We start from the raw sequence: 109443 nt of genomic DNA, 5'->3' as shown, positions 1-109443 counted from the left end.
CAAGGTTTCGATGGTGAACATTCAATCAAACCTTTGCAGCTGATAGTGCAATGCAGACATATTTTTAGACCTACATTGAGGCTCGATTAGCTATCCCACGATGATGAATTACAGTGCTTTTCCCAGAAGCGAGTTAAAGTTTGTTAAAGTTTAAATAAAACAAATATACAGTATATATTGACTGCATTTTTAGGTACACATGGGAATAGAGAATGCAGTAAACTTTAAGATTCTACCAACTTTCACTGGCTGCTGACCATGCTTGAACTTCAAAAGATTATACCTTGTGTAGTAGTAGCATGTATGTTGTTACTGTTTATATCATTAACTAAAATACAGAGCCCACACCGTGTAAGTGATGTTTGTGTGTTATCTTTATGGTGTCTATCTCAACATGAAACATTGTGATCAGGCTCACTAATCCTGATAGTTCATTGAATTGCTTTGACTCGCTTTTAAGAAAAGCACTGTAGTTACCTTTGTAGCATCATTTTGTAGTGAGCACCAGCAGGGACAAAAGGCTCAATTGTCGGGTATAAACAAATACTACACGAGAAATATGTACGTGGTGAACTTTCACTATGGGTTGTGAAGAGAGAGGAAGTGAGTTTGCAACTGGGGAATATCACCGTAAATGTGAGTTCAAAAACAAATGAACAAAAATACAAGACATCGTACAGAAAATTGAAACTCAGAGTTACAGCTACGAAGAATATTTTACAATATAATCCGGACCCTTACTTGTGCAGCTAGAGCCGAAGTTTGGATGTTTCCGAAACTGTCGTCTCGTTCCTGGCAGCTCAGTAAATTCATTTTCGCCTTCTGCAGTGTAAATTTCATTTTGGTATTGTCGGAGAATTCCGGCATTTTTGAAACACACGACAGTGCTGTCACCACCATAGCCGTCGAATCTGATTGGCAAAGGAATAAAAAATCATTATGAAAATACTTCTTGTTCATTTCTGGAATATTCAGATGATGTTGGTAAAAGTTTATGTCTTACCGGAGCCATGTAAATAGCCGCCATCTTCGCCCAGTCCTTTCTCCAGTTCTTCAATGTATCGTTCTTTGACTGTAGCTTTGGTATTACAGAGTGCCAAAACACCCAAGCTGTACTGGAAGTAGTTGTTGAAATTTTCAGACTTGAAATCTTTCATTCTCCGTTCCAATAGGCGGACCAGATTGTTGCCATAGAAATCAGTGACGTCATGGCATGTTGCATGGAGGGCTAGAATATGATAGGCTAGTTCACCAGCCGATAACTCGTCTGAAGTTGTCACGTCTTCGGTACCAACAACATGTTTGGTATCACTACTGTAAGGGAGAAAAAGGGAAACGTGTAAAATGTGTTGAGCGTCTTTTTTTTTTTGGGGGGGGGGGATACCAAGAACAGCGAATACATCAGCTTGGTAGATCAAATGATTACATAAGTTATAACGACCAGGCAGTTCAAAGTTTATGAATCAACCGTAATAAGGCAAATTATACATCCAATATAAAATAGCTGGCTATTGCCTCTTGGTAAAGGCTATTTATTTGTATTTGATAGTTTTTCAAAGCAAGGAACGTCCTGTGTAAAAAATAAATCCATAGTTAAATTTTATGACTGGCCACACTCATATTGCGTATACCGTGTTCTACCCATTTCTCATAACTATGGTTTGATCATATAAAATTTCTTTCCAGATATGCAAAGAAACAGAAACATATGCAAATCAAATATCCAAGAACACTGCAAGGCTTTTAATCATACCCCCCCCCCCCCCACCACCACCACCAAGACTTGCCAAATTTACACACATACTGCGGTTACTGTGTATCGTTTTGTTCTGAACTGTGTTTCCAGTAAGATACTAATAACATTATTGCCATGTATCTTCATCACCCCATCCAACCCCACCGACACGAATGAACTTAATACACATATACCCTTGTTTTCAATTGTGGCCTAGAGGCCATTTCCCATGATGACAATATATATAGTGTGAATGCCAATGTTCACAGTCTCTGAGTCTCTATTAACCCAGAAAGATCTGAAAGATTCGACGAAGGACAGCACTAGACTGTGATAAACAACAACGCATCTTACATTTTCCTTCGAGTCAGTGCAGCCAATGTTTCGATTTCTAACTGTTTGACATTGAGTTGACTTTCCAGGTCATCTCTGTTGAACCAATCAGGATTCGTCAACTGCAAGGATAAAACAATACTTGGAGTGTGCTCCCATCCCCATTGGCTGGTTTGCTGTGATTTCAGCCAACCAACTGCTTTCCAATATGAGTTATTGACAGCTGATAAGAATTCATGATCACTGTCCGACCCTGAAAGAAAAAAGACAAAACGGGTCGAGGGACTTTCGGTGGTAAGGATAACTTGTGATTTCCCTGTTTGCAATTAGTTCAAGTTTAAGTTATAGACACTCTCCACTTTCTTTGCTTACAGACAGTAACATGTCAAAACAATACAATGGCTATTGTTTCAAGATGTATTTAGATCCTAACTCTGTTTGTTTCCCAGAATTCCACACTCCAGTGCACAGCAGGCATATTCTTTGCTAACGCAGGCTTTGTGAAAATGAATTTTTTTTTCTGGATCCCTTAAGTTAAGCATAAAAATGTGCATCTAAGATAAAATCAACCAGGCCTTTGGACCATTATATCGAAATACATTTTCTTGAAGTGCTTCGAAGGTTTTGCATGGTTCGGAAGAGCACAGCTACAATAAATGAATTAATGAAAGATGTCCATGTGAAGGTAATCGTTCTCGCTTTGGCTAGAAGATGTGGTAGAGAATTGCATTAATCAACTTGAATGTCAGTCATATGTCGCATGACTTTTTTGTGCAATCGCCACCAACGGGTAAAATTGGTCAGGATAATGAATGACAATTAACTTCACAGTGGAGGCGAAAAGGAAACCAACTTTTGTACGTTATATATGGACTGACTGTAAATGTAAAACTTGCATTTTTGGAAAGTCTGAGTACATTAATTTATGATTTTTATCTAAAGAACTACCCAGTATATTACATATGAGTGTTACCTTATATATACTGTGACTATAGCGTGATCAATGTGACTCTGCGTTAGACATTGTACGCATGCCTCTGTTTTATCCTACGTCTCCTACGTGTACGTAGTACACGATATGTGTGGCCTATTTATCTTCAGGCTGACCTAAATTACTATTACTGGTCAGTAAAGTACGCCGTGACGGGGCGCCCTCCCACAACGGTCAACCCCTCTCAGACCGGTGAGGGCAGAGCGACATGGCGTGAGTTACATACAGTCTGACCTAAATATGAAATCGGGTGATGACCGAAAACAATAAATTTCAGACTATGACAGCAGCGTGTTAAGTGATGTACGTTGTCATATCTGACTTTAAATAAGTCGCGTGTGTTGTTTTGCTCCACTATGACCTTGAGAGGTCAAATGGTTACATTTTACGTCAACATAACAAGCTATTATATAAAACGAAGTAAATGTGGTACCGTCGATGAAAATGAGTTTTGACAAAAAGTTTCCACTGTCGCTATGGTGACAGAGTTGGTTAATAGCTGATACTTTATCATTTCTATGGCCATTTTATAACCTAAACTATAGTTACGTCATCTTTTCAACGAAGCATTACGATTCAAACTTATCAAAGTTATAAACTTTTTATTAAAAAACTCATTTTCAAGGTAATATTGAATTATTAATTTATCTATGTTTAGCTGTTGGCATTGCACACAAAGTATGGGTACGTACGTGTAGTGAAACTCTCGCAAGAGGAACGCAAATCACAATGCTGTGTATCGTGCCAAGTAGTAAAATTAGCATACAATGTGTACCGCGGTTAAGCCTAAGGTAGGTCTTTGACCCAGAAGTTGAAATAGGTTTTTAAGACACCCCTTACAAAACGTAATAATGGTGTTCACCTACCACACACATCCGTAGTTATGCAAAGAACATACGGTAAAGTGAAGATCAAGAGGCAGAAGACGCTATTTGTCCAGTTCACCATGACTATATCACGTTGGCCAGCTCATAGATTGAACGAATGTTGATAGTGGTCCGGGTCGACCTTGCGTATAGCGAAGTGTTTATGATGACGTAGGAAGATGTACATATGCATGATATGTATATGTGTTTGTAGTGACCCCTGACCCTTCCTAAAAGAATTATATAGTTGGCAATACATTGTATTAATTTCAAATTGGCGGGTAAAGGCAGACGACAGAGTGAATGTTTTATAAAGTACAAGGATTTCGGGGGGGGGGGGGGCTGGAGGATTTTTTCGAGAGCAACTAGACAGGAAAAATATATGCTTTAAATTTGACTTCATGTCGCGTCGCATCGCGTAACTTTTTATATTTTTGAAATTGAATTTCCTCACAACAGGAGATGTACATGATAGATAGATAGATAGATAGATAGATAGATAGATAGATAGATAGATAGATAGATAGATAGATAGATAGATAGATAGATAGATAGATAGATAGATAGATAGATAGATAGATAGAAGTCATTGATATACCTCACTATCCTGATTACAACATATAACTGCTGACATCAAACCGTGGACGACCTGAACCTGCTACTAACAGGGTAAGTGAATGAATGAATTGGATTAATAACACTTGGTTCAGCATGTTGGAACAGCAGAGTTACACACCATGGTTTGATAATAACAGTTTTATGGGCTCTTTATGTGTACATGAAATGCCTGGGGAGCTGAAAATCTGTTTGTGAACGTGAAGTATTATGTAAAGTGGCCATAAATCAATACCATTCTTAACAAAGCATGAAATGTAATACAAGTCTCTGTACTTCCTACATGCTGTGCCAAGTGTTATTACTCCAATTCAGTTGTTTGCTTTCACTGTTTGTAACAGGTTCCGTTCGTCCACGGTCTGATGTCTGCAGTTGTGTAATAATCCTCATCCCTGTCTGGAGTCAGCCAGTCTTTCCATTGCAGGTACTTACACATCATTAGTAACTGTCAAGACGTAATCATTTCCACTCCTACCATGGGAGATATGTTTATTAACTCAACTCCCTATGGAGGAAAGATGTCAAGCGTAGAACATAATAATATGCACTCCATGAAAATTAGTACGTAAATCAGTCACCAAGAAGCGTTTTGAGCTTGCCTCATTAGATTCTGTATTGTATCTCGTAAATTTTATCCATGTATTCTCAGTAAAAACCATACACATTAATTGCACCTCCATGGCCATTATCGTGCTGATATTTCTTTCGCTACACTACGACAGTGCCACAAAAGAGGCCGTGATTTACGACGATGCTTCCTGACACGATTAAGTACTGTACATAATATAAATATTTTAGAATTTCTACTGTATGTTGCACTCTACGTGTACAGTCCTATACCTATCATTTCTGAATCTAAAATACAGTGATAGATTTATGACCATTACTTACTTCAAAACTAATGGCTTGAAATAAGAACACATTTTTATTTTAAAAAAAAAAAAAAAAAACCTTCCATTTTGTTACTGTTATACATTTATACATTTATTGATCTATAACTTAAAGTGGTTGTACACTGTGTACTCATAATAAATAACAAACGTGTCTCGACGACATGGCTTGCATGATTAATGTGTGGAGTTGCAGAGAGAACAATGTCGCTGACATCATTCAAGGGACACAGTACATTGTTGGAAGATATTGTAGTTATTACTCGCATTTGTCACAATATTGTGCTGTGCATGTTATGTTGCATAGGAAAAAAAGAAATCCTGTGTACGTTTAACTTTGCCTATATAATTCACCGTATTGGCTTTCTAATCCAGGGATCACATTCAATGAGATATCGATACAATTGGATATGATAGCTAAATTGAAAAAGCCAACGACAAATAGGCTACTGGTCTATAAACGTAGTTTAGTTCAAAGCCACCGACCTTACATTTGTTTTACTTTCAAGAACTACAAAATTCAGGAGAACCCAAGTAACCTTCTTGTGCCCTTCATGTGCGTTTGTTGTTCTTTTTCTCGAGTGATACTTATACTCGTTTCACCTGCTCCGTGTCACTTTTAAGTGATATCATTTTGTGAGCATCAATCGCATTCTGTTGACTTTTATAAAGTCTCACCACCACACCGACAGATAAAATGACCATCCCCTAATATTAGTGTTCGTATCAACTACTTTAACAACAAACCCCTTAATGACGACCTTCTTATCAACGACTTTACAAATTCGTGGATTCGTTGTAACAAAAACTCACGAAGCTGTAATAAAATAGAGCTTTCTCCTTATCTGTTTAGTACTGTGTTTGATGTGATATTATGCATAATGTACTTAAAGCACAGCAAGATGACGTCACGTGACTCCAATTAATGTCACGTGCTTCCAGTCATATATTAAAGACATCATATCTGTAAATAATATATTGCAGTTGTCAAATATCCTGACTTGGAGTATGTAAGGTTATCTAATGATATGTCATGATATATGTGATGATAGAAGCTTTATCACGATTGGTTATCTCATAAATCATGGACCCCCGAGTCTCTGAAGATGATAGAAGCGTCTTCGTGATTGGTTACCTCATAGAACCTGGACTGCAACATATGGTGATGATAGAAGCTTCTTCGTGATTGGTTACCTCACAGAACATGTGCTGCAGGATCTATGATGATGATGATGATGATGATGATGATGATGATGATGATGATGATGATGATGATGATGATGATGATAGAAGCTTCTTCGTGATTGGTTACCTCATAGAACCTGGACTGCAGGATATATGGTGATGATATAGAAGCTGGTTACCTCACAGAACCTGTGTTGCAGGATCTATAGTTAATTGTACACGGCTTAGAGACTTCTGAGGTGATAATACATATTTTGATCGATATCGCTTGACGAGGAAGAACACAACAAATCCAACGATTGGTGCAATTATAATTACAATTCCAATAGGAATGAGTTCACTCTTCTTGTGACCACCAACCATTGCCAGAAATAATCCTTAGAAAGACAAAAAGACAATATGTGCACGTCATGCGTTGTCAAAGAACCATTGATACACGAAATACGCGCGCTGAACAAGTTATTTGTCATGGTAACTGCATTTGAATATGTTATAAATAGTAGGTCCGTGTTACATGATATCATATATGAGCATTTCTATAATCCAGTTCATATAGAGTGATGTCACGTGCTTTAACATTTGGCAAATTTCATGTTGCAAATCTACAGAGAAGTGTATGTTTACCAAAAACATAAATTGTGATTTTTTTGTTTTTTGAATTGAGAACATTAACATTTACCTGTTGGCAACAGAATGATGAAATAGACACATAACATGATGCCTCCCACTAGGCCAGGAGCACAACACAATCCCCAACAGAAACGAGCATCTGTCAACGAAATAGAATCATGATCTGTTAGCAAATCGCCATCAACGACTCACGTTATACCACATGATCTATGTTTCTACCAATTCTAAGTCTGGTATTATCTAAAAAGACACGATCAATGGTGGAGATAGATTTTAAGAAAAGTCAGTGCACGGTCGATATACGAGTTATCATCATATTTGTAGAATACATCGTCATAAACTACGTGCACAGCGTCTTTTGAATGGCACTGTCCAAGATGCACCGTGAAGCACATGGGCGTGTAATATTTCATAGATTGTTGTTTTCCAGGTCTACAGACTAAATATAACAACATTTTGATTAATATATATTCCTACATGTAAGGGGAAGAGCCTAATATTTCTCCTTAGTATAGAGATTGATACATTTGTAGCAGCAAGATTCGTACGATATTTTCCTAAGAAAACGACATTCTAAGCAATAAGAAAACAATCTATGAAATATTACACGCCCCTGTGGATTGGATGGAGACGTTCGCCTTTTGTACTGACTATAGAATCTGTTAAAGTACTCCAGCTACTCTAGCATTCGATAATGGACAACCTAATTTATCAAGCCATACAACATACACTAGTCTTTTAAAACAGTCTATACTCTGTACTCTGCAATGACTCTAGTCCATTCTTCCATTTCCTAACCATCAAAGGAGCGTGCTTAGCAACATCATGATCATTCGGTAGTGATGGTGTGCAACTTAAGAGCTCATTCTAATATTATACTGGCTTTTAAGCGAACTTGGGCTGCGGCATTTACTTGCTGAGTTTTGTTCCAGGGGCGTTAATTGCCTAGCTTTGTAATAAATATCTATCCAATTTTATGGGCCTACGAAATCGCTATTTATTTCATATCCGTAAAAAGATTTATGGATACACGAAGGGTGTAAACGTGTCATCAATGCCGTCTTCCCGTATGTGTAAATCAAATTTCAAGTACAATACATCTATTTGAACTTAAAATTTCACACAGAATTAACCATCGATAGATATGCTACTAACATTTCATTAGCAAGTAATACTAGATTTTGATATCGACGGAGACATGCTTTTTCACTTAACAACATACCAATATTTTCTGACTGACAACATTTGTCGGCAAGACAACAGGTTTTAATCACATGTGTATACGGTACACCTACTAATTCAAGTACAAATATTTCTCTCCATTGTCCCTAAAGCCAATATGAAGTATTACGTATTGCTATGTTTACATAATATTCTAAGCGGGAACTTGTGGTGGTCTTTGTAATGTCACGTAAATTCCGTTAGTGCTGTCAGTGTTGAATGTCAAATTCCCAGTATTTATCATTCTCAGCACACTCTAGTATAACATTAAAGCTTAATTTGTATGCGTATGTCTCACCTTCGATTTCTTGCAGCGCTGATCGATAATTCTTACACTGTTCGTCAGTTGTTACCCCAATCCTACGTGTATTAGCTCCTACCATTATGGGATCACTTTTTTTTTACTTGTTAGCGTTGCTGTATCAACACAAATCGTTCAGACACGACATCTCGCCTGCATACGACTCATCCTTCGTATTGCCGAGACACGCCTTCTCTCCCCAGCATCAGTCGTATATACGGCAAAATTATAAGTGTGAATAAAATATTTGATAAAACTGTGACCTTCGATTCACGCTTGTAAGGTTGACGTGATGATAAAAACAACGTATTTAGCACACAATTATACCACTTTAGAGTTACTGAAAGTACTATTACGCCACTGGCATCGTGTGTCTTCTTGTTAACTCACCAGTTGATCATACCGTCAACATCATAATGGCGTTCCAAGTCATATAATAGCATAGCATAGCAGTGCATTCAAAGTAGCTATGCAAAGGTGTTCACCAGGCTTATAATTTATTCATGACGTTGGAAACGTCAATTAACCATTTGAACCACGCAACCTGAAAGTAGACTTTCGTGTTAGTTGAATTGTTGTATTGATATAGCATCAATCAATGTCATTCACCATTCTCATTGCTAAGGGGGGCTGAGGTCTTAAACTGGAAGGAAGTGGTGGGTTTTGAAGATGAAAATCGCGAATTTCTAATGAATAAATAAATAAATATTTAAAAAATAAAATAAATGAAATAAATAAATAAATAAATATATAAAAAAATTAATATAAAATAAATAAATAAATATAAAAAACAAAATAATAAAGAAAGAAGATGTCCAAATAAGCAGTACTAACTTGATCCCTTTATCATGTTTATAAGTAATACCGGGTAAAGTCCACAATTTCTCTCTAAAATCACACTGTGACTATCTCTGCCACCCGCCCTTCCCATCCAATTTCAACATAACTCACGCTGTGTAATGTATCCATAAATTGTGTTGTCATAAATCATTGACAAACAATATCAGAACTTCAATATGTATCAAATTACATTATATATTTATGAATATGAATTATTTTTTCTTTTACGTCTCCAAGTTAATCTGAGAAAAATGGCGACTGTGTAATATTTTATTGTTCAAGATGTCGTCACGAGCCATGCAATTGTAACCCAAGTTTGAGACCCTTTCGTGTAGGGTCGGGTCTATGGTTTGACAGCACGTGTGACCCATTCACAAAGCGGGGCTCAGTCTCATAACGAAATATTAGGGTTTGAATGATGTAGTTTGTGATGACATTATTAGACAGAAGCTCAGGAAAAAGCTGTTCAAGATATTTCAAAATAGATTGCATCATTACACAGAGTATCTTTGATCGGAGATTTAATAGGCAGATGCAAACCAAAAGCAGGGTGTATTACTCTCTAAAAATTATGGGTACGATAAAGTTTATACTCAGTTTTTATGAAAAAAAATGTTACAAAATATAAAGTATATAATCAAATGATACCACGGTGTCGTAAATACGTAAACGCTAAAAACACATTACTTCAGGGTTGCCGGTGGCCGAGTCGTTAAACCACTTGCCTCTTACCACTGCGGGTGGGGTTCGAACCCATTCAGGGTTTGATTAAATTTACCACGCTGTATTAGAGTAAGAAGAGTGTCGTGCTGTTTGACTATACCGAACAAAGCAGGTACTCGACCGGTTTCCTCCTGTTATTCGACAATGGATGGTATATAAATAAATAAATGAATAGTGATAAAATTGTAAGGTATTGTACCCATTACAATGCTACTCTCTGAATCCCAGCCTCCTTCCATAGTTATAGAGATAAGACAGGGATTATGAGGATGAAAAAATTATAAAAAGGGAAAAAAAATGATAATTCAGCAATCAGTTAAAAACCGATATGTTCGCTGATATATACACTCTTGTTGCAGAACATAAACATTGGAAATAACAATTACATGTGTAATGTAATGGGTCACTGACTGTGAAATGTACACTGTAATATTATATAGATGTACATATATACCTATTGTGTGTTACATAAATTAATTGAATTTCTAAATAATTGAGAAAGGGTGGCTAGACAGACAGACAAACAGACAGGGGCAACAAGACAGTGTGTGTGTGTGTCTGTGTGTGTACATGTACTTGATTTTAGAAAGTCGCCGTGATAAATTTGTTAATACGATGTAATTATTTGTATAATATTAACTGGTGTCACTTGCTTAATTCCATCCGCTCTATGCTTTGCAAACCTTCATACATAAAATTTATAATCTGTCAATAACATATATACTTTGGAAGCTCGAAATGGTAATTGGGAAAAAAAAGAAATTTATTTGTGAACATCTCCACCCATTTTAGCCATTTATGACATCAGTGCAAGCTACACACTTCAATCTCCCCTCTTCGATGTACGTGTGTGTGCTTGCATACCGGTATTGCGTATACAAACTGGAAAATCCTTCTGCGATAAGAACATGTTGAAAAATATAAAAGTGAACAGCCATCTCGTCCATTTTACTTTCATGTGTATCGTCTCCCATAAGGACTGCTGTTGAGATAACTATGTCCGCCTGATTAGTATGCATAATGTCAAACTTTGGCATGCACATTATTTCGATAATTGCATGGGCAGATTAATTTTTTAACAAAATCCATTAAATATAAATGATATAATTTGTATAATAATTCACCTACTGTCGTTATTGACGATTTCATCAGAATTTAATCTCATTTGGTGAATGTATTTCCTAACACCTACTACATCACACAGTTGCATAATTAATTATATTTACCAATTAGGTAATGTTCATCAATGAACCACATCTTAGAATGTTATCAAACTTAAATATGCCAATGCCATCAAGACATACTTCATATATCAATCAATCAATCAATCAATCAATCAATCAATCAATCAAAAAATTTATAGAACGCCTGTATCCAATATGATAGGTGTGGCTTGCATACACAATGACAAATTTGCATAACTATTATGTACAGAGCAACAATGACGGCTTAGAATTTTTTCTAACCTGGTGGATATTTTGATGGTATTGTGGTACTAAGGGTATTCAGCATACAAAGTCTTTCTGTAATGCAGATAACTAATTAGTTTTTGAGTGAAACCTATTTATACCTTTAGCCTAATTTGCATATTAATGAATAAGATTAGGGCCATCACCTATCCAATCCATTCTACAATATGAATATATACAATACATGTATAAACAAAGGATCAACAAAGGTTTACATTTTTATTTCCAAAGCATGTTCTACATTACATGTAATTTCAAAGACTTACAGCTACAATAAAACAGACACATGACACACACAATATTAATAATGATGTGAATTTGCAATGCACCTTTTCTCCCAAGAGCTCAGGCACTCAATTATTACCCCCAATATGGATCTATAATGGCACAGCCACACTTTTAAAATTCAACTCCCTGGGGAGTATATAATCCATTGCTGCCTCTATAAGCACATAGGATTAAAGCCTTCACATTGCAACCTCTATCCTACCAGGTACATAGTAGTACAACTTTAATTTATTTCTTAAAAGCATACTGTTTTAATGTGGAATACATGATCTGTTGACATGGAAACAAGCCAGGTGTATTCATTATCCAATTCCTTGGAACTGGACAATGTCTGATTGGTTTTCATGTCACAAAGATGTGCTTTGCAGATAGTTGGACTAGGGTTGCACTGACTGGCGGTTATCGGGGTACAATATATGTATAGATTAAAGATATATTCATGGATGAGTTTGGGTAGGGCAAAACAGAGCCAAACATCTCTATTAAGATTTTTCTTTTTGAACACTACCCAACCTTTATCATTGGTTTGATTATTGACAGCAATAAAACTGTCTCTTAGGCCCATACAATAGTTTGATATGCAACAGTGTTGCAAGCATGCATTGTTAGCATATCAGTGTGTTCAAGGTGTGGCCAGAGCAAAAGTAATCGTTTAACTGCTCTCGGTAAAACGTTTTCTTCAGGAAAAGAAAAATGTAGCAAATGAGTTTGGGATTTCTATTGGACAGTAAAATGTAGTTACTTCAGAACCTTATGTTAGAAACGAATGCAACGCCAACGGTTTGATCCGTCTACTATGGACCTTGATCATGCCAGTGATACATCAAAGTCAATGGCTGACTTCTAAAAATTCATTTCTGAATCTTCTTCTGACTTTAAGACAGTTATTTCTTGTGTAATACAATTCTGAGAGTGACACTGAGGACATCCTAAGGGGTCCATCATAATACGTACACATCTTTACACTTCATACGTCATTCAAACCTTTCCAGCTTCCTTGAACTTCAGGAATAATGGATCTTTCTCTCTGACAGTGAAAGAAATGGATTTGTTTTGATAGTAATCACTCTTCATTTCAATATTGTCTATTACATCCTGTAATAGATGGGCCTTGGCGAGATGTCGACCAGGTGCATCAAAGTTGAGATGACAGAAATGTACATGTAGGTGATAGTATGACGGCTGGTAGTGAAAGTACACCTGTAGCTTTTCTGCTTGTAAACCAAATTTCTTGCATATGACTTCCTACAATAACAAAAGTCACATCAAATTATTAGCAAAATTCACTTTTTGACTTTTCGTTCACTTGAAACTGGTGCAGTGGTCTATTAGTAAGAAGCAGAGTTTGTACATTTTAAAATTTGTACTAAACAGACACACACTACACACATATGGAAGTAATTTGCATCAAAATGTCTCCCTATGGTTTCTTTTTTACCTTTTATCTCTGAAAAAGCTATGGTTCTTCACAATGTGTACCAGCATGGCATTCAAAATGTGTATGTGTTGCTTTTGCATTCAACATTTGTAATCATGCAGTATGGCATTTGACATAAGCGAATGTTAAGCCATTCAACACTCATGACAGCTGGAATATAGCATTCAACACTTTTTTTTCAGTATGGCATACAATATTGGTAATTGTTGCAGCATTCATATTTTCAGTATCGCATTTAACTTGGAGATTGTTGCTGTATGGCATTTAATATCAGTTATGTTTGGCATATATCATTCGAAAAATACATGACATTCCACAACACTAAATTGAAGGTTTTGAGTAAGGCATTCACATTATTGCAAATCAGATCAGACTCGAGCTGTTATTTCTTTCACAACACTGCGAAATAACAGTTGGTGCGTCTAAGGTCTTGGATGGTGCCATAAAAGAGGGTGTGGTTTACGACGAAGGGCATTCAAAATTTTTGGGTTTCAATATGGCATTCAATGTTTGGCATTTAGCATTTAACATTTGCAAAAGTTTTATCGTGGAATTCAAAATTCAAATTCAACTTACTGTGCCTTTCTTTTGGATATTCTTCAACAAAGGAAGGTGTTGATCAGTCAGATCCCGAATTGACAGGATTCCTTTCCTGTGACAAATTGCTATAATATAAAGATTTCCAACTTGTGAAACATCCCATTTCATATCAGGCAATAAAATAAATCCATTTTCCCCATCACTGTCTTCAAACACTATTCTGTCAGCTTCTGACTTCTTTGAAAGGATGTTGTAAACCCACTGTAATATAACAATATTTCCACAGATACATGTAGTTAGATCTGAAGTCATAAAGAATATAATGTGAGACTGGCTTTAAAGGACACTAATTGCTTTACCTTGTGAATGTGACTGTATGAAAGTCTCAGAAAGACATTATGGTGACAGCACATCAGCTATCGGGAAACTAACACAGAATGGCGTGTCTCTGATAGAAAAGTTTTCCTCAAGTGGACCCCACATTCAAACTCACTCAGTAATCTTGGATTACAGGAGTGTGTAGGTTTTGTGTGTGTTTGTTTGTGTGTTTTTGTGTGTGTTTTTTTGTGTGTTTTTCCTGGGGGGGGGGGTGAATGGGGGGGGGGGGGTAGTTCTACATTTGACCACAATCCAAGTGTTAAGTAGGTAATATCTATCTGATATCTTCAGTAATTTTACCAGGGTTCCCCACCAATATTATGACATAATAATGTATTGGTAACTACCTTATGCCAAAATTTACCCCTTTCTGTTGACAGGTGGGATTCCCACGCCTTAGTAAAAACACTGACAGGGTGATTATATCCACATATTAAAACATAGCACTGCTATCACCCAATTCTGTGTAATGTACGACATGCAATAACACTGATTTTAGTTTGTGTGTTTCTTTCTTGTCTGTGATATCTTAAGGCCACTCCAGACTGCAAACAGGAAATCGGGAATACAGCGCCCTCATTCAAATTGGGGGTATCATAACCTCATAGTGCCATTTCTTAAAGAGCTTCATCCCTTGATATTCTGTGGAAGTGTAAATCAGAGTTGTTTTCGTATTCAGATATCGAGGAAAGCAACAGTGCTCTATGATTAACCAAAGTAACCTATACCATGTGCATACCCCCAAGATACACACAGACAGGAAGTAGAGCGCACCATGGCAGATTTTAGAAAGGCCTATTTGGTTGATCGCTTGCTTTCCATAGTATTAGTAATAATTGTTTTACCTCTATACTAAATGGTTGTGACTTTATGAAAGGTAGTGTAACTTCTTGATAATCCTTGGCACTCTCTGTGATAAGATAGGATTGTTGTTCTGTATACTTCATCAGATGACGTTTTGTGGCTGGATGGATAATGGTTGTCTTTATACCTGTGTGTATATAGAATATTTATTTATTTATTACACCTTTACATAAAAAGTTATTAAATAAGATAAAATATACAGACACAGAACAAATACACATGACAATACAATCAAACAAAGCAACAAGAAACAAGCATGGTACTTCCCTGTCAAATTACATGCATACTTAATATGCCAATAACTCTTAGTGACTCAGAAACATTATGATCAATCATCACCAGTCACATCATGTGATTCCTGTTCCTTTCTGGTGAACTAACAACATTGAACATGTATTATTATGGATGAAACACAGTCCCTCTACCATGACAGAGACTCTGGTATAAAGAAATATCCTATTATCAGAAACCATGCGCATTAATGATACATGATATTGATTGATTGATTGATTGACTGATTTCATAGTGATAGACAGCATGCTTGCTACAGTTTGATGTAGATTATAATAACAAACATGTGAATCAGTTGTTTTGACATGCTGAAGTCACACGTGAGCCGTTTATACACATGTAAACACATAACACAGTATCGATCATACAAACCCTTGCAAAATCGTGTGTGCTCTCCATAATACATCCATGATTGAGCGAAACCCGTGCACTGTCTACCCGGGACTAGCTGTCTCAGTCTGCAAGCAGGACTACTTCCTCCTGGTTAGAAACCACAGTTGGCATCCAGACTACAACAATCCCGGTGTGTACTCTCATCGAAAACCTTACAGCCTTTATCAGTTAAATGTACAGGTACTTACCGTTACTATCAGGGGGAGGCAGACCGGTGTAAACACCATATATATCATTGTGCATCACAGTAGTCAAATTAGTTTTGGCCAGCATGTTCTCGATAGTGTGTTTATCAAATGGGGTCTTCTCCAGAAGCACGACTGCTGGATCGTCTGATCCATCGAAACGTCCTTCCACAAACAAGGTTTTCGATTGAACGTTTTCATTCAGGATGTTGCATACTGTGAAATTCTGGAAATCAGCATCGACGTCGTCATGTTTACGTTTCTTATTTGGAGATGATGAACTCGTACTTTCAGCCATTCTTGACTGTCACATGAGCTCTCTAAATGCATAGTAATGTAACTCCTGTCGTTGGTGGCGCTCTACTATATAATTCCAACTTCACGAAGTTGACAATTGCCAGTCAGTGAAAACAAGGAAGTTTAAGAGAATGAGGTGAAATCATGGAAGAGATGGGTTATACCAGTCCACAGACAAGTCTGTTGTTATACTTGCATGGTGAAACCTACATAGAATACTCTAGATTAACTAGGAACATTAAAACATGCACACTTATTTTTTGGACATGAAAAATCACTCGTTAACATGGATTGACATGTCAGATCATGAATCTAGATGCCCCTGCCCCAGTAATGTATGTGCATGAGGCACACAGCTTTGTTTGAATTTCATAGAATTTGCCATTCATTTTGATAGCGATGCCGTATATGTGCTATATGGGTGCATATATTCTATATTGGGGTTTTTAAAGTCATATTTACCAATGGATATTTTTTTCACAAATGGTAGCTCAGAATTTTAAATCACTTGACCTACTGATATACACATATGGCCTACAGATTGATATGTGACTTGCATATAGCTCGCGCTCACTCATTTATATAAAACTTAAAGTTAGGCAAACACAACCACACATGGCATAGCACACACAGAACACATCAGTACACATCGCTGAGTAGATTTGAAGTTCTAACACTGACAACAACTCACCTTGCTATCTCACATGACTTTATTTTAACTACATATATATCAATATAATAGTGTAATGTAAAATTTTATTTACTTCTTTTCAACAGTGCTAAAAACAATTTACAATTTCATCCCAGGCATGGATATATAACGTACTATAGTTCACTATATTTCCTCAACTCCCTTGGGGAGAATACAACACATTGAGGCCTCTCTGCCAGTGCATAGATATAAATCCTTCACAAAGCATCATCTGCCTTCCAGGTCCCCATCTGTACAGCTGAGTCGACTGAGCATAATTATGGTTCATATCTTGATATATTGCAACACTGACATCTAACTAAATGTTAAAGTGACCTCCATGAAGTAAATGACCACATAAATTTAAAAACATTTGACATGCAAGCAATAAGACATGGTGGCAATGTTTTTCACGAAAGTAGTAAGATTGTACAGGGAAATTAGCAAATCAATACTGATAACAATGCTGAATTATCTAAACAGATTTATATCCTACAATTACACACTGTATGATTCTCAAGACATGTTCTACAATTCTTGCTGACAAGTTGTGACAAAGTGACAGGTACATATGATCTGTGAAAGATTTCTGTACATGTACACAGCTAAAATAATGCCACAAAACATACAGTACATTGCAATATACATTGTCAAAAGTAGAATGTTCACAGTCCAAACAGACAGTATATTAAAGCTATAGAGTTGTTGAAGTTCAGCTCAAACAAAATCTTGACAGACTTATTTCATCTTTGCAATGTTATAAGTTGATCTTGTAATGTTTCCATCTCTCCGACACTGAAAGCAAATAAACCAAACATGTGTTAATCAACACTGGTACTGATAGCTGACATTGCTAAATCTACATTAATTTTGTCAATGACGTCAGATAAATCTTAGACCCCTCCACATGATCTAGATTTGCTGCAAGATTTCAATGATTTGTTCATGCACAATCAGAGTATCATGTGTGTCCCCCATCAGTAGTCAGTATGACTAACTCCACTCCTGGTTTAACTGGGTTTTTTTTAATAGTGGCTAGAAGGTGCTGTGTCAGAATATCACCCTTCTTTAAAACTGATTTCAATGATTCAAGTAAATTCACTTACCTTCTTTCAATAGCTTCAGCCCTGCAAACAAATCATAAGACATCACTTTTATTGTGTAATACAAGGTGTACAATTCACAATAGATGAGAAAAAAATTAAAGATGTATGTAATGTACAAGACTGTGATACTGATAGTGGCAAGACTGTATGTATAGCTGGATTCACTGAATATATCTATAGTTAGGGAAGGATTCACGATATATATATACAGTATGTAGTTGGGCAAGGATTCATGATGATGCTAGCGAGGATTTGATTGGTGTGAATTGTGCAGGAATCTTGGTGAGTACCTTGCTGTGAATTTCTGTATATTAATATGTGAGGGGACAGGCCCAGACTAGCTGTAAGCTATTTCCTGACTCCCTATCTACCCACTTAGTCTACTGTGGGGTAAATAAACTGATTACTATTACTACTATTTACAGAAATCTTAGTGAGTTGATTGTTACCCATCACTGTTGTTATCTTTGCAAAACACACTGTCGCTTGGCAATTGCTAGACATGTCCATGGCTGCTATGCACACCTTACACTATTTTTAACTTCACAAAAGATGATGGTATTTAGCTGTTGCCATGGCCATTGTCTTTATTGTTTGGTATTTTTCTGAAATATCAGTTGACTTTCCCTATTAAAGATAGTCCTTCTTATTGTAACATTTCTCAATCTATACCTTATAAGATCTCTCTTTCACCCTTAGAATGCCATGTACAAACTATCATGGTAATGACGGTCCTGGGGCCATGCAAATCTTTTTTACTATCCTAATACAAGAAAATGTTTCTCTTTGCCTGTTTTCTCCTATATTCTTACCCCTGTTTAAAATGTTAGATATAATATGTAATGTACATGTGTGAATCAGCATAAATGAATGAACCAAGGCATCAAACAAATGAAAGTAGAATGTAAATAAAGAAATGCAAGTAATACATACATGCAGAGGCATGCACACACACAAACACCCATCCATCCATCCATCCATTCATGCATACACACACACACACACACACACACACACACACACACACACACACACACACACACACACACACACACACACACACATGTACGCATACATGAATGTGTACAGCTAAGTCTCCTGTTATGTTCATTACACACTAATTTGCACAATAAGAATACTCACTGAAACTGGAGATGTGAAACTAATATACCCATTTTCTTGATGCTCTGAAAAAAACAGAAAAAAACAAAGTAATCCTCTTTCTCTCTAGAGAATATTTGTTTGTACAGAACAAAGTACAAGTTGGTCCTCTTTCTCTCTAGATAGTATTTGCTAGTACACAACGAAGTACAAGTTGGTCCTCTTTCTCTCTAGATAGTATTTGCTAGTACACAACAAAGTACAAGTTGGTCCTCTTTCTCTCTATAGAATTTTTGTTTGTACACAACTATAGACCCTACACGAGTTTCTTGTAGGACCTATGATACAAGTTGGGTGAAACAGGATTAATAACAGCCTATGAACAGCCTCTAAAAATCATCTTTTATAAGATTTTAAATGTTCAGTTTACATGTTTACAGTGAAAGTATCGTCTCTTGTTGACACTGCATTCATTGTGAGAGAGCAAGAACAGTAAGAATTATATAATAATACAATGTACAAATTTCTTGACTGCAATCATGCTGGTAAATTAGCTGGAAGCCAACACAACACTACATATTCTAATATACAAAATACAGTCATGTAGCAGTCAACATATGTATATTCCTGTGGTATAATATAGCAGTCTCTATATCATGAGACTGTCTATGACTTGGCTAATGTTTGTTGATGGGTATACCAGCTGACTTAGCTAATGTTTGTTGATGGGTATACCAGCTGACTTAGCTAAAGTTTGTTGATGGGTATACCAGCTGACTTAGCTAATGTTTGTTGATGGGTATACCAGCTGACTTAGCTAATGTTTGTTGATGGGTATGCGAGCTGACTTAGCTAATGTTTGTTGATGGGTATACCAGCTGACTTAGCTAATGTTTGTTTATAGGTATGCGAGCTGACTTAGCTAATGTTTGTTGATGGGTATGCGAGCTGACTTAGCTAATGTTTGTTGATGGGTATACCAGCTGACTTAGCTAATGTTTGTTGATGGGTATACCAGCTGACTTAGCTAATGTTTGTTGATGGGTATGCGAGCTGACATAGCTAATGTTTGTTGATGGGTATGCGAGCTGACTTAGCTAAAGTTTGTTGATGGGTATGTGAGCTGACTTAGCTAATGTTTGTTGATGGGTATACCAGCTGACTTAGCTAATGTTTGTTGATGGGTATGCGAGCTGACTTAGCTAATGTTTGTTGATGGGTATACCAGCTGCAGCTGACTTAGTTAATTTTTGTTGATGGCTATATCAACTGATCACTGGTGTACTTACGTTATCAGAAGTTTCTATAGTATTTTCAGTCGCTACAAAATTCTTTGCTGCATGAGCCAGGAGCTATGAGGAAAGAAAGAAAACAATTTGATTATACAATGGTAAATGAACATATAAATGTGTAAATGGTTCAGTGTACATTAGAGTTTCTCAATCATCCATAATTTTTTCTAAAGATATCTTGCTAGTAAGCAAACACAGACACACAAACAGGGATATGGTAATAAAACAATCCTAATGTAATGTATATCTATGAAAATCAAACAATTTTTAATGTAATAATATTAAAATTCAAAATAATATTGAATGGTAATAATGTCTTAGAATATCGATTAGCACTGAATGGCATGTGAGTATTTACAACACGTTTGTGTGTAATAATTAAACCCTTTGATAAAAAGAAAATTGTATTACTGTAGATGCTATCCGTGTCTAGAGACTAGACTGATCTGCAAGTGCTGAGTGACATTGACAGTGACGACAGCAGGTGGATCTGGCAGTGTATTAGACTCTACTGTGTTACTCAAGAAGATAATTCAAATATATCATTCATTTATATCACAAATTACCTCGGTTGACTTTGATCCCCGAATAATTTGTCTGACTAGCGACCCAGAATCAATAATGTTCTCCTGAATCTTCGGAAGCAACCGTGGGTCAAGGATTCGTGCACCAGCCGCCATGTTGTTGTTTATCACTCATTTACGGTAGGTTTTACTCATGGAGGTTTTACCGAATGTCGTAAACGGTGGTTTGTTTCGTAAGACTTAACTACAGGACTTTTAACTGCTGTCCATAATGGATATATATCGAGTGTAATAATATCATTTTTCCATGAATGTAAAATTGTACAAATTAATAGTGAATAAAATATGTCGAAGAATACCCTTTTACGACAGGGTAAAGTTCAATACCATTCTTGAGCGGACGCGGTCTGCTTGCGTGATTACTGTATTTCGTCAATTTTGATACTATTTTATCAAAAAGGTAAGTATCTAAAGTCGGTCATGTTATCGATAATTATTTTACGATATTATTTACTATACATATTTTTTTTTAAAAATCATACAGATTGATTCGAGTACCTGTGCATGCATGTATATTCATTATAAAATATAATAAAGGAATGATTTGTGCTGATATGATGGGGATCAAGAGTGTGCATATTTCAACCTATAATAACATCAAATATCTCAATTTTTGTTGCAGTTTCTAAGATAATTTACTCTAAAACAAAAAGAAGAAAGTGTGTGGTTGTAATATTTCAACGGGAGATAGAAATGATGGAAGAGGATCTGGAGAAATATATAACTACTGTGACACTGTTCCAGTGTATATTATGTGATTTCCAACATCCAAATAAATCAAACTTGACTGAACACATGAAAGGTCATCTAGTCCACAAGTGTTCATATTGTTGTCGTTCATTTCTACTAGAGCATAATCTCAACCAACATGTAAATACACATCACAAATATGATGGTGGATATGAAGACAAGAATGCTATTAATGAAATAGTGGTTAAGTCTGTTGACTGTCAAGACACGCCTGAATCATCACCATACTTCCTGGACTCAACACAAAATGGCGATTCTGACATTGACAATGGCAACTATGATGATGTACCTAATACTCCTGACAAAGTGAAAGTCTCAAACCACAAATGTAGCTTCAAACACGTTGAAACATCCATCGAAACAGATGAACATTCTGTCAGGAAAGTTGACAGTTTACCAAAAACCAGGAAAAGAACAAGAAAGACCAAGTCTAATCACGCTAAGAAAGAAAAGGGAAACTTTGCCAAATATAAGCAAAACAATGAAGTCAGTTCTGAAGATGTTTCACCAAAAGGGAAAAAGCAACTAAAATGTTTCACCAAAAAATCACCACCCATGCCTGATAACCCACTCACACATGTAGCTTCAAATAAGAAGTTAAAATCACCTGTGACCACCAATGAGCCACTTTGTCCACCTAAAGTTACCAAACGTCAAGAAAACAAACCAATATCTGGTCATCAACACCAACTGAATACAACAGAAACGTCAGCGATATGTACTAACTCAACAAAAGTCCACACTCCTGCAGTTGCATTAAACACTGAAGATAAGAACCCACAAATTATTCCAAGTACATTACCATCACAAAGCCAGGTTGTGTATCTGATGCCAGCAGCTCTCCAACCAAGTACTCCAAAACAAAATAACAAAACTGTATCACAAATGTTGGAATCAGAAAGAGAACAAAAAAAGTCACCTAGCAGTAATAATGTACTTAACTGGTTTGCACAGACAGCATTACAGCAGCCATCATCGGCATCAACGGAAAAGAAAGACGATACCACAAGACCTTTCCCAGTTGCAATATCTACAACTCCAATAAATAGTTCTACTGCTAGACATACAACTGATTTGTCAGCCCAAGAAAAATGCAAAGATGTAGTTATTTCTAAAGCAAAGGATATGAAACAACTAAATAGGTTACCAACTGCTGATATGTTAACAGTCGGTATGTTGAACACTTTGAGACAAACATCTTCCACTAAGACCCCTGTATCAGCATCATGTAGCAGTGACAAAGCCAGTTCATCCCTGACTGACCAATGCATAACTCCGGTAACTGCACCTAATGACAAAAATAACCCAAATGTAAAAGTAGCAGCAGTCAAAGAGACAGTGAAAATACAAGTCAAAAGTTGTGATTCTGTGGAAGAACAGGTAGATAAGGAAATATATGATGGAAGAGAACTTGACATTGTTAGAATGGCCAGACAAAAAGCTGACCAACTTACAAAAGAACTAAGAGAACTTACCGCTCGTGATTGTGAATTTTGCGACAGAAAATTTAAAAGTGGTAGATCACTTGGAGCACACAAAAGGCAAATGCATGCTGATATTTTGAGTCAAATGAAATCAACTGGAGGCCCATTCTTGTGTAACAAATGTAATTATCGTACAGCGTATAAAGAATTACTTCAAGTTCATCTCAAAAAACACTTAGCACAATTACAATGTAAAGTATGCTCCAAATCTTTCCTCGTCAGTGAAGCATTACGAAGACATGAAAAAGAGCATGAAGAACCACAAGGCAATCTGAAGACCATGCTGTGTGATACTTGTGCCTATCAAACAACCAATGAGATGTCATTTAAAGAACATATTGCCTCACACTTGAAAGTGAAACCCTTGAAGTGTGAATTGTGCGCTTACAGAACAGCTTCTAAGAAATATATGACAAGACACATGTACAGGGAACACAATAAAGTGAGTGTTACCTGTTTACGTTTAACATGCCCCAAGTGTGTCTACACATGTAAATCACCGCAACAACTTAGAATCCATATTAACAACCATGAAGGTATCAGCAAATACAAATGTCCAGCATGCAAACTCGCTACCAACTACGTCAGAAATTTCAAAATTCATTTGAAAACAAAACACCAGCTTGAATTTGTTGGTAGAAGTGACCAGTATTCTATAGTTGCCATGCAGTCAGATGTTGTCATATCATAAAGACATGGACAAAATTGTTACAGAATTATTATTATTTTGTACATGTTAAGTTTTTTGTTTGTTCTACAGCCCTATTTTTCCTTTATATTTGACACTGAACTAAGTGAACGTACAATGTACGTTCACTTAGTTCAGTGTCAAATACGTACATATACGTATTGTACATGCCATTAATATTTTACCAATCTAACCTATCATTTGGTTTTATCGACAGTGTTTGATAGCTGTACATCTTCACATTGACCAATTCTATTTTGTTTGATGATGATGACGATTTATTTATGATTAAAGAAATGTTCCTATACTCCCTTGTGTTTTCTTCTTGTCTTGTACTGTATTGTTTGGAAAGTGAAAGCTGTTCAGATATTAATCTCCATTACCCACAGTCTCACCACTGGGAGCCCTCCTTCGAGACCACCCAGATGAGGTTTGGGGTGGTCTCACAAGCAGAGACCCCAGCAGCGAGAGTCTGGGTAACCGAGACTATTCATGTATGCCCTCCCACTGCAACATTTCACAAAATGCCCTCCCACTGGATCCACATGCCCTATGCCCACCACTATTAAAAACAGTATATCTATGCCTGTTTCTCATTTTCTCTTCCCCCCACCCCACACCCCCATTGGAATACTCCCCACTACCCTATCCCATCATTCTGCATTTAGTTGATGCATTGCCGATACCTTTCCCTTCTCCCCTTGTCCACACAGTCTACTGAAATAGAAGTTTTGTCCACAGAAATACCTGCTGTGTTTCATTTCCCACTGACCAAAGCAACACATTTTCCCACTGAAAAATCATGTGCGAACAGCTTTTTGCGAGAGCAGTTGCTTGGCAGCATCTCCCCCTCCAAAATCTATACTACGGCTGCACCTCTGTAATGCTTCAGAAGTATCGACGTCGAAAGCCTATATAAAAACGTAGGATAAACACTTTGGAACGTAAGAGGGCAGTAGCACCGTCATATCGTAAATAAACAAGATGGCTACTGACAACGATGGGACGTCGTCGGAAGACAGTGTTTACTGTGTTGTTAGAAATATTCCTGTGAATTTCCATTCGGCCGACCTAAGAAACTACTTTTCACAGTTCATTGAATCGAAAGGATTCCTTTGTTTTCATTTCAGGCACCGCCCTGAAGCTAGATCGGAGGGAACCAAATCAGTGACATTTTGTTGTGTTACCAAATTACTGCCAACTTGTTTGGATAGGTTTATTAAAATGTACCATGGAAAGCTTTGGGTTGGGAAAGATGGCTCGAGGATACCAGTAAAGTGTCTTATATCTAGGATCAAACTTCGTAATGATGGTATGTATTGATAACTTTTTACACAATTTTAGCTGTGTAATTCCACAGGTACTTGAATCAATCTGTAGTATGGGAAAAATTCGTATAGTTACAAACTTACAAGGCTAAGTACCATTTATTCCTGCTTGCAGACGGTGCAGGGGTCTAGATTACTGACATGTCCCTCAACACTAAAGGGACGACTTACTCAGTATGCCAACAGGAATAAAGTACCACCAGAAATCTTTTGCTTGGGGTGTGGATGAGAGTGTCTGTCAGTCTGTCTGTCTGTCAGTCTGTATGTATGTATGTGTGTGTGTGTGTGTGTGTGTGTGTTTGTTTGTGAGCATGTGTACATCTAGACTATTTAGCCCACAATCACAATACCTATGTTACATAACTTGGTTCGTATTTTTTTATCGCAGATTGCAATCTTACAGAATATAAAACAAGAGGAGAACAGAAACACATACCACCTGAGAGAGAAACATTTACAAAAAGTGACTTATGCAACTTGCCAGAACTTAATCCCCCAGCAGCTGCTATGCCAAATGGAAATGTTGGAACACCAACTAAAGTCTTTCTGGATTTGATTGCTGCGTGTCGAATGCCTTCATCAGTGATAAAGAAACTTGGTTTGGTCTTTCCCAGGACTAGGTCCAATAGGAGATATGGGAATGTACCATTTGACTATGGAGGGAAGATAGCTATGTACAATGATGATGAAACTATTGTTACAGCAACAGGAGAGGACATTTTACCAGGAAAATCTATAACAAATTTACAAACAAATTTACAAACAGATGTCAAAAAACAATCTCCACAAAAACCAGAAGAGGACGCACTACATGATGATCCCTGTCACCATAGCGACAACTTAGCTGAAGACTCAGATGAGGTACATATTGCAGTTGGTGCACTCAGTCATTGCTATGTCTACCAGAAGTACAACATAGCTGTTGGTTTAGATAAGATACATATTGTAGTGGGAGGGGGGGGGGGGGCATTTAGTTGTTACCATGGCACCATAGCAACATATCAATGTCTATGATATAAAAATGATTCACACAAACACTATATGTAGGTACTAGTAATGATCATCATGACTAAAAAATGACAACTAATGTTAATTTAATATAATATCATAACTAGGCAAAGCCCATAAGCTCATGCAGGGTAGATTCATTTGTGACTGGCCACCTCACGATGATATCGTAGATAGTGCCCTCATCTCAGTGCCCTCCACGTGGAGAATGCACATAGTATATAGAAAGCGCATGCGTAGCCATTGTACCGCAATACATCCTTGGGAAAAACCATGAAAAAAAACATTGCATAGTAAATAGGATGCGTACTAGTCATTGAGATGCTAAACGGCTGCTTTGCGGCTGCTGTGTGAGCTAATAAGGAATTCAGTGTCTTTTCTCTGTTATTACCTCCCATAAAGGATAGTTATGTTATGCCCTTTAGTATGAAAAGTCCAGCCATTGGTGTGGCTGCTTTAAAGTGTAAGGAACACCTGGATCTTTTTAGGCGAGTTATGGTTCTGTCTCTGTACTCTAAACCCTGCTATCTTTATCTCAAAAGATGACCAGGTTTGAATGAGAATATAATGAATATTATGAAGTCATCACCACAAAAGGGCTATGGTATTAGTAGAAACACAACTTGACACTTTTCCTATACTTATAGTATTAATTATAACTGGTCATATCTAATTATTACAGTCAGAATACATACATCTGTATTTCCAGTTGCATGGTGATTGATCTGTTGTTTATTTTGGTCTCCAGGACAATGATACATGTGAAGATTGGGAGAGACATGAAGCCTTACATGATGATGTCACTCAACAAGAGAGAAATACAGAAAGGTTGTATGAAGAGGAAATTGAATTGAAATGGGAGAAAGGAGGATCTGGACTAGTCTTTTATACCGATGCTAATTACTGGGATGAACAGGAAGGAGGTATGGTTAGTGTGTGAGTGTGTGTGTGTGTGTGTGTGTGTGTGTGTGTGTGTGTGTCTGTGTCTGTCTGTGTGTGTGTGTGTGTCTGTCTGTCTGTCTGTCTCTGTCTGTGTCTATGTGCCTGTGTTGTGCATGCATGCATGCATGCATGTGTGTTTGTCTGTCTCTGTGCACCTGTGTGTGTGTGCATATGTACGTGTATGTGTGGATGTGAGTGTGTGAATGTGTGTCTGTATGTGTCTGTCTGAATGTATGTCTGTCTGTGTGTGTCTCTCTCTGTGTCTGTATCTGTGCTCTGTGTCTGTGTTATGTGGTGTGTCATCCATCACAATATGGTTGAGTGATCTTAGTGTGAGATAATAAAACTGACAGAGCTAGTTTTTCCAGCACAAAAGAATGACCCTATCTACACCTTATGGGTTCACTGATAAGATATCTAAGACATACAGTAGTAAGACTGTGGTATTTACACATTGGAGTTTAAAAGATCAGTCAATAGACCTATTTAGCCAGTATAATATAGACTACACTCTACTTTCCAAAATTGACAGCCTATATGGATCAATGGAGTAGTATCTAGCTATATGTACAAAAGAAAATACAAGATATATTTACTATGTGGTCAGTGTGTGAACTTAAGGGAAAATGACTACTGGTCATAAGGACCGACATGTAGCAAATACTGCTGGTCCTTAAGGAAAACTGCTGGTCCATATTCAATGCAGTTCACGTTCACGACCTGTCTCTACACCCCCCCCCCCCCCATTAAATGAGTTTGAACTTTAATATGATAAACATATCTTTAAATATAGTAAAGTAAAAGAGAGTACAACAAATTGTTTACTATCCACTATTATTTCATCAATCTGTTCTTACAATTGAAAATTTCTACTCACAGAGTCAAAAAATAACGTGGAAGTAAATTTTGGATTCACAACCAAGTAATTTTTGAGATTTCCATTTGTAACTATGAACCCAGAGACTATGAATACTCATAATCTGTTCCTATAGACTATAGTGGTCTGATACTGAATGTATTCATTTCCACCATTATAGAAATTCAGATCCATAGATTGTAGATATTAATTATTATGGGTCAATGAATCAATAAATCTACATTATCTGCAATCTCTAAGAGTCCTCTCTTTCCTCACTATACGATTCACTAAATTATGAACCACGTACATAATCCAAAGTCAAAATCGTCGTGTGTGTCAACAGCTAATGTAGCTTTCCCACCGTTAGCGAACATAGACCCACAAATCCATCATAGCAGAAAGTTTCGTCGCATATATAACTATCCCTCTTGAAAACTGTACATTCGCTTTATTTCTATTTCCATCCACACAGTGACATGGACCGGTTTCGTCTTCTTTCAGTGTTCACAAAAATGTACTGAAGCCACCCCCCCCCCCCCCATGAAGCCCTACACGTATACCCTACCGTGGTGGATTGAGTATCGTCTCTGACTGTTTGTGTAAGAAATGATGTGGTGATGTGGTGACTGTACTGTCCTGTTTCATCCACTCGGTACCGGTGTTTGGCTTGATGCAGTAATTTTCCAGCAACAACAATGGCAACAAAAATTGCAATATTTCTAAGTTTATACGTTGATTACTACATGACAGGACGTACATTATCATATGCATCAAATTGAAAACAATCAGATTACGCATTTTTTTAAATTTTATTTACTTTTTAAACTTTTTTTTTTTAAATATCGCACTGAAGATATTTTACGAAGCATACCTGCCTTCTTTATTAGTTAAACCGCCATTTTCAGAGTAGTTTATATGTCTTCCGTCAGTTTGTTTTGATCATGGCCACACACATGGGAACTCCGGTATGCTACGTCATTTGACATGATATCAACATTGACAACAACACGTAGCGAGCTAGCGAGCTCTGCCACTTGACTTGAACGAGATGTCGAGAGTAAAATAGGTAACACAAGATCAGATTCATGTAGGTGAAATTGGATATATCTTTGAATACATGTTATTATTTACTCCAAATTTCAATTGGTCATAAGGACCGATAAGTTGTTGTAATTCTGAAAAACTGTTGGTCCGAACGGAAATCTGATGGTCTCGGGCCGAAGGACCGGCGTTAATTTCGCACGCTGTATGTGGTAATGCGGTATATGTCATATATGAAAGACAAATCAAACTAACATGTGAACAATACCTTCTCAAATTGTCATGTGACCCAGTCATATATGCCATTTATTTTAGAAACAGTTACTTGTACACACGGCCTCAGCAATGGAAAGATCATCTACAAATGTGTAATATGAGACATTTTGAACATAACAGATTTATTAATGTTGCTTTGTTTTCTCTGCAGACTTTGATGAGAGAACAGCAGATGATTGGGATGTTGATATGAGTGTATATTATGATCCAGGTATGTACAATCCAGGCAAAACAGCCAAAATATTTGGGGTTTTTTGGTGAAAACTAAATCCCTTGGAATTGTACTAAAACAACAGTACTATCAACAGTATTAGTCTCTTGGTTCCTTGGTTCTTGATCATGTGTTCAACCACAGTCCTGTCATCATGGGGACTGACTTACACATGAACACAGTACCTTACATATGACGCTCTACCATCAAATTAGAACACTCTTTCATTTTTTTCAATAGATATGGAGGGCCAATGATCAAGATAAACCTCCCTTCCATATTAAAAAACAATATATATTACTTCAGAATTGTGCCAATTTTGATATGTTGGGTAACATTTTGAAAGACAATGAATGCTAAGCATCTCTCAAAGATGGTGTTTGTAAATCACCACTTGTTAGAGTTCATAAACTTTACTGCATAACTCTCCTTGCTGACCCTCAAGTATAATTTGTCTGAATAGATGGAGGTGATAAAGATGCCAGGGATTTTGTACAAATGAGACTAGAACAAAAAAGAAGAGCGGGGATCTATGATGGAATTGGCACACATGGCAAGATAGGAAAATTTGAAACATACACAAAGGTATGTTTTTTGTTTATTTCCTGATAAACAGATTGACACTTCACTCCTTGTAGCTATTAGAGAATATCTCTGAATTAAAACATTCACTTTGTACTACTAGGGTATATTTGTAGATTGCTACCATGTTTTAATCCTATGCTCTTATAAAGGCTGCAATGGATTGTATGCTCCCGAGGGAGTTGAGGAAGTAAAAAGGGCCATTGTGCCACTGTAGATGCAAGGCAGGGGTAATAATTGTAAAGCGCTTTGAGTACAAAGTGGGAAAGCGCTATACAAAAACCAACATTATTATCATTATTTGCTGTTTGTCATGTGACCAGTAAGGACATATTTTTTAGCCCAATGAGGCAGTCCAGCTTTGTCATGTGACCATTTTACATGTGGTATTTTTAGACCATACGAATGTAATATCATGTTGGTAGTGGTACAAAGTAGAATTTATTTGTATCAATTCCTTATCCAGGGCATTGGACGCAAGGTGATGGAAAAACAAGGATGGATTGATGGGGAAGGCTTAGGATCCAGTGTGAAGGGAATACCGCAAGCTTTGGAAAATGACGGCCAGAATCCTAAAGAAAGGAAAGGATTTGGGTAAGAATGAAAAGATTGTGTATTGTAACAAAAAATTAAGACATCGTACTCAGAGAGAGAGACAATGTTATGAAACCTTGTTGGAGCCAAATTTTGAAAGACTATCATTGTTTACTTACCCATGATGCTTCACTCCAGTGTATTTAGTATGTTGTCAGTGCCAGATTTGCCAAGCTGTGTATCGGTAACTCTTCGTTTTAAGAGGTTCTGTGCTGCAGGGTTGGTGAAAAGTACTTTTCTAGCCTTCATAAAGTAAGAGTAATGCTGCTACAACAAAACAAGCCTCACTTTTGTTCCCCTGTAATTTATAGTTTGATTACGTTATGCATCCTAAATATTCATTTCTCTGTTTGTAAATTTCATACACTAGATACTATGGTGAAAAACTAAACAAGAATGTTCCTAAAGTTGGTGGAAGGAGAACAGCTGAAGATTGTATTATTTCAACAGTTTATGATGACCCTAAACAAACTGATCCAGCAGAACTGTTACTACGGTCACAACATCCATGGACGTTGAAATACAGACATGAAATCAAATTTAGAAAAGCTACAGACAATGGTGGTGGCAGTTGATCATCTCATCTCCTATCGCTTTGATCACAAGAGGGCAGGCTTCAATGTAAAATGCTAGTCCCTTTGTAGACAGACAATACCATTCATTGACAAGATGCCATTTTTATCATGCTGAGTATCATTAGTAATTTAAAGATGTCACAAGATCTGAACAGTGAAAGATTGTGTGTAGTTCATTTTGATTGGCTGGAAGACAATTGCTAGCCTCTGTTAATGATAACCAGACATTCTGATTGGCTGGAAGATGATAGCTAGCCTCTGATAATGATAACGAGACATTCTGATTGGCTGGAAGACAATAGCTAGCCTCTGATGATAACTCTATTTGGGTCAGTTCAACTTTGTCTTCTTTGAGAAAGCATGTATCTACTTGACACCTTCTCATTTGGTTGTCCATGTATATAACTTTGTCATTTATATTGACATTCACCTTGATCAAACTTCAAAACTAGATACACAAAAAATAACACCCCTACCAATATACACATGGATGCAAGCTCACTTGCAGGTTAATGTATCAACATCGACATTTGAACTATTAAAATACAACACACACTTGAAATTTGGTGAATGTAAAACTAAAGTTTTCATACAGGCCTGTGGATTTGTTTCAACAGTGTGCAGTATTTCAATAGTTCAAATACCACTTTCATCATGAGCAAAAGTGAAAATTAGATACCTATAAAGTAACATCCGTACAAAATATCAAAATATATCATGCCAATCTCCCCTGTTTTTTTAAAACAGTTTTGCACATATTATTGCATGTCTATCTATAACTCAACAGTGACAACTCCATTTGTGATAAAATACTCAGTTCATGATATCTCATTGATTAAATGTATTACCATCCCCAATAAATTATGACTCGTAAACACATCATGTATCTTGTACATTTTATTTTGAACAAATACATTCAATACTCACATATCCAAGCAATACAAAACATAGCACCATACAAGGCAAGTTATGTAGATAATATACAAAATACATCACGAACCCTCCCATAAATACATATGAAATTTATCCATTTTATACAAATAGTGACACAGAACATTCTACAAAGATTATTATTCAGTAAATAATCTCTAACATCTGAGTGAATCTAGCTCTCTTTGTGAGATCTGTCAGGAAGCTTATTAGTTAAATTTCTTCATGTTTAACTTTTTATCGTTTCTGCCATCTAAACTACAATATATGCAGACTGCGTATTTGCTTATTATGATCAGTCCCCCCCCCCTTTCTAGCCGAAGGCTATCTCAGTTGGCATGCTGAGATTTTATTTCATACATTGTCATAATTCAGTTTGTGTGCCGAATTGTACTTGAATCTTAGCTTGCGTCCTAAGATGTTTTGCTGAATGGAATCGTTCGATTGTGGTGTCCCGGTTTGCGTGCCTGGACGCCGTAGTAGACTTTAATCCCCACGACAGACACTCGATTAGCATGTCAAGTAAATATTACCCTTTTTACCCTCAGAGTGAACGTCGTGCCCCCTTCCTTTCTTCCTTTTATCATACAGCGTATTATTATTGTCAATTTGATTTCAGAGTTAATAAATATTTGCCTGTTGGCTTTACACTTTATTTCTTGTGTGCTCATAATATAATTTGGTGTTCCGAACGTTAATTTGGTTAATTACACCCCGTTTATTTACCACAATCCCACAAAAAGAAACTACGAAACTTCACACTATGTTCACTAGTCTCGTCTGTATGTAAATGAATTTCCAGGATGTCTTGCTTTTACATTGTAATCTCTAAATGACCTTACATGCTTTAGAAAGTACACCATTTATAACCAAGACAAACATAGGATGGAAAACTGAAAAACACATATATTTACTTGCTGGTTGTCTCCTGACTGTACAATTGTATTCTGTACAAATAAATTATGAAAATATATCAAATGTATATGAATTATATTACAAAACACATGTATAATTAAAAAATAAAATTTTATAAAGAAAGTGGAAGGCTGAATGATGTTTTAACAAAGTGACATTTTGTGATATGATTAGAAGAGTAAACTTGGCAAACAATCTTTAAAGTGGCCATATGGATGAGAATTTGGTATTTATTTTGGATTTTTAGTTGATAAAACAGCTTCACCTTGTTTTTCTACTTGAAAAACATAATGCAAAATAACATATACCAAGTCCATGTTCATAACTCAATACATTGCAAAAAGATGCACAAAGTGTAAAAAGTTTGTTATTGTACATACAATAACAAACATTTTACACATTGTTTAATGTTTTGCCGTTTATTGAGTTATGAACATGGACTTGGTATATGTTATTTCACGTTATTTTTTCAAGTAGAAAAACATGGTGAAGCTGTTTTATCAAATAAAAATCTAAATTAAATGCCAAATTCTCATCCATATGGCCACTTTAATACATAATTCAGATACTAATTTGAACTACTTCCCATCTTGAATCAAGTACTTGCCTGGTACTTGGGAACATCTCAATTATTTGGAGTCTTGAGCAGATACATGGAAAAAAAGATTTCAGTCCTGCATGCGGTCCTGCACTGCTGCAGCACTGTGGTTGCCAAAATAGGGCAGCACTGCACTGTCACTTGACTGAAATTCAATACACACCTACTATATTCAGAAAATCAGCTGTTCAGATAAATAAACCAGAAGATGTTACAACAAATGCATAATTTGCAGTTTTAAAATATTCTTCAATTATTTCAGATATTGGATATAGACCAAATCAAAACAGCAATATACCGGTACTTATATCCAGTCAATTACAGCATTTTGATCAAGTGTTCTTGTAAAATTAAACACTGCCATAAATACTAACAGAGAGTAACACACATATTTCACAAATGATCTTTCCTTCAGAAAATACTACTGCCATTGCACCTCATATGTAGAATCTGATTTGTTATGGACAAATGTTTTCGGGTAGCAAACAAGTGGATGCTCTACTGTCTGTCTTGAAAATATTACCTTGATATTCATAATAACTTGTAAACAAGTGACCTTATAATGGGGTCAATATGTAAATTTGTAGTCGACTATTGGCTTGTCAGTTGTTACTATTGGTAACAAGTTGTAATGACGCAAGGCAAGAACAGTGAACTGACTGTACAATAGATACCAAGCTTTTGTAATCAAGCTAGGGAGTTAGAGTTAGACTCCCTAGAATAAAGCTGATTTGAATAGATCTACATTGGATAATGTTCAATTTAAGTCTAGATGTAGAATCATCTCAGAGGATATTTCAGTGGTAAACTTTCATGACCCCATGTGTGACACCAGAGTAGCATATCAGGTGCCATCCTTGTCTGAATAAATTGACAATGAATTGGTAAACATGTCATCTAACTATTGTGTTCCGCATTGACACAACACCACTTCCAAGAAAATAAATCTAATTTTATGGGTTTGTAAGAAGAACAAGTATCAGTCCAACTACTGGTGTGCACCTGTTGTTGTATACAGAAACAGGACTTGAGGGAAATATTGTAGTGGGTATGAAAGAGAACAAGCTCCAGTTCCCGTAAAAATATATTCTCTATTAGAAATTACACTGACGTTTCGGTCTCACACAAGAGAAACTTTCTTCAGGAATAATTCACCATACCTGTTCCAATCGGTAGACATCATGCACTTGTTACAATGTTTTGCTTTCTACAGTCTATCCCTGAAGGAGATCTCTTGTGCGAGACTGAAACATTGGTGTCTAATTTCTAATAAAGAATATATCATTTTTCGGAAACTAAAACTTGCTCGTTTCCATACCCACTAAATTTATATTGGCTTACAGGGTACTGGAGAGATATAAAATCATCGTTTGGATTAAAGTGTATGTTTTTTATCATGTACCTCCAGGAACATCAGGATGTAAACCCTCTAGATCTGGGTCACATAGCGGTCATGAAAGTAATGAATTGTTAGCTACTTATAAATTGTCCAGAATTCAGCAAACACTAGCTAGCTAGGAGCTGTAATTAGTTCTAATCCTATCTGTGGTCTACTTTGTTGTGGAAATTTCCGTGATATTTTGCTGTAGACCAGAACTCATCTGGTTAAACTCTTCCGTGACACTGTTGATAACTTTGGCTGCTTCTCTCTTAGACATTGCCTTAATTTGCTGAGTACCCTCTAGGCCATTTCTCTTAGCATCTTGTTCAAGGAGGATTTCTACTTTACCAGCTATCTTACGACAACTTTCCTGTGTAGCATGTATTCGTTCCAAACGGGCTTTCTCATGTTCCTGAGGGGTAAAAAACAGAACAAAACATAAAGATGGAATGGTGATATCATTTCTTTCATGACATTCACAATTCTGGAATTACTTTTTACAATATAAGCTATGAGCAATGTGTGAATCTTATTTAGTAACTTTCTGTCTACATGTATACTGCCCTCAGTAAAACTAAAAAATTTCAATTGTACAAATGATGCACTGCCAGTGTCCTAGGAGACGGACCGGACAAGTTTTGCTATTTTCCATTCTCTCTTCACCATTTTTACCTAAGAATGTAAAATATTTCTCGTCTTTTCCATATGCTGTAACACAGTGTGCCCTCTAATGATAGCTAAATTTTGTTGTTGTGAGTCAAAATGAGAAAAACTGGCATTTCTTGTGAGTCATCACATAGGAAGAGATAGGGGAACACAAAATTTTGGTGCGTCACTAGAAATTGTGTGCGTCAGTGGCACGTCAAATTGGCTTAGAAGGCACACTGCATATGGGTAATAAATACATAATAAAGATAATAATAATAATTGGGTATAAACTGCATTTTCCACATGATGGATTGCCACTAGCTGCTCCTGGTGTGTTCACTGAAAACTTTATACTAACGATAATTAAAAAGCCACAGTCAGCAACTTTGGCTTTATTTTTCAGCATTGAACAAAATACAAATACACAATAAATTAAATTATTCAAGAGCAAACCATAATAAAGCAATGGTTACAGGTGTTGACTCTTCCACATCAGGTCAGGGTGTTGTGGTTGATTTTCTGTCCTTCCAATTCATTAGTCATAATTTGAATATATCATGCAACTGTTCCTTTGTTATGCAAATGTATCATGAATAATTCATATATGTAAATAAACACTACAAATGATTGATGTCGCCACATCGTCATGACTCCACAAACCCATAAAACTATTAATTATCTTTTATACTGTACATGTATCAACAAAAATATTCAAAGATAGATTACTACATTTTGTAGAAGTCAGGACGACTGTCCACAGTCTAATAATGCTGCTTATAAAATGTATATACTGTAAGTATGATGTCATTGTCATAGTGATCTCATGCATTATTCATGAGATGTTAATATACAGATCATATCATTAAACTATGAACACATAAAATTACAGATTGTGTGTCCTGAATCCTTGATTACATGTCTATACTAAGTGATAAATTCACACTTTTTATGTTAACAGATGTTATCATTTTCTGTATTTTAAAACATAAAATCTAAAAATATATTATGAATGCCATGAAACTGAAATTTTGTAATATGTGTAAAGAGATTACTTTCTGATATTGTGTCTATATCTGCATTACCTTTCTCCTTTCTAAGGCTTTCTTCTGTTTTTCTTCAAGCTCCTCAGAACTGGTGACAGTTTTGTTTTCTCTTTCGCTGAGACGCTGTGATAATCTTTTTGGTAGAGAAGACTTAGGTCGTTGCAGGTCATTATCAAATGAGACATCAAAAGCCACACCTCTGTTCTCACTTGTTGCCATGTCAACCATTCAATGTGTGGGATCCTTTATCTATAAACAACATAAAAAGTGTCACCTTAGTCTGTAAGGTATATCGCCATGACAAGACGGTGCACCCTCACACGGTCGGTATGGGCGGAACGGCATGACGAATCTTACAATCTAGTGGGAGTGTGTCACCTCTGATAAAAGCAATATGGCAGTAATATACAAGTACATTTAATGTCAAGGTTTAATTGGAATGAATAATTCATTAATCTTAAAACCTTCATCAGTTCAGTAAAATATAGCAATAATAAGTTTCTTGTACCATGACGAAGCCTGTCGACATAAACGGGTGAAACGTTACTCGTAAGTAATATGAACCTTTGGTCATGATACAGGAACATATTTAATTACAATAATTCATTAAGATACATGTAAACGAGGGTGGCAATTTTTATTTTTATGCTTCTCATCTTAACACCTTGAAGATGACGGGTCACTTCAAAAAAGAAGAAAATGTTATGTTGGTGATGTTTTCAATTTATAGGTATACTTTAAAGAGTCTGGATGACTAAGATTAGTAAGATATGAAAATTTAAGTCAGAAGGAAGCTGTGAACCGTTTGATTTCAGCTATTAACAGTAACATTTCCCTAAATACGTGTTTGAGGGGGTCGCAATCTCACCATTAGCGAAGTTGCGTCTTCTCTGACCTGGCCATAGAGGGCGTTTTTTTTTTTAATTGTCAGATTCAAGAATTATAGTGTAGGTTAGGTCATGAGAAACACAAAAATAAATGTGCATGGCCAGCCTAACAATTTTACAGTTACATGGCTCTAATTATCAGAGTAAAAATCAATAATAATATTCTAACAAAACAATCATACCCTGTATGGACCACATAAAGCCTATGGTAATCAATACCAGTGATAAATTACTACACAAAGACAGGTCTCTAGTGACAAGATTAATAAATACATCTGTGTTTTAAGGCTATTATTGACATAAGTACAGACATACATAATTTAGACATTACAAAGAAAATGAACATGACTAATTTTCTGGGTGTGTATATCACAATTCTAATTTTTTTCTTGAATTGATAATCCTTTCAAAAATTTTCTCCCAACACCCACTTCTCCCAAAAATGGGGAATCAAATTTTGATTAATATTTTTGTAATTGATTAATATTTGGGTCACATTAATATTTGGGTCATATTAATATTTGGGTCATATTAATATTTGGGTCATATGTGACTGAGCTGACATGCCAATTATAAGTGAAACATAATTAGTAAATCAATTAATTGATATAATGTACTGGTTTTATTTCAAACACTGTTGATTCAAGTATGGAACTTGGTGGCCGGTAGATAATAACTCCATGATACTGGCAATGAATGATTTTATCTCCTTTGCTTGTAACAGTTTTGTAGTCACACCTTTCCGTGTAGTTTGTCTTTATTAAGTCAGTCTTGTCATCGTTGCTCATGGACTGATTTATTGCCATTGCATGTAGTAGGCCAAGGTCGTTAGCTATGTGTAATAATGGAGAATACAAATGTACTTGGGAGTATCCGATACGCGATAGCACAAAATGAAATAAAATATAAAGCACATATTGATTTTAAAGTCCAGAGGATAAACGTTATCTATTCCTTCTTGAGTTTTGCAGACAGATTGGTTACGAGAATGTCTTCTGATTTATTACGTCCTTTCATTGCAGGTGTATATGCACTCGGTCACAGTAAAGACGTATTGTTTGTCACTGATTATTGTCTGTTGACGTTACATGTATTTCCTTGACATTTCTTACATTTTGTCGACAAAGACAAGTCTGTGATTATATTAAAGTGAACAATAACTTACCTGTGGAAGAATACTTATCACACGCGATTATTAACCCTTGCCTATAAGGTATAAGGCTATGCAGACGTCAGACACTATCTTTACAATTCAATCCTCGGATTGTGTCATCACGGACATACATCAACACGGACGTGTTTAGTGTTTTGAATTTTCACACCTTTCGATTGGATGAAAGGGTCAACTTTGACTTTTGACCTTTGACACGTACAAAATGTCTTCTCGGAGTAGTTCGAATCACAGTCAACAAGAGAATATTCAAAATGTGGTTGGTGTACAGAAGGAAACAGATCTATTCCGAGATACATTAGTCAGATACTTAGGTAAGATTTAGAACATGACTTAGTTTGAATAGATACGTCAACAACGAGCTCTAACAATCTCTACAAGTACAACCAACCACGCGCGTGCGATATTACGGGGGGGGGGGGGGCAGTTTAGGCATGTATACTACTGCTACTATTACTAGTGAGATCCATGGTTTACGCAACATTAATTGATTATGTAACTTGTGCACATTTCCTATGCTTCGTGGATGTTTCAATATTAATTATAAATTAACAGATTTTTTTTTCTGTGATATTATTATTGATTATACCTCAGTGCATACATTTGTACAGCTGAACATGCATATAGTTTTTTGCAAATTGGCCAAAAAACTCTTGTAGGCTGTATGCGCGCTCTCTCTCTCTATCTCTCTTTCTCTTCCAAAAAGTACAGTCCACCATCTGGTGTATTACACACTCTGCTGGTAGTGTGCATGATGTAATGAAACAAACTTTTTGCTTCATGCAATGATGCTGACTGTCCCTAGATACTTTTACTTATAACTGCAGTTTGAAAACTGCCTCTATTCTATATTATGTCTCACTTACTATATGTATATAAATGTAAAGTGCAGCTATTTTAGTATTTTACTCATATCTTATATTAGATTTGTAGATTAGCGCTGGGTGATATGTGTGTGCTCCACCTTAACTCCAACACATCTCTGAAATGTGTCAGAGTTATTGGAGCAATGTATATTCAGAGCTAATATTAGATATGCCTACCCATAGACCCTCCACCCACATAGACCCTCCACCCACATAGACCCTCCACGTGGAGGGGGTCTATGGCCTACCTTAGTGGCGATGTGTTCTGATATTCAACAACAAAGTTCAACGTCAAAGAAGAGAACACAAAACAATATTTGAATTATCATATTTTTCTTGTTTCCATTTCTTTCCACAGGCTATGCAAATGAAGTTGGTGAATCCTTTAGATCACTTGTACCAGTATCAGTAGTTAGATTCAGTTACCTTGTGGCTAGTGGTTATGTAGCAGCTGATTCAGTTGATAAAGGCTGGAAAGCCAACAAGGTTAGTAGCTAGTGGTTATGTAGCAGCTGATTCAGTTGATAAAGGCTGGAAAGCCAACAAGGTTAGTAGCTAGTGGTTATGTAGCAGCTGATTCAGTTGATAAAGGCTGGAAAGCCAACCAGGTTAGTAGCTAGTGGTTATGTAGCAGCTGATTCAGTTGATAAAGGCTGGAAAGCCAATAATGTTAGTCTGAAAGTGAATCAAAATTAACTTCTACTCTGATAGTTTAGTATGTACACATGGAAGGTGTCCAGCATTATGAAATTGATATTTTGAGATACTTTGGAAAGGCTAGTGCAAACACAAAAGAAAAAGAATCATATTTTATAGTTATTTCCGCACTAACATGCTGTTAAAAGCCATATTAAGGATTATGATATAATTGCACACCTTTTGTATTTGTTAAAGAACTAACTTCCAAAATGACTTATATGCCGTCCTGATTTCAATAGGTGATTTTACATCTCACACCAGATTTCATGAGACAGAGTTTGTTTTATGTTAAATGTTTTTTACAGATACAATGGAAAGATGATTCCATCAAAACCAAGAAGGTAATTCATGCTGTTGGTGATTGCTTAGTATGGCAAGGATTGGCATCAGTTATTATACCAGGTGTAACCATTAATAGAATATGTGCACTGTCATTGTATTTAATGGCCAAATCAACGAGTCTTCCACTCAATGTGCGGAAATGGACAACTACAGCAATAGGATTATCAGCTATACCATTTATCATTAAACCAATTGATAGGTAAGAAATACACAACTATACATAGATACATAGATCGTAGATACATATATAGATACATAGATACATACATAGATACATACATAGATACATACATACATACATACATACATACATACATACATACATACATACATACATACATACATACATACATACAGACACAGACAGACAGACAGACAGACATGCATGCATACACACACACACACACACACACACACACACACACACACTGTATATATTTTGTGTATCTACCATCAACTCATTCCAAATTACTTCTATTCTTCAGAGGTGTAGACTTAATGATGGACAGTACAGTGAGAAAGATCTACCATATCACAGATGAAGAGCAGAAATTGGTACACCATAAAAGATGACACATTCTATGCAAACAAGCATGTCAAACCAAGCAATAACTCAGTTTGAATTTTCAGGGATGTTTGAATAATTTGTTACTTAAAAGTCCTGCACTTTTTAGAGGCAGTTTAAAAACAGTTGGGTGAGTGTGTTAAGCCAGTCTGTTGTTATGAAGTAAGTGCCAGCATGATTTATGGCTGGATTGTTGTAAGGGTTCATACTTATGTGTGAAGACATTTATTTGAATTTGTACAGAAATCTATATTGTGAAGGAAATTTTGTATAGATACAATGCAAGAGATATGTTCTATAAAGTTATTTATCTGAAACAGCAATAATCACAATGTAACACCTTGTTAATACCCCTGTACTGTCCATTGTGTCTGTGTGTGTTTGTGTGTTTCTGTCTGTCTGTCTGTCTGTTTGTCTTTCTTTGGCAGTGCATTTCTTTCTGTCTATCTTTCTCTGTCTCTGTCTGTTTCTGTGTGCGTCTGTCTGCCTGCCTATCTGTTTGTCTGTGTCTGTCAGTCTATGTATGTATGTCTGTCTCTGTCTGTGTATCTATCTATCTGTATCTGTGTCTGTGTATCTGTCTGTGTCTGTCTGTCTATCTGCCTGCCTGTCTGTGTATCTCTGTTATCTGTCTGTCTGTCTGTCTGTCTGTCTGTATGTATTTGTGTTTGTGTGTATGTCTGTCTGTTAACTTTTGTTTGCTTTGTAGAGATACAATCTTTGATTTGATTTGATTTTACTTGACAAAATGTGGATAGATTTTAATATTTTGATCAGTACTAGATGTATCATTTTCACAGTGCCTGTATTCTTGCCAGCAGTACAGATGCATTTCTTCGTAAACATGGCAGCTAAAATGTGTTTTCTAATGAACCAGAAAAATACATTTAACATGCCAGAGTTGTGTAATCGTAAAGAGATTCTGTTTTGAAGAGGGAAGTAGGACTGTCATAACTGATAGTCATGTATGTTTAAGTGCTGTGCTGTGTTGCAGCAAAGTTATGTTACTGCATGTTGGGACATTTTACATGTAAGATGTGTTTAGAGAATTTAAGAGTGTGTAATATATTTGGATTTCAAACATTTTGTTATTGAACATTATAAGAACACTTGCCTTGAAACCATTCTGTCATGTTTTACAATTTTCCTGACACAAAATCAAGTTTCTATGGAAACCAGGCTACAATGACACATACTGTTACTGTACTTTATTTATTTATTTACAATCACTTGACTGAAATATACAATGTAATGTAAATCTCCAGTGTTGTTGATCAACAAATAAAGTTATTGTTGGCAATGTCAAAGTCTTAATAAATGTACATTCCAAAATATTTACAACATTGAAAACATTACCATGGTTACAATAGTCACACCAATTCTATTGGTCTAAATAATTTAATTCATCTATTTAACTGTGTGGTTGTGTATGAACATATTAAAATCACTCACTCTCTATGTTGATTTTTACTGCCCCGCTTACTTTGTTGGTACCTCGCAACCCCTCTGAATACAGTGGTGCCTTTCAACCCATCTTTCTACATTGGTGTCTCTCAGACCATGGATCTCCCCTAATACTAGTAATAGTACTCCCCATGCTCAGACCCTCTCACTATGGAAGTATCACCCATGTGATACTTCCATGCTCTCACTAAGTCAGTGTCCTGAAGCCTACTCACTATACTGGTACCGCCACAGACAAGGAAGAAACAGATTAGCAATGGACCCTCTCTCATTGTCTGAACAGTAGTCTAAAGTAACTCATTGTCATGTAAATCTGCCCGTTCGGACAATGGGAGAGGGTCCATTACTGATCTGTTTCTTACTTTATCTGTGGTACCTCTCAATTCCTTACACCTCAGACCACTATAGAGTGGTCTAAGATGGTCAGAGCTGTATTATTACCTCCTATTATTATTGTAGTATATCAACACCACTCAACAACACTCGCCTATGTTAGTAACTTCTCTTTGGTATAATCATAGCCCCTACTTTCGTGTAGCATCTATGGTACAATCTATTTAGTGCATGACAGAACTCGTGTGTGCCAGTTCAATAATAGTTGGTCAAAAGTGAAATACAGAGGGGTGGTTCTTTAAAAATCAGTGTGAAGATGAAAACTTAGACCACTAATATGCTATAGCAGGAAATAGACCAATACAAAACTGAGCAAGTCTTTAATTCAATGGCACATTGTACTTGGTAAATAATTGACATATATTAATGTCACTGATTAAAATCTATGTAAATAACTTCAAAATGACTGCAGTTTAAAATATGAAATATGTACAGAACACAGGAGTAACCAACAAACGTGCAAACACACGGATAATATACACATTAATTAATGAAATAAATCAAATCACATCGTCTGATATTCCAAATAATCTACAGTAAGATCATCTGATCATGGTCGACATGAACTTTGATAAACATTGTATCATCTCGAATGTAATCAAGCGTTTTGACTGATGCCAAGGGAACGAATCGCTGGGTTCCAAAACTGGCATTCCGTTCACCACTTGGTCTTCCTAAGAACGGTTTATTTTCCTTACAGATGTTAGGTTTGACTTGGTAGGACAGGTTACGACGAGCATTGGGGTCTTGACATTGATCAATCAAGGTGAAAACGATACGATGACTGAATGGCCATGGTAATAAGGCGTCATACTCTCCCCGGCAGATACAGACAAAGACAGACATGAAGTGATTCTTTGCTGAAAATAAATAATTGAAGTATCATTTTAGTATATCAATGAAATCAAGCAATATCATGTATTTTTTACACGTCTCTTCTCATTTGTCGGGTAACGTTTCAGATTATATGACATTTGGAGAGGGCTGCCAAAATATCACCGTTGGAAAATCTAACTCCACTTTCTCCCCATAGTATCTTTGGTCAAACAGGCCCTTCTACAGACAGAAAATTAATTATGATATTCCATCGTACTCGTGTATTATAATGTCTTATAGACTTATGCAATGTAATAAAGCCAGTTAAGATCACTCGAGTAAACAGTTGCATATGACAAAATTTGTAATTTGAGCATGTCCTCAGCTCACGCAAAGAAAAGTGGTAACCCTCCTCATTTAGGACTTCACCCAACCCACTTCATAATAGATAGAAACAAGAGAACTAACTGTTGTTCATCATATTTACCTTTCCCATCACCATTGAGACAAAGAGAAACGGCCAGTCTGTAACCATGGCGACTCGTTGAGAATGAAGGGCTAAATATTGTTGGCTTCTTTCCTGTTTTAGCTTCCTGCATTCTTTCAGCGTAACGGTCAATTTTCCATACCAGCTGAGAACCGTACAGTTTCTCCAAATCCTGAACTTTGTGTCGACACTCCACTAAGTCTAGCTGAAAGACAGAAATAATATACATACATAGATATGAATTACTCGAATGAGTACGAATAAAGAAAATGTTAAATAAGATATGAATTGAAAATATTGTTTTAGTCTGTACAGAGAAAAGGCCGAATGAACAAAAAATATTTCATTACAATGCTAATATATATATATATATATATGTATGTATGTATGTGTGTGTGTGTGTGTGTCTGTGTCTGTGTCTGTGTGTGTCTGTGTGTGTGTGTGTGTTATATAACACGCATACGCTTATCTCTAAAACAGTCACACACACACACACACACACACACACACATACACACACACAATACACATGCACAGTATACAGTGTAGATCCTCGTGAAGTAGATGTTATTAATCTACCCATTAATCATATAGACCACTTAATCAATTATATCGTAACGCATGTCAATTTCACAATTAACCTTTTAAGTTGACAGTAACGGTCTATGTAAATTTCATTTTAAACTTCATGATAAAATACCACTATACCTTTTGTTCTGCAAGTGTCTCTTTGTGCTCGTCCAAAATGTCCACATGTTTAACAATAGTTTCGCCAACAAGTGTCAAATGTTGGGTTGGCTCATCCTTCAAGTGTTTCGTCATCTTCTGCCGTTCACCCTGTAATTGTGAAAATGAAATTCTCAATTATTTTTTGTTTTTTTTAGGCACATTGAGAACATTATGCAGATTAATAGTCAGGGTTCTAAATTGTAATTAGTGTGTATTATATATTCTAGACATTAAAGGAGAAATCCAGAATAAAATATGTAAAATAATGTTAATTTTCACGAGTACTAGTATAATACACTGTTGATTTCCAGGTTGATGGTGACAATGATGAGAATGGCATTACTATTCTTATGAAATATACAGTTTACCAAAATGACAAGGTCCAGCAGTGTGAATGGGTTTACTAGTAACTATTAACATGACATTAAAAATCTTAGAGTGAGTAAGTGAGAACTATTTCTTACCTTATAGTCACAACCACACACGGCAAATGGACATGGTATCTTTGCTTTAGGACAGACGGTGTCACAATGATTCTTGACCTGAAAGAAAATGACAGGTGCTAAAACATTAACTATCGTATCAAACAAGTTTTGTTAAACAACACAAGTTTTGTTAATATCACTGAAAATTATGCAATTCATTACACGGTTTTTTTTTAGTTTTGTGTTTATATGATCACATCAGTCGTATTACGTTTTCCAGACAGTGGGTATCCACAGGGGATTTAGCAATAACTCCAACACATCTCACAAAAGACGAATGAAAACCCGTACATTATACCAAGTTTAGTTTAACAAAAACATATTCCAGAGAAATATCATTGACTTTAGCAAGTCCAGACATGGAAAGAACAAGGATATACAAGGTCAGCCGCAAGTGTGGCAATCACAGTGTAGTCCCGCTATCAGAGGAATTTATGTCTGCCTACCTCACCACGTGGTATCTCTGTTTCCTTGCATCCATTTGGGCATGGAACTGGGAATTGTTTGCAAGCATTCATGTGAGCAATTTCATCTTTGTAGAAGACGTTCTTCTCACAAAAATCACACTGGACAGTCCTCTTGTGACAGTCTTCTGTAATGTGACCCTCCAGGAAACGTTTTTCGAAGTGTGCGCCACATATATTGGGACAATCAACCATAATGTAGCCACATTCATCCATGTGGGTCTATATATTGAAATGGGGGAAGTATGAAAAATGAAATGAATGTATAAATTAAGGGAGATGACGTCATTATTATATATTTGAACTACAATAAGAGTGTGCATACGTTGAACTGTTTAACTTCACTAACGTTGCATCATCCATAAATTCGGTTTTGGAGCTTCATGTAACCTTTTTACCGACTGATATCTTCTTCAGGTCTAAACATCCAAAACCATGTTGATAGCTTAATTTTGTCAATTCTGAACCATTCCACAGTTCACAAATACAAAACAGTATACTATATTGTATAATTACCATATTCAAATTCTATATACACCTAAATATATTAATATACAGTAGTACTTATGCAATGATTCCTACCTTTACTTCTTGTAAGATTCCTGCCCAATCACATCCTTTAGTATAGTTGCAACACTTGACTGGTAGGTTACTGATCTCTTTACCGAACGGTGTATCCACATAGACCTAAGGATCAAATTTTCAAACAATTAACCACAGCAGATAGACTTGCTCAAGTCTCCGAGCTTTTATCATTCTTTTATTGAATATAATGTACTGTACTTTTAATACAGGTGTGTTCTTTTGTGTGAAATATTGACCTGTGTGAGTGATTGCGAAACAGTGGGATGAATGCGTATAGACCTATTGGGAGACGACTAGTAACTGGGACAAATTGAAAAGAAAGTTGAGGACAATCCCATTTACAAAACGAAAACATCGTCGCAAACCACAGTCTCTTTTACGGCACCGTCCAAAACGCACCGTCAATAGGGTACTTCGCAGTGTCGAGGAAGAAATAACAGCTCTGGGTTGCGAGAATGAACAAAAATGAATATTAACAAACTGAAAACATTTGAGACTTAAAAAAAAATCTCCCAAGAGACTGGCCTACGTAATCATTAAACATGCGTTTCAAGTAAGATACCCTTTTCCAATATTTTTACAGCAACAATGTCTAGGCATGCCTAAAAGTGTGTATTACGGCAGGGGACTAAAAGCCGTGAACCATGGCCACATTCATTGCAAGGAGTTAGCAATTAGGTTTTTAGACAAAAGCAAATACTGTGAACGTGGATAAATGATCGTAAATTCAACCAGCGGTACGACAGTGGTGATTGTAAATGCAAAACTTAATTAATTGCTTCTCTGGTATATTCGGCATGGTTGTTATTAATTTCAAATAAAGTCTGTTAGACTACTGCAATATATATTGACGCCATTTTATTGCAGCGCTTCCTCATTGTATATAATAGAACATGGTTTACAAATTAAAAATCCAGAATAATCATTGAGTGATATACTCACCCTATCTCGAGACACTGGTGTTTGGTCGATGGGGCACCTTGGAGATACCCTGTAAAGAAACAAGGTTTCAATTCGAAGTTGATCTGGCTGTGATATAAATATCGTGTCGTCATCATAATGATCAATTTACGGCATTGTATTGTCAAGAATAGTACTTCAAATGGGCTGTTCATCACTAATAGACAAATTTTTGTTGTTTTTGAAGGTCAAGGAAGATATATATATATATATTCAGTAGAATGGTCATGGTCAATACGACGATGGTAAATGGACGTCGTGGTCAGTATTGTTCGGAAAAGTTGATATTTAAGGCTTTAACCCTGCTAACTTAAGCATTTTCCACACTTTTAACGGATATATGCTACATTCATGTGTATGATGGGTATATGAGATACATTGCTCTACTTGTGCTTGTTTTGACCTTGTAGTACATTGGCTATACATACTACAAGAGCCTTTGTTATTTCAACGATTCCATTGGTGATCATGTTCACTCACGTCAACCATAGACAGAAAGGTACCATTTCAATTAAGCTAATGGGCCGATTTCCATTTGATGAAGTATCGCTTGGATGATCACAATTAGAATTTTCATTATATTCGCACAGAGTACCGATCGGCTGATTAGAAATATACAATAAACATAACAATATTTTCAACATGTTCCAGCAATTCATTCAAATTTTACGAACCTACACCGAATTATTCATGGTGCATCGAACGATAATCGCGTCATGTATCAAGAGTGTATTTGAGTTTAGAGACGGGTAAACAATATATTGCTATGTTCATATTATAAAATGTCCATAATTTGGGATTATTTCTACAAAAATTAACAATTTACATTATGGGATGATATCTGGAATGTTCGAGAGAAAAGTTCACAATTAATATATTAAATATAATAAATGTGGAGGAAAGGTCACATTTCGTAACGAACTTGTATTTACAGTTAGTGACGTCATTCAGACAATATGAGAGAATGTATATAGAAAGTTCCTTCTAGAATTCTGATCAAGACTTCGATAACAAAACACATGGTGTTGGGTGTCCTCGCTATATGCGTTTGAGTGAGTGTCTCTGCTGTTCTGTACTGTAAGTAACCCCATAAGCCCGCAAAGATCCCGTACCTCGATAGACAATGTGGATTGTGGAGAAAAAAGAATAAAGGTACACTGATAGACAACATCAGAACGTGACACTCTGTGTAAAAGCCGCTATGACAGGAATATAGTGAAAACGTGGTAAGATGTAGATGTCCTCAGTCCAAAGAATTGAAGTCGATAAAAATAACGTCTCGGTATTCCTTTTATCAGAGCTAAAGTATTGTAAGTTACTTCCACACCTACATTAGCTATTAATAGTGTGGGGACATATGGCTCTAAGAAAAAATTATTCTCGCAACATAAATTTGTCACTATCTCACCTTGGCCGAGGACATTGTATTTAGTCACATTTTGCTGAGTTTAATAACGTATGGAAAAGATATATGTACACGCACGTTCACGTATGTGGTCATAACAATATCTTTAAATTTTCTATTTTTGGATAGTGGTTTGAGGGAAGACACAGTGTCCTCTTTTAAGAAAAAAAAGGTAAGAAAACCAAAAAGTTGAAAAATGGCCATTTAAGATTAATAATATTCAGTATCTCCCGTTGCCTAGGAGATAGTCGGGTGTTGTGTCAACCTGTAGCACTCGATATTTATGACGATATAGGAGACAGTTAACATGATATATTCTGGATCATTCTAGCGGGTTGGTTTCGGAGTTCTTCTAAAGACTGTCTCTGATCAGACCGGTTTATATTATAGTCTTTTTTAGCGACCAAAGGATAGGTCTAATAATGGAAGATACTCAGGAGCGAAATTTGTCTTTATCTTTGTCAGGAGTAGAGTGTAAACTATACAACTCGTAGCGATAATTATCAGATCGTAAAGTAGTAGTGTTGATGCTATAGTAGTAGTCATGGGGTTACAGTAATATGTTAAACTTCTAGTTAACGTTGAATCCATCACGTATAATGAAGCTATATATTTTCACCCTTACAAAATGTTCACGACAGTCTGTATACCTTTAGTTGTATAGTATAGTACGCAGCTTTATTTAACAACAATTCTGCTAGGTATTAGGTCTTGCTTGGGCTGAGAATGGCTGGATGGCCACTGTTGGCAGAAATGATTGACAATTCATATGGTGATTATCAGTTCTTGGGGTTTGAATTCTACTATAGATTCAACTCCAGTGACTTACCTCAAAAGATCGGGTAAACATGAAGAGCACACACGGTGACCACAGTCTTCAAACTGTACCGGGTATCTCAGAACTTGACAACAGGCAGCACATTCGTACTTTTTGTCTACGCTACCTTCGAAGCAGATTTCAAAATCGCCCATTTTGTTCATACTCCCCGAAGAGCCACTTCCCGATGATCCCGTGGATATACGGGAGGTTGCAGACCCTCGGCGGGACGTATGTGCGCTACCCCCGCCAGATGATGACAACTCCGGCAAAGCATCGTCTTCTTCCTCCTCGATTATGTCAGGTTCAGGCATTTTTACCGCTCTAACGACAACTTTAAAGAACAACACGTATGTAGATGTATGTAAGAGTACCGTCCGATGATGTCTGCCGACGTGAGGCACTCTCCGTCAATGTATTGATTGCGAGGTGGAGCTAAGACTCATCACTTGAATTGGATATGTAAATATTCCCATTGTTGTCTTGGAGACTGGATCGCAATATTTCAGATAACAAAGGACCGCCAAGAGTTGGTTTTGTTTTCTCTTCTGAATTTTTAATAAGTTTTGCATAGAATCGATACTTCCAAAGTAATTTATCGACCACTACATTTAGTGAGTTAGCAAAAATGGTCTCCAAACAACTTGCGTATATTTTTTGCGTTGACAGACCTGTTAGTTTAAAAGCACCACAGGTGTGTATATCCCAAGCATACCTTTAGCATCTGATTAGTACCATTAATCGCCACGTAAAATGTCTTTAGACTGTTGCCAACATACATATTTGGTCATAACAGACACAGTCTGCATCTCGGACAAATTAAATTCTAAAACCTGGGCCCCATCCTAAACCATGACCCCCGTCCCATACCACATGCATATGACCAACTTCCAGACACGGCTTCCTACACCACGGACACATCATATATGCCTTGGCCTTATTTCACAGCACGAGCCCATCCTCGCCTCCGGGACCATACCACATAGCCTAGATCGAATCTAGTCCGCGTGTGGAGATTTCCTCTCGCTTTTCTCCTACCACCTATAAAATGTACCACGAGGCCCGTTATATACCACAGACCCATCCAATATTATATATTTGACGGTGGTGTATATAAAAAAAACCAAGTGATTGTACATGACGAAAATGACAAGATGAACGAGAGCAAGTTATGTTTCGTCAAAATATATACACCCACCTTCATTATTACTATTACGTTTACTTAGATCTCAAAATGTATATCTGTAAATTCACGCGTGAAAAATTGTTATTTCTTGAGACCACTTCATTTGCACGATGTGTGTTTATATATGTTTCATATATCATCCACCTTGCTTTCTATGCATGTTCTTAACTCGCATCCAACAAAAAATACTAATCACAATATTGTAACTATAAATACTATAAAACCCGCTGAAATAAGCTTTGATGAAACCATAAAAAGAAGCATCTGTCCCAAAATGTCATCGTCATAAAACACAGCCTCTTTTACGGCACCGTCCAAGACTCACATCCATTATTTCGCAGTGTCGCGGAAGAAATAACAGCTCTGGTTAGCTAGAATGCAAAATGTAGGCAAATTGATATCTAAATTACAATATTTCTTGACTTAAGATAAACAAATCTTGTGACGATGTAAAATTCGTTATCATGTGATATGTTTGTATCTATGGCAACATTCCCTGATATCAACATCTTTTAATTTACAATTCATTTTTTGTCAGGTCTTCATCTAATTTGTTTCCACTCCATTGCATTTATTGCCTTTGGAACCATATATTATGTATGTAGTTTGCAATGATAGTTTACTTTCTAGCCTTGCAATTCCTGCAACTGAAAATGGCTTTTCGAAACCTTGTTTTTCTTCTGGCATCGCTAAACAGGAACTCCGATGATGATTAGACAAATTCTGACACCCGTGTCCCTTGTTAACCCAATATAAGTTAAATTCAAAGTGTCAGCATGTACAACCAATAACACCAAAATAAAGCAGATTTTTGTAAGTACCATAACCATTTATAGTATCCATATCAAGTGTAAAAGCATAGTTTCAATTACCGACTGACCACATTAGAAAGACCATATGCTAGGCTTGTAAATAAACCAAATATGAAACAGTATACTTTCATACTTGATATGAATGGTATAAAAACGAGTTAAGCACATATAGAGAAAGTGCTTTACTTCAGTGTTACTCGTTGTATACTTCTTCGTCCTGCTTGCAGACGGTGTCCCTCAATTGTCAGAATCGAGTCCCGAATTACTCCGTCTGCAAGCAGAACTCAACAAGTCTTAAATTAGACAAGAAACCGACTATATAAAACATAGCTCTTTACTCTAAATATTCCTCACTTTGTCAGATTGTCCCGTGGTTTTCTTGTATATTGTACGCATCATGTTCTGAACAAAATTCTTTTGGTAATCCTGTCGTCGTCTATGTATACATTCCTAAAACCACTTCTCTGTGTTGGTCAGACTATTGATACCACAATCGAATTATATCATGGTAATTATGTTTACCTAAAATAATCACCATTACGAGTTATATTAGTCGACCAAGTAAATTAGTTTCTGGAAAAATCCATAAAACATCATCGTCGTAAACCCGCTGGTTGTCATTGCGGCAACGGTTTGCAGAAGGGGCATAGGGGCGTGTAGTATTTCGTAGATTGTTGTTTTCCTTGTCCACCGGCTAAAGATAACAACGTTTTTGACTATAATTTCCTACCTTTGAGGAAATAACACTATTTCTACGTTTACTAGATTGATACATTTGTAGCAGCAGGATTCGTATGATATTTTCCTTAAGAAAACGGCAAGCCAACCAATAATACGTGCCCCTGTGAGAAGGGGGGAAATTTCATACGCCAGTTAGTGCAATTTTAACGAACAACATATCATACATGAATATATTCACACTGTTGATACGTGTAGTTAGGCTAGTCTTTTGTGCGGTGTGTATTTTTTGGCAACTTCCTGCAAATACACATTCACAAGTATCCACACAGCTGTAGCATTTTGTTCAATATAATCTCAACACACCATCCCCGGGACCACATACCGATATATTCTATAAATGTGTAACAGATATGTCGACATTTATTTGGTGAAACGTTGATAAGTAACGGGAACGTGTACTAAACATGGGGAAGTTCAAGCAGAGTGTAAAGATGCGATGTAGCGATAAGCTAGTGTGACCGAATACCAGTATCGCTATGAATATAGAACGCTTCCCTCTTTCCACAACTGACGCGTTTTGAGGAAATGATACGCCGAGTTTGTTCTATCAACCTCTCCACCAGTTTCCTGTTTGATAAAAACTCAGGTACTAGTAACATATATCAGGTGAAAGCCAATACAATTTCAGTCTGAACGCTTGAAACCACTGGGTAACAACATCGAGAAGACATTGTCTATTTGTTCACTGTTGAAAACACAATGGTATTTATCCCTCTACAACGGAGAATTCACGTCATACGATGCGTAAGTTCTGTGATCTTCTATTAATATTCAATAAGATATCTAACTTGGCAGACATAAAAAACTAGTTTGACTTCGGGTAAGCTGAGGTGACCAATGTGTTGGGGGTAATTTACCCTACACTTTGTACATTATGTAGTATTCTAATGCATACTCAATTATCACTCTCTGTTGGTATGATTCGATCCTTGTTCACAATATATGAGCAAGTTGATGACTATGTTATATATGAAGCATTTTACTAAAAAGTCGCGGAAATCCCAATGTTATTATGCCATCAACTGTTACATGTACTGACAACGCCAGAAGACTAAATTCCTTCGAAGGCTTGTAACATTATCATAGAATAGTTCAGTCGATGATTTATATGCAACAAGTAAGCTTAATCGTGTGATCTTTCGTAAACCACCCGATATAGATTCGTCGCCTGCCTGTGTAAGTACATTAATGCGAATTTGCAAGATAGTCGGGTAGGGGGGATGCTTGAGTCATATAAGGAGGGGGTGTTGGGTCATAAAACATTAAGTCTTTGTAGAAAACGTCGTCGTCACCTTTATTTTAGGCGGGGTGTGTCTGAAAAACTTGACCCTGACTGGATGATAAGCGAGTAGGGTTAGATGTAGCTGGGTTTTTTTTACTGTATGACATTGTACTAGGCACTGTATTGATAAGTCCACAAAGATAACCAACAACAGCGTAGATTGTTCACGATAAAGTAAGATCACTGACTTGCAATAGGCAACAAATATGAGCCAATGACACGCAGCCATAGCATCGTCACCTGACCGTCATACTTTTGTCGTCTTCTGTTATTAACAGTGTCATATGTATAGACTGGGACCTTGACATGCAAACAACGATAGAAATCAGTGGGTTTAGTTACCGCTAAAATGATCACCGTTACTCACAGTAAACACAGAGTTGACAGTATTGAAAGAAAGAAAAAAAATCGTATTTGTACACGGGGTTACTTCGTTGACATATTGCAAAGGATACATCGTTATGGATACGCTTACTAGAAAATCATCAAAAGTAATAGCTGTGATAAACTAAATTTCTGATTTGCGTTGAAGTTGCCATATAATTACAGAGAGATTTGTAAGCAATAAGATAACTTGACGTGGAAAAAAAACCATGATGTGAAACAAAATAGTTTAAGTCTGCGTTTGTAACTAACCATAAGTTTACGTGACAAAATGTTACAAATTTATTTGAAAATTCACTTCCGGATCCTTTACACAAAATTTTTTCGCACATCCTTTATTTTCGTGCGATTCATGTCATTGATTTACAAACACGGACTTGGGGGTAGGGGTGGGGGGTACAACATAATTTGTATATTATATATAGAAATCTGCATAGTTTTTGAGGCTAGGAAAAGCCTTGGGTAAAGTTCGGAGGGCATGACATTTTTTGAGATCTCTAAGGGAGGGGGGGCGGTTACGAAAAATATATTGTCCAATATTTTCTCTTCAGCCCCCTCCCCTGGCCATAAATGCTACTCGTTCCCTTACTATAGCGGTGATGGTCTGGGTGGACAAATACGCAGACAGTCGTTTGAGGGCAGTATACAACAAAATGTTACCCAAATGCCTTCCGAGCCAAGCTACCACACTTGGTACAGGCAGCCAGTACCTGGCAAATTTAGTTGATGACGCAATTGATTAAAAACTTCGACTATACTGTGCACATGTACTTTGTCATATGAAGACAATGGTGGTTTACAAGGATAGGGAATGGGTATGAACATCTTTTAGCAAGTAGTGAGGGCAGGGGTCTCGAATTGTTTGTCTGCCTGTCTGCCTGTATGTATGTATGTATGTATGTATGTATGTATGTATGTATGTATGTATGTATGTATGTATGTATGTATGTATGTATGCATGTATGTATGTATGTATGTATGTATGTATGTATGTATGTATGTATGTATGTATGTATGTATGTGTGTGTGTGTATGTATGTATGTATGTATGTATGTATGGTATGTATGTATGTATGTATGTGTGTATGTATGTATATGTGTGTATGTATGTATGTATGTATGTATGTATGTATGTATGTATGTATGTATGTATGTATGTATGTATGTATCTATGTATGTATCTATGTATGCATCTATGTATGTATGTTTCTAGATCTGTCTATCCCTGTCTCTCTATGTCTCTGTATCTGTCTCTATCTCTCCCATCTCTCTCTAGATCTCATCTCTGTCTGTCTGCTTGCGTGCCTGTCTGTCTGTCTGTCTCTCTCTCTCTCTCTCTCTCTCTCTCTCTCTCTCTCTCTCTCTCTCTCTCTCTCTCTCTCTCTCTCTCTCTCTCTCTCTCTCTCTCTCTCTCTCTCTCTCTCTCTCTAACTCAAACTCAAACTCAAACTCAAACTTTCCCCACCTACCCGCCTAACTAGACCTTTGTTTGTCAAAAATATTCACGATATCAAACTATTTTTAGTGACACCTTGGTGACAAATATTAATTACACTAAATGTGTTCGGAAACGTACAAGCCAACTCCATACTGCGCATGAATCATGATATTACATATGTACGGTCTGTGGGTGTGTCCGCAGCGCAACATGATTTTGATAAGCATTCCGTAAAGGCCAAAACACTTGATATTCGAGATGCCATTTGGACAACTAGTCCTGTCTGTATATACATTTCTACTTAACACAAATTAAACAAACAGTTACAAAAGGTTCGTAAATATCCCATTCACGATATTCAAAATAGATTCAACGTAAGTATTCAATACCCGTATCTAATGTTGATATGTTGAAAAGTTTGCGGACTGACCATCTCAACAACGTAAAGTGTCTTATTCACTACATTATGCTATAAACTCCATGTGTCCTTTGATATGTTAATGTATGTGTGTACGTAGTTTTATTTGCATTGCAAGTGATACGAAACGCTTTTTTTTTTTTTTTTTTTTTTTTTTTTACAAATATTGCCATCGCATTCCAAATTCACTCACAACTTCATTATCATTCTTTGATCACATTGTCATACTTCGACCACGAAAAACAATAAACATACCATCTGTTAGATGTATATTGTTGTTCTGCCATATGGTGCTTTTGTCCCTGACATCAAGAGTGGGCGCAGGATGAGTGTGCGATATGAAACAGGCGGGTTCTCGGTCAATAGGCGGTCACATGACTCATCACGTGATCACCGAATTGCATATTAACACCTTCGACGGACGTGTGGTCTTTAGTGGTGTCCCCAATTTACCTCAGTGCACTGTACAGTACAGTACAACAAACCTTGAATGCTGTTAATACGTTAAGACGTCGCTCAGTAGTATACTATATGCACTATTGTCTCTGGGATTTTGAAGGTGTGAACGAATTCTGTGTGTCGGTGTAGACGTCGAATGCCAAGGTACAGTAACAGTATGTGTATATGCATGTATACATCGACGTTGTGTGTATGTCAATTGACATGTCTTACTGTTGTGTGCAATATTACACCTGAGACACTTGCCTTGGTTGTCACGGTGTGTTACAGGTACTGTGTACATATGTCGGTCTTTTCACTTCAAAATGGAGTGTACGCCATTAATAGGGTGGCGGCGACAACCGACTGTGTGTAACAATTGAATACCCACCTTTTACTATCAGTCGAAGAAGATCAAATTGACGGCGTGTGACAGCTCACTGAACAAACCGTGTGTATGCAAATGTCTGTTTATTTCCTTACCGTTAGCCGTGAACTATGGTCATGCCTTACTACGTGCGAGTACACGTATTCACACGGTTCTTGGTTCTATCTCTCTGAAGAGACATAACTTAAATTTAGGCTCTGTTTCCGTGTAGGATTTCTCGTTTCAGTTCCCGATTTAATCGAATTTCATAAAACACGCGGGTATTAAAGCATTTATGTTATATAATACCCCGTTTAAGAAATAAACGCTTTGTGTATTCAATAAAATAGTGTATTTACAATTAATGACAAGGTCCAAACAGTTAACTAAGATAACGTGATATTGATTTGAAATGACGCTAAACTGTAGCGATGTACGTTTTGTAATTAACATCATCTTTTTTGTGTACATTGCACTTTAATTACGTTCACCGTATGTATCAATGTCCTGGTTGTTAAATGTTAGAATAACAGCGGCTACTGTTTGACGTTGCGGTCCAAAGGTCATTGCGATTTTATACAATATGTGTGCGTTGAAAAATAGAGAATAAATCCGTAGCAGGTGTTATACGTGTATTAATTCAAATTAATATCGCATGATGTCATCGATACTGGTGCGATTGATATGTTTGCTTTAATATTTCTCGTTGTTTTTTTCTTTGCTAGGTTACAACATCGTGTGAGATTCTCAGCTTAAAAATGGTTGTATGCATAAAACCAGGTCAGAAACGGGACTTTACTGTTGAACAGACAAATGGCATTGTTGTTCCATACTTCTATAGTGAAACCGTATCATTAGCCAAGTTACCATCGGTGGAAGAACGTCTTTTTGGAGAGCACTGTCATTACGAGCAACAGCAACGGTTCAAAGAAAGTGTCCGTTGTGTGCCAAAACTGGTGCCGAAATCATACAGTACGAGCGTATCGTGTGACGACGGTTATCGACACCACAAGTCAGAAATATTCATGGCGCCGTCCATGAAAGGTAGACGCTTCAGTTCCACCGTGTACATATTCCCCAAAATGGTCGTAAAAACACAAGTTAGTACGCTTAATTACCAAATGGAAGGACTCAGAAAATGGTACAAGTCATCAATGGAATTAGAAGCCAAGGATTATGCCACGATGAAGATACTTTACCGAGACTAGAGGAATGGTACAAGTTCTTCATTATCGGTACAATGACCTTATAATGTTTTGTTATTTGATAGCAGATGTGCAACGTAGATTACAGAAATATGATAGTGTCAAACGTTTAGGAGGGCCATGTCAAAATACACTCCTTGAACTACCGTCAGCGACCCACCCTCTTGAACCACGCCGTAAATATGTGTATTGTAGTTTTCGACTTATATCTTGTAGTAAGGACATTTTTCATTTAGTAATCTTTTCATGTACATGTGTATGTTGGTATAGTTGATAGCAGGTGTTTTGTAATGTATCCCTAGTACTTGATAGAATGCACCATTGTGAGTGTGCCAACCTTGACACAGTTAACTAGCAAGGCGTCGTGTTTCATATACATATATATATACTTTATGTTGTTTGTGTTTCCTCCAGTCTACCTCAATCATGTCAATACACAACACCTTATACGTGTTATATATGTATATACCAGCATGTTTGTGACAAGCCCATGATGTGATGACGTCATAGGTTGACCCATCCTTGCACTACAAGTGTAATAATCATGATAAAGATCCTGTCACCATCTATCTGCGTCAAATGCAAATATTGTAATTCACTTTAGCCAAACGCCACCGATTTCGCGTTTATTACACGTATTTTCCTAACCAAATCACAGTCCGTCTATTCATCCACCGTCTCTTTATAGGGACCGTGATTTATCTATGTCAGACTGTGCTGAACATTATTTCATTTTCGTTTTGATATCCTAATATATTTTTGCACTACCTCGCCACGTCACGTACATCATCTCCGTAAAAGGTGTGTTCGATACAAACATGGAATCGTTGCTATACCGTGTTACATTGTAGAAATTCAAAAGATTGAAAGCCCATACATGAAATATGTCTTTTAGTAAATAATGGGTTGCCATTTGGACACCATCGAATGGATTGTCCCAGCCGTCTATCGTTCTTTTCTCGGTGACCCCCCCTACGAGGTCACCCGATGATTGAGTGGACAGTTCTTACAAATAACACAAAGGTTACGTTACAAAGCTAAAGCGCCTTTGTTGAAATTTCAGACCACTATTTCCTTTAGTGGACTAACCTGAAAAACAGCCCCAAGCCTAATTTCATTCCATTACATCTACCACAGTACAGTACAGTTCTTTGTGATAGAGACCATATCATTGTTTTTCAGCAAGTGTTTGTATACACAGCCTAATCACTATGAGTTCGATATTTTGTTTTGTGATACGTAGGTGCACTTTGATCCACAGTCATTTTAGCGTACAAATGCACCGTCCTCTAGTTGTAATCTTTAACCTGTTATTTTGACCGCCTTCCATGATTAGGTCAAACAAAACAACTTACCCATTGTGACAGAAACATTCATGAAATTCATTTGTGGATTTCTTTTAATATAAAATGTAACTGAATAACTTTCAATACTGTTTAAGGGTCAACAAACTTCAAAATTCACACATATATATTATCATACACTCGAGTAGCGGAGTTCCAGATTGGGTCAATAGTCTAGATTTAGGCTCTCATCACCCTAACTTTACAACTACAGGATATTGCAAAGTACATAAAGAATGACTATAAACATCTGTCGTTACTTGTGTAATTTTTTTTTTTGCAAAGTGGCTCCGCCTGTTTGATTCGGTCAGTGGCGCCCATGAAAATCAGTCGTCCCCATTACAACCATTAACCTTGCTCCCTACAACCATTAACTTCAATTGCCAACCTTGACGTTTTCGAGAGCTGTAAAGCCCCAGTCTCACAGTGAAAGCCTGTTAAGTATCGGCAGTGAGGTGTACATAGCTCATATACATAATGAAGTGTGAGGTTGCTACCACACTCATCACAGTGCATTTTCTAATGATTTATACTTTGAATATGTTGACCCTTCAAGTGTTGTAAATTCTCTTGTATAGTTTAAACAAAACACATGAATGAATTCTTAAAATGAATTTAACATATTTATCTAACAAACACATGTACGAAAGATCATGATAAATGTCTTTTTTTTTAAAGATAAAAAATATTTTTGAAGATCATTGAAATTATTACCGAGAAGTTCCGTAACATTCGTACATGCCTGTAGTTGGGTAGTCTGGATGTCAATCTGGTCTCTAACTAGGTGTAATTCGTAACGATACCGTATAGGAACTAGATCAGTAGTAGTAGTAGTAGTAGTAGTAGTAGTAGTAGTAGTAGTAGTAGTAGTAGTAGTAGTAGTAGTAGTAGTAGTAGTTGGGCAAATCAGTAACTTAGCCTGGTGCAGGTTGTGTGTATTTTGTGTACCGTGACAACACTTAGCATTACAAGTAGACAGATTTTTTAAACAATGTGTATCCCCATTACTGATAAATGACAATGGTTTCACGTTGGTTAGACCCAATTATACACTTTCCTCTTTGTTTTTGACAAAATCTATTTTGCTGTTACCATTTGTTATAATATCACCTAGTTTAAACCGATATTTGTATTTTCTTAAATTCTTGTTGACAATATTGTATTTTTCCAAATGTCAAATTAATAGATTCATGGTGCTGCTATTTTCAGACGTTATTTTTCCATATAATAATAGAGATATTTTTTGTCTTTGGAATTAATTCAGATAGAATTGTCAATACCTTATGGTTTAATTAAAATCAATTATGCTGGAACCCACATAGACAAATGTTACGATGTTAATAAATAAGTACAATTTTTACGATGCCATGTGGGCAACTTGTGAATTTTAACCTATTAAGTTTTACTGACCGACACTCACTGTGAATGACCTGGCAATCGTCTTGAAGAAGTGTGTATTTCCCATCAAATTGTTAATGGTCGTTAACATTTCTAGAAATCATTAACACTTATAAGGATTTAATCGTCTCCTAACATTCACACCCACGTCACTAAATATGAGACTATGCAAAGTGATCGTTCTACTTTCAGTCTACCACAGACTTTTCCTCCTTTCTTGTCTGCGATTCTACCCACGTCACAGATCACAGACAAGTATAATTGTCTGTGCACAGATCCAGCGAGGTAGACATACATACAAACAAACAAACAAACAAACAAAACACCCACGTGCATTTGTTTCGAATTTGTCATTCGCCTTCCGGACATGAAATGTTTGGCAAATAGAACACCATATGTTAGAATCTGGGAAGGCTGATGTCAAATCCGATCTGATTTCTGTTGACAGTTGTTGATATTTTGCGTGAGATTACAGAATATAATTCAAGAAACCCTCTCGATCAACTGTAATGTCGTTTGATATACGATAATAATTTAATAGTATTGTGGTTTTCATGTTGATTCGGTTTTATTCAAAGTCTGAAGATTTTTAACGGTTTAACCATGGATCTGTGGTTTAACTCATTTGCATACACTAAATGTTGTACGATTACATTTTGCAGTAATTTGAGCAAACAGTTCAATATCATTATTTTGGTACGCCGGGACACGGAATTTTGCGTGTATAGGTGTATATATAAAATATTTCATACGTAACGAGTACGAATTACGTTGCTATTTTTATTCCCTCTTAATTCTTTGGGTGGATAAATAAAATATAATTATTAACTACGCTGACATTTTTTTCATTGTGTCGAACGTATACGAATGGAGAATACATAGTGCACCCATATTCGTAGCAACAGTATTCGTTATAATATTCGTTCATATAAATCTTCTTTATCAAAGCAAGATTACGTGTCCCTGTGGTTTGGTACCGTACAACAATCTGGAATATACTAGGCATGTGTACAGACTGGTCAAATGTAAACATAAAACTGTGTGATTAGTGTAACCTTTAGAACAGATCTTATTGTTTATTTCTGTATTTTGTAAAGTTTGAACTATTTGGCAACATAAATATTTGAATTTAAAGATAGGCAACTATTTCCTCAATGTACTGTGTTTATCTCTCTCTCTTTAACAAATGCTGCGTTTAAACGGCGTGTTGTTTGAAATGAACAACGCCGAAAATGAAATGTATTATTTACTTCCAAGTTTATACTGTATAGTTTTTACCGCTTGCCCTTTTACTCGGGGTATGCTTAGTAATATATGTTAGCAGAAACCTTCCGTTCTTGTGTAAGTGGATATTTTTTCTATTGTATATGGATGGTTGTGGTTTATACGAAGAAGAAATAAACAGCCTATTTTCGCGATTTTTCTGTGTTTGTTATTATATATTGGAATGTTTGCAGAGAAATTACCACAAAAGGTCACTGGTATAAGCCCCCCGGGGTTAAGTTTGACACATTGTGAAGGGTTTGCTTTCACGGACCACTTTCCGAGTTTGGTATCCACACCAACAGATTTAAGGTAACATGAGATTGACAAAGTAACGTTAGATTACATCTGTGTGCGTGCAGGACTTAAGATATCACAGATCAGGAGGCGAATGTACGAGTGGAAATGTGCTTGCATCGTAGACTGACAGAATACAGCCTATAGGCAAACCGTGTGATCCAATACTTTGATAGGGATACATGTTTAAAAAATCTCAGACGATAAACTGAGGATAGATTATCTCATGTTATAGACTGGGGATATAAGATACCAGGAATAAACTAAATCCACTTTGATATCACTTCAATTAATCTCCATTCCCGTAAGCCAGACATCATTTATGCTGACGCAACGAAAAATGATTTTTTGCGATGCGTTTTGGATAGTGCCGTAAAGAGGCCTGCGGTTTTAGGACGGTGTTGATCTAAGGAAATGAATGCTTAATAGATACATTTCCTTTGCTGAAATTGTATACACCAAAAACATACTTGCAATATTTTCTACTTGATGGTCACTTAATATTTCCTGGCTAAGAATATGTTATCAATCAACCCACTTTTTCTATTAATAGGTTAATTTATTGAGTATATACCACAGAAATTCAAACACAGTCATGACAGATTCGTGACAACGCCCACAAACAATGAAAGTTCTCAGCAACCGATCCACCACCCTCTCACGGTAACAATATTTCATATAGATTTGTGATAACGTGATATCCTGAAGCGATTGTTGTCTCGCGACAAATGCTACGGATGGTGTCGTTTCAAAGTCCACCCCCAGGAGTCGGCTATACGAAATACAGTTACATACATGAACCATTATTGTGCAGTTTGAAATTTGTCAGCATTCCGGTTTGCGATCAACAAGACAAACTAAAAGATCTAGTTCTTGCTGTAGCTATCACAACTGTCAGTAAAATACACAAATGTCATGGTTACACGTTACGGTACCTCGTGTTATTTTTGGAAGATTTTGCAGTCCCTCATTTAATACCCCCCCCCCCATCCTCCTCCCATTGTGATATTTTAAAGGGACGTGTGAAATGATATATAGGAACCAAATGTATTATGTTAATTAATCTGTAAAAACTCCCAAAGTCATTCTTTTTATCTATTTTTGACTCGGGGCTCCTGGTCCTTATTTAAAAAAAGGAAAACATTGGTGATCTAACATACAATGTATTTTAGAATTCTCACAGTACAGTCTTAATAACATAAATTTTCAACATATTGTCCATTTATTTACGGTCAATCATGTAACCACCATTGAGACCAGCAACCATTAGACAGGTAGACAGTGACAGACCATCGACCCGCAGCAGACCATCGCGACCCGCAGCTCATACACGCAGCACATTAATTACTCTACACTTTCCATAAACTCAGGCCTACATCCAAACATTTTCACATTTTCCGACAACACATCATAACGACATAGGTGGTGTCTTTTAGATTCTTCCTCATATCCTATGTATGTTTAGATTGTCAAGATCAAATGCAAAACACGGTCATTATACTCTACACATGCTGACAGCCTTGAATGACCTATATTTAGCACTCAGGATACTCCGATACCAAGTGAGGCAAACGAAATGTTTTACGTTTCACGACATACCTAAGGTAACAAACACTCCGTCAACACAACTTTTGTCGATCATAAAAAAAGATAAAACCAAGAGCCATCAATAAAAATAACACCTGATATTTCCTTTAGGCCTACAGTTCCAAAAGTCTGTGACTTAGTAATGTATTGATTCAGGTTAAACTGAGAATGCATAAAACTTGCTGGTACGATCAGTTTTCCGACATCGTATATTAACACCAACATGACATAAATCTTAGCTATTGATGAAATACTTATAACATGATCCTTCTTACAGGGGTCACATTGCTCCATTCAGCCTCCATTTTACAGAGTAGCTTTGTTCCCCCTCTGAAAAGGTACAGTTGTGTCTTGAATACAAAGTTAAAAGCATTCTTGTGCGCATGAGCGAACACTCGGGGACTGGTGAAGTGGGTATATATTTTAGATGTGTTGTTCGCAGAAGAGAGAGTCACATCGTGGCATAACACACTAACATCGAAGACTTCAAAACAGCTATCGCTTCCTTTTATTTCTTTTCATCTTTCTATAGAAATTATTTTAATTTATAACAAATTAAACGAATGTGTAATGAGACTGTAGGCCTATAGCCTAGTAAATATAAATGCGTCATCTCACATTGTCAGACGTCTTGGTGAACAGTCTCGACATATTCGCCCCCTCCACCTTAACCTTCACCGTCGTCGACGGATGTTATGTCTGTAATTATAAACATTAGACATGTAGACGTATAAAGTTAATATCTAGTAAATCAACGCCTACGAATGGTTTCAAAATTGTCCTCAATTTACAATGCGTACAGTTTCAAACGACCAACCAACCATGTACCAACTGACCAGCCCACAGGGGCGTGTAATATTGCATAGATTGTTGTTTTCCAGGTCTACAGACTAAATATAACAACCTTTTGAATATATATTCCTACCTGTATAGGGAAAGAGAGTACGTAGTACTATAGATATCGATACATTTGTAGCAGCAAGATTCGTATGATATTTTCCTAAGAAAACGGAAATCTAAGCAATAATACATGCCCCTGTGGACCAGCCAGTGTCTGTTGCGTCAATCTGACAATCCTAATTTCTCTATGTTAAACAGTGCAATTCTTTTAAATAATTTTATCTTTTTCCTGGTAAATATAAACCCTTATATTCTCACTGGATTTGCTCAGCTGTATGGTCACGCCTGCTTCGACCCGGCTATCGGCTGAAGTACGGGCGCGCGCATGCGCCCTCATTGGTTAAATTTCACTAACCACTCAACGGCAACGCGAAAGGGACGAAGCTTCTTGGGGATTGACCTGTGGCGTAGATTACATTGGGGATTACAATTTCTTATCAGGTACAGCAACGAAACACTGTGCAAAAAACTGTTAATGGATGAATTTTCCATGGGAAGAGATTTTTTAAATTGGTCAGTGGGAGGGGAAAACAGCCAGTATTTCACCAACGTGCAAAACTTGTGTTCCAGTGTACTGGGCGAAGGGAAATGTATTTCATCGGAAATTAATTTGATATGATGTGGGCAGTATTTGGGCGTTATTTAGGCCTGATTTAGAATAGTACAATTCAAGAAAAATGGAATATGAAAGATGATTTATTCTGTTGTTATGGTATTAGCTTTTATCTTGTTGGAAGAAAAGATGAAACTGAAGGATGGGGACAAGGCAGTGGGGACCATGTGGGGAGTATCCCGATATGGAGAGAGGAGAAAACCGAGAAGGATTCCGATATAGTCCATGTGGGTTACCCGGTATGTGGATCAATCTGGGGGGAGGGGGGGTCTTGAAGTTAGTCTGGATGCCAACATGGTCTCTAACCCAGAAAGAGAGAGAGCTGGAAACTTCGATGAAGGACAGCACTAGACTATCTGAAGTTGGATGGGCACATAAAACAGCTTTCACTTTCCCCTTTAATTCGTACGTGTCAATATACGATTAACTGGGTTATTAATAACACGGTTCATTAACTTTTTCACTTTTTCGAATGAACGTTGAAGCTTAGTCATCGGCATGTCCAGTCGCTATAGCTTTTTTTAGCATATTTTATTGCACTGTGTTTCGTGTCCGCTGACTGATGAGCTGATCAAAAGCACATACACTGGGGGGATAATGTATATTAGTGTGTACAGTACACCATGACGGGGCGCCCTCACACATCGGTCAACCCCTCTCACTCAAGAGAGGAGGCCGGCGAGGGCGGAACGACACGACGTATCTTATCCTAGTCATATTTGCGTGTACGAAACCAAATCAACGCTAGGGGGCGGCAGATATGGTTTTACTGCCAGAAAAATTACACATCACACACAACAATTATTTCGAGGTCTTGGAGAAAATCTATATTAAACAGCCCGGATTGGGGATATATCTTGGATGAACCAGAGTTATTGTTGATATTTTTTAACTAAAGAAAGCAGTTTAGGCCTATTCATTTTGAATGTCTCACCACAATGTTTAGATGAAGTACCTATTCTTTTTTGGTTTTCGCTTTTAAAAAACTTTATCTGTTTTCCATGTTGTTCGACGAACAAGCTTTCCCGTGCAGCGCCCTCGCCGACAATCAAATCCAATATATTTTGTCATTTTTTTTTCCATTTTACATCTAGTGACGCGCAGGCTAGGCCTGAAAACGAGCGAGGAGGTAATCGGCGGATTTCGTTTCCGGTGAGACCCGTACCCGTACCCCGGGGTGAGACACGTTGAACAGAATTAATCTGCTTATTTTGTGCTTTTGAAATCAGGGGCTTCAAGTGAAAATTCAGACAAAACGGGGAATTTAATCAGCAACACTAACTCTGAGTCTTAGCTGTACACAGTGAACAGCTGTTGAACACTTCCATCGTGAGACACTGTGAAAGCTAATTTCTTGCGTCGTGAAACGTTCCTTTTTTCAAATATGTTTATAACGAATCCGTTATTTATTACTTGCTGTGTGATATTCGTGTCTCAGTTTTACACGACATCGGCATCACTACTTGGCAAGGATTTAGAAGCCGAACTCGTAGAAGCGGTAAAAAACGAAATAATTAATGAGCTGTACTCAGAAGAAGACATCGCCAAATATAAAGATTCAGTGGAGACAGATGATGACAGTAGTAAACACGAAACTCACGGAGTTCACAACGGTATTCCGATGGGTAAGCCAGGATTTCAAGAAGGTCAATGTGATAATGGACATGTAAGTATACAACAGAAATAATAAATTTAATATTCCTTGTAAAACAACGAGTCGGTGACAAGTAGATATTATCATCCACGTACGTACCTGCAAAAAGCTGTACACGTATGTACTCACACTCACAGGCATTTGTTTCCCGAGTTATGTCTCAGAATATTTCTATCAGAACACAATAAAATGTCGATAATATCGTTAATATTGACGTATTTAGCCAACTATATAATTATGAGAGGGGTAAAATTTACTCTGCGAAAGAAGACACTTTCGCCGTGAGTGAACCTGCGCGATCACAGAAACAAGGGCAAATTTTACCCCTCTCGTAATTATATAGTTGGCTAAATACGTCAATATTAACGATATTATCGACATTTTATTGTATTCTGATAGAAATATTCTGAGACATAACTCGGGAAACAAATGCCCGTGTATGTTTGTCATGTGTGTACGTACGTGGTGGTGGGGGGGGGGGGGAGAGTAATTGCACCCAAAATCAAAATTTCCCCAAATTATTTTGTAGATTTTCTAGACCAATTATGAGGGTCTGATCTTTTACCAGCTCATTCATTTCTCCCCATTGCCATTTCAACCTATTCTCTGCAACTGCTCATCAGTTTGTAGTTTGCTTCAGGGCTGGGTAGAGTGCATATATTCAAATTCATTCTTGGCAAGATGACAGCTGTCATTTCCTCTTCTGTCTTTCTTTAATATGTGAAATGTACATTTAATTCCTATGGATAAGTCTATTTAGATTTCCTTACAAAGAAGATATCTGTACAGAAATATGTATTTTTTGATTATATTTTGGTCAAACAATTCATAGTATTCATATGACTTCAAGGTAGCATATGGATAGATGAATGAGATGGGGATTATTTTGCATTTTTTAAAACAACTTTACTTTGTTCATTTCTGGGTTACATCACAATCAATAGTTCATGTAACTCTTATTTATACTTGTATATGGCTGATAATTTTCATATAACTGTATGGCTGATAATTGTTATACAAGAGTATGATGATAATTGTCATATAACAGTATGGCTGATAATTGTTCTACAACAGTATGGCTGATAATTGTCATATAACTGTATGGCTGATAATTGTCATACAAGAGTATGGCTGATAATTGTTTTATTATTTGTGGACCACAATGGAAATAAGTTGTTAAAACTTTTTTTTGTTATCCTCGGCAAATGTATTCAGTGCTGTATTTGTTTGTTTGTGAAAGCTGTAGTGTTATTTCCGTTTTTGTTTTGTGGTTTCCTGAATATTTTTTGCCAAATAAAATAAAATAAATAAAATTGTCATATAACAGTATGGCTGATAATTGTCATATAACAGTATGGCTGATAATTGTCATATAACAGTATGGCTGATAATTGTCATATAACTGTATGGCTGATAATTGTCAAACAGTAGTATGGCTGATAATTGTCAAACAGTAGTATGGCTGATAATTGTCATATAACAGTATGGCTGATAATTGTCGTATAACAGTATGGCTGATAATTGTCGTATAACAGTATGGCTGATAATTGTCGTATAACAGTATGGCTGATAATTGTCGTATAACAGTATGGCTGATAATTGTCGTATAACAGTATGGCTGATAATTGTCGTATAACAGTATGGCTGATAATTGTCGTATAACAGTATGGCTGATAATTGTCGTATAACAGTATGGCTGATAATTGTCGTATAACAGTATGGCTGATAATTGTCATATAACAGTATGGCTGATAATTGTCGTATAACAGTATGGCAGATAAATTGTATAAAAGTATGGTTTGTAAATACCATATGGCTGACATTTGTAATACAATTGTTGGCCAAATGAGAGTAAATCAAGTCAATAATATTGTCTATTACGTATGTATAGGTAGGACTAGGAGTTTACTATAGTATAGGTAAGATAAAATGTCTAAATTTGTAGATGAACTCATTGTGATGCTGACATGTATAAATTGACCATATGGGATCTAAACGTTAAATACCCCTAGGCAATGATCTTGTCTGTATTGTCAATGTTGAGTTAGTCATATGAATTACAATAATGTCTCAACACAATGATTTCATCTGATGCTCACATGAAGTTGCTTTATAAGGGGAAAAAATAATTCTGTAGTTCCGATAACATGCCTCAGAAAATAGGGTAGGTAGGTCATGATTTAAAAGTTATTTTATTTTATTTTTTAAATTATTTTTATTGTTGAAAACTATTGCTTCAACCGAAAAACAAACGAAATGTCGATCAGAATACCCCTTTTGTGTTACTTGTACAGACATCACTGGAGAAAGAAAACAAACATACATGAAGGTCAAGAAGACAAAGAATTTCTTATCTTTTTGTTTTAAATGTTTAAAAAACATTTAGGGTCAGTGGTTTAAACTAGGGCTAGTCGGGTTATTGAAAACACACAATTTATATTATTTTACCTAAAAAGGAAAATAATTTTGTCTGTATACTGATATTAATTTTTACCAAGGGGTATTTGTTTGAAACTACAAGTAAAGGGAAAAAGGGATTAACTTGATCATCTAAAGACAAAATTTAAATATATTTGTCTGAATGCATTGATTTCATCTGTGCATACCTAGCGTATATCATATATGTTAATTTGGGCATGTGAAGGAAAATATAACACCTCAATTCAATGATTTTCTCTTCTGTATGTCTATATACGTGTGTAGGTTGACCATATGGGATCGATGTCTTAATACGTCAACACAGTAATCTCAGTTGTATAGCTGTTTGTGTAAATTATAGGTTTGGCAATATGAAGGATTATTATTTTACTGCTGAAATTGAATGACTATCTACTGACTTGAATTGTTCACATCAATAGTATCATGGTTTAATACATAGAGTGACATACGTAGGACAGATTATTCAGGCCCCAACAATAAAACACAACGTTTCCAATATGGAACTTGTCAGTCCGTATAAATAGATGTGAAATCCGACATTTCGAATAAACATTCGAATCGTTTTCAAGGTATTATCGGTGAGATACATACATACATACATACATACATACATACATACATACATACATACATACATACATACATACATACATACATACATACATAGTTAGTTAGTTAGTTATTTTATTCACTGTACTTTTTAGAAGTAGATACACAAAACTCAAGGCAATGGTACCGATAACATATTAGTTTAACACACTAAAGTAAAAGTCGATAAGTACAGAGGGTCAACCAAAGGCAGATGGCACATAATTATATTACATTAACAGTTCAGACCTGGAGTCAAAAAACACTGAAAATTTAAACACTTCGGATTTACAACAGTGTATATGGACATTTTCATATATGGATGGGGGACAAGCTATAATAAGCAGTTTGAGATTATCTATGGTCGTAGATTTTAAGAATGTCTGATGAGATTTTGACCATGGTAACAATATCCGTTTTACAGAAAAAGTCTTTTAATGAAACAAAGCTGACACCTGGGTTGGCTTGTCTTATATGATCTGATTGTGGACAATTTAGTATTACATGAGCCTGATCACTTTGTACCTCGCCACAACTACAAATACGTGCTTCACGTGGTGTAATTGGTCGAGTCCATCGGCCGGTCTCAATGGCAAGATTATGCGAAGAGGTACGAAGTCGCGTAAAGTCAATTCGTTGATGTTCTGATAATGTAGATAAACGGTTCGTATATACATTATGAATCAGCAAGTCAGGATTAATCTCTGTTCTGTATGATACAAACTTTGAGCCAGCTTCTAACTGTACACGCGATTTAATGTCTATCATATGGTCTCTATCACTTTCTTTACAGACTTTAGATACAGGAAAGATTTAGTTTTCGCTGATTTACATAGCATCCACACGTGATAAAAAGGATCATCGGGAACGGTTGCACGCTCCTGTACAAGTTTACTGATGGATTTTTTCTGCGTTGACCGAATACGCTGTTTCAATGTAGGTAGTCCTATCTCAAGTAAGCATATATAATTCGGTGATGATTTATGCACACCTAGCATAGCTTTGATCGCGGTAATGTACATATTTTCTGCCAGGAGGTATCCATTATAAAGCCACGTCTCACAGCTGTATAACATCGCTGACAACAACGCGGCCTCAAGAACCTTTTTCTTTATCCACAATGGAAAATCAATGTTCTTTAACACAAAGGCGAGGTATTTCCACAGGTGACATTGCTTAGATTTGCATTGTTCATCAACAGCAGTAGCAACTTTTCCGTCTTGTGTGAAAGTGGCGCCCAAGTAAACATACGAGTCGCAATTTTGAATTTTCAGGTCACCGATTGTCATGGCAACCTTATCTGCATCCGATCCATTTATCACCATAAACATTGTCTTTCCTTGATTTATAACCATTCCTGAACGATTACAGAATTCAGCTAATATAGTCGCCTTCCTGATGCACATCTCTCTAGTAGTGGAAAGAAGTATAGTATCATTCATAAGGAGGAGAGAGTGAAGCAATTGTAGGTACCCATCATTTCCGCACTTGGCCTTCAAATCACGAATTATGTCATTTACATATAATGTAAATAGAAAGCAACTCGTAGGCGAGCCTTGCCGTACCCCAATACACACAACGATGGTTGCTAGACCTAAAATGAATCTTGTATCTGCATACAGAGTGGCAATAGCCGTGACCATAAGACTGCCACATCCCATGACACGTAAAAGTTGAATTAGTGATGCCCGGGGGACTTTATCATAGGCCTTAGAAAAATCCACGAATGTGATAAAGATTTTAGTCCGTTTAGATTTTGCATAGTCTATCAACAGTCTCAATGTCATTATATGCTCCATACACCCGCGACCACTCTGTGCCCCAGCTTGTTCACGATCCGGTGTAAACCACTTTTCTAATCGTCGATATAAAATCACATCATAAACTTTAGCCAGTGAATCCATTACACTTATACCACGATAATTTCCACATTGCATTCGTTCACCTTTTTTGAACAAAACAATGAGTCTCGATATGGTCCATTCAACAGGTAGGATCGCCTTATTAAATACAACATTAAATAGCACTGTTAGCATTACAACCCAACTAATTGGCAACCATTTCAGGATACCAGGTGGAATCCCAGAGGGGCCGCCACTTTTGTCCGTTTTTAGTGAGTGTATCATCAAGTGTATCATCAAGGCATCACCTATATACACATTAACTCCCCTTAAAAGGCCTATGATTAATTAAGATTAATACTTGGGAGAGAGAAACAGCTATCTAGCAGAGCAAATAAGAACAGGTTGGAATTTATGAATTTTTAAAATTGTTTTGTAAATTAAAAATCCAAAATAAATGCCCAATTCTCATCCATATGACTGTGGTGGTATAAAAAAAATTCCTAATACAATTATCCAGTGGAGGAAAGCAAATACATATTTGTCTCAATTGTGACTAAATGAGAGAAAAGAGTTTAATATATTTACCGAATTCATATTTGATATATTTTGTATTTCCGTTCTTTTCTACAAATGTAAATAAAATCTTGTTAAAACATGAATTCTATTGATTTGATATTGGAGTATAAATTGTATAGTTAAAACTCAGTATTAGCTATCAAGCTTTTACCTGAAGCTTTTTAACTAACTTTAAAAAAAATTTGAATGGCTCTATTAACTTAAAAAAAGCAAAATACAGGTCTAAACATGACTAAGACTACGCCCTGTAACTATAATGATTAATAATATAATACTCAGATATCACTGGATGAAAGTTTAATCTAAGGCCTAAAAAAATGTGCTTGGTTCCTGTTACCTGATGAACCTAGTTTTTCACTGCAGACCCTAAACATTTTTTTTTTAAATATTTGACAAAAAGTACAAAAATCATGAAAATTGTAAAGTCTCAAGAGAAATAGTGGATGCGAAAACACAAATGAAAAATAAACATTTCAAATTTTTTTTTAAAAATTAAAAAAAAAAATGTACCTACCCCACCTATTCTAAAATTGAGTTAAATTGAAATCACAATTTTTTTTAAAGGCCTAAGCCACAGACTGAAAGGCAATATTTATATAATTATGATTAAAAGTAACAGGCTGTAACTTGTAATATATAGACTGTAAAATTTAGTATATTTAACAGCTGTATATTTAATAGCTGTATTGTTAGGACTGATTATCATTTTGAATGGTAGATGTATTGATTGATTGACTCTATTAGAATGTTGAAGTACACATAATTTGAATGCTTTAATCCTATGTGCTTATAAAGGCTGCAATGGATTGTATGCTCCCCAGGGAGATGATGAAGTCTAAAGGGCTGTTGTGCTGATATAGATCTGAGCCAGGGGTAATAATTGTAAAGCACTTTGAGCACAGAGAGGGAAAGCGCTATATAAAAACCAACGTTATTATTATTATTATTATATTTTCCTGGGTTGAGCAACAAAAAATATTGGGGAATAATAATATGATTAATGTTTGGTGTTCTTAGCAGTATGATGTATGTTAATTAATTATCTATTGCTTGCAGATCAAATTAAACTTAGACTGGGATGGCTCAGAGGAAGACTATACTTGTATGGAGAGCAACTTCTGGCCAAGTCAAAGGGTAAGCTAATTATGGTCACAGATTTTACCGGGTAATACTTAGTATTTGGTCACTTAAGTTTACCAAAGTTATATTATCGATTAAGTAAATTGTTTGGATAAAAAGTTCGTCTGCGGTGTACTTTTCCATCCTCTTCCAAGGAGTTATGTTATGCTATCTGGTGTATGTACATTGCTATCTGGTGTATGTATACATCTCTTTGTCAGTGTATATGGTGGCAAGTTTTTAATATGTTCGATAATATCCTCAGGGGTTATGTAAGAAATCTTAGCAACGATCCAAATATCGCTAGCTGCATTAATGAAACAGTTGCTAAGAAACAAAGTCTGTAGTTGTAATACTAGAAGCCATGTCAAACTATGAAATCCAAGCTACGTCACGACTCGTGACAAAATCATGATGATATATTCAACATGGAGACCTAGAAGCAATCCTCCAAATTTTCAGAAAACCTGAAATAGAATTTCATGACCTGCACCATGACGGTATACTAACTATCATTTGGATTTTTAATTGACATTTATATGGCTTCCACTTCGCATGATATATTATACACATGCATTGCATGACGATAAGTCATTGAACCTTCTTGTTCTATTTTGACCCTCTAGCATGAGGTAAAATGTTATTACAGGTACTCAGAATAAGTCAACCTTCTTGTTCTAATTTGACCCTCTAGTGTGAGGTAAAATGCTATTACAGGTTCTGAGAATAAGTCAACCTTCTTGTTCTATTTTGACCCTCTAGTATGAGGTAAAATGTTACTACAGGTACTGAGAATAAGTCAACCTTCTTGTTCTAATTTGACCCTCTAGTGTGAGGTAAAATGCTATTACAGGTACTGAGAATAAGTCAACCTTCTTGTTCTATTTTGACCCTCTAGTGTGAGGTAAAATGCTATTACAGGTACTGAGAATAAGTCAACCTTCTTGTTCTAATTTGACCCTCTAGTGTGAGGTAAAATGCTATTACAGGTACTGAGAATAAGTCAACCTTCTTGTTCTAATTTGACCCTCTAGTGTGAGGTAAAATGCTATTACAGGTACTGAGAATATTAAGTAAACCTTGTTCTATTTTGACCCTCTAGCATGAGGTAAAATGCTATTACAGGTACTGAGAATAAGTCAACCTTCTTGTTCTATTTTGACCCTCAGCATGAGGTAAAATGCTATTACAGGTACTGAGAATAAGTCAACCTTCTTGTGTATTTTGACACTCTAGTATAAAAATAAAATGCTATCACAGGTACTGAGAATAAGTCAACCTTCTTGCTGTATTTGACACTCTAGTGTAAAATAAAATGTCATCGATTGAGAATTAGGAACTGTATCGTCCAAATGATGAACACAATTCAGCAATATATTGTATATCAAGTGTCATTTGATAGTTTTATGCAATCATTTGTCCATTATCACTCTGTTAGAATAAACCAGTATTTATCTGACTTTCCATTTCTTTAGTCCCAATGGGTTTACTACATCCTGTCAGACTTCATCATATGTCTGTCAGCTGTCCCCCATAATAGATCTGACATGCATCACTACATGAACCAAATTCAACTACAACCTGGCACTGAAGTCAGATATTATAATAAAGGCGTGTACAAATCATTTTGTTCATGGCAATCATCAGAAATAAACAGATGGCAACCAGGAATTTTATGAAGGATAATTAGTATAGGTGAAATCTACCTTAGGGCCACAGTTATTTTACTAGCATATGTTACTTTTGTTTTATTTGATGGCAGTAACTGGGTCAAATCTACCTAAGGGCCACAGTTATTTACTAGTTTTTCTTAACATTGTTTTATTGGGGGGAGTAAATAGTGTGACTTGAATTTTGCTGCAATAACTGTAGCATTGTTTTTCACTCCATCTTTATACAATAACTGACAGCCTTTGCTTCTATTTTCATAAACAGCAATGGGTAAAGTTAAAGAAAAATGACAAAAAATGCAAAAATGTATTATATAAAATCAGATGAAAATTATTGCCTAAAAATTCTTGCAATATTGATAGAAAGGTAAAGAAAAACAATAATTTATAAATATATATGAATATATTACATCTTTACCCTTTCTGACATTTCAAACACAAACAACAACTCATGATTACTGTTTATCATTATTGAAAGTTTTTATCTTTTTTTTATTGATCTAGTATGACAATATTCAATGGACTCCAGAACCTATAGAATCGCCTAAATTGCTGGTAAGTTGGATTCCTGCTCTAGCCTAGAATCCAGGCAATTGGGGGATTTTGAACTTTGCTTTCCCTATCTCTATGGTATCTAGAGATGGGTAAAGCAAAATTCAAAATCCCCAATCACCTGGATTCTAGGCTATCCCTACTCATCGTAGTCTTAAAACATAATTATGTGTTGAATTCAGCATCAATACTGACATATATTTATTTATCGCATCCCTTTTGTATCAGGCGCTCACTAAGCATGTTAGGAGCAGCACTAACAGAAATTTAAAATACATACACTACTAAAAAATTAGAGAGAAGATATTATTAGTATGATCACATACACACACAAACAAACAAACAAACAAACAAACAAACAAACAAACAAACAAAAAACAAACAAACCAAAGGAAGGTAAGAAGAGTGAGAAAAGAAATTACGTCAAAAGATCTAACCTCTAAACTATTCTATATTAAAATCTTTTCTATTTTCATTTGCATCAATAAGGTACTGTTTGATAAGTTTATCTATTTGTTTACGTATAGACTCATTGTAATGTTTCGTACTATCTCCTATAAATAAACAGAGTAGTTCTTTCCCTTGTTTCAAATCTTGATATAAGTTCAATTCTTTATTGTTGAGTAAGAGTTCTTCCGTTCTGGTATATATTGGGGTAAACAATAAAGGAGAAATCTATACTAGATAAATTGACCACCGTGACGGCAGCTTAGTTTTTCACGAAAATGTTGCCAAGACAGGAGTATGTATATGTGTGAAGCCTCTAGTGTTTAATATCAGGCAAAGATCCCAGGAGATTGAGTCTCATGAGAAAGTATATGTACTGAGAAGAAACTACCAAATGGGAAGGATGAAGGATTATGAACAACAAATTGTGTGTTTGTTGTTGGGAGATGTCAGGTGATTTACACATGTTCTGTGTTATTCTGAAAATTGATTTGGCCTATAGTATAAACGATTTATTTAAAATCCAAGATTGAATTTTTTTGTAAGCAAGGTACATCTACACATTTATAAACAATGGATGTCTGTATGATTGATAGGAATGATACATGACGTATCTGTGATCTCTGTGATAAAAAGTGACCCGTGTATCACATACAGGGACTTTATTATGCTGTGAAGCAAAACAAGTGGAGTACTCATTTTTTTTCTATTTCCTTTTAATATGTCACTCAGTTATGCTGAATGAATTGATGGAGATTAAAATATCAGTGATAAAAAATGCTGGTCCTATTTCACACAGCGTGAGATAGTTATTACTCTTTGCCTTACAAGTTATATATCCCCTACACATGCAAACCCTTATTTTAATTTACCCTTGCTATAATATATATTACAATCATTTGGTATTTAGAGAGCATGGGTGCATAATTATGCACATTAAAAAAAAACCACTATCACCTCACATTTTGTGGACATCATAGGCTTAAATAAGGATATCTTACAGTGTGTACAATTTATGCAATGAATTTCACAGTACATCAGGTTTACCACAGTAGGGATTTTAATATGTTTGCCCTGTAGAATGGAGCTTGCTGTAATTATGATATTTAAGTAGCGTAATTTGTGTATTTTGGAAATAAATAAATCAACCATTGTTACCCTCCACATATGAAATTACTGATAGATGAATTAACACAGCAGTGCTGTACTTCCTGTTGATAACCGACATTTATCGCCAAATGATGAAATAGACATCGTTAATTTTGTAATTAGTTACAGACCTAATTAATAATTTTGTTAAATTTCTGTTGATATTTGATCTCAACTATATGCATTGTACATTTATGATATATAAAGGCGACCCTTTTTATTTCAATATTTTTACAATTTACTGGTACAATTGTCTTCTGGCATGGTTAGATCAGCTGATTATGTAGCATGGAGGGAGTACGGATTTCCTGAACATATTTTGATATGTATGATAAATTATGTCATCAGACCATTCATGAGATATATATCTTGCCACGTTTGAGTTCAGTCAATTGCAAGTGATGGTTAAGTGTGCTTCAGTAGGTACATACTTCGAGTACCTTTTAAATATACAGCAAAATCTATGCCCAAATACGTATAAACTCAGCTAATGTGCCCCTTTAAAGTGATGGGATGCCCCAGCATCACATAAAACATAGTACAAAACATGACAATTTTTAAAAATCAAACATTAAAAAAAGGTCACCCTATTGGCATCGCTGTCAAAAATCAATGGATGATAATTTATATGATAGTGTGTATGATTTATTATAGCCTCAACATGTATGCATGGATGAAAGTATCGTCTACAATGAAACTATACCTACCAATGGACCACATCGCCCTCTGTGGGCCAAGTTTGGAGAGTACGAATACCTACCACCTCAGAGATGGGTACATAACTTGGAGGTAAATAGAACTGTCATATTTCTATGAAGAAAATCATAATATTTCAAAATTGTGTATTGTATATTGACATTCAAGGTCTGGGTTTTAATCCCAGATTGTCACTTCTAATACATTCTCTTATCAGTCTGATGGATGGACCCGGGGGTAAGTCTATGGGTACCATTACAGGGAGGCTCCTCACAAACATTGAAACCTAACGTGTTGTGATACCAATTTTATGCAAAAAGTATACCCTTTCTGATACCAAGTTGCATTTTAACTAGTCTATTAAAGTCACTAAAAGCCAGCGCTCCCAGGGGAAGTTAGCCCTAGATCGAGTGTGGCATGAGTGACGAGAGTACGGAAGTTTTGAAGGTAGATACAACAGGTTGAAACGATTCCAGTGTTGACTGCATAGTCTCTGTTAATTAACGGCAGTTTTGATTCACCTCTTTCTCATACCACCACCTCATGAAAAGTATACCCTTTCTGATACCAACCAACATGAAAAACGGCCCTTTCACACATCCCCGTATTGCTATCTATGGGAGTTGCCCCCCCGGGTGGATGGAATCACTCCATGGTTCAGGACCAACTTTTTCCATAGTTCTGCCAGACAACTGTTTTTCTCATTCAAATAGTGACCATCTGTCTCCTGTGTATACCTCTATCAACCCACTCACATAACTATATATATACACATCCATCTTAAAGACTTCATCCATCTTAAAAGACTTTACACTGTCACCAAAATGTTAATCTTAATAAGTCTTTACCTTTTATTTTCAGCATGGCAGCATAGTAGCACTCTATCATCCCTGTACTAATCCTAGCGAAGTCGATACATTGCGTAACATTGTGAATGGCTGCATACGAAAACATATCATTACTCCGTTTCCACACCTCACAAAAGATTTGGTAAGGTTTTAAAATTTGTCACAGTGTTACAGATAATAGGGAACTTGCAATCCAGACTGAGCATGCTCAGATGCAAAGTACTATGGGATTATCTGTAGTTATCGTAATACCTAATCTGGAGCTACTGATAAAAGTAACCTCCCACAATGGTCAGGGTGACTATGAATTGATTATTTGTGGTTACAAACAATGTATCAACATTGTTTACAATGCTAATTGGTCAGTATTTATTATCACATTTCCCACGATGCAACATTCAACATGGCGGGTTTGCAAGTTCCCAATTGTATTAATTTATGTGTTTATACTCCTGTGACCATCGATAGTAAAAACTGACATACAGCAAACATGTTTTGAGTCACAAAAAGCCAAAAAATGTGTAAAACTGTTTGTAATTGTACAAACAGTAACAAACATTTTTACACATTTATTATACTTTTGCAATTCATTGAACTACAAACAAGGACTTGGCATATGTTGCTTCATATTGATTTTTCAAGTAGGAAGCGATGTTTTGTAAATTAAAAATTTAAAATAAATACTCATCCATGTGGCCTCTTTAATTCATGTTTTTTTTCCATATTTTTTTCAGCCACTAGCTGTAGTTGCATGGGACTGGAAGATACTCCTACCCTACGCAGATGAAGATGTTATTACAACTTTCATCAAGTTAAAAGCTATGAAAGGCCCAGAAGCTGCTGTGCACTCAGATGGCCAGTTTGATGTTGGACTTTTGAATTATGCAAATGAAGTCTCGTATTTAGATAGTGACCTTTGCCCTGACAAGTAACAACAGTGGTGAATAAAGTCAATTATGGCCATGACCACGTGTTAATGGTTAATCCCAAATCACTTGATGTTAAGTCAACTATGACATTTCTTGACCACTAGCCATTTATAGACATTGTTGACCCTGTAACAGTTATTAATCTATTTATTGCCCCATTGTCGGTTATTAATAGTTATTGACCCCATGCAGATAAATATAATATTACCCTCATCCCATTTACAGGAACTTGTTAGCCCTTGGAAACTAAACATACTGTTGCCCCATGGCAGTTAAATGTATTATTACCCTTTGGCAGGTGAAGTACTGTTAACCCCATAACAGTTATTAAGTTATTTATTGCCCCTTAACAACTACAACATCTTGTTGGTAGTGACAATGTATTATTACATATATGCCAGAGATTACTTGCACTGGAAACATTAACGTTATTGCATACCTGCATACACATGATATGCAAATGACAACACGGTCGTTCACTACACATGAAAGCACATGATCGTTGTATGATTTTTATGGAAATTTGCCATTTCAGATAAACATATGTAATAATAACAGAACGCGATGGCACATGAGTGCCAGTGTTGGGGTACTGGGGGGGGGGGGGGGGGTAGTTTTCTCATACTTGCAGTGTTCTCTGCTGTACTTTCACTTGCTACACTTATGAAAGTATGGTCGCAGAAAACACTGTAAGCACTCGTACAAATACCCTGAGTATGCCACACTTGCACTGACATGTCATGGGGTTCTGTGATATTATTCTACTCTTGACAATGTATTGTTGTCTCCATTTGACCCCATGGGAGTAAACATAGTGTTACACATTATGAGCCACAATTACTTGCTTTGAGAAAGTTTCAAGACATTTATCTTTGCTGTTCATCAATTATTGCACTGATGTAGTTTGTCAAACTTATCTATTATACATTTACATACTTACCTGTATTTATCTGTTCAGTATTTACATAGTCTTTGCTCTGATAGTTTGTCAGACTTCTGTTGTTTCTGTTGTAATGATACGGTATTCAAGTACATGTACTAGTATTTATAGTCTGCAAGATACAGACATTCGTGCCACGCTATCAGCCAGTGTACAAATTGTTGTTTCTGTTGTCATTATAAGGTATTCAGTCAACCCAGCTGTATAATTGGGGACCTGGTAGGATAGAGGTTGCAATGTGAATGCTTTAACCCTAATGCGCTTATAAAGGCTGCAATGGATTGTATGCTCCCCAGGGAGTTGAGGACGTAAAGGGCTGTTGTGCCGCTATAGATCTGTGCCAGGGGTAGTAATGTAAAGTGCTTTGAGCGCAAATTGGGGAAAGCGCTATATAAAAAAGAACATTATTATTTTATTGTTATTATTATTATAGTACTAGTATTCAAATTTCTACATAGGAAACAAAAGCCATAGAAACACAGGATGTACATCATATTTTACCCGAGAGAATTGACAAGTGCTATTTTACATGATATACATATCATTCAGTACTTTATTTATGAACAACACCAACAACACCACTTTCAGCTACGAAAGTTATTACAACCTCTGTTTTTACATATCTTCTACTCTTTAATTCTATGAACATGAACACGTTCAGTTACAAAAGCGATATCTGCATTGTACAGATTATTGACTTGAAAGTACTTATAAATTGTTATATTTCTTCCAAATAAAATATTCTCCTCCTTCTTCACCTTACAACCAGTGTTTGATATGAAATCAGGCGTGTGTATAGTAAATACAGCAGAACAGAATGAAAGCCGACTCAGACTCGCCATGTTTCAGAGCATCCATATCTTGCTAGGTATGTTTCAACCTAGGTTTTATAACACATCAAATGTGGTACCATCTCATGACAGTTATAATTGTTTGAAGACGGTGAACAAAATAGAAAAGTTTGACCATGTTCCAATAATGCTGCATAGTAGCACTAGTGTCAATAGGAACAATTTTCAAGTATTTGGTAAAAGTATCCAGAAAATAAGCTGATGCCCCCACCCCCACCCCCTCAAACAAAACTCCCTTATTGTAGATAAAGGATAATATTGTTTTGTTTGAAACTGAGTAACTTACTAATAATAAAAGTATCAATGTAAATGTGTGTGTGTGTGTGTGTGTGTGTGTGTGTGCTGTATTTGAGCAACATCCGATGAAATCTGCTGGACGTTCCTTAGTCTTTTACATGTAATTGTTGATGCGATTGATATCTGTAAATTCACCACAGACTGACTCCTGAAAACAATGTCTAGACATTACAAGACTTGATAGTATTGATGAATTACAAAATGAGAACATTTCTGTCATGATCTGTTATCTAGTACGTCATCGGAAACTTTCTCACCAATTTATGGCATTAAAAAATAAAAGTCTTGACAAGTTTGACAAGCATAAAATTACAAATCTAGATATTTTTTTTGAGAACAGTGATACATTCTATCTAAATTCTCTCCAATGTCTATGCTTGAAGTATTGTTTTACTTGTCAGCGTGTCTGAGATATTGTCACTGTAAGTGTCAAAATTCATATTTTTTTTATAATTTCCTGATCTTGATACTATGATCATCATCATCACTACTAAACTCATCATCATCTTCTCTTGCTTCTAAAAGTTTCTTTTCACTCAGCAACAATGGATCGGGTATAACTGTCCCTGTGTAACATTTGCCCATCATTTCTATTTGGACTCGAGATCCAATGCTTGCTATGTGGATTGGTAGAAATGCGTATGCAATACTTTGATTAGTTGTGTAACTATAACCACCAGATGTAGTGTTACCAACAGCCTGTAATGATAAAGACGACAGTTTTCAATTCTTCTTAATTACATTTCAGATTACAGTCTAGAGTGTACAAATGTTATGGGCCACAACAACCAATATATGTTTGCAAAGGCGTATCTTTACCATATGCATATGAAAACTATAGACCATGAATTTCTGCTGCTCACTCCGAAGTACATTGTAAATATCAACCTGCTGTGTGTGTGTGTGTGTGTGTGTGTGTGTGTGTGTGTGTGTGTGTGTGTGTGTGTGTGTGTGTGATATGTAACAAACGAACCAAAAAAGTTCAAAGAAGGTGTAGATTTGATCTGTTCTCTCACCTGCCCATTGTACCAGACTGTTTCATATCCCATAGGATCTATATTATTATGTGAACATTCAACAGACAACAATGTCAATCTACGACCTAGTGTGTCCCTCAAGCTTGGTAAAACAGCCTTTCCGATAAAGTCAACTTCCTGCGAAATACAAGAACAAAAATTATTTTTTCCTGCAGTGTTATATAGTCAGCATAGCATTCATACTAGTTGGATGGGAAAGTGGAACCACAGACTCTAAAACTTCCAAGCTTTCGATTTCGGTAACACTAACAACTTCACTGATAGTCACACGAAAGCATAACAAGTGGGCTTACGGTTGGAATCCCGATTCGACGAGGACGGCATTATGCTAATAATTTGTAAGTGACAGGAAATTATATTCAGCCAACCACTTTTAATGCGTTGAATTTCATGTTTTTAATTATCGCGATACCAGCGAAACTGGCAAAGTAGTTTCAAAATTAAATTGAGGTAATTTCCGTCAACATTTATTGTATTAATACCTTGTCTATGTTCAAGTCTTCTTCCACACCTGTTTCGTATGGATTGTAGTCTACGGTCAACTGTAAAGGAAAACAAATGAAAACATATGAAGTTTTGCAGAATGAAAGTAAGCTTTATTAATTTCTAAAGGGCACCAACATTTCGGTGTTTTTCACAATTTATGTTTGCATGCACCACATGCCGGCAAAATGGAAAGAAGCGGAGCGTGCATGTACGTATCGCACCTTTCAAACTTTTTGATTGAAATCGGAAAAAAAACCGTGTAAGACTGAAACATTCACGTTGTCCACTCTATACGTTCAAATCAATCCCAAAAACACCTACAACAAATGCTTTCGTCTTATATATGTGTACATAGACAAATGGTGAAAACGCTGATACAAATAAAAAAGCCACTCTCGAAAAAATTGAACTTTCATATATATTTAAATAATTTAGCACGTACTATACCTAATTTAGCATGATGCATAACTGTAGACCAATGTAATAGTACTGTTCACTTACTTCACGACCCCACGATCTGTATCCTTTTTCTATTCTAAGAATATTAGCAGCATAGGTGCCAAAATCTCCTATACCATACGGATCGCCAGCTGACAATAAGGCAGTGTATAGTTCAGAAGTGCGCCCTCTACAGTGGTATAACGCATAACCAAGTTCACCTGTCAATGAAGACAAATTCCGTTCATTGTCACCATCGATTGTTGGAAAGACTTCTCAGCATTCCAAAATTTCAGATAAAGACGTAACCTAGCACGCTTTCCTTTGAAATAATACAACTTTCAGAAGACGCGAGCACACAAAATCCAGTCATTTGCTTACCCCAGAATGTTTTGTAACAAAAAATACATTTACATGACATGTTAATACAAAGCAAGCAAGCTGGCAGGCCAAGTTTGAAGAACATCGGCTCTACTTAATATATATATATATATATATATATATATATATATATATATATATATATATATATATATATATATATATATATATATATATATATATATATATATATATATATATATATATATATATATATATATATATATATATATATATATATATATATATATATATATGCTTCTATGGGGACCATTTTCAGCATATTATAACAGTTGTCCATGACCTGTACAAATATCGTTTGAGAAACGGGACGTCTGTTGAATAAAAAGAGTACTGTATCGGCAATATCATCTATATACGAAACATCTAATGATACGTAATACGATAACGCCAACGTACTTTTTTCGCGAAACCTAGTATAAGCTTATATACATGAATAACTCAGTCTCTTGCTTTTTTTATCTTTTCAGCACGTTTTTGTGTTTTGCTCACAAAAGAGTGCAATCATGTGACGACGAATAACAATCGATCTCGAGGTTCTTAGGTAAGATCATGTGATGTGTGAAGGCCATACATGGCCATATTGATCTGTATTCATCACGTTCACTTGTGTACATTGGCTTATGCAACTTATCATAGTCTCGGGAATACTGGTTTATATCATAGACAATAAACCCTCTCTATTGTCTATATATAGTGACCATTGTATTTTAAAACTAATTCATTACAATCTTCATGAATATTCATGTGGTTTTACTATAACACGTTGGCTTCGTAACAACCTGCAGATCATGAAGAATGATTTAACGACACAAAGCTTGTGATGTGCTTTTTTTATTTCGAAATAGATTCAAATATATATATCTAAATCCTTACAGCTTATCAAAGATAACGATTTAGACACTATTTAGTGATTGGGAAATATCAAAAAAATGTTTTACTGAAATATGGAGTCGCAGCACACTGACAATTGAACACGATAAATCACACAACAATTACCTTGCATTTGTGTGTAATCTTAGAGCATTACAGTGTACGGTCTGAAGTGTAACTTGGAAGTACTATCATAATACTGACAGTGAAACAGTACTGGTGTTCGAAGGACAATGCATAGGAATCAAAATCTAGTTGGTGGGTGAATGGTAGATCTATTTATCTAACTATATATATCTCGTCCTCCCAAAAAGAAGTTGTTCACAATACATCTCCATTGTCATAGATATAATAATACATAAACAATACATAGAAATATTGGTGTACAGCTTACTTACTCCCTATTGTTATTATGACAAAGACAGTGTGCTATGTTATGCATGGTCATACATTTTTGCGAGATTCTTTTTCAAACTACGGTTTATGGTGCGGCGTAGCCTAGAATCCAGACGATTGGGCATTTTTAATTTTGATTCACGAAATTACGAATTCAAAATTCCCATGATCCTCATGGACCCCAGGTACGATACCACGTGATATATGATTGCATATATATACATACCTGTTGAGGACCCTCTGATAACGAAGGTATCAACGCCAGCTATGTTCATCAATTTAGTACTCGTCGATGGGAAAGCTACGTCACTCAGATTTGTGTCAGTCAGTTCTTGGAGAATTTGTCGAGATTTGGGTCCAGCTATACCTAGACAAGCTTTGTCGTCTGTGATGTTAATAACATTGACCTTGTATCCACCGTTGAATGCGTGGTTCTCTATCCACCTTATTCAATGAAGAATTAGGAAAAGTTAGCCTACAATCAGTCTCACTTCACTGTTATACACTACAATATATAGTGATCACTAATAAGAACATTTCCTCGAATGATCGCAAGCTATGTATGACCACTAATACTATAATTTGGATTTATATGTTTACTGTCAAACTGGTGAATTTAGTCTGGATGCCAAACATGGTATCGAATCATCTCTCTCATTTTTTCATTTTTCAGTCTAAGAATTTTTTTTGGTGTTAAATAGTCTGTGTTCATTACCTTATATCGTGTAATTCTGCTGCGGCTGAATTGACACAGAAATAGTGATTGTTTGATAATCTACAGACGGTGATCTCTGCATAGATCTTGCCACTTGGTGTCAACATATACACTGTTTTATGGTGACCAACCTGTACGAAAACAACCATACAATAAATACAAATCTTGATGATTGAAAGGGCAATCATTCATTTCATTTTTAAACATGTCCACTGTGCGAGTAAATTTGTATAAGACAAGAGAGATACGCAATCCATCAAAATTTAGCAAAATTTACGGGGGGGGGGGGAATGGGGCGCGTAAAAAGTAGAGCTGATACCTGCTGAATGACAGGTAGCCTAGAACCAAGGACAAGTCTTTGGGCCAAAGAGCAAGCTGTTATCTATAGAGAGTACAGGCCTAGTACTGTAAGAGCTATTTCAAGACATTGTTGACAGGTGGTCAAAGTATTTATACAAATCTCAATGTGTGTGAACACAAATTGAAAGACTAAAATACAGGTTTACAGTGATGTTGTAGAGGTAATCATTTTCAAAATATTCACCTTCGGTAATTCAGCTGCAGTTAGATAGTCCAATAATGAACTTGCATCTTCACCCTGAACCTCAAATTTACCGACAGAGGATAGGTCAATGACACCGGCCCGTTCCATCACCATGTTACATTCACGTCCAACCGGTCCAAACCAGTTTGTCCGTTGAAAACTTGGATTGTTTCCCTTTTCGTCACCAGGTAAAGCAAACCATTTTGGTTGTTCCCACCCTGTATAAGAGACAGTTACGTATAATAGCGAAATAGAAGTAATAACATGGAAAATATTCAACCAATGGCATCTGTAAGGTCGTCTTGATGCGCATAGTTTATATAGAGTCACACCAAGAAATGGCTGTGACACGGACTGTTATAAATTTGAACGGTGTAACTCGTATAAAAATAGGTTAACATGGTAGCTTTCAAAATTACTTAAATGCTCTGTTTCTCTCAGATTGGAATTTGGCCTCAGCCAGCGTTTCTCTGTATAGCAGGACTATACAATGTACGTATACCCTATGTCATCAGATCTCTGGTTAGCACTTACCTGAATTAAACCCAAACTCTGCGCCTCTCTCTTTCATTTTTTCATAAGCTCCAGATACCCTGTACGTCGGTCGTCCAGCATACCTCTCTTCGAACGGATATCGCAATGCGTTGTTCATACTGTAGGTTTCTTTAGTTTTAGCAATGAGGTAGTCCTTGGTCAGCCATTTACCGTATCGTGCAGGGTCTAAATCAAAGAGGTCGTGGGGAGGTTCTCCTCCCATTATCCAGTCGGTCAGGTATTTACCAAGACCACCAGACCACACGATACCACCACTGTTAATGAATATTGAGGTTTCACAATATATAGTCACTTATCAAAATATCAACACTATTTTTATCAATTCTAAAAGTCTCAGATTATGCAAAATTTCGTATTAATTTAATATTCAAGTTCATACATACGAAATGAAATGTAGATCGCAAACACATAAACAGACAAAATCGTTTACAATTTGACAGGGATTATGTACTAAGTTATGCTCACCTACAACCATTGAGAATCCAATAGTTGCTCAGACCAGGGTAAGGTCCAGCCATACCTAAAGCATCAGGTGAATATGGCAATGGTCCACATATAACAGTTTGAATGTCGGCAGTCTGTAACACTGGTATCGTTTCCATGGCAACTTCTAAATGCTCACTTATACGATCTAAATCGCTTTCAAAAAGTTCACGACCGAAACCTATATGATATAGACAGAAATAAACATAGATAACATAAATAGCAATGCGTGTTAATTAAAGTGGCCATATGGATGATGAGGATTTGACCGCCTTAACTGACGACATCCTGTGGGGCATGGAGGAACAGAAAATCACTGTTCTTGCAGCAATCGATCTAAGTGTAGCCTTCGACACTGTGGATCATGAGGTATTGTTGAGCGTACTAAAAGAGCAGTATGGTATAGATGGACAAGTACTAGCGTGGTTTTCCTCTTACTTAAGACCTAGAGGTTTCAGAGTATGTGCTGTGGTATAATGAACATCACCAAGTCATCACCACAAAAGGAAGGCGTGGTATTAGTAGGATATACACTCCTTCATTTATACTGAGTTTATAAATGCTATAACGAGTTGGTTTACTTCTCACATATTTGGAAATATGCCCTGATGTTTTCAATTCTTGACATATCTCCATGGTATGAATGTCTTGTCAGTAGAACACATTGCATTATTTTAGACTTTGTGTCTCTAAGTTACCTGGAGGAACACCTTTGAGCCATTCAGTTTGTTGTTTTAGATTATCCTGATTCTCATACGGTCCTACCAACAAACCGGTTCTTTCTTGCCGTACATAATATGAACCTTCCAAATCACGTAAAACTGGTAATTCCCGACTCAGACCATTCACTTCTGGTATACTAGAGGTTACTATATACTGATGCTGCATCGCCATCATTGGTACTTCAATTCCTACCATTTCGCCAACTTCTCGTGACCAAAAACCTGTAACAATTAAGAATATGAAGAAAGGAACTATGCCCTTGACGTCATCCTGGGAGTGGGTGATTGACTGGTATCGGCTAGCTCATCTCGCCACTTATTCCAGGCTGGTAACATTTATAAGCTCAATATGGCCACTAAATAGTGAGCTCTTTGTTCATTTACAAAGTGGTCCTCACAAACCAATCTGCTGTTAGGAGAAATAAAAGACACACAGACTTTTCTGTAAATATCTTTTTTTTTCAAAAGTACGAAAGTACAGTAAACGCTGCACGCTGTTTTTTCGCACCTTCCCCTGCCTCGGTGATTTTTGTACAAACACATATAGCACACAACGTACGTATGTGTAAAATGATGCATGGTGTTACACTGAGAACATCTATGAACATCACTGCCATACTACCAGTCAAACTAAATCAGACAAAACAATTTGTGAAAAACCACTTTGACAGCGAGATGCGAAAGAAAAACATCGTTTGGCCCCATCGGCTTTCGGGGTCATCAACTGTACATTCGTTAGACATAGTCTTACACCTTACATCGTTACATCTGCTACAAGAACTGCAAATTGTTTATTACATGTACAGATATATAGCAAACTCATTAACATTCCCTGGTTTGTTTTCTGAACATGGTCAGATATGAAAAGGACTTTAGGATTTTCTGTAGCAAGGATACCTAATTTGTGATGATCGGAAGAGTGTCTTTGGTCTCGGTAAATACCAAAACTAGAATATTTATAATATATATAACGTGAAAGATTGTGTACAAAAGTGACTGATTCATGTTTACGAACAGAATGATACCACATTTTCCACAGTGCTCCATTCAAGACGGCGGGTTATTAAGTTCCTATTGGCTATTTACCATACCTGTAGCATTGACAATTCTGTTAGCTGTAATGGTTCCATGTTGTGTCTTCACTTCCCATTTACCATCATTAGTTTGTTTCAAACCCAATACTGGTGCATTCTGATAAATCTCAGCTCCGTATTTACGAGCTCCGGCTGCGTAAGCCTGCGTCAGTGAATACGGGTCGATGTGACCATCCCCTTCGAAGTATAAACCTGCCAAGATCTAAGAACAGAGACAAGTGAAAATGTCAAGAAAATCCACCCAACATCTTACACAGACGGCTTAATTTAATATTGGTGAAATTTTATGATAATAGGAAGAGCTAGGATCGTGATTTATTTATTGTGTACACAAATCATATTCCTTTAACTGTACTGAGGGACTTTTGATTATTATTAAAAGGTGCACAGTCTTTAAAAAGTATTAAAATCGCCGACGTCTGGCTTTTAACAACAGGCGAAAATAAGATGATTGGTAGTGTAGTCCCTACGCGCGCTGTGATCATCTCGATCATCACGTGGGGTGGGAGGGGAGAGAGAGAGAGAGAGAGAGAGAGAGAGAGATCGTAGAAAACGAAAACGATTACACGTAAATAGTAACTAGCCCAGATAACCGTGTGCACCACACGCCGGTCATATGTACGGTTGTATGCTTTCCTGTGCTCGTATTTGTCTTGTTTTTTGTCTGTTTGTTATACATAGTCTAGAGTATAACATGTCGTATGACGGAGGCTTTGTTCTTTTTTTCTTGGAATTATTCGTTATTGTACTTTTAGTCTTTACATAGGGGTCAATAAAGTATTACGCACTCTTTCATGTGATACTAGTATTCAAGAACCGAATTGAACTATGAAAAGATCAACATTGTGCATTATTACATGTATTACCTTATCAGTATTGAGTAAAGGATGCAACTTCTTAATTTCTTCAGGTCCTATAATCCGCTGTGGTATATTTGTATGCCAGCCATTTCTTTGCATATGGTAACGGAACTCATCAACTCTTTCCGGTGTTTTCGCCAAACGAATAGTTCCCGGCCGATGAAAGCCAACTTCCTGCGAAAAAAAGAACAAAATGAATGATATACGAAAAACTAAGTTATTTTAATTATTACAATTTCTCTCATATTACTTCATAGTGTCTTTCGGGTAGTGCCGTAAAGAGGTACGTGGTTTTACGGCGATGAACATTTTCATCTGTTTGTTGCAAAATCAGTTGAAATGGTTTGTTACTTCTCTAATCCTCTTTCCAAGCTTTAAGTTCTTAATAATTGATAATTATGCTATCTGATAAAGCCAATACTTCGTTAAATATGATCGTAGCACTTACTGTAATCACGTTACTGTAGTAGTCACGTGATGTCAATGAGTAATATAGAAATATATTTACGTACCTGTCCAGTTTCTTCCTCAATTTGTCGGTAAAGTTTCAAACTAGCGTGAGTTATTCTTTTCATATTTATATTAGGTTGATAAAACGTTGCTAATCCAGCCTGTTGATGGAAAACGACGGACAGATCAATTGTAGTTTCACTTAAACGGTTTATTTTTTACAGTTCATAATGTAATCATGTAATGTAAATGTATTTAATGCAAACCGCCATTCGATAACCTCAATCTGACCTCTGTGAACAATGAACGCCGAGGTGAAAGTGAGACCACACATGAATGTAATTTAAACAAGTGATCATTGTAATTGTTACAACAAGCATACGAAATTGACGGAGTCAGTAACGTGTTGTATATTGAGCCATGTAAAGGTGAGAGCTGAAAATTGGACTGCCTTAGCAAGCCATCGAGAACACTGAAAAATCATACATTTCGTGAGCGTAGGTTACACTAGCTAGTAGTTTATCGAAACCAACTTTAATATGATTATTGTCAGCAGAGACAGAACTGTCTTCAACGATACTAAAGTCTCATGTTGTAACATTACATTAACGGAATATTGCAAATTTTTTTCGATACAGCAAAGTTTGTTAAAAAGAATATATGACGATAATAAGCATATAGTCATAACAAATTTATACGTAAGACATAGGCATTTTTTCAAAATAGCAACACAAATCTCGATAAGACACTAATTTAACATCACACTGTACTTACTGCATGCCATGTAGCCCCAGCTGTAAGTTCTGACTTCTCCAGTAGTATCACATTTTTCATTCCAGCCTTGGCTAGATGATACGCTGTACTCGTTCCCAATGCTCCTCCACCAATGATGACCGTGTTAGCTTTGTCATTGAGACGGTTTTGTAGTCTATTTGATTGGTATCTGAAGACAATTAAGAGGGAAGGGAATTTAATTAATTACACGCACACGACATATAGACACACAAACATACTAGATGTAAACATACCTGAATACCAACCTACCAATACCATCCTGTGTGTAGCATGCATACAGTGTCATACATACATACATACATACATACATACATACATACATACATACATACATACATACATACATACATACATACATACACACACACACGCACACGCATCCATTACCCCACCCATCAATAACCTCCAACGTAATACCTCAATCTGACCTCTGTGTCAATGACAGCTAGCCGATGTGAAAATGTCACGAAGAATACACTATCATATTCTAATATAAAGACAGGGGGTGGCGGCACGTGACAGGACTAGGATACTAGTATTACTATATCATATGAACATGATATTGCTGGCAGCATGTCAGCCTGAATGAATGTTTAAATAGTTGGTAGTTCGCTATATCATGATGCCAGGTCATGATCCATATCATATCCTAGCCTAGGTTATTGTGACATTGTTACATACATTGTTCATATATACACAGTAAAGTTGGCGGTATCTATTGTATTAAGAGAGTATGGTGAAGTTCTGTAAGTTGAGTGATTGAAACCTAGCTTTAAATGTTTCTATTTAGCCTTGAATCCATGTGGATGGGGACTTTGAACTGGTTATTTTCTTAAAATTTAAAATCCCAGATTCTAGGATAATTTCTACTGCGGTAACGGTAACAGACACCTATGAAAGATTTGTATAACACGGTCCCGGGGAAGTACGTCATGGCTTACAAAAAGGTCAAGGGCAATGTGGTATTTTTGGAAACATTTGCTGAGGCTCAGCTATTAAATATACTAACAATAGCTCTGGGCAATAGCTCCATTGATCAACAGACTTTAAGAATTTGCACGTTTATTTACTTAGACTAACCCTGTTCAATGTTATATTCTGGGCGTGTCTGCACTGAATTGTCGCATGTACTGGGCTGGGAGATGGAAAAGAGACACACGGCGTAGGCGGTAGCTTGTCCTATGTGCATGCTCATGAGTCAGTTAAATTGTACTTGTCTGTCGTTTACTTATTGTCACCATAATGTTGGAAATAATTTATCAAGTTGCCTTAATCAATATGTATGATGAAATGTGTCATTGTGCATGTGTTTTTTGTTAGTTATGAGTTAGATGTAAATGTACATATGTTCTTAGTCACCATCTTCCGCTAATAAGGTGATACCATTTTGGTGGACTTACCATGGACATCAACGGTAGTTATTTGTATTCAACACTGCTCATTTGATTAATACTGTTAGATATATTTCCCAGTTCTGTCGCGAGAGGGAGCTGTGCACATTCAATCCACTGGCAATTTCCTTTCCGATTTGTGCATAGGAGTCAAAATTTTAAGGCTTATTTTGTTGTTTTGGGAGACATCCAGTTTACAGTTGGGTTTTAGTATTTATGTTACAGTTTCAAATGGGATGGGTAACTAACATTATATTACACCCAGTAGGTCAGTAATTATATAATGATTGTTACGTGTAACGTTATATTTGCATGTTTAATGTCACACATCTCAAATATAACGCAACAGGTAGTGCAACTATAGGTTCCTTTGTGGTTTTCCAATCTGATTAAAATCTTATGTTGTGAAAACGACATGGTTTCTTTTTTCACCATGCGACATCAGATTTTAATTAGATTGGTACTTTTCAACAGATATGCATAAACAATATTGTATGTATAAAAAAATAAGTACTATCCTCCCTATATCGTATTTAGTTTTCATTTGATAACTTTCACACTGTTCCCTTGCTAGTGGACTTTTCAAGGCCTTTGACCTCACGACAATAACAAGCTAACCACATGACTGTAGAGAATGATGCAATCTTTGCTCAGCACCGACAATAACAACTGCGTCAGTACATGTTGTAGAATATGACCAGAATGCACTTGTTCATTGTCTCCCTTTACAAAATAAGCTTCATGGCCTTTATATAATGTACCCCCCTCTACTACTTGGCTTTCCGATGCTTGTTGACGGGTAGACTGTAATGACGGGGTTCCCTTAGCATTTTTCTCCTGATAACGACAGACATTCTGACAAAAAGATTTGGCGCGTAAACAAGAGTTTGCGATAAATGTGACACTTTAACTTATGTGTTGTCCGACAGACAAAGAGCAAAAGATGGGCGTTCCCTTTTTCGCTTTTAATTTTTTTTAATCATTTTATTTTTTAAATTCAGTTTTGGTATAGCTTGTTACAACCTATTTTTGTATTACGTATTGTTCCCTCGTCGTTGAGAGTAAAATTGTGTTTTTCACCAATAGCAATACATCAAATGACTAAAAACTTTTATTTACTTTCGTCGACATAATGTCTGCCAATAGGGCAATGGTTTATCAGAGATATGTCCCCTAAGAAGTGACACTGTGCCCACGGTCGGCCATGATTAGCTGCAATAATTGATATGTTTTAGTTTGCAGCAATTTTTATCTCTCGCCCTCCCTCCTTTTTACACGTTTTAACTTGAATATTTTTCTTTTCTCTTTATTTTCTATCGGGGTTTGCAAAAAATGGAGGCTCGATACAGAGCGGGAAATCGCCACGGTTACTACAGTTATGCCATGATTAAATGCGCACTGTGTCAATTTACCATCGTCATGACGACACGATATTGAACTGAGACTAGCAATTGACTTTGACCGTAAACTGTCTATCGTAATAAGTAGGCGGCTGCGTACGTTCGAGACCTTCACCTCATTCCCGGGCCAAGACCTCGACCATGAACATAATTATGTGAACTCAAATCCATCGATGGGGGTGTTCATAACCGTTCTCGGTAATATCGACTTATATTTGTGCACCAAACATGAACGACTGTCCATTTCTTAATATTTCATGCATTTAATGAATTTTATATATTGTATTATTGATACAGTTGACAGTGACATCAAAAATTAAATTTAAAAAAATTATATACTTACAGACCTACATTATTTGAAATGCTCTACCACACAAATTTCACCAACACTAATACAATGTACTGTCACAATAAAACTACGTACTAACCCTTTTCCATCGTATCTGGTGTCGGCGCTGCTACTTGGCCGTAACCATTGCTTGCAAAGCGGTCTTATATGGAAAAGCCGTCTGTGCGACACAGATAGATGTCTTAAAACGTCACCTTTTCTCACGAACGCCATTCTTGTAACAAACAACTCGCAATAGAAAAACGTCGATAAAATATTTTGTCATCAGTTATACACCTAAATGCTAGGACGTGAATATACCGCACTGGAAAAAGCCGGTTTTGACTGATAAACAATATTATACGACCAGCTGACTGATATCTGCATACAATGCCTATCAAGCCTTCATCTGCATGACGTCACTCTTTGTTTACATCAATGTTTTGGTACACACCATAACGTTACATTTTTAGAGGGAGGGGTAGAGTGATACACTTTCTATGCAAACAAGATGAGACCAAATTACACCATCCCTTTTTGATGTTTATCGGCATTTTAAACATGTATTTTTGGGCACAAGGAACAGAGTATCCAAATATTGTGCAACCATGAGATTGTCTCCTAAACACGATGCTGCCACCCCCACTCTTCGCCACGACAGTGGTTTTACCTTCTTCGTGACCTTGCCCGATTCACCGTTCGTGGCGCTGTTGATAGCAGACGATAATTTTTATACGCGCTCGCGCTCTGTTGGTGATCAAGGCCTTATCGATCGACACTTTTATAATAACACAGTGCAGTGTAAGTACTATCCTTCGTTGATTCATTCAGATCTTTCTTTGAGACCACGCGTTGGTATCCAAACTAATGCACATGATGCAGGAGTCAACGTATACCTTTGGCTATTTATCATTCGGATTTCTCGAAGCTATTGATTGAGGACTCTGTGAACGTACAAGCGATGGGGGAGGGGGAGGGGGGGAAGGGTGAACATTCTGTCCTTACATGTAAAATTGTCCTTTCCCAAATTTCACTACAGGGCAGTACTGCTACTTATGGTCATACTATTAGCATCTGTTCCAGCGTTACATTTGTCCTTAATTATCACCTAGTAACGTGTAACAATAGTAATTTTTTATGGAATGAAAGAGGAAACAAAAGTGTTGACCGTTTTATAAACAATCCAAGTTCGGCTTACTACGTGGACGTGCCATCCCTTGGAGTAAGGTTTTTAACCTGCTCGTAACATGTTCAAAACGGGATATCCAGTCGCGAATTCACATTTTCCGCGCACAGTCGACGGGCTCTAGTTAGTCTCTTTACCGGTTACTGAGATTCTCCCCGCTGGTGGCTCTGCCTAGCCTACGGTACGAGACCCATCGCTTAGGTTCTAGTGCTAGTGGTCTGTGAGATACGCCGTGACGGGGCGCCCTCACACATCGGTTGGTCAACCCCTCTCCAACACATCTGGGTTAACCTTCTATCCTTATCATCATAAACGTTGCATGGTGTAAAAAAAAGCATATATTTTTGGCCGAAATACTAGTAAGTCTAAACGCCGGGTATTGCGTGTGTCGTATTTATATAACAGCAATACCACCTCCATTTTCGTTGTTCTATCCCGACGTATCACCTGGAACCCGGGTAATTCGAATATATGATCTGAAATATCAGGACTGAGCCATGTTTCGCTGAAGCCAATAATAGTGTTAGCAATGTTCCTGGATAAAATGTCACGTAGCTCGTGAATTTTATTTCTGATTCTGTTGATGTTCCAGTGAATTATTATTTAATCCGTTAGTTGAACTGTTGAATAAGGAAGGATGGCTGTACGTACGAGTCTGTTGTAATTATCGACGATTTAGTGTGGCATTATGCGAAAATTTTGACATTGTCCGATAAATCTAACTATATGAGCTACAAATTTCTCGTAACCAAATCTATTTAGATGAAGGCCCTTAACATCAAGAAAATCACACATTTGTTGTGGATTTCATACATTGCACATGAAAAGTGTCTGCTTGGCCGATTTTGCATAATTTGAAAGTAGTTCGTTTGACTTTTGGACTTTGCTATTTTATAGTTGTGGTTGATCCATACGGAAGAGTAAACCTGAAATGATGATTACAGCTTGATTGTTGAGTGATCGAAGCTTTTCAACCAGCATGATAATTTCTCGCTGAATTTTTGTTGGTGTGTCGGACGGGAGATTATTTGTTCCAACATGAAGTAAAATATAATCTTCATCACCATGAACTAGTTGAGATAGATCAATCTGCTCAGTTTTGTACCCAGGGTAGACATGTTTCGTACATGAAATATATTTGGTGCGAAATTGAAGATGGCGAACCATAGAATCGCCAAAATTTAATAGTGTCTCACCTTTATCCGACCAAATGTATGTAACCCCAGCCCCTCTGTGCTTTTTTTACCCATCCCCGACATCCGACACCATGGATAATCCTCGGGGATAATCTTATTGTAAGTTAATAACTGAACTCCTAACAGCATTTGCAGGCGCTACACAAAGAAAGTAAGTAAGCTTACAGTCGGACTCCACGCTCCGGAAAGGAAGCGCGTGTTGAAACAATTTGACTACCCAAGGTTTATAAGCTTTGAAGTCCTACATACGCGCCCCATCCACCATGATCATGGGAGGGACAAACTAAATGTACAAAAGAAACAAAATTCCTGTACTATACTACTTTACATACATGATCGCAAATTGTAAAGCAAAATGTATTGCGAACGACAATATTTCGCATCTGTTTCGCATGTCAATCACAAACAAATTATTCCAATGACTTTGTACTTTATTCTTATAGTCACGTGATAGTTTTAAAATTAATAAACACATCATGTACATATAAAGGAAGTGTTCTCTGCAGTTGTAGTTGGCGTATGTTTCGAAAATGTAGTCAGTTCTTGATAACATGGGCCTACTTATAATAAACTCCGTTCGGCAGTTGTGAAATCCTAGATATTAGAATGTTATGTTTTCTGTTCATCGTCTTGCTGCCATTGACTAGTATTATGTGTTTAAAATTGTTGCAGGATTTAATAATTTCGATGGATATGAATAACCAAATATTTCAAAATCCATCTCATAAATCTTGTACACTTCTTTTAGTAAATCTTGAGGAATTGCACTGTAATATTTCTCAAACATTGAAGGATGTGAGCTGTTCGTAACATGCGTCCCAATATTTGGAAATGTCACTTCCTTAGCACTTCCAATTTTGTTCAACACGTAGTGTGCATCCTCCAACATAGTTTCATATTTGCCGATAAAATCGTAGTGTACTTGACAGGGTTGACACAGCCGAGTTAATGGTGTCCAATGCTCGTCCGTGTACGCCCCATTAAATCGTTTGTCCACCAAATACTGCAAAAATTCCTTGAAGCTTGGGAGGCCCTCTTCAATTGTGTCCTCCGATAAAAGATTTTCGCGGTAAAGAGTGACGATTGTTTTACCATACTCACGGAAGAACTCGTCTCCTTTCCGACGATTTTCAAATTTGTCGCGGTAAGCAGAGAGGATCCTTTCAAATGGATGCCTAACAAACATAAATTTATAGTAAGAACCAAAGACGCGTTTTATTTCATCGTCTGGAGATCGAAGAAGCGTTTCATACAAGTTATTACGATGTACAAAGTCGTGCGACAAACCCTCAGTAGAACTTGCTTGACCGTTTAATACGAGGAGAACCTTCTTCCAACTCGTACAGCCAACTTTTGGTGTCATGCAATATAGGAATTTATTACCATGATCTACCAAGAACATCTTCTTGTAAGCATTAATGCTATCAGTCGAATGATTCTTCAAACGTTCGCACATTTTTCTCAAATGATCGTTTCGCAAATGAACGTGTTTGCCTTGTTTACTGTCATCTTCTCGTGTTTGTTGTCTGGCCAGTTCTCTTCGTCGATAGTAATCCTCTAATAGCCCCCGTTCAGTAGCGTTCTTGCTAGTATGTACAACATTTTGACGTAGGGGATTTTCGTTTTTGACAAGTTTACTTTCACTTAATCCTAATCTCGCTTCCTGTGCGTTAAGGCCAAGATTTGGAGCTTTTTTCAAGAAACGTTCTCCCGGAAAGTCGTTTTCAAAAACTGGCCTAAATCCATATTCGTTTTTATCATCATGTACTTTGTAATGTCTGCTTTTCTGTTTTATGGTTCCTTCTTCGACGTCATCATTCATCAAACCATCAAAATTTCTGATCGGCTCATTACTTTGCTGTTGCAATTGCACATCAATATTTGGAGCTCGGCGCGCAGTATCAAATCCATCGGTGTCGGCTGCCACCACCCGTTGTCTGACAATCGACAGTGCGAGTTGGCCACCATATTTTCCTTAAATCAATACATGGAAATGAAATGAAATGAAAATTAGGGCATTTCGAGTTGCGTTTGACTTGCTCGTCTTGAAAATCACTCACCCTTGGGCCTTGATCCACTGGGGCTTAGAAGAACATGATTTGCGCTTATCAATCTTACCATTAGCAGTAACTAATTCTGAGTAGCACTGTTTAAAGTGTTTGTTTCTATTTTTACCGCAATGTTTTAAGTTATACGTTTTTACATGTAAGTTGTAATATCTGATGACGAATGTGCAAACGATTTTCTGTGTCTAATATCTGGAGAAAATTTAAAAAAAAATAATGGAAATGTGATTGAATTGAATGTTATTACAGCAATACATGGATGTATTCTTTGACTGACTCCCAAGATAGAATCAGGCAATTAGACTGCAATACATATACTTTAAATAACACGATTATATAAACATTAACTGTATATGATTATGTAGCCATAATATTTTGGATCTGGTGTTAGTCAGAAATCCATTTCCAATAGTAAGCTTATATTCAGGTAATTTTCAGTAGTCTCGCAACTATTACAGGTATAAATGATATACTAAATCATAGAGAGTTGAGGGGCCCTCAACTCTCTATAACTACATTTAGTATGCCTAGCTCCTCACTTAACTCTCAGGTATTTTATGGTCCTTAGAAGCTGGTTTCGTTGAGTGAGATATTCTGACTTACTTCGAATTTTCCCCCGTAAAGTATACACCAGTTGTATAGTGAAAGATGCAAATACCACGATCACGAGTGACGTCAGGAGTAGTTTGATAATCTCGCGTGGTCTCATTTCAGACGGCTGATGAAATAAAGTCATAGTACATAAATTCATTAATTAACAAACAAACAAACAAACAAACAAACAAACAAACAAACAAACAAACAAACAAACAAACAAACAAACTAAAAGAATTGACAAATGATTAAAGAAACAAAGAAATAGATAGTAAATGGAACATTTACTCATACCACCATTTACGAGTTCATGAACAGTTTGTTTGTTCTCGCAACAAAATATTTTACGTTTTCCCTTCACTCAACTGCTTCTGACATAAAAACTCACAATACCGTAGTCAAATAAATCTATAGGCCTATAGATGCAAACGTTGTCAAGTCTCTAAAATTATTGTGTAGTGCAGTACTACTGTTTGTTCAAGTCTCAGACTAGGAGTAGAGATTTGTATGGATGTCGACCTTCGCACTCTGTGATATGGTTGCAAAAATATTGCGACGAGGAACACGTTTTAAGGCTTCGTAGCACGTCTAGAGAAGGGAATATGTGAACCTCTTACATTTTTTAGAATTATATATTGTCTTCATCTATCCCATCGTTCAGTAGAACATTGTATGATTATATTATTAATGGTTTCACATGCTCTTTTTCTAGTTAGATGCTAAATTAAAAGACGAAGAAATTTCAAATTACAGTCATAACGTTTTTCATTGCTCTGGAATTACATCTTCCGAACTCGGTATCTGAAGATTGAGTGATTCAGGTGAAATATACGACGAGGAAAATTATTTTCATTCTGAGTTCGGAACTACTATGAGATAGGATTCAAGCAGAGAAAGGAAACAACGGTTTTTGGTTGTAATGTGTATGGTGGTGTTATAATGTATATAATGACTGTCTGTCTTGTTAGTTCAATTTGAGATTCCTTCGTTGCGCGCGACGTTCCTCAAAACACTTGGAATTTTAATCGCTTACAAAGAATAGTCACTGATGTACATTTGGAAACCAGGGTATTCTTAATATTACAGGATTCACTATGAATGGGTAAAATATACGAGTACACCGGTGAGGAATTTAATAAAACTAGTGTGTCGTAACCTGGGGTCGTAACCTGGCTAATGCTACCATCTGTTACCTTCGCTCCTAAAAACGAGCGTAGCTGAATCGCATCATATTCAGCAAGTTGACACTGTGACAGGCGTAAATTAGTGTCCCGACATGTGTAAAATATACATATATAGTGGATTATAGTACTTCCTTGACATAAGTTATATCCATGTTTGCGAGAAGCATACCACAGTACACTCTGTTGTTATTGGACTATGTAACCTATAGTTCATCTAGCCTTTGATCCGAAGCAAAATGTATGAAATATGATAATGCACAACACACTCCAAATCTATCGTCATCCTCTTGTGTATTTCGACAGTTTGAGGCGAGAAGCTACCACTGTAAAACCTAACCTGCAGGCATAGCCAGCGAAGCAGATCCATGGAGATAGCCTTCAACAATAGTTTAAAACTATTAATAACTAACAACCATTGATGCTGAGCAGATTAATGACTTGACTCGGTTGACGCTATTGTCATTCAACATACCTAGCACTAGCTACTCGGCTAAGCGTAGAATCAGAATCATCCAAGTCACTGAATTTTGTTAACTTGTTATGTTATCATACACATGATTAAAAGTAAAAAGGGAACTGCTGAACGAAATAGATGTTCCTTCATATAATAGCTAGTTTCGATATATCACTAAACGGTAAGCTTAGATGATGTAGTGTGAATTCGTTTACCTGATCCGTTACGTTTGTATCCAAGATATCCACTGTCACTGATGACACGAAGTAGTGACAATACTTCAGTGGGGTGGCCTCAAGGTAGTTTGTCGTATTTATATCGATGTTTTCATGTGGACGAGATCTTGTAAGTCTGACTTGTGTCTTGTCTTGAAACGGTTGACACTGCTTCAGAGACTACGTATACGGTAGATATTTATAAGATCTTTTGTCGTTTGACCTGTATGGCGTGTATTTATAGGACAGCTGTCAAATAGACATTCGCTGAAGTCTACACAACAGTTGTGTAGGAGAACTTTGCCCTAGGCATCATATTACACTTACTGCTAAGGGAGCCTTCAGTAATTACAAGGGGGGTGGGGAGAGAGAGAGAGAGAGAGAGAGAGAGAGAGAGAGAGAGAGAGAGAGAGAGAGAGAGAGAGAGAGAGAGAGAGAGAGAGAGAGATCGTAGAAAACGAGAGAGAAATGTATGCTGGTGATAATCTACAGTGTATCAAAACCTTTCACAATTGTTTCCCAAAAAGTTTGATCTCGTCAATCTTTTGGTCGGGCGCCAAACCAGGGCAAGTACAAATTTGGTGCAGTTGAGTACAGAATATTTGAACCGTATGGTCTTTAAATATCATTATGACAAATCAAATGTGTCTGTGTTGATAGTGTTGTTTTGAGGAGTATGGCCTTAAATTCACAGAATCTGTACTGAATTAGGGTGTGAATGCGACTTTCTAATGATCTATGTGGTTGGTTTTTATTTTTAACTACTGAATGAAAAAAATATTGAGTTTATTAATACAAATGGTTCCAAAGAAAACGACTTGAGGGTGTACATCCTTATTATTAAATGATATTGACAGCAAAACACGAAGGCTAGAAAGTTTGTCACAGCGGAAATAGTATCGCACCACATGCACCATTCTGACCCACCCCAACCGAATATGAACTGACCAATCCCTAAAGTCTATCTTGGAATGGTAAGAATCCTGGCAGACTGCAGACGGTGAGCGTGGTCAACCTGTTTCCTGTATACGAGAATGACATAGATTATTTGAAATTGATACGGTTCGTGACTATCGATTTATACTTTACTTTGTAAAACTGGCGCAGGGCAAACGTATTAAATTCCCCCCCGAGGGGGGGGGGGAGCGGTTTTAAAAGTCAGTTCGTTTTTTTAACGTGCAAATCGCGCTTTAAAATCGCATAATTAAAGCAACCCCATAGGAACACACTCAAGTTTCAGAACAATCTACAGAGTATTTTTTGCGCTTAGTTATTTTTATATCAACACTGCTTATCTATTCCAAGCACTCCTCATACAGTCACCTTTAATTTAAATTGCACTATACACGTCCAACCAAATAAGGCAATTGATCCTGCAGTTTTAAATACATACATATGTACATTCCATCATACCTACAACATTACTGAACATCAGTTCAGCCGTGCTCAAAAAAGAGTTCTTGGAATGCAAATGAAGCTGCGAGCATACTCCCTCCACCATTTGTATACAGCAACGATTGCTGATATTTGATCGTTTTGTTAGTAAAAATAAAAGGATAAAATTCAGATAATACTGCTCATTGAGGGCGATATATACAATAACATTCTTGTACCCACTCCATCACAACATTTAAATTGTTGATTAATTGCATAAAATAACGGAAAGAGGAACGAAATAAAATGAAATGCAATTGAGGTACTACAAGAATTCTTTTTCAATAGTTTCATGTGAAGAGTGAACTTTTCACTCAATTGTGGTAATAAGCCATTTACTCTGTATTTTTTTTACATGTTAGTCGTGGGAAGGAATTATTTACTAGTGAATGTCGACAGGAAAATCCACCCTGATATCTTTTCATGGCTACAGTAATGTCAAAGGTCAATATCATAAATGTGACATAAACATGTCCCTTACAGTATCTGATATTTGTGCCAAGTTTGATTGAAACTGAGTGGGTGTAAGAGATAGGACTGTCCAAGAACAGCCAGATATTTTCACATACCCTGGCATGAACTCTTTAAATACATGTCCCATTACAATGCTGTTGGCTTTTTCCTGACCTAGCCATAGAGGGCATCATTTTATTCTATTTTTTGGGGCAGATTTAATAAATATAAGGGCTGGTCCATAAGACACAGAAATGAGTAGACCCGTTGTCCCCAGAAAGAATGAAATAATGCTACAACACACAAATACAAGGATGTATCTGTTTAATATTTCCTGCAGAAAAGTACGTCCACAACACAAATCACATTTCATTGCACCTGTCCTACACAAATTGTCGTTTTAACATCAAAACCTTGGTTAATATTTTTGCTGTTTTAAGTTGAACATTTTTGAGTTGTTTTATATATTTAACATTGTCCAAGATTACAATTTCTATCAGTTGGGATACCTTGTATTTCTCATATTTGCATTATAGATTTCGTTTACAGAATATCTAGCTTTATGATTTGATATTTGCTGCTAGGAATCTTTTGTTTTCACAAGATAAAATGCCTGTGCAAACCACAATACAGAAATTGTATCTCAAAGTATGTACATTATCACCTCATTCATTTCTTATACAATAAAGAAAAAAAAGGTAAATAAAATCAAAAAGTTTGCACTGAGTTGTGTTTCATTCATAACACAATTATGAAATTCTTATAACATCATCTCACTAAGAGACTGTACATGTACACAAAATAAATTTTTTCAAACTTTTTTTTCAAAATGTTTACATTTTCTTTACTTTGATCTATTTTGTAAAAAATAATATCTGAGAAACTTTGAAACTACAGTCGGCCATTACATTATGCTCCTCAAACCACAAGTATCTATATTTCCACGGAGTATTTTGAACATTACAGCAAACATGCAGCATACTAGCATACTCGCTATAGCTAATTCTTCCACAAAATATTTTCATCAAATTTCACATATGCATCATTTGTTCACAAAAGGAATTTACAGAATTAGGAATATTGTTGTCAAAAGATATCCCCATGTTTTAAGACTGATAACATGTTACCCACTTGACAATGACAACCTTACAATTATGACATGTTATAAAAGGAATTTTAACAGTTTTTATCCCCGAGTTCATAATTCCAAGATGGCTACCCCTAGCATGAATTGGTTCACTCTTCCTAAGCAGTGCCTCCTTGTAACCGTTACCCAATCACTACAGGGTTTATAGAATAACCAACTCAACTCTCTATGCACTGCCCCCTTGTGATCTTTACCCTGTGAGGAAGGGTCATGATCACGTTGCTAATATTATCATATTCACATAGTTTATGCTACAGTTCTGTGAAAATAAAATCCTTTCACAAAACTAGACTTCATCATAAGTACCTATCAGCAAATTAAAGTGGATGCCAAAAAATTAGTTTTTTAGCAAAAAATAACACAAGTACAATATCTGAATGTAAATATATACAAGCAGTGGAAAATAAAAACACACTTTTATATTCAAAGCACAATAAACATTGTTGTTACCGTGTGGGAAATAAATCATAAAATATTAACATTATAATGGTGGGGAGAGTGATGCTGTTTGATTGATGGGAAGGGGGATATATGGTTTCATTAATGTAGGAGGGGAGGGGATATGTGGCTTGGTGAATGGAGAGGGGGTTTCAATGATTGGGGAGGGGTTAAATACTGAATGGATAAGGTGATAAACAATTCAAATAGTCCTTATTTTAAGTGTACTTCCAGTGGTTTGATGTGTTCACACAATAACATCCTTACTAGTAGGAGTCAATTGTTTACATGATGTATCGTATCTATGTAATTCATACCATCGCTATCGGGAGGTGAAACACACACACATGTATTTCAATAGGATAGAATGATATTCATTACGGTAGTATCAAAGTGGGGGCCACTCTTTCCTTGTATAAAAGTAGCTTCGACAATTTACAATGCATTGGTGTTTCAAGTCAAGTATTATAGCTTTATATACAGGTTGAACAAAATAACAAGGAGTGTGAAGTCAACTTGCAATTGCATTACACAGAGTCATGTCTTCCACACATACACAAACACTCAGATTAACCAACAGACAGACACATTAGGGTGACCCTATTTTTCTCATTACTTTTTCATAGCAATGACGGGTTCATTCAATCTATAAAAAAATCATCTTCACATTTTTCTCCGTTTCCTCCTCTCTGTCTTCTCTTTTAATGGATTCCTGGTAACAAGCCCTTTCCCAGCTTCTCTACACAATCGACATGTTCTCAGGCCCCCTACATGAATATCTTCTGTCATGAAGAACTGCTCTGTTCATGAACAAGTGTCATCATCGCCGCCATGACTGTAGATGAGGTCGACAGTTCAGACACTTGCTTATTCTTGCCAGAGAGGGCTCTGCTCTACAAAATACTAATATTAAGGGCAGGCAAAAGTTTCTTAATTTTTATTTTGATGTTGGAGCTGAAAATTTGGGTCGGTAGGGTAATGAGAAACAGAAAAAAAACAGAGTCACCTTTACCATGCCTGCACTACTACCAAACTAAGGGTTCAGCTGTGCTAAAACCAAAAGACTACAAAAAACATTTCTGTTTTGTTTACATTACCACTATATTCCTAATTTGGCAGTTTCACAGCTTTTAATTCCACTACATCGCTTGGCTCCAATTGGACACCATTTATTAGAAGATGCTATATACTTTAACATCCACATCTTTGGATACAGTTTTCTCATCAAGACATTATTTGAAATTGGTTTTGTTTGATTGTTTGTTTATGTATAGGAAATATCAGCTATGTGGTAGGAAGTATCCGGTGACAGAATAAGAAATTTCAGGGAAACATTTGGTTACTGGTATATCATTCCCTAAGCATATGATAATGTTCATTCTGATTGGTTGTTAAACATGAAGTACTCACATAAGGCTCATTCTGATTGGTTGCTGAATACAAAGTACTCACATTACGGTCAGTCTGATTGGTTCTTAAACATGAAGTACATGTACTCACATAAGTTTCATTCTGATTGGTTTTCAAACATGTAGCACTCATATAAGGCTCATTTTGATTGGTTGTTAAACAAGAAGTACTCACATAAGGCTCATTCTGATTGGTTGTTAAACATGTAGCACTCAAATGGTTCCTTCATCTATGAAAATCTTTGCAAATGCTTCATGTCACTTCAAATTAGTTACTGTTCTATTGAAAGAAACTGATATGGTTACACATTTCCAACATATCATTTGTCTTAAAATAAACCTGACATAGCACAAGAGGGTGACAGTGGTTCATTACAACTTTGGTTCTCAGCTACTAGATACATTAATCTGAATTCATATTGGCTACTATGTACATATCTGGTCTATTCCTATTGGCTAATATGTAGACATCCAGTCTCGTCCCATTGGCTATTATGTACACATCTGGTCTATTCCTATTGGCTAATATGTAGACATCCAGTCTCGTCTCACTGGCTATTATGTACACATCTGGTCTATTCCTATTGGCTAAGTAGACATCAAGTCTCGTCTCATTGGCTATTATGTACACACCTGGTCTATTCCTATTGGCTAATATGTAGACATCCAGTCTCTCCTTATTGGTTATTATGTACACATCTGATTTATTTCATTGGTTAATATGTACACATCTGGTCAATTCCTATTGGTTAATATATCTACACATCTGGTGAAAACTGTTGAAGCAGAATATAGCAATGAAATAACACTTGTTTGACACATTGTCACTAAATAACTATGGTTACGCTTCATAGGATTATATTTACATTACATTAAGTCACGGAAGACATTATCATTTCACCATTGTTGTGATAAACTCTCTGTTGACAGAAAGTCTGTAAATATTCATATTTTGTTCTGCTTTGTTCCATGGGATTCATACTGTCATTTCCATAGACATTCAAAGATTCACATCAGTTTTTTGTGAAAGCTTGTAATGAAATTTAAGGCAGCAGTTTTGGAGAAAAATAAATTATGGTATAGAATCAGCTTGTAGGTCAAACAAGAATGTCTGTCTGGTCAGTGATTGCCACTGTGTTAAGATAACAGGCCCCCTGTTCAAATATCCACAGTGCAAATATACAATCTGTGTAGATATGAAAACTGTTAAGACATCGAAACTGTTCAGGTATCCAAACTGTTCAGATATCCAAACTGTTCAGATATTGAACCACTTCAGATATCCAAACTGTTCAGATATTGAACCACTTCAGATATCCAAACTGTTCAGATATTGAAATACTTCAGATATCCAAAATGTTCAGATATTGAAATACTTCTGATATCCAAACTGTTCAGATATCCAAACTGTTCAGATATCCAAGCTGTTCAGTTATCCAAACTGTTCAGATATTGAAATAATTCAGATATCCAAACTGTTCAGATATTGAAATAATTCAGATATCCAAACTGTTCAGATATTGAAATAATTCAGATATCCAAACTGTTCAGATATTGAAATACTTCAGTAATCCAAACTGTTCAGATATCCAAACTGTTAAGGTATCCAAACTTAGTTATCCAAATTTTCAGATATCCAAACTCTTCAGATATCTTAACACTTCAGACATCCAAACTGTTTCAGATGGCAAAATACTTCAGATTATTGAACAGTTAATGTGAAAAAAAGATCAGAGCCCACTCACAATGATCAAATAATTCATACAATCACACAAGAGTACATGTGTATATAACAAATTACAATAAAAATATATTCCACATAATCATACTGTTCAGAATACCAGATACTGTGACAATACATACAATGATGGTAATGACACAATTGAGATAACAAAGCATCTCTGATAGTTGGACAGTGCGTGTGCTGATTGACAAACACTGGACTAAACAGGTACACAAATTACCCTATACACAGTTAGAGTCATAGCATGTGGTGAACTGAGAACAGATCAACTTCTATATCCTAGTAACATTTCTATGACCTTTGACATGACCTTTGACACAATTCTATTTGTGGTTGCTGCAGAGAAATAAATCAGATCGGGAAATCTGTGTCAATGAATTTCTCGATCTGAAAATATTCTATCATTTTTTTTCGTCTAAATGAAAAGATATGTGACACTGCTGAGTTG

At 36.4% G+C, this 109443-nt stretch overlaps 10 protein-coding genes across 10 annotated transcripts in view; 4 read left to right on the top strand and 6 right to left on the bottom strand.

The window, feature by feature from the left end:
• Positions 1 to 4060, bottom strand: part of LOC144449116 (cobalamin binding intrinsic factor-like) — a 7767-nt gene extending 3707 nt beyond the window's left edge. Inside the window, exons 1-4 of the mRNA XM_078139576.1 lie at positions 3926 to 4060; positions 2090 to 2321; positions 1004 to 1314; positions 742 to 911 (exon numbers count right to left, since the gene is read on the bottom strand). Coding sequence (XP_077995702.1) covers positions 742 to 911; positions 1004 to 1314; positions 2090 to 2321; positions 3926 to 4007 — 795 coding nt within the window. The 5' untranslated portion in view covers positions 4008 to 4060. The remainder of the gene's footprint in view (positions 1 to 741; positions 912 to 1003; positions 1315 to 2089; positions 2322 to 3925) is intronic.
• Positions 4061 to 12073: 8013 nt separating this feature from the next.
• Positions 12074 to 16474, bottom strand: LOC144449638 (m7GpppX diphosphatase-like). Its single transcript, XM_078140212.1, has 4 exons — positions 16180 to 16474; positions 15289 to 15434; positions 14102 to 14326; positions 12074 to 13332 (listed from the first exon to the last, which is right to left on the bottom strand). The coding sequence occupies exons 1-4, from the start codon at positions 16472 to 16474 to the stop codon at positions 13066 to 13068; spliced, it is 933 nt and encodes a 310-aa protein (XP_077996338.1). The 3' UTR covers positions 12074 to 13065.
• A 768-nt stretch (positions 16475 to 17242) lies between these two features.
• On the bottom strand, positions 17243 to 21345 carry LOC144449486 (BLOC-1-related complex subunit 7-like). The gene is made up of 5 exons (XM_078140027.1): positions 21230 to 21345; positions 20661 to 20723; positions 19414 to 19457; positions 18271 to 18291; positions 17243 to 17959 (listed from the first exon to the last, which is right to left on the bottom strand). The coding sequence occupies exons 1-5, from the start codon at positions 21341 to 21343 to the stop codon at positions 17908 to 17910; spliced, it is 294 nt and encodes a 97-aa protein (XP_077996153.1). The 5' UTR covers positions 21344 to 21345; the 3' UTR covers positions 17243 to 17907.
• A 3808-nt stretch (positions 21346 to 25153) lies between these two features.
• On the top strand, positions 25154 to 32356 carry LOC144449391 (G patch domain-containing protein 3-like). Its single transcript, XM_078139918.1, has 7 exons — positions 25154 to 25472; positions 25886 to 26358; positions 27254 to 27428; positions 29775 to 29834; positions 30298 to 30419; positions 30883 to 31010; positions 31381 to 32356. The coding sequence occupies exons 1-7, from the start codon at positions 25154 to 25156 to the stop codon at positions 31583 to 31585; spliced, it is 1482 nt and encodes a 493-aa protein (XP_077996044.1). The 3' UTR covers positions 31586 to 32356.
• A 3222-nt stretch (positions 32357 to 35578) lies between these two features.
• Positions 35579 to 39230, bottom strand: LOC144449637 (uncharacterized). Its single transcript, XM_078140211.1, has 3 exons — positions 39153 to 39230; positions 37140 to 37349; positions 35579 to 35821 (listed from the first exon to the last, which is right to left on the bottom strand). The coding sequence occupies exons 2-3, from the start codon at positions 37326 to 37328 to the stop codon at positions 35579 to 35581; spliced, it is 432 nt and encodes a 143-aa protein (XP_077996337.1). The 5' UTR covers positions 37329 to 37349; positions 39153 to 39230.
• Positions 39231 to 39363: 133 nt separating this feature from the next.
• On the top strand, positions 39364 to 41683 carry LOC144449636 (mitochondrial fission process protein 1-like). The gene is made up of 4 exons (XM_078140210.1): positions 39364 to 39472; positions 40383 to 40510; positions 41029 to 41264; positions 41551 to 41683. Exons 1-4 carry the CDS (start codon positions 39364 to 39366, stop codon positions 41636 to 41638), a joined length of 561 nt encoding a protein of 186 aa, XP_077996336.1. The 3' UTR covers positions 41639 to 41683.
• A 1211-nt stretch (positions 41684 to 42894) lies between these two features.
• Positions 42895 to 50639, bottom strand: LOC144449042 (TNF receptor-associated factor 4-like). Its single transcript, XM_078139446.1, has 8 exons — positions 50248 to 50639; positions 47996 to 48044; positions 47051 to 47155; positions 46451 to 46690; positions 45984 to 46061; positions 45499 to 45627; positions 44791 to 44995; positions 42895 to 44347 (listed from the first exon to the last, which is right to left on the bottom strand). Exons 1-8 carry the CDS (start codon positions 50547 to 50549, stop codon positions 44019 to 44021), a joined length of 1437 nt encoding a protein of 478 aa, XP_077995572.1. The 5' UTR covers positions 50550 to 50639; the 3' UTR covers positions 42895 to 44018.
• A 6275-nt stretch (positions 50640 to 56914) lies between these two features.
• LOC144449157 (refilin-A-like) lies at positions 56915 to 60664 on the top strand. The gene is made up of 2 exons (XM_078139631.1): positions 56915 to 57099; positions 58027 to 60664. The coding sequence occupies exon 2, from the start codon at positions 58060 to 58062 to the stop codon at positions 58507 to 58509; it is 450 nt and encodes a 149-aa protein (XP_077995757.1). The 5' UTR covers positions 56915 to 57099; positions 58027 to 58059; the 3' UTR covers positions 58510 to 60664.
• A 6347-nt stretch (positions 60665 to 67011) lies between these two features.
• Positions 67012 to 81001, top strand: LOC144449421 (uncharacterized). The gene is made up of 6 exons (XM_078139953.1): positions 67012 to 67573; positions 74065 to 74142; positions 76302 to 76352; positions 78600 to 78734; positions 79503 to 79631; positions 80224 to 81001. The coding sequence occupies exons 1-6, from the start codon at positions 67292 to 67294 to the stop codon at positions 80419 to 80421; spliced, it is 873 nt and encodes a 290-aa protein (XP_077996079.1). The 5' UTR covers positions 67012 to 67291; the 3' UTR covers positions 80422 to 81001.
• Positions 81002 to 82529: 1528 nt separating this feature from the next.
• Positions 82530 to 95866, bottom strand: LOC144448868 (dimethylglycine dehydrogenase, mitochondrial-like). Its single transcript, XM_078139182.1, has 15 exons — positions 95576 to 95866; positions 92336 to 92504; positions 91624 to 91722; positions 91118 to 91285; positions 90249 to 90453; positions 89134 to 89379; positions 88418 to 88616; positions 87932 to 88206; positions 87398 to 87615; positions 86854 to 86984; positions 86365 to 86582; positions 84531 to 84688; positions 84026 to 84085; positions 83523 to 83660; positions 82530 to 83205 (listed from the first exon to the last, which is right to left on the bottom strand). Exons 1-15 carry the CDS (start codon positions 95707 to 95709, stop codon positions 82954 to 82956), a joined length of 2670 nt encoding a protein of 889 aa, XP_077995308.1. The 5' UTR covers positions 95710 to 95866; the 3' UTR covers positions 82530 to 82953.
• Positions 95867 to 109443: the final 13577 nt, after the last annotated feature.

This window comes from Glandiceps talaboti, chromosome 18, assembly GCF_964340395.1.
Source record: "Glandiceps talaboti chromosome 18, keGlaTala1.1, whole genome shotgun sequence".
In the NCBI taxonomy this organism is placed as follows: Eukaryota; Metazoa; Hemichordata; class Enteropneusta; family Spengelidae; genus Glandiceps; species Glandiceps talaboti.
This window is presented reverse-complemented; position numbering and strand designations above follow the sequence as displayed.

Excerpts from the sequence above, each read along its gene's own strand:
- LOC144449636 (XM_078140210.1), top strand. The coding sequence starts at position 39,364 with ATGTCTTCTCGGAGTAGTTCGAATCACAGTCAACAAGAGAATATTCAA. Across the intron at positions 39,473-40,382 it reads TACATTAGTCAGATACTTAG|GCTATGCAAATGAAGTTGGT; the intron begins GTAAGATTTAGA and ends TTCTTTCCACAG. Across the intron at positions 40,511-41,028 it reads AAGGCTGGAAAGCCAACAAG|ATACAATGGAAAGATGATTC; the intron begins GTTAGTAGCTAG and ends TGTTTTTTACAG.
- LOC144449637 (XM_078140211.1), bottom strand. The coding sequence starts at position 37,328 with ATGGTTGACATGGCAACAAGTGAGAACAGAGGTGTGGCTTTTGATGTC. Across the intron at positions 35,822-37,139 it reads AAGCCTTAGAAAGGAGAAAG|GAACATGAGAAAGCCCGTTT; the intron begins GTAATGCAGATA and ends TTTACCCCTCAG.
- LOC144449486 (XM_078140027.1), bottom strand. The coding sequence starts at position 21,343 with ATGGCGGCTGGTGCACGAATCCTTGACCCACGGTTGCTTCCGAAGATT. Across the intron at positions 18,292-19,413 it reads GTTTCACATCTCCAGTTTCA|GGCTGAAGCTATTGAAAGAA; the intron begins GTGAGTATTCTT and ends ATTTGTTTGCAG. Across the intron at positions 17,960-18,270 it reads GCTGAAGCTATTGAAAGAAG|TGTCGGAGAGATGGAAACAT; the intron begins GTAAGTGAATTT and ends ATTTGCTTTCAG.
- LOC144449157 (XM_078139631.1), top strand. The coding sequence starts at position 58,060 with ATGGTTGTATGCATAAAACCAGGTCAGAAACGGGACTTTACTGTTGAA.
- LOC144449421 (XM_078139953.1), top strand. The coding sequence starts at position 67,292 with ATGTTTATAACGAATCCGTTATTTATTACTTGCTGTGTGATATTCGTG. Across the intron at positions 74,143-76,301 it reads ACTTCTGGCCAAGTCAAAGG|TATGACAATATTCAATGGAC; the intron begins GTAAGCTAATTA and ends TTATTGATCTAG. Across the intron at positions 79,632-80,223 it reads CACACCTCACAAAAGATTTG|CCACTAGCTGTAGTTGCATG; the intron begins GTAAGGTTTTAA and ends TATTTTTTTCAG.
- LOC144449638 (XM_078140212.1), bottom strand. The coding sequence starts at position 16,474 with ATGGCTGAAAGTACGAGTTCATCATCTCCAAATAAGAAACGTAAACAT. Across the intron at positions 14,327-15,288 it reads CACAACCATTTAGTATAGAG|TGGGTTTACAACATCCTTTC; the intron begins GTAAAACAATTA and ends GTTATATTACAG. Across the intron at positions 13,333-14,101 it reads ATATCCAAAAGAAAGGCACA|GAAGTCATATGCAAGAAATT; the intron begins GTAAGTTGAATT and ends TTGTTATTGTAG.
- LOC144449391 (XM_078139918.1), top strand. The coding sequence starts at position 25,154 with ATGGCTACTGACAACGATGGGACGTCGTCGGAAGACAGTGTTTACTGT. Across the intron at positions 26,359-27,253 it reads TAGCTGAAGACTCAGATGAG|GACAATGATACATGTGAAGA; the intron begins GTACATATTGCA and ends TTTGGTCTCCAG. Across the intron at positions 31,011-31,380 it reads AAAGAAAGGAAAGGATTTGG|ATACTATGGTGAAAAACTAA; the intron begins GTAAGAATGAAA and ends TTCATACACTAG.
- LOC144449042 (XM_078139446.1), bottom strand. The coding sequence starts at position 50,549 with ATGCCTGAACCTGACATAATCGAGGAGGAAGAAGACGATGCTTTGCCG. Across the intron at positions 46,062-46,450 it reads CAGAGATACCACGTGGTGAG|GTCAAGAATCATTGTGACAC; the intron begins GTAGGCAGACAT and ends ATTTTCTTTCAG. Across the intron at positions 44,996-45,498 it reads AGACACTTGCAGAACAAAAG|CTAGACTTAGTGGAGTGTCG; the intron begins GTATAGTGGTAT and ends TCTGTCTTTCAG.
- LOC144448868 (XM_078139182.1), bottom strand. The coding sequence starts at position 95,709 with ATGGCGTTCGTGAGAAAAGGTGACGTTTTAAGACATCTATCTGTGTCG. Across the intron at positions 87,616-87,931 it reads AGAGTTTGGGTTTAATTCAG|GGTGGGAACAACCAAAATGG; the intron begins GTAAGTGCTAAC and ends TCTCTTATACAG. Across the intron at positions 86,985-87,397 it reads CTGCAGCTGAATTACCGAAG|GTTGGTCACCATAAAACAGT; the intron begins GTGAATATTTTG and ends GTTTTCGTACAG.